Genomic DNA, 109,648 nt, shown 5'->3' with positions numbered 1-109,648 from the left:
TATAAATATATATCTAAAATATCGACCCGCATATATATATATATATATATATATATATACACACACACACACGAGGGTCATCCGGAAAGTAGTACCCGTTCGTGCCGCATGAAGTGCTGACGACGCGAGTAGCCGCTGGACGAGGTCAGATAGCTTCAGTGGCTTGTCTGCCTTCTCTGAGCCAAGTTGCGTGACGCTAGCATTGCCTGTGTTGTTTCTGTGATTGTTTACAATGTTTAAAAAAATTGAGAACGCCGCCAGTTGTGAAGTGAGGGCAGTGATTAAATTCCTCAATGCAAGAAACGTTCGCCCATGTGATATTCATCGCCAATTAAAGGAGGTGTATGGAGACAATGTAATGGACGAGTCGTCTGTTCGGCGGTGGTGTCGCAACTTCAACATGGGGAGGGGGAACACACACGACGATGAGCGTTCGGGGAGACCGTCTGTCATTACAGACCAACTGGTGAGCTCAGTTGACGAATTCGTGAGGAACGATCGGCGCGTCACAATTGATGACATCTGTGAGCATTTTCCCAATGTTTCTCGAACAATTGTTCATGAAATTGTTAAACACCATCTGCATTATGCAAAAATTTGTGCAAGATGGGTCCCTCGCGTATCTCAATGAGCTGGCGGCGAAGGACTATGCAGCAGGAATACAGAAACTTGTCACACGTTATGACAAATGCCTTAATTTGCTTGGAGATTATGTTGAGAAGTAGTTTAAAGTATCCTCTTTCAAATAAAATTTTTTATGTTTGTTAATATTTACTTTTGTGTCTTTATTTCACGAACGGGTACTACTTTCCGGATGACCCTCGTGTGTGTGTATATATATATGTATATATATATACAACATATATATACAACATATATATATATATATATATATGTGGGTCGCGGTAGTCCAGTGGGTAGAGCGTTGGACTGCTGACCGGAGGGTCCCAGGTTCGATTCCCGGGCAAGGCACTCTGGGCACCTGCAGCTCCACCCAAGCTAAAGTGATTTTTCGGGTACCAGGTACCCTTACCCTGATGTGTGAATTTTCACACCCCGTATAGGGCTTAGTACTGGGTGATCTCTTCCATCACCTACTAAACCGACCTTTGGGTTGATTACTGTGTTTATGGTTTATATATATACATAAACATATATTATGTATATATAACAAGGATATATATAACAAGAATATACTTATACATACACATATAATATATGTGTATGTATAAGTATATCCTTGCATGTATGCAACGAACTAAACGTTCTCCTTTCTATAGGCAAAGAGCATTACTGTAAACGACCGGTGAACCACCATCAGGCATGACCGACCATCGGTGGCGTGGGAATCATCGTAAGAAGTCGTAACTCTAACAAATCATGAAAGATGTTTAAATTCGGCAAAAAGATGAAGATTAGTCTCAAATTACAGATTTTTGAGAAAGATTTTTTTCCGAGGATAAGGCTGGCGGAAAATAATTTATGATAATTGGCATTGCAATTTAAGTTTTAAGAATAATCATAAGCTTCGATATATGATTATTTTTATCATTCAGTAGTCAATGGCAATATAATTGCGTGGATTTTGGTTTTCTCCGACTCTCTTTCTTTTCTTTGGTTCTTAACTGGTGTAAGACCTCTTGGCTAGTAAGGTTGTACACTAATACTTTCAAGAGAAAGTGCCCTGAAAATCAAGCTTTGACTGTTAAATGGAGGCTAACCTATAAATTTACCATTGATAAATTATTATTAAATCTGTTTGGTGCAAATAGCATAGTAATGCATCAGAATAGTTTAACAATCTTATATTATTATCAGACTTATAATCAAATATTAATCAAATCAGAAACACATTAAGGGTGAACACCAAAAAAAGAAAAATTATTAGTTTGATTTTGTTTTCATCAAAGCAAGAGAGAACATTTGAAACAAAATTTCACTTCGGTCATAAAAATTCTTAGGGATAAAAAATATGAACAGAATCACTCCTTTTATGACTATTCAAGTCAAACTTTCACCATGTAACTCAGTCCAGGATGTAGCTCAGCAATAGTATTTCTCTATTTATTTTTTTAAAAAAGCAAATATAACGATTATCTATGTGATTTTCTAACATTCACATACGACATGTTTTTAAAAGTCAATATCGTCAAATCGCTTTACCAGAAAATTGTATATTCACCCCAAGCCATTGAAATCTTCAGGGACCAAAAATTATGAGTCGAATCACACCTCTTCAATCAATATTGTTTCTAGCAGTCACAGTAGTTCTCAGGGCAGTAGGCCACCGATAAAATTATTTTCTAATAAATTAAACAAATGGAGAACTTGGGACACTTTTATGGAATACCAATAGCTCTTCAATGAGTTTTCTCAATGAAGGTACTTGAGTAAATCACTTTCTTGCTCCCAAATATGGTAGATTCAACCCAATCATCATTATTCATAGGCCTATTTCAAGATCAAATTTATTAAAATGAACTTATTTATATCATGGAATAATTAGTTTTTAATGAACTGCTTTTAAGTTTTCTTTTTTAACGCAAAACATTTTTATATAGTTCAAAAATAAATTTTAAAATTTTCGAGTGAATTTCATCACAACTTGGAGCTTTATTCAATTTAAATGACAATGAAACTTGAAAAGAAATTTCTATCAAGAAGAAAACCTGGAACACAAAGGACAGGAAGCATGTTACTATTATTATCAGTTATTTACCAGTTAAGGTAAGTTTTTGATGGACCAAAGCTACCAAACCATACAGTGGCAATTCCTTTGTTCTCTCAAAAAAGCACAACCCGATATCCAACCTTACTCTAAGTCCCTTTCCAAATCTGCACACTTACCTCCTCCCTTTATTCAGTCCAATATCCTTATTCCTGCCCTTTCCTCATTTGCCAAACATTCTCCCCTCTATCACAGTCTTCAACATCCCTCTGCCAATCAACATGTTTTTTCCATCCATTTTTCCTGCATCTTTTTGATTGTTTCCAACAATCTCCTCCCCTCCCCTTTCACCATACTCAGCTCATTCTCATTCATTTTCCTTTCTGTCCACTTCACCTTCCCCATCCTTCTCCACACTCACATTTCAATTCAACTATCATCCTGCTTCAGTGACCGCGTTTCCATGATGTACATAACCATGCTCCATATCAAAGTTTTTACGAGCCTTTTCTTAACATCCTTACTCAACATCCCTGTCATCAATTCCTTCCTCCTTGCAAAAGCCTCTTTGCCTAATGTGATTATCCACCTTATGTTCCAACTACTTCGACCATTTTGGCTAAAAATACCTCATGCAGGCATAAACTGTTCAAACCTGCTCTAGTTTTCACCATCCTATTTTAACATTTAGCTTAACCTTCTCTTCCTGAAAAACCACATGATCTTTGTTTTATTTACATTTATTCTCATCCCACACCTGTTACACAGATTTTTCAGTGCACTCAGTAATGCTTGCAATCCCTTGACTGACTGACAAACTAAAGTTATCATCCATTACCCTAACTTATTTTATGAATTCCCCTTGGACTTTCACTCCCATCTCCATTTCTTATCATGCCTCTTTTATCATTTCCTCCAAATAAACGTTGAACAGCACAGATGATAATGGAGATATTGTCTTACTGATCTTCCTAAAACTGCCCATCTGGACTCTCTTTCCACCATTCGTACCTGAGCTGTATGAGACATGTACAGGTTCTGGATAAGTCTCTTATCTCTCTACTCTACTCCTATTTTCTGTAATACATTCATAAATTTGACCTGTTTCAATCTATATAAGATTTGGCTGGCCCCGGTGATGGTGGGGTAACGTCCTCGTCTTCTTCCAATCCAGAGGTCGTGGATTCGATTCCCGTCTAGGTGGTTTTTCCTCCACCTAGGACTTGGGTGCAGGCAATTGTAAAATTGTTATTTCAATGTTCAAAGTCCAATGTAAAGGTCGAATTGCCGTTCTCAGGCTAAAGCAAAATTTTAAAAAATAAAAAAAATAAATATTATGCCTTTTCAAAATCTATGAAACAGACACACACATCCTGATGCAATTCCATATTCCTCTTTAACTGTGACCTCATTACTGCAATACAATCACGCGTGCCCCTCCCTCCCATTCCTGAACCCAAACTGGTCATCCCGTAAGTAATCGTTTGCCATGATCTCCATCCACTTGTTGATCATCCTGAGAACTACTTTAGCAGCACAAATCAGATTTATCATTCAATAATATATAATTCATGACCCGATATATTATTATTATCCCTTTACCTGTTATATTACCCATTATATTATATATTGTTTTATATTATTGGTGACCGTTCTATGATATATTATTTATGTTAGTTAGATGGTCCTACTTGGCCCTATCATGGTTTCCACCAGCACAGGCCTTGGGGTCATCAGAATGTACGTGTACACAAGCCCTTCCACCCCATGAACGCTGCAGTCCATTTGTAGGGTAAAGTATATTGCATGAAGTGAAAAAAAGGTGACTAATGTTCTGATTTTGTCCATGGACTAGATTTGTCTATGAACATCTACAACTACACAATACCCCACAAGCTGCTGCTTCAAGGGCGTGTGGTGGAGGGTGTTAGGTCACCAGCCAAACATGCACAATCCCAATCATGTTATCTCTACACATAAGTTTGATCATGCACTTGAAAAATTTTTATGACATGAAAGAGAGTACTTAAATGCAACACTATGCAATAAAAGGATATGTATATTCAAATCATGCTGTAGAACTGTTAAAAATATGGGCCCATTAAATTAAAAAAATAGAATGCAGGATATCAACAAATATATTCACTACCAATTCTAATTATCTCCTCCACTATTGCTGTCATATCTATTTTTATCTCTCATGGTTTGAGGAAAAAATAACATTTTAAATTCATCCATTCTATAATAAATCTCCCTGATTTTATGCTGGTGATCAACTGTAGAAAAGTGGAGGCCTGCAATATATCTTTAACATCCTTGGATAAATGACTTGCCTCGAATTTAACCTGTATTTGAACCTAATATCAAATAATGGCTCCCATCCTAATTCTTCCGACAGTGTCCTGATACCGCTAGCCTGTTCATAACAACTTTTCACAAACATAGCTGCTCTACGTTGCACTCAATCTAGTGCCAATATGTGCTGTATTTAATTGATATTAGAGCTGTTTGATGTTTTCAAATAGGATATTGACTACTGGGCACTTAGACGATCATTCTCCTCACTGCCCTAAGTCCTCTACTCACTCACCTGAAACAATTTTAAATGAGACTTTCCCCAGCCACAGGCAGGCCTGTCTGTTGGAGTTCAGCAGCATTATTCATTGAGACACAAATTGTCTTTCTGATCTCCTTGCCAGTTAGGTCATAATGGACAGTATAGTATCTATGATGCATTTACTGGCCGTTTTTAGTTTCTCAAAGTTAGTAAATTCTCAAAACCTACGGGGAAAAGAAGTTCTATAATAATCTTAAAAGTATATTTCCAGAGCAAACTTACATGCAATTTTGCTCATACTCATTAGGGCATGATATTATGGAATTCGCCAATGTGTGATACAGTGGCCTTGTGGCCAAAAATGAATGGGAACCTACAGTCCTCGCTGTCCTAACCTCAGTCACTCGCTGGAGAAACAAGATTGGTATTGATTAGAATTTTGCAACCATGCCTTGCTCGTGAAGATGGTACTGTGATCAAAATGGTGTTGTGGCTTCCTCTTTTCCCCTTCATTGAATCATTTTCCATTAATATGTTTTCCCATACACTACTCTCATCTCCCTCATTATATTTGGTGTTTTCCTGGTGCGTGATTGGAGTGAAGTCTTTGCAGGTTTTCCACCAGGTCGGGGTTTCAACCACCAACGTTTCTATTAATAACTTCATCATTATCCTTTTCTTGCCTCCACCTGTCCTCTTTTACCACTCCAAAACAAGAGGAAGTGCTAAAGCAATAAATATCCTGGTGGCACCCGTTGTCAGTGGATTCTCCAGTGTCTGAGCCCTGTTGGCTACCATTCCTTTTTGAATCCTTTCGTCTCTCCCAACATCAACATTTAAGGCCATTGACAACAACAATAATAAATATTATTCCCATTTTGACCATTCACCTGAAGTCCAATTCAAATAGCGCTTAAATTCCCTTAAATAACCCTAACCAGTTGATTTTCATATGAAGTAATGAAGGTTTTGAGTTTTCTTAATTGATACAAGAGAAAATATGTGCCTCCAAATAAATTCCACTAGGATTTCTCATCTATGGTTTTCTTGGGAGCAGATAAAAAGATGAGCTCCTGATCTAAGCATTTTGTACTCACTACAATAATTGCCGACATCGTATTAATAAGGAAGTGCATAATTAGAGGCAGATGAAAAAAATAGTATGTGATCATAGCATGGAGAAACACATTGTAGGCACTTACTTGGTCTCATAGGAGTAGAGAGTGGAGGAAGCAAATGTGAATATATCCACCGTTGTTAATGGCAAGGGAACACCCTTGATGGGAGAAAAATATCCCATCCCAATGCACTAAGCCCTTCTTAAGAAAAATTGCAAATTCTATTGCTGTATTTATTTTATTTATTTATTTGCCTGAGGATCTGGGTACATTCATGTTCCACGATATACGGCACGTCAAAGATCTTAACATAAAATACAATACATTGTTACATATTCAGAAACTCATCAATAGTGTAGAATAAGTGTAGCATGAAAAAGTCCCTCACTTTGAATTTAAAGGTTGACATTTTTTCTATGCTCTTGATAACCAGAGTAAGGTTATTATACAATAAGAGTCCCATGTTATGAGGGGAAAAAGTGGACTTGCAAGTTCTGATGAAGTTCACATATAGATGACTGCAGGTCCTGGTAGAATGATTGTGAATGCTATTGTTAGTGGTATATAATGAGATATGGCGTTTAGCATAAACAATAGCACTTAGCATATTTACGCAGGGAAGAGGGAGAATACAAAGTTTTTTGAAAAGGGGGCAACATGGAGCTCTGAGGGGTGCATTGAATATTAGTCTTAGTATCCTCTTTTGGATTTTAAATACAACAGGAGCACAGGGTAATGGGCCCCAAAAAAGAATACTAAAAATTACATGGGCATAAAACTCACCATAATAGATAGACATAAGAACTTCATTATTTACAGTTTGCCTGATAGAACGTACCAAATAGCATGCTGAACAGAGTTTTCTGCGTAAACTAGAAATATGGCTATCCCAGTTTCGTCTACTATCCAGGGCAACACCCAGGAAGGAGACATTATCACTCCTTGGAATAATCACATTGTCAAAAGACACTGAAATATCTGATAGAGGCTTATTTTTATTTACAAAATATATTAAATTTGTACTTTCCTTATTAATATGAGGAAAATTACGATCACACCACTCTTGCAAAAGGTGGACAGTATTGTTAGCACTTGATACCAGGCCGCTGATTGAAGAGGCAGACACTAACACATTTGTGTCATCGGCATACCGTATGGGAAGTGTACGAGGGTCATCCGGAAAGTAGTACCCGTTCGTGCCGCATGAAGTGCTGACGACGCGAGTAGCCGCTGGACGAGGTCAGATAGCTTCAGTGGCTTGTCTGCCTTCTCTGAGCCAAGTTGCGTGACGCTAGCATTGCCTGTGTTGTTTCTGTGATTGTTTACAATGTTTAAAAAAATTGAGAACGCCGCCAGTTGTGAAGTGAGGGCAGTGATTAAATTCCTCAATGCAAGAAACGTTCGCCCATGTGATATTCATCGCCAATTAAAGGAGGTGTATGGAGACAATGTAATGGACGAGTCGTCTGTTCGGCGGTGGTGTCGCAACTTCAACATGGGGAGGGGGAACACACACGACGATGAGCGTTCGGGGAGACCGTCTGTCATTACAGACCAACTGGTGAGCTCAGTTGACGAATTCGTGAGGAACGATCGGCGCGTCACAATTGATGACATCTGTGAGCATTTTCCCAATGTTTCTCGAACAATTGTTCATGAAATTGTTAAACACCATCTGCATTATGCAAAAATTTGTGCAAGATGGGTCCCTCGCGTATCTCAATGAGCTGGCGGCGAAGGACTATGCAGCAGGAATACAGAAACTTGTCACACGTTATGACAAATGCCTTAATTTGCTTGGAGATTATGTTGAGAAGTAGTTTAAAGTATCCTCTTTCAAATAAAATTTTTTATGTTTGTTAATATTTACTTTTGTGTCTTTATTTCACGAACGGGTACTACTTTCCGGATGACCCTCGTATTAGGTTCAGAATTAAGCATCCTTGGGAGGTCATTTATGTATATGAGAAAAAACATTGGGCCAAGAACAGATCCCTGGGGAACCCCGCAGGATATTGTTTTTGCAGGTGATACATGAGATATTCCATCTTTCGTAACACTTACACTCTGTTGTCTGTTGTTTAGAAAAGATTTAATCCAATTATATGGAGTACCTCTTATGCCAGATTCTTGAAGTTTCAGCAATAACACATGGTAATTGACACAAAGGCCTTGGAGAAATCAAATAATAAAACAAGAGATTCTAGTTTATTGTCTAGGTCAGACAATATTTTGTTTATAAAATGGTAGGTGGCAGTGGACTTGGCTGTAATTATCTTTATAAGTGAGATCTTCCTCATGGACATAACGTCCCAAATTGAAGGCGCTTCCAAGTCAAAGAAATTATAATTCTCCACTATAGGAATATGGCCTTAGAAGAAGACACTATTATCAAAATGGACACAAGAATCATTACTATATATTTTTCTTGGGTGAAATACACCTCTCCTAAGAGAGCTGCAACAACTGTGCATGCAGTTTCTTAAGTAAATGTCTCCATTGTTTGCCCTTCATTCATTTAAGGCACCCATATAAGAATGCTGTAGATACTTCAGTTTTTCTTTACAATGTTTACCAGTTAAAAAATTGGTGAATTAAATAATAAAAATATCCCAGAAAAATCTGTCATATTTTCATAGATAGCAAAAATTTTGGGTGTATCCATTGTCTCCTAAAAAGTAGATACCTCCCGGTAGCGAACCATTTTTACACTCGCAAGTGTCTTCTATTGGAAGTTTCACAGCGTCGTTTGCTCAATATAGTGGCACAGGTCAACAGAGAGAGGTAATCATTCAGGAACAAGGCATTTCACAGGTTGGTAAGAGATATACATCCAAAATTCAATTGGAAGAAATTCCAGGAAGGAGTAAACTGCAATAAAAATGGCAATAATTTTTTTACACTCCTTTTATTAAACAGGTATACATTATTCTGGTCCTATAACAACCACTATAGATAATATACGAATGGTTTAATATTTGCATATTGAAGTTTAACTTCTCATTTCTTTTAAGACAATGCAGCTTCACAATTACAATCTTTGTACCATGGCATAAAAGAACTTGTTTTTGGTGGGATGATCATTAGGGTAAACGCCCTAATTATTAACATGTACCAATATTTCCACTCCAAAATTACATGTAGTCCAGTTCATCATTTTTACAACATTAAAGGTATATAAATATGCATTTGAATATTGATATAGCATTTTTATAGCTACAGTAGCATAATACTTGCTGGGTTTAAATAATATGCACTTTAGAACTATAAAATTGGCAGCACAATTATCAGATTACTTGAGGCCCTTCAAAAAACGGTCGAATAAGCATCTTGGGCACCTTCTAAAAATACTTATCTCTTTAGTGAAAGCGCAGTCACAAAATTACTGACTGATACCCCTGGATATACCATATTACCTATGACGTAGTTTGGGAATTGGCCCTCGATAAAAGAATGCTATTTCAGTACATGGTTGACACAATGCTTTCTCATCCAAATTCCACTCCTCTCATTTAATACCCGATTAAGACGGGACAAGAAGCTCGCAAAATAACACTTCAGCAAAACCACGGTTATAACACTAGTTTTTGTGGGTACTTTTATCTGAATTCACACTTGTCCGAGATGCTCGCGAGCTTTTAGAACTCGAGTCTTTCTGTGATCGGTTCTTCACGCATACTTCCCGCAGCAAGGCGTAAACAGCTGCTGGTTGCACATTCATCGCCAGAAGCTCGATGAGTATCCTGAAGTTGAATTAGCATTAAACTTCGAGTTTTCAAACTATAAATTTTAGCCAAAACAGGTACTAGGCTTATACGAACCGGATTACTTGAGGATGAGCATTGACTCCGGCCAATTCAGCCAAGGAAATCAGTTCCAGCTGATGAGGTTGCAAAGGCATGTACTGCATTGCTACTTTGGAGTTATGCTTGCTCATTTACACTCTAAGGCAACTCTGAAATAATCACAGATAAAATTGTATAGTAACTCTATGATATTAGGAACAACGAGATTATGCGACAAAATCAACGTCTTGTGATCAGTCACCTCCATTCGTATATGCTCCCAAGCGCCGATTCCGTCGAAGTAGCAATTGAAAACGTATTCGCTCTCTTACCAAAGCAGTTTGGTTAACATTGCGGTGTTTCATGTAAAATTACTAATTATAGTATTTTGTCTGCTAAACCGAGAATATATGCATTTTTTGACATGCTAGAACAACATTTATGCTTTAATTCCAAAGTGTTCAGATTATATAGAATAACTCGCATTAAATTTAATATACATTCGAGTGTATTTATTTGACTTTTTTTGTTGGCAAAACCAAAATAATTGGAAAGAATAGCGAAACTCAAATTGGTAGTGTTGTTTTGAATTCACGGTGGAAGGAATGCCCGTACAAGTTAAGCAGCTTTCCGATGAGGAATATTTAGTTCTAAGAGCGAAAAATGCTTTAAAAAGTAATCCCTACGAAGCTAAAGCATGGATGTTGACTGCGAAAACGTTGTTTTCCGACAATTTCGGCGTCCAGGTTGGTATCATCAATACTTCATGACCAATGTCTTGCTTGAGTGCTATCATATTTCCATTTTGATGAAGAATACTACCATTAATAAGGTATTTCATGAAATTGATAGTTTGAAGCTTACAACATCGAAAAGTCTGCCAAGAGTGTGAAAGAATCAGCGAAATGTTTCAGTGCGATGTAAGTTTTAAGAAATTGCTAGTGCAGCATTTATTGATTAGGCTCTTATTCAAGAAAGCCTTCTTAGCTTTCAGAAATTCCAAGATGAACCGGAACTCTGGAAAGAAGTCCAGGCCGTGACAACTTCTCTGAGAACTGAAAGCGGAGATGCCGAGGCTGTCTTTCTCAGGCAAATGTTTTCACACATACCTTCAAGTAAGTATTGCAAACATACCCACATTTAGCCAATACCCTCTAAAGTTAAGCAACTTCTGTTTTTTCATTCGCAGAGATGAGTTCGATCAAAAGTCAAATTAATGAGAGCTGACAATATGTATTATAACTATGAATCAATACAGATAGATAAACGTCTTTATTTGGGGGAAATTGAGACCACAAGGTCCCCTCTTCCACCCCTTTGTCAAGTACATAACAAAAATAATGATGAGAAAAAATGTAAAGCGTAAAATAAAAAGAAATAAGCGAAAGAAGTAATTTTGTGAGAAAAACCTCCAGAGTTCTGACATGAAGACCCTTGTGAAACCCCACGCAGGAGAACACCCTCAAATAAAAGGGTGGTGAAAAATCTGCAAAATTCTTGCGAGATATTAAAAAAATATTAATTATGAAATAAATGAAGTACAATAAAGATATATTGCAACATGATGGGTCGCGGTAGTCCAGGGGTTGAGCGTTGGACCACTGACCGGAGGGCCCTGGTTCGATTCCCAGGCAAGCCTCTGGACACCTGCAGCTCCACTCAAGCTATGTGATTTTTCGGGTACCTGATCTTCCTGGGGAACCATACCCGGCACAGGGGAAGGAACTGGCCCCCCTACCCTGATGTGTGAATTTCACGTGCCGTCAGGTTTAGTGCTGAGTGAACTCTACCATCACCCATCAAATCGACCTTATGGTTGATTACTGTGTTTATGTTGTTTTTATTACAGCGTGAGGTACAGTACAAAACAAATGGTAATACATATAAAATACGATGGAGTACAGTACAATAAATACATATGAATATACAGACATACATAATAAAGTAAAATAAGATATCATGTTTTAAAGCAAGGTGTAGTCAATGGTCTGTAATGGTTTATGTAAAGAGGAATTGATATAATATGTGTCTGTATAGGAGAAAATTTATGGAGAAGTGTTTTCGTCATGTAGAATCATTTCAGTGTATCTTTTTTTGAATGAAGTGAGGGACTGGAAATTCTTAGGCAAAGTGTTCCATAGTCTACAGGCTTTTGTATGAAAAGATTTGCTGTAAATTCCTGTGACGTTTCAAGGTATTAAGTAGATATTATTTTCCCTGGTGTTGGAACTGTGCATACTGTTAATAGGACAAGTTTATCAGAAAAGTACTAAGGTAGATAATTCTTTTGTTATAAGAGAGAAGTGAGAGTACATGCAAATTCAGCCTATCCTCAAGTTTTAGCCATTTAAGTTTAGAATAACTTTCAGAGACATGATCTCGCTTCTTGAGACCACAGATGAATTGTGCACAGGCATTTTAGTTTGGCTGTAGTTTCGAAGTTAGTTCATGTAACAAGTCTTGGTAAACTGTATTGCAGTAGTTGAAGTGCGGAAGTGTAAGAGTGTTGATAAGCTGCTTGCACAGAAAGAGAGAATGCTTTTAAGTTTCTTTAGGGAGCGAAGAGAACAGAATATGGTTTTGCAGATTTTATTTACATAATGGGTCCACATCAGAGTTTTGTTAGAAATAAAGCCAAGGTTAGATTCTGTTTCATGAAGGGGTATAGAAGAGTCCAGGATTTTAAGTGATAGTAGTTAAGTCAAGTTGATTTATGAGAGGAGCCTAGAATTTCCAATGATCTGACTCTTGCTAGGATTAATTTTGAGGACATTCTGGATGTTCCAGGTGAAGAGTGAGTCTAGATCAGAGTTCATATTTTCAATGGCGTCAGCGAGGTGTATGACTTTAGAATGGAGATAAATAAGTTCATTGTCAGCACATAGGTGATATTTGCAGTGATTGTTGGGAATTGGTGCGGGAAGGATGGCTTTCGATTCTTGGTGAAGAGGAATGCCTTCGTTTCCACCATTATGGGAATACCACAACCCACCACCAATATGTTTAGGTACCAGTTATCTCCTGTATGTGTAGTAGTTCACTTTCTTGGCATGGCCTTCAATTGTTTTTCAAATTGGCATGATTTGAGGTGTCATCGGACACTAAATATTTTATGGTTTTGAGCGCATATGATGTATGGGTTGCACCTTACTGTACTGGTTCCTGGTACGTTCTAAATTGGATTAGGTGTATACAGTTTACTCTCCCTGTTGTGATTCTACTTAAGGTCATTTAAAAGGGATCACAATGCTGGGCTACATCTGGCCATTGATGCATTCTTGACCTAACAAATCTTAAGCGTTTATGCAGATTCAGATGATAAATACTAAAAAGGAGCATGCAAGGGTAAGGTGAAAAGTTCTCGGCCTGGCACAGATGGCATTCCAATCAGTGAAAATTTATGATTTCTGCCTGGGTGCGTATGTCATTAGTTTGCAAGATGAGTTTCAACTTGTTCCCTCAAGTAGGTTGTTTACACATATTGTTGCAGTAGACGTAATGCTTGTTTTTTGTTAAAATGGAAAAACTTGAATTTTGTGTGGTCATGAAATTCTTTCTTTTGGATGGATTAACCCCTGAGGAAATTCAGCCAAAGTTTAAAAATATTTATGGGGACTCTGCTCCTTCAATTTCCACCGTCAAAAAGTGGGCAGCTCAATTTAACCGTGGTTGCACATCCCTCGAAGATGACCCACGTGAAGAATGGCCGAAAACTGCAACCACACCTGAAACCATCGTAAAGTTGCACGACATCGTGTTGGATGATAGGCGAGTGAAGATGAGTGAGATACAGGCTGAGGCCGTGGGGATGTATCGGAAGAAAGGGCGCAAAACATCTTGCACAAAGAATGAGGGATGTGAACGCTCGGCGCAAGGTGGGTGCCGCATTTTCTGAATGCCGATCAGAAGAAAATGCGCCTACAATGTTTGGGCCTATTCAAGAGGGGACTGGCCAATTTTTGTGCAGTGATTTGTCAACATGGATGAGACATGGGTCCACCAATACACGCCATAAACAAAACAGCAGTGGAAGCAATGGGTGAAGCCGGTGGTTCAGCGCCAAAGAAAGCAAAGTCAATCGCATGTGCCAGAAAGGTCATGGCCAGTGTGTTTTGGGATGCAAAAGGGATCCCGTTAATTGATTACCTTGAAAAAGGCAGAACAATGACAGGCGAATATTACTCCACCTTCTTGACCAGCTGGATACCCATATTCGCAAGAAGAGGCCTGGCTTGAAGAAGAAAAAAATCATCTTTCACAAGGACAACGCGCCTGCTCGCCAAGGTGGATTGGCGACGGGAAAACTACGGGATTTGGGGTGCGATTTGCTTGACCATCCCCCTATGAACCTGATTTACCACCCTCCGCCTTCCATTTGTTCCCAAGCTTGAAGCAATTTGCCTGTGGGAAGCTCTTCGCCTCTAATGAAGAAGTTGAGATGGGTATTTTCACAGCCTTCCGGACTCCCACTTGTGGGAAGGAAAACTGATGTTTGAGAAACACTGGACCAAGTATGCTGAAGTCGAGGGAGAGTATGTTGAAAAATAAAATCATTTTTAAACTGAAAACCACGGTCTTTCATTGTCAGGCCAAGAACTTTTCACTTTACCCTCTTATTTATGGACAATTGTGTCCAAAACTTTTATCCATGAAGAATCATCCCTGTTTGAACATAATTTTTAAACCTTGGCTCTTGGAAATATTTTACAGGAAAACAAGGTTTCCTATTAGCAATATGAAACATTTCTATAATGGTTTTATTATTATATATGAGATTTATTATTTTACATTGTAGACATTCTCATCATCCTCCCAGGACTTCTATGTAAAACTGCTCAAAATTATAGTCAATCATCATCATGGCCCATCCTTCCACAATTCTTGGCACCAAAGGACAACTTGACCCAATTTTTTGTCTGGTTCTTGGTTTCCCTTGTCTCTTTGTATCATTTTTTTGATTGATTTGATATTATTTTCCAATTAATTCTCTTGAGGAGTAATTTAAGAGAAATATTTTAATTACAAAAATTACTTTAACTGAAAGATATTTTGAATATCCATGGCTTTTTGAAATAGATTCCAGTTTTGTAATGACTCTCTGCTTGCTACAGGCAATTATTCACCTTTCATAACCATTGCCTTTGGGCTCAAATCTATTCTAATGTTTGACAGATATCATGTTTTGGCTCCAAGCCTTGCTGAAAGCAGGCATATAAATGTATTTATCCATACCGTACTCGTTACAATGGACAACTTTAGCTCTTTCTGTTTGTTTTTACTCCTCTGCAAATTATTCATTTTTCCCTTATCAAACTTGAGAGTTGTCTTTATAAGTTGCCGTGTTACGATCAATTATTTTTTAAACTATGTATGTTGCAGAGTATCATGAAAACCTTCCAGTTTGTAATAGTTATTTTAAGTTGACTCTAAACATTTATCATTTCAGATATTCAGCACCAGTTGCTTTTGGTGTCTGCTGATCGAAGTGAGGATAACATGGAGCACTGTCGTCTGCTTTTGCTTCTCCTACGCAGGTTTCCGCAGACGGTGGCTCAACATGGGGTAAGATACATCTAAATGTCACTTGTTAGTTGAGTTTGTGCTTTTTTTTGTCTGATCTCTACCGTGTAGGTGTGGGGTGAATTCCAAATTTGTTGTGTGGAAGTTGGTTTCATCTTTTGTGTGGGGAAGAGATTCTTCAAGTTTGTTGGAGAGTGAAATTGACCTGTTTTGTTGCTTTAAAATGTTGGGAAGGCCTTTGTTTGGGGAGAGCTTAGAAGGAATTCATGTGTGTTTCTGTGTGGTGGATTTGGGAAGAGGCTTTTTCTAAAATTTGTCTTTCTTGAGGATGCTGTCTGTGTATCATCTCATTTTTGTGGGATTATGCCTATTCCTCAATACTGTGATGTATTGAGTTTTGCATTTTGGTTATTTAAAATAGGATATTATGTTATTTAATACCCCAATCATCATATGAATATCTTTTTTCTTAGCCCAAACTTGTGGATACTTTAATGACAGCAGAGAAACATAGCCACTATCAGAATTCTGTCAACTGTTACAGGAAACTTCTTGGTTAGTATTTATCCTCTTTAGTAATCATCTTATGTGGATGCATTTTAGCTGAAAATATTACTTATATATTATCTTCAAAATTACAGTATGTGATTTGCTCCCATTGCTTGGGTCCAGCTCTGTTGAACTTCCAGTGAAGCAGTTATTTCGCCTTCTTCAGAAATCCATTGAATTCTATCTGTGTTACTTGATGTCTCCAAAAAAGTCTATTCAGGTACAAATATGCCATAGACTATTAATGGTTTTTTAATTTTGTAATAATGTTTTGTACAGTTAGAAATTGTGAGATATTTCTAACTCTACAAAAAAAAGGATTTTTATGGTATTGTTGTATGTATTGATGTGTCACAACTATTTAATCAGTTTTTTTTGTGACTTAGGATTTGCCTGAATTTGAAAGCCAAATCGATGATCCCTGGAGACATTTGTTTCTTATCCAAGAAGTTACTGGAATAAAGTTGGGATGGGATCTTAGTGGATTATTCTCCTCAACCATGTGAGTTATGTATTAAAGATAATTAGACAGTGGAATTTTAGGCTCTTTCATTATAAGTTCACAGCTGTCTAAGTACTCTCTTGAAAATTAAAGAATTGTTTATTTCAGCAATGTTGTTGAACTTGCATTAGAAGAACTAAATATAAAATAAAATGAATATGTTTTCATTCTTAAAATTTTGTATTAAGATAAAAAATTGAAACCTTTTGAGGTTATTTGCACAACGATGAAATATGATAAATAAAAATAATATTTGGTTTACGTTTACTTAGTGCCTAGATATAAAAAGTATGGAGTTAAATTTGTAATGACTTATTGCAAAAGTTCATCTCTCATAAAGATCATATCCATCAGTCACTTAAGGAAAATCATCTCGGAGAGGAGAAGTAGTGTTTTGGAAAAATAAAATCCGCTGTTTCTCCACTTGTGTTTGTTAAAATTTGCATTGTGACTTGTACTAACTTGTTACCACATAATAATATTCGGGTACCCATTAGGCTAGGAAATGACCCTTCTCAAGACTGGACTTTCATGGGATTAAGTTTCTGCTCTATAAATCTTTTGTCCAAATAATTTTTGAAAATAACATTTTTATTTAGGAGAATAAGCAAATTTTAAGAACTTCTGTGTTGATAAATTTGTTGCCTGAAATGAAATTAAATGAAATTTGCTCAACACATTGGGTTGAAAGGGATCACTTTGTATTTTTCAATAAATGAAACTTAAAGTTCCTAATTTCACATGCTTTGGACAGAATTTTTGGCACTAAAAAAAGTCAGAGTGTGCAATTAAAGTGCTCTCTGGTACTTGGCAAAATGTATTGGGCAAATGGGATGGAAATTCATAGAAAGGGTCAAGGAGTACGGAAGAAGGACATGGCATCCCTCTGCCAAACATTGTCTTGTGGTCCCAAAAGAGACTTGAAACCGGAGATACTCCTTGTTGAAAGTTAAGAACATAGATTGTATGCCTTTAAAAAGTGTCTGTTGCAATGGCAAAATTGTAAATGAATTTGTTTACTCCAGGGCACTCCTCCCTACGACCCCTCTTTCATGTCGAGTGCTCCCTAGGGGGCATCCCCAGCCCATAGAAATGGTTGTTTGAAGCAGTTGGCACTGCAGGCTGCTGGTCTCCAGCCAACCACCTCCCCCTTGTCCCCCCTCCCCTCCCTTACCCCCCACCAGTGCACCTTGCCCGCCATCCTGGAGGTGTACATATTAATGGAATGGTGTCTTCTCGAGAAACTGCTTGATGATGGCACCCAATATCAAAACCTAGGTCATGTCCTTAATAAAAAGTTATTTGTCTGGATTTACAAAGCAATTGCTTCCAATCCATGATGAGGTGCGTTAAGCATTGAATTAAATAAATTAGTATTCCATCCAAGGGTTGGTTTGATGTGTGCGCTTGGAGCTCACCTAATATTGTTTTTTCTCATTTTTTTATTTTGTAAGTCTACTATACGACTATTTAATGACACTGTGATATGTTTTAAGAATGACTACTGTTTGTTATATCATGTCATTGCCACCCGGCTTATCGCCTAACAGCAATGTATCCCAAATAATAATAATAATTACTAAGGCCAAAGGCCTTTGAAATTCACTCATCAGGCTCTGGGTTAAATGGAAGAAGGGACCATTTGGTCTCTATTTCGCCCAAATAAAGACCACTATCTATCTATCTATCAGGCTAAGGGGGAGCATCAAATTTCTTAGTCCCTCTGCCACCCATGTTTTTACAGTGAAATCTGGGAGTCGCAAAGATTCTCACGGCCAGAGTGTAGCTGAGGATGCACACCAATGCCTCCTCAGCTACTAGCCACACTCTTGAGTCGAACGTTCAGTCAGTAGCCCAGTTCCCCCTATCCAATGGACTACCGTGTCATTTGAATTTTTGAAAGCATTAAGAATAATTTTAATGATTACTCATGTTGTTGTCTGCATGAGTTAGTTACAATGTATTGATGATTATTAAGTTTTTTTGGAAGGTAATTATTTAATGTACATGCATGTGTGTATACTTATGTTTTTTTTTTCATTTACTCATGAAAACAGGAACAAAGAAAACTATTGGCAGAACCTATACAATTTTTTCCGTTGGCGGCCCCTTGGTAATGAGGATAGTGCCAATCATAAGCAGCTTCTATACTGTACCACCACCTTTTTTCTCCATTGTCTGTATGAATATGTCTTCATGGTGGATCGAGCCAATGTGCAGCCATATCATCACAACCATGGTAAATTAGGCTTCTTAAATTGTTTAAGGTACAATCTCTATTAAGTATGCTGTATCAAAATCAGTGCAGCATCATCATAGTAATTTGAATTGGAGCCTTAGATATGAGAAACATCCGCATGTAAATTCTGCATCTACCTCCTGGTTGTTGTTAAATTCAAGTTTACGCTTCTGTCTTGTAACAGGGTGATCCTTAGGGAATGAAAATATGCCTGCTTAGCTTTAACATTGCCATACAAATATCTTATATTTTATACAGGTGACCAAATGAACCATTAAATGCACTGTTAGCAATAATTGCATCATTTAAAGTTATTGACAAAATTTAGCATTTGTGTTGTAAATGAAAAAAATAGTTACTTTGTGATTCTACTGAAATTTTATTGCGATATGACCCGGGTTTCGACATTCAATGTCATCTTCAGGTGACCGTGAGGGTGAGGTATCACAAAGTTACTATTTTTTCATTTGCAATATGAATCGATTCCATAAATTCACTCCAGAAACCATCAATGTGTGTTGTATTTGGATACTTATTAATGTTTCTAATATCACATTTTTTGCAAATTTAAGATCCCTTTTAATTGGCAAAATGTTGGCCATAAAGTTTGGGGAGTCTTTAACAGAAAGAGCATTTGTTCATTGTCAGGAGAGGAAAGTAGCTAGTAAATTGAGAAATGAGAGAAGAAGATATTGTTGCTTTTTTGTTCATTTTAATCTCTGATTAAGAGTGACGTATTAAACTGTGTCGTACATATTTTTTGTGTGGCATCTTAATTATGGAAGTGGCCTTAGCACAAAAGTAATTGAAGATGACGAGTGGAGGTAATATTTTGAGATTGAAATGGGATGCAGTGGTTGGGTATCCGTGCATATGCCAGGCTTCTGGGGTTGATGGTTTTCTTTTTGCTTTGTGAATAGAGTCTGGAGAGAAGGCTGTTATGAGGCTGTGCAAATGACCCATGCTCATAGGCATTGCTGCATTGAAGGAATAGTAATGGGCTCACTGAAGAACATGAATGTCCCTCTTTTGAAAAATAGGGCAAATAAATCTGCACTCTCTCTAATCATGAACCTGATGACATAGGCATCAAAGGGAAAGCAGTCATCTGAATTTGAAGCAGTTCTTCGGTAAAGAGCAGTTTGAATTTAGGACCCGGAAGGGTACAAGAGAAGTTATTGTGTCTTTTAGGCTACCAAAGGGGAAGAATATAGAAAAGGACCAGCAGGCATTTTTTGCAATTGTTGATGTGCAAAAAGCATTTGATAATGCTTACCTAAATAGAGTATTTCTCATTCTGAAAGACAGGGATTTTTCATAACGGTGAGAAAAAGTGTTGAGTAGTTCACGAGCTCTGCCCTCCATGTAGCTTAAATAAAAACTGGATTCAGCTGTGAAGATACCATTATAATATGCTTAGGGAGCTTCGTAAGTTTGTGAACCCTTGTCGATTTGCCTATGACTTTTAAAGAGAAAACAATATTTATAATAACAATATAAGGGAATGCCTTGAGCTTCTATGTGCAGAGGGGTAAAGTAATGTGAAGGCTCTTCACCTTCTGGAAGGTAATGCATGAAGAGATACGTACCACCTGAAATTAAATAGATAACAGAGGAGTCTTTCATTGTGGTTATAAAGCTAAAGGCAAAATGGATATGTATTAAGCCAATCAACCAAAAGTTAGATGAAGTGTAAGTTAATTTTGTTTGGGGAGCAGAATCATTGGAATGATTGAAGAAGTAAGAAGGAAATGGTTTGTAGAATACCTCAGTCAAAGAAACCAATCTATTTAAGATAACTAGTGACTGCATTACAAGTGAGCCCATCCTTTTTAATGGTTTTCTTTGTTTGTCTTTTTTAAGTGTAGTCAGTCGAGTATAGCAATTTAAATTGGTGTAATGGATGTAGCACAAATTATATGTTTAGTTATTCCCCTTCCATGCACTCTTACGATGGGGTGCAATGTGCTTGTGAAAGTACTTGGGAGGACATATACTATGGCTGGAGATCTAACACCCCCTGCCACATGTCCTAGTGATGGCTTCTGGAGTAGTGTGTAGGTATAACATATGTTGTACGAGGTGTGTTCGATAAATAATGGGAATTTGAGTATTTAAGAAATAATTTTATTTATTCATCTACATTAATGTTATTCCCTTCAAAGTAGTCCCCATTAGATATAATATTACCATTATTCCAATCCTCAGAACACTTCTGGAACTTGACATTTGGTAAAACTTTGGCTCTCTCTCTCTCTCAGCGATGCGTTTTTAATCTCATCTATGATTGGACAGAGACAACAGACATCTCTTTATTAAATCTTAATCACCCGGGGCCATGTCTGGTGAATATTGAGGCTGGGAAATCATTTCAGTGTTGTTTTTGGCCACAAATTCACAAGCAATTTAGTGAAGCGGAGAAGCATCATCGTGGTGCAACAGCGGTTAGTTGTTTTGCTGCAAATATGGGAGTTATTTTTTATTGCTTCACGTAAACAATGTTGAACTTGTAAGTAGTATGTACTCTTTTTTGATCGTTTGACCTTCTGGTAAGAACTTGTGTGCGAAATAACAAAATTTCTGTTCTTTTACGAACACACCTTGTATATGATGTATGACGTGCATTTAAACTCTAAAATATTAATTACATGATATATGCGCATAGATTTGTTAGCATACTCTGTGCATGCTTTTGAGTCATCAATTGTTGTAACGTTTGTGGATCAGGACTTGGTATATCATTTATCGAAATGGCAAATATTATTAAGTAGAAATATGCATTCTTTTATATTCTATAGCATTAGCATGCTGTGATTTAATGTTTGAATGTTAAGGCAGTAAGTTATGAAAAGTCTTTTATTTGAAATAGAAATTATTAATATATTGAACATTTCCCCCTCCCCGGACTACAACCTTGATGTGGTGGAAGGGCTTGTGTGTTCCGATGACCCCTAGAGCTGTGCTGGCGGGAGTAATAAAAATTGCTCCTCGTAGGGTCACCCATGCCAGATAGGTCGAAGGTTAGGAGCCAGACAAAAGGTAGTCCACGCAGCATCTGTTCCTCAGTGAGGCGGCTGCAATGGCGTCTGACCCCAGTGGGGCGGCCAGTAAGAGATGGTGTCACGTTAAAAACACTATTGAGAAAGGCAACGGGAAACCACCTCAATTATCATTCCCAAGAAAAATATGATGGACAATAGAGATATTTTGAGTCCTGGCAACCACGGGGCTCGGCCCAATCGGCCGTGTGTCGTGCCCGGCAGCGGGGGAGGCAAGGCTTCCGCGGTCGTCATCCCACGAAACCCTTGCAAGGGAAAACCAGCAGCAGCAGGACAGAAGATGCAGGAGAGGAAGACCAAATTAGTTAGAATAGGAACGTGGAATGTTAGGACAATGATGAGGACAGGGAAATTGGAGAATATTAAGCGAGAGATGGAAAGGGGAAATATAGATATTTTAGGTCTATGCGAGGTGAGATGGAAAGATAGCGGGGATTACTGGAGTGATAAGTATAGAATAATATACAGCGGTGGGGACGAGAGCCAACGAGGGGTTGCCATAGTATTAAATGAAGAGGTAGGAAGAAGCGTAGTAAACATAGAGCAGGTAACGGATAGAATACTACTAGTGAAGATAAAAGCAGAACCGACGAACTTAGTTATTATTCAGGTATACATGCCACCGAGCAACCATAAGGAAGAAGAGGTCGATAAGATATACGATCAGTTAGAGGACATGATCGCGTGTGTTCCTGCAGGAAAACATTTGATAGTGATGGGGGATTGGAATGCGACGGTAGGTGAAGGAAGAGATCGTGATGAGGTGGGGGACTACAGTTTAGGCACAAGGAATGACCGCGGGGAGAAAGCAGTTGAGTTCTGCAGGAGACAGGGGTTAGTCATCACCATCACTTGGTTTAGACACCACAAAAGACGCAGGTATACATGGAAAATGCCAGGTGACTCAGGAAGATATCAGCTAGATTATATCCTGGTTAGACACAGGTTTAGGAACAGTGTGATAAATTCGCACAGCTTCCCGGGAGCGGATGCGAACTCAGACCACAATTTAGTTGTTATGAAATGTAGCGTACGTTTCAAAAAGATAAGGCAGGGGCGGCGAGTTAGAAAATGGAATGTAGAAGCATTAAATGGGTTGAAAAGGAAGGAATACAAACAGGTGGTAGAGAAAATCATGGAGGATGGTAAAGGGCTTAGTACTATCGAACAAAAATGGGAAATGATCAAGGAAGGGTTGTCTAAAGCCGCAAAAGACACTATTGGAACCATTAACACTAAAAGAACTAGGAAACCATGAATCACGGATGACATGATTACAAAGATGGATGAGCGGCGAAAATGGAAGAATATAAATACAGAATTAGGCAAAATGAAGTACAAAGAATTGAACAATAAATTGAGGCGGGCAACAAATAAGGCAAAAGACGCATGGTGGAAGACGCAGTGCGAGGATATGGAAAGTCTGCAGAGGAAGGGTGAAATCGGTGCGCTGTACAGCAAAGTTAAATCGTTATCGGGAAGTAAGAAAGGAAGAGCTATGCTAACAGTTAGAGATAAGGCGGGTAAGGTAATAGTTGACGCAGGAAAGATCCAAGAGAGATGGAAGGGGTATATAGAAGAACTGTATGGTAAAGAACTCAGACCAACAAAGTTAGACATTGAAAAAGAAAATGACGTAGAGGAGGACAGCTTAGGTCCAGGCATACTAGACAATGAGATAGAAAGGGCATTAAGGGAGATGAAACTAAATAAGGCTGTGGGGGTAGATAACATTCCCGTGGAACTTTTAAAATGCTTAGGAAAATGTGGGAGGAAGAGGCTATATGAGCTGATCCGCAGTATTTATGAGGAGGGAATCTGGCCGGAAGACTTCGTGAGATCAGTTTTAGTTCCTATTCCAAAAAAGGTAAAGGCCACGTCATGTGAGGACTATAGGACAATTAGTTTGATATCCCACGCAGCTAAAGTTGTTCTCAGGATCATAAACAAAAGGATAGAGAGTAGGGCAAATGATTACTTAGGGGATGATCAGTTTGGGTTTAGGAAGGGGAGAGGTACGCGTGATGCCATTGCAGTAATGAGATTATTAATCGAGAGGAATATAGAACACAACCAGGAGGTATTTGCCTGTTTCGTAGATTTCGAAAAAGCGTTTGATAGAGTGAATTGGGAAAAACTAATGAGTATATTACAGAAAATAGGAATAGATTGGAGGGAAAGGAGGCTAATCCGCAACCTGTACATGTCTCAGACTGCTCAGGTGCGGGTGGGAAACGGGGAGTCAGGATGGGCAGTATTAGGAAGGGGTGTAAGGCAGGGTTGCCCATTATCACCGTTGCTGTTCAACCTGTATGCAGAGGAAATGATCAAAGAGGCATGGGAAGAACTCGAGGTAGGAATGAAAGTGGGCGGGGAATTCGTAAAATCAGTTAGGTTTGCTGATGACCAAGCTTTAGTTTGTCAGTCAGCCAAGGGGTTGCAAGCATAGCTGAGTGAATTGGAAATTCAGTGCGACAGGTATTGGATGAGAATGAATATTAATAAAATGTAGGTTATGCGATTTTCTAGAAAAAAAGGCTAAGCTAAACATTAAAATAGGAGGGCAAAAACTACAACAGGTAGAACAGTTTATGTATCTCGGTAGTGTTTTGGACCAACACGGTCAAAGTAGTTGGGACGTAAGGAGCAGAATTGCGCTAGGCAAAGAGGCTTTCACAAGGAGGAGGGAGTTGATGACGGGGACTTTGAGTAAGGATATTGAGAAAAGACTCGTAAAAACTTTGATATGGAGCGTAGCTATGTACGGTGCGGAAACGTGGTCATTGAAGCAGGAGGATAGACGTAGATTGGAGGCTTTTGAAATGTGGGTGTGGAGAAGAATGGAGAAGGTGAAATGGACAGAGAAGAAAACAAATGAGGAAGTACTTGGTATGGTGGGCGAAGAGAGGGGTTTGTTGGGAGCAATCCTATGGAGGCAGGAAAAGTGGATGAAGGGGGTGTTGACCGGCAGTGAGATGTTGAAGACTGTGATAGAGGGTAGAATGTTGGGCAAAAGAGGAAAGGGAAGGAACAGAATAGGGATGTTGGACGGGATGAAGGGAGGAAGAAAGTACTCAGAGATGAAGAGGGACCTGATATAGAGTAGGATGATGGATTTTGTGTTTTGTTAGGAGTAATAAAATAGTTTGGTAGTTGTGCCCATCCAAAAACCTACCTTAACCGGTAGATTACCTTAAAAAAAATATATATATATTGAACACTTATCTATGTGGGGTTCAGGATTGGTGTGGTGGCTATCGTACTGGCTTCCCACCCAGAAGCCCCAAATCCCAGCGGTGTAGAATATTTTTCAGAGTTATCTCGATCCTTACTAGAGGTGCTTTGTGGAGGGCACTTTGAGTGAGTACGCCGTCCGTCGGATGGGACGTTAAGCTACGGAGCCCTTGGTGCCTTTCGTAAAGAGTAGGCTAATGCCGACGCTGGGTTTCCCTCCACTCTTCATCCTTTCCTGTTCATCCCCTATGGTGCAAATGGCCTCAGCAGTCGGTCGCCTCCCCTAAAATACTACTACTACTACTACTGCTTATCTATGTAAGTGTTCAATATATTAATAAATGCTAATGTGAGTATGACAGCCATTTATATCACCTGAGGAAGCCCTCGCCAAACCATTTCCCAGAACTCATTTGCGTGCACAGACTCATAGAATGTAAATTTTTCTAGGGGCTGGAATGAGCGCTGCGGGTGGTGACACAACCCTGGTCTTGGTGGAGGCCTTCTGTGCCCCAGAGGAGGTAACATCTTCTTCCGCTGAGCCCAAATTAAAACGCCGTCGAACTGAGGATGAAAGTGGCGGCCCTCTAATAACGGTTGGACACCATATCCTCAAAAGTTCTACGCAAGATGGATCTGGTATGCCTTCGGCAGCACCCATTGGATCTGCTTCAGTCCCCCAGTTGCCATCTACTGCCTCCTCTTCTACAAGCAGTAACTCATCCTCTGTACTTTCTCAGAATTTCTTGATGGCTGTTCGTTGTTGGGATCTCCTTCATAGCTCTGATAGCTTGGAGAAAGGTAAGCGCTACTTTTTGCATGACTAACCCCAGAAATTGAAGGTCGTGCACCGATTTGACACATATAGACCGAATTGGCAAATGTAACTAAAATCTTTATGCTGCTTTTCCTGAATATACTGGCAGCATTACATTAAACCCTCGGCAGGAATTTCATATTTGCTGGCCTCAAAAAGTAGAGCTTCAAGAAACCATAGTAATGCATATAGTATTAATTACAAATTTCTTACAATATTTATTGTTGGCTCAGCCTCCCTCAGATCTATTTCTATTATTGAAAAACTTCAGTTACTTTCATGTAGTTGACATGAGCGTACTCCTATTCTCAACAGCATTTTTTTATACTGAATTTCCTGGCCCATTAGACACTATTCTTTTGCTCCAAAATGTGCTCTAAAATTAGCCTGCATCTTACGGAACTAAGGGGGTAATAAGGGTACGACTCAGACCTACAAGCGCAAGCCGAATAACCAGGAAAATACTTACTATTAAGTATTTTTCCTGCATCAGTCAGAGAAAAGGGTTGCTGTTTTGAGTCAGTATTAAGCAACAGAGTTTTGTTGGGAGTACTTTTATGCACTAAAAATTTTCCCAAATCATAAATTTATGCAATGTAGAGCATTTAGTTTCATCTTGCGCGTGTTGCTGCTGTGATACTACATTCACATTGAGCTAACGAGGATATGTTGCCCCAATGCTAATGTACATTGATTGATCTTGATTAGTTTTTTGAAAAGACATATTTGAGACATGTAGGGAACATCCATACATTGTGTCTCTCCCGATAAACTCAAAGTCAACCTTGAGTAATATGAGGGTGTCGTAAATGCATAGAAAATGGTTGCTTTTAATACAAATTTCAATAATATCAAAATAATTACAGAAACTAAGTGTTACATGAAAAGTTAAAATGATAACAACATCATGGGATCTTAAGAGAGAAGATAGTCGTGCAGTATCACATTTAAACTTGAATTCGCTAATTATGCTCAGAACATGGAAACAAGGCAGCTTAAAGGCATTTTGGTCCGCTGATATCAAATTTCTCGGATTTTACAATGAAAGAAGGTTTACTTATGTGAAGCTGCTTATTTTTTTGTAACAATTCAATTTTCTTCGTAAAAGTGTTAACATCAACATATTTGCATACTTTTTTCTGATCCTAGTATTTTTTGTGAATTCTAACCTGAGAAATCAGGGTGTCTTGTGGGTCGGGAAATACCCTACTCTGAAACACCTTAGCATTGGCAACTGACAAGTGTTATTGAAAGTAAATGTATTGTTTTAGATAATTGAGGGAACAAAATGTTTTGGTTATAATTTATTACTTATGGAGAAGTGGCATAAATTGGCCTATGAATAGCAAAATCACTGCCCGAGTCTTGTCTTCTTCCAAAATTGCCCTCCAATGAAAGAATTGTTAAATTGTCTAGAAAGTAAACAAAGTGAGATTTAAATAGAATAATGTTTCAGTTCCTTTAAAGAGGAGCTTTTCGGAATTTACCTTTAGTCTTAAGTGTAACTTCATGAAAAACTGGGTGACCAAATTTACAGATTACTGAAAATGAGAATGTCTATGAGTTGCACCTTGTATTTTCCTGTATGTTGCTGTGCAATAACAAAACCAATTAAAAGGTCATATGGAATAATTTCTTACAATTTCCTGGGATGATGTCGAAGTGATAACTGCCACTCTTACCAACTTCCAGGCAAAGATGTTGTCCCAAGTTCAAACTAAACAGCCAAAAGTTAAAAAGAGAAAAGTAACATATTGTTTTATTTTTACAAAATTGGGAAAAATGAAACTATAAAAATATGGCATGGCAGATCTAGTTGGGAAATTACAAATAAAATGTCAAAGATATGTCCAAGGCATTCGACGGTTTCATTTAATGCATATGTTAATAAAACAATTGACTCTTACATATTTACTCATTCACTCAGGCTATTTTTGAATGGTTCGATTGGTGGGCATGTTTGCGTGAGTTATCCATGAAAATAATTGTGAAAGCATTGAAATCTCAGAACTTTAGGGATTCTGATCACAATCAATGAAGAAACTATTTTATCTTAAAAGATCCAGTCCAAACTAAACTGCGTGTAGCATGATGAAATGCTGAGAAATGGGTTTGCTCCAGCATGAAGGACATTTATTGCAACCCCCCCCTCCCCCTTACCCCCCCATTCTTCAATAATTATTTGAGGAAAAAATGTGCTCATATTGCTTACTTAGGTTGTCAAGGTACATTTTGTCATCAAAATTCAGGGACTATTTGTCTGTTGAACAAAATAAAAGCATCAGAATAAATAAATTCTCATCTTGCATAATTAATTTTATTACAAACTGACATGTCTCCTCTCTGAGTTGTAAGCACTTAAGTTTTAGTGTCAGATGTTGGTGAAGTTCTCCTGTGGCCATCTCTTAATCTTATCTTTCATGTTCTCAGAGTTTGTCAAGCTGAGTCAGCATTTGAAAGTGGACAGTTGGCCATGGTTCCAAGGATTTCTCGTTGACATGATGCTGTACAAAGGACAGTTTGAGGAAGCATTGGCAAAGATTCATCAAAGCCAGGATGGATCTTTTCGTAAAAATCTTCGTCTAGCAAGCACTTACTTCTGCTTGGATAAGTTTAATGTGAGTATATTTTGGCTGAATTTAGTTAACCTCAACATTTCCTGAGGTCTGGTTTAATTATTAGCATGTGATTATTATCATTCAGTGATTTACAGTTTAAGGTAGGTTTTTGATGGACAAAGACTGTATTCATACATTTCTTAGCCAAGCATAGCATGACAAAACTTGATGCCCCAAACCTGTTAGGCTGTTCATCGGTCACATATGAGATGTGTCCGAAAAGTATCCTACCTGCGTTTTTTTATTATTATTTCTTTTATTGTGAGGGTGTTGTGCACTACAAATTTGCTCCAAGAGGTTAGAAGATCAACAAAGAATATTACGTTGAAGTTCTGAAAAGATTGCGTGATGTCATGAGGAAGTAAATGACCACATCTCTGGTCAAGTTCCCAAAATCGTAAATGGCTCTCAAAGGAAAGTGGTTCCACAACATAGAGTAATGAAACATGCGAGCTGAAGGCTATTCCAAAATCTACGTTTGAGGACTGCTTTAAGATGTGGAAGCACCACTGGGAGCGCGTGGTTCAATCCAACGGGGACTACTTGGAAGGATGCCGCAGCCCGGATAACAAAGAATAGCACCAATTTGGAGACATGAACGCAGGTCGGATACTTTTCGGACACTCCATTCTGACTTATTTTTGACTGCACTGACTGAGTATCTCTAGTATTGTGCATGGATTTTCCCCTCTTACTTCCTAAAAGGCATTTCACCTTCATATACATTGCACCAATATCAACTGTTCTCTTTTAAATCTCCATATCCTCACACTCATTCCTCACCACACTTCTTTCACTCCATTAGGTTCCTCAGTTTATTATTTACCTCCTTGTACTTCCGTTTGCCTAATTTTGTGTTAGACATGATTTGTATAAAAAGTATCGGGAAAAGTTAATGAAAAAATAGATTTACTTCAGATATTGTTACATTGCCTCAGAATTCTTCAAGGGACATCCCTTGAACATCAACATACTTTTTCCGGCAACTTTTCCATGACACCTAGGCTCCCTGGTCGGGGGATTCCAGAACGCCCTTAAGAGTACTTTTACAAGCTTCTTTGACAGCACTTACGGTCCCACGATAGTGTCCTTTAATGGAGGGAGGATTTCACTTTTGGGAATAGGAAATAGTAGTGTGCTGGTGCCAATTCGGGACTGTAATGGGGTTGGGGAATCATTGCTATGCTGTTGCAGAACGTATTCGCTAGCGGACCCTTTCGACTCTAGCCTTGGTCGTCACTCAAGACCTTTGGGACGAATTTGTCGCAGATCTTTTGCATTGCCAAATTTTCAGTCATAGTGGTGTGCACTGTCATGTATGCTAATACAATCTGCGATCCTGGGCACACTTAACCGATTATCTGAATGCAGCACACCATTCACATAGCAGGAAAAAATTGTGACCATTACATTTTACACTTACCTTGTATACTTCCATTTCCTTCCATTATATAGCTGAGGTAAATAATACTCATATGATAGAAATTTTTTATGTTATGCATGACCTGCTCTCTATATAGGGCGTGGGTTGTCAGTGATGGCATAGTCTCGAAACAATTTTACTGTGAAAACAATAATAATACCAATTCACATTATTACAATAGTTATAAAACGGTCAATAATAGCTGTGTCACAATTCTGATAACCACCGTATAAATGAAAATTGTCACATTTCAATGATGAAGTGTTAAAATAAGAAAGAAGGCTCTATGCATTTCAAAATATTTTTATTCTTTTTTGTGTTTATTTATGGTTTTACAAAAATAAAATGTAAAGTTACATTCTATGATCTATGAAAATCCCTATGCACCTTTTGTTGGAAAATTATCATATGCCTCCACCTTTCATTTACCTCTTTCCTCATCCACGCCATGGAAATCCACAGTTGTTCATTCCTGAAATTGCTATATATCAGAGGATTTCTTTTGTAAGTTTATGGAGAGTGTTTTTCTGGTATAAGTTTCTTTCTGGCATAACTTTATGGAGGGAGAGTTTTTTATGACTGCGCTCTTATTGAGTTTGATGAGTATAAGGGAGTTGCGAGAAGAGTTGCCATTAGTGTTCAATATTTTTTATATCCATTGCTGCTCGTCGGTTGGAGGAAGAGTGGAGATGGATCAGGTGCATTGGATTGGGGAAGAGAATTAGCCAATGGTTAATTGATTTAGACAAAAATGTTTAAAGGAAATAAAGGGAGTGTTGCAGCAGTAGTTTAGCAGTCACCTGCTCGTGCACACAAATGAGAGAATTTCACAGCATGACAATCGTTCACTTGAACTCCGATTTCTCAATTTGTTGAGTGTATGCTTTAACCAGCCGAGCTAGTGAGGAATCCTCCCATGCCGTGAATTTCTGAGGGCATCCCAACCGTTTGGCTGTGTTGCAAGCAACTGAGAAATACCTTCAGTGCTCTCATGATTGATCAATAATATGATGATATTGATGAAAAACAGATTTTCGTAACACAATCCAATGTAAATTATTGTAATGGCTGAACTAATTTATTGAATGGCTTGTAAATATGTCTTAATTGACATAATTTGACACCAGTGAGAATGACCTTGCCATCAAAAGAGGTAGTTGATCATCCCAGGTGCAGCTTTGTGGAATTGTCCTATGATGAATGCTATCAAAACAAAACTTTGCGAATCCAAGTGAAAGATAAACTTAAATGCGACCTGGGTTTACCTGTGGTGCAGCACGATCAAGCCTGATGATGCTTCAACGCATTGAAACCTGGGTCGCATTAAATTTTATATTTTCAAGTGGATTGACAAAGTTTTATTTCGAAACTATTCATCCAAAGAGATATAATAAAGTTGGTTATGGGAGTAGAAGGATTGGCATAATTTGCATGAATATTGTTTTCTTAGTTTCAACGATATCTCGGCTGTATAAAATTTTGTGCTGCCTCAAGGCACATACATACAGTTTGGCACACTTTGGAAGGTCAATGTCATTCCATGTGAGCAGTTAATCAGTATTTCAAAACTAATTGACATCTTGAGTTCATTTTACTTTTAAATGTGAATTTAATTCCTTCTCTCCTTGCATTAAGTTACTTTGCCCATGAATTCATGAAGAGTACATGCAAGAGGGTACCCAAAAATAATCGGAATTATTTTTTTAAAGCTGCATGTTTTATGTTTTACAAAACAACCTTGTCACCTTCAAAGTACTCTTCAGCAAAAGCAAAATTCCACAGTGGCATGCTGTTCACTTAAATCCACCATGACAAAGAAACAAGGAGCAAGTGAAACTGGTTTTACAAAACGAATCGTTGGGACATTCCCAGACGACAACAGTGTCTTCCTAGAACTGGTAACGATTTGCGCTATGCTCACCTAGTGGAAGAAATGCATACTACGTAAGCTCCGCCAACTGCTGCACTGTTTCGGTTATTTTTGTGTGCCCCCACGTAAGTTGGCCTGATGCCAAAATTTAACTTTTATTCCATTGTCTAAGTATAATGTACTATTTTTTCTCATTAACAAGCGAACATAGATGTTAGTTTTAAAGGCTGTAATGGCTCATGGGAACATTCTAATGATACTATACAATTGTCTAGGTTCAGTGAATAGTTTGTGAGAATTCATCACTTAAGTTTTCTGCCTTTAGAGTGTTCAATTTATGCGCTTGTTGGGAGGGATTTGGCAATGCTTTCACTCAGTACTCCATGAGATTGGACTTCCCCTTCCACAGAAACTTTAGCTTTTGAGGTTGATGTGATTGGTTTGAGTCTCACATTCCCATCAGAGTCCCACATTTTGGTGCATCTTGTGCTGCCTTGTTCTTGTGCTTGCATAATGTCTATGGGCTATAATTGGATAGAACATTTTGACAAAAGGCAACGTTTTCAAAATAGTTAACCTCTTCCATACAAGATCTCTGTTAATTTTAATGGTTGAGTTTCATTTTAAAATTGTAATAGCCCTAAGCAAATCATGAAAATCAGTCCTGATTTCATATATTTTTTGAGTATACAACAAATACTATGCTTGAAACTATGTGAATTCATGCGTAGAGAGAGGGAGTGCCAATTTTAAAAAAAGTGTTGGCATTACCTCTGCACAGTTTCCAAGGATAAGGGTTTGCTCTTCTGCTGAGTTCATTCATCCTGGCATATGTGTGAGCATCCCTTTTGCACTTAATTATCCTTCAAACGCTGTCATTCATGAACAGAATCCATCCCTTAGCATTAGACAATCTCTACCAGATATGCATGTCATTCGACATTTGGTGAAGGAAAGGTTTCAACTTTTATGTCTGACGTCATGCATAAAATGGTTAAAGGCATCTGTTGTTTTGATTCATTGCCATGCGTGCAGTATTATGAAGAAGTAAATCAGACTTTGGGAGAGTATGTGTGATTGCTTTTAATTTTTGGGGTTGAAAGTACACTGCATCAGATAGTCCTTGCTAGGAAATTATTTTAAGTTTGAAATCATTTCCTCATAATAGATATCTCTCAACTTCTTTGGATCAGGTTGCCTGTGAGCACGTCCTTCAGGTGGTCGCATCACTCCCTGTGGCAACGGCCTCCCCTCTAGTTGGCCTGCCGACCAGTCCTCCCCCCTCCAACAGCCTTCTCAAGCAGCCACTGGCCCTTGGTCGCCGACACCTACATTTCCTGCCCCTCAGTAGACCTGAGGTTCTTAATTACTGCGTCAAGCTTTTGCTGACCTCATTCCAGGTAAGCTTCTATCCTAAATTTGGTGCCCTGGTGGATATGCTTTGTAATAATTGTCTCACACATTCTCAATGTGTCCAAATGTCTTGATAGCCAGGAAAATACCATAGAATTGCATAGATAAAGGTCATCATACGTATCATATAAATATTGACTTGTAGCAGCTTTCCAAGTTATGTAGTTATTGGCCAGTTTGTCTAGAGATATTGGAAAGTAATGTAAATGTAAAGAATTATTAACACATACTGGAATTTGAACAACGTGAGTCGTTCAGTAACTCCTTAGATAATCAAGGAAATGGTCATTGTAGTATCAGAAAAATTTTGCACGTTGTAAGCATCATCTCTCACTGGACTGCTGTTTAAGTTTCAACTATATTCATGACATGAGATCATTTTCATGGTCAATTAAAGCAACAAGCTTTTGTTTATTTAGAAATATGGAAAAATATGTCTCGGGCGGTGATTAAACACTTCTATTTAAAATGCTTAACACCAAAAGAGGTCTAAGAAGAGTTTGATGAAGTTCATGGCACATCTGCTGCTGTGTTTACGACTGTTTTTGATTGGAAGAATGAGTTCAAAGAAACTGCGGGAGATGAGGCGGCAGTTGTTTTAATGGAGTCATCCACTAATGTGCATTTCAATCATTTTCAAATTTTAAAAATCATTCACCTTGGCCGAGATCAATATCAGTCAATGCAAATGATTTTTACTCTTTGAAATTGCTGCATGGGTAAATGAGTTTAAACTTGGCCATGCATCCACAATTGACATCATTTGGGATGTCCAGCAGGATTGACTTCTTCCAAATTGATTGATAAAATCCATGAAATGGTTTAAGAGTGATAGACAAATCAAAGTTCGCAAAACAGTTGAGACTATATGCATATCACAAGAAATACTTATCGATTTTGCACAAAAACTTGGCTGTGAAAAAATCTGTGCAAGATTAAGCCACATTTGCTTTCAGTGGAGAATGAACACAACCGTGTGGTCAATTAGGAGGCTGGTTTGGTACTTTTCCATCGCAATCCTGATGAGTTCCTGCATCAATACATAACTGTGGTCAAACCATGGACACTACGACACTCTATAGAGAAAGGAACAGTGAAAAGAGCGGGTTTTTCACATGTGATCCTGCTCCAAAGGAGTTGAAGATGGAAAAATTGGCCAATAAGGTGATGGGAACAGTTTTTTGAGATGCATGCGGTAGAAATAAATTCACATCAAATTAGCTGGTGATCGCCAGCACAGAAGCCTATTTTGAGGACCTTCTGAACTCCTACTGTTTGGACGGCTTAAAAAACATTGGCAAAACACTGGGAAAAGGGTAATAAGCTAAAAAGGAATTATGTTAAAAATAAAAGAAAATCCACCTAAAATTATTATTTTTTATTTTTTCTTTAGGACTCGTTAAATAACCCACATATCACATTTCAGACAGATACAGGCATACTCGGGTTTCAAAGAATAAATTACTTTATTTATTATTAGTAACGCATATCAGGAATTCCAAAACCTTGTATTCTGCCCACCAAACAAATAAACTACTATGTGATGGTCTGAAAAGCTTATAACTTGACCCATAAATGAGGCATTTTTTCTTGGAATTTATTTTCATTTTTCAACATAGTCTCCTTTTAAGTCAATATACTTTTTCTAGTGATGCTGTACTTTTTTAAACCTTTGCAAATAGTAGTTGTTGTGTTTCTCTGCAAAATAGGTGTTTATGTATGCGATAACCTCTTCGTCTGATGAAAATCTCTGTCCTCCTAGCAAAAATTTAATGTTAGGAAATGGGAAAAAGTTGCTGGGGGCCAGATTGGGTGAATACGGTGAGTGGTCAAACAATTCAAAGTGCAATTTATGAATTATAGTGATGTCAACCTCCTAAGTGCGAGCAGGTGCATTTTCCAAATGAAAAAGTCTTTCTCTTTCGTCTTCAAACGTGGTTGCTCTCCTGCAATTTCTGCTTGCTGCTTGTCATTTAATGGTGGGCAATACTCTCCCATTAAAGTTCACCTCTCTGAAGATAATTGATGAACCCAATTCCGTGAATATCCCTAAAAACAGCCGCCATCATCACCTTCCCAGCCGATGGAACCACCTCTGCCTTTTTGGGAGCAGGTTCACCCTTTTGCAGTCCTCGGCTGCGACTGTTCTCTCATCTCAGGAGTGTATTGGTGGATCATAACTTCATCCACTGTAATGAATCAATGCAAAATATCTACTGCACTTCCTTTGAACTATTCCAACAGGGTCTTGAAGATGTTCATTCGAATGAGTTTTTGGTCCAAAGTGAGCAAATGCCGCACTTAATGAGCAGATAGGCTCAGCATGTCCAATTCTTTAGTCTATATATACAAATGCATTATTTTAATAATCCCATAACCTCTGCTATCTCTCTAACCTTGATTCGACGGTCGTCCGGTACCATTTGATGAACTTTTTCAATGCTATCGGTCTTCGTGGCAGTTATTGACCGCCCCAAACACATATCATCTGCCAAGCTGGCATGGTCATGTTTAAATTCAACTGCCCAAAATTTCCTGATGGTAAATAATGCTGCAGAGTCTCCATACAGAGTGCCCAACTCATCTTTGACTTGCGTTGGTGTATTGCCTTTCAAAAATAAATATTTAATTACAGATTGGTACTCAATTTTTTCCATTTTTGCAAATACCCTCAAGATGACTCACTCAAATAATTGTCAAGCAGTAACTTGAGTGTCCAAAATGGCTGAAATTTTGGTGAGTGCTTTTCAAGTCATGTGCCAACTTTAGTTGAAGATTGCTTCCATCTTCATGTTGAAGTTGGAAATTTTTCAGACAACCCTTGTATTACCTTGTCCAATCAACTGTGCGTGTGGATTTATTTGAATTGTCATTCAAGACGCAAATGAATTTTAGAGCGCAAAAATCATTCGCTTAGGCAAGACTTAAATTTGGATCTCGAAGAAAAATCTTTTGTATCTCAGGGATGTCCAGTATATGATATATAATTGCAATCAATAGTATTTTCCATTGTCATTGAAATGAGGTCCTTGTAATTTTAATTGGAGTCATTTTGAGTAGCATCAGGCTTGATGTGGTGGAAGTCAAACATAATGAATAACTGATTGTAGCACTTTTGCCAAGTGGAAAAGTGCTACAATCAGTTATTCATGGAGTCATTTTGTTTAAACTACTCAATAATCTAATTCACAGGATCTGTTAAAATTGCATGTATTAAATTAATTTTTACCAAAGCTCAGTGATGTTTTGATGTTCAATTGTTTGTATTTTGATATTGCCTGTTAAATAAATATGAAGACACCTGTAATGGTGTGAACTGCAACTAATCTGAGGTATTGGAAAACACTTATGACTAATTAGATGAAAATTGATTGAAAAGTAGCTGCAAAACTCCCTTTGAGAGAACCCATTCTTAGCATGGGGTGCCATTAATTTTTACTTAAACCTACCACAAGTTCATTTAAAGTTTATGCTCGGCCAGGAATGCATGTCTGAAATGTTTCAGCCTAAAAGCTACAAATATTTCATTTTCCGAACAATTGCTGGTGATATGTGGGGAGTTGGCTTCTATTTAGTATGCAGTAGCTTGGCTGGGCTAGTTAGGGTATGCCCAAGTCTCAGGCCTTGTGAAAACTTCAAAATAGCCAAGCGTAGAAAGTGGGGAAAATAGCTGGGGACATATTTGCCACAAGAGATGCCCAGAGAAACAGAAAAGGTGTGGGTGGGTCTCACCTTAAACTTGAAGCCCTACGTCATGTGAATCTTGCACATCAAGGGGTCACTCGGGGAAGGGGCCTTTTTCCCTTCCTCAGCCTCCCTCTGTTTCTCACAGAGCCCCATCCCACAAGAGCATTCGGATAGGGCATGAATTGGAATTGTCATCCAAACCCAAGATTACCCAAGCGTTGCACCCTTGCACCCTTTCTCCTATTCGGCATACTTCCCACACTTCATAACTCTACATTTCCTTCTCTCTCTTTTCTCTCCATTCCTTCTCTCTCCCTTATCTCCCACTCTCTCCTCACTCCATGGGGACATCTCTTTAAGGGACGTCTCTTTATTTGATTTTGACCCTGAAGGGAGAATGGAACTCATCAGAATTATCCACCTCATGAAGAATTACCCCAGGTAATTACCACACGTTGTAGGCAAAAATCAGCAGATTTGTGCCCCATTTCATGTTTAATCAACTGCATAATCATAAGCAATATGATTACTGTATTTGTTTGTAGTCACTTTTCTACACAGGAAAGTTATATAACTTAGCTTTTAAATGTGCCCATGAGAATCGTCAAGGCAACGTCTAGCATTCCCTGTGCCTATGAAGAACTATGTTAACTACTAAGTGAAGCTCCCACCATGAAGAAAATGGTAACGAAGTATTAGCCATCCCTGTTGTTAAATGAGCATTGCACTAGAGTTAGCGATTGTAGTCAACTCTGCTGGTTAACTATGAGGTCACTTTCTTGTGAGAATTCCAATGAATTTTGCAAAGAATGTAGCTTAGAGGTAGTCTCTGCCTTTGCATGCCTCTGAAATATAGTGCATGTTGCAACGTCCAGTTTGAGCTGTTTCTCTTGGAAATAGGTCCCAGCTTCCCAGCAGTGGAGCTGCCTAATCAGTTCCAAGCATACATGAAGGTCCAGTCTAGTAGATCATTGAGAATGATAAATAGTACCAGGCAATTTTCGTACTAGGCAATTATTAAGCAGATGAATTCCGTAATATAGATTATGATACTGCACCAGGCTTACCAGGTTTATAAGTGCAAAATGCAGATTTTTTTTTATCGAAAGAATGATATAAGAGCTTTATTGAAAGTATGCACATTGCAAATACCACGCCAGTAAAAATCTTTCCCTTTATCGCTCACCATTCATCAACCATAACCATTTTTTCGCATCTTTGTATAAACCAAAGTGCGTCACCCACGATCCAGACAAGTGGTAATCAGAAGTAGCCAAGTCCAAGTGAGTAAGCCGCATGGGGTAGAACTGCCCTTCCAAGTGCTTCCAACATGCCACGAACTGGTTTAACCGTATGTGATGGAGCATTGCCATTAAGAGCAATCACCTTGTGTCGCCTCTTTTGGTATTCTGATCTTTTTTCAAGTAGCAAATGGTTCAAATCAAACAATTTTTGTTGGTAAAGTTCAGTATTAACCATTTCACCAGGTTTTAACAATTCATAATAGACTACACCCTTCCGGTCACACCAAACACAGAGCATTGTCTTCCAGCCATCGGTCTTGTGGTCGATATGAATGGTGCACCTGGATCTACCCATGATTTTTTGCCATTGGGATTCTCAAAATAAATCCACTTTTGATCCCCAGTAATGATACAATGCAAAAACGGCTTCTTTTTGTATAGTGAGAGCAAAATTTTGCATGTATTTTTGTACCTCTCCATCTGCCTGTCGTTCAACTCATGTGGTACCTATCTGCCAATCTTCTGAATCTTTTCCATTTCTCGTTGGCGATTGAAACAGCTTCTTTACTGATGCTCAATTGCTCTGCGAGTTGTTTTTTTGTGTTTGCAAATTATCTCTATACCTTTTTGGCGATTTTCCGTGTTCCTTGTCAGCAACATCAAAGTCATCAATTTTGAAAACTGAAACCATCGTTCACACATATTTTGCAATGGAGTATGTTCACCATAAGCTTCTCAAAGTAATCGCTAAGGTTCAGCAGCATTTTCTTCCAGTGAAAACAAAATTTAAATGCTCTCTATGAATGCTCTTTGTTTGGTATAAATTTCAACACATTAAACACAGCAACACACAACAAACACTATGTGCAAACACTTTTACAATTTATCACTCGTGTTCGTCCGACACTTCTTGATGGCACAACAAAATGGCATTAGTGTCAAATCTTTGTAATACAAACCGCATTGGTGCACCATCTGGGGTCTGAAATCCGCGTTTCGTACTTGTGCACCTGGTATGCCTTCAGCTCAGGAGCAAGTTGTAGTGGTGTGGGAACAAGAGTACTGGGATGATCAATCGCAAGTTGGTTGGATGTGGTTACTGTTCGATTTCAGAAGCAGTGCAAGTCACCAGGGGGTGAGACTGACATGGTGTTGGGGCACATGCTGGTGTTGTCTCAGCTTGGTTGGCCTCAGGATGGGGAGGAGGATGCCCTGGTGTGGGCGCTGGAGAGAGTTCGACTCCGAGGGAGTCTCTCCTATCCACTCTTCACCCAGTACATTATAAACGTGGACATCTTGGAGGAAATGGTTTACCTATCAACCGAGCACGGAGGCTCCATTCACCTGGACATATTACAACCCTCAACTACCACACCACCCTCTACGTAAGTAAATAATACATTTGGTAAAAGTCTTTCAGTATTGATTTGGATATATCTATTTTTGAGTCATTTGTCATGACTCATGATGTTCACTTTTACGTAAAGCAGTGGTTATCAAGGAAACAATTTTTCCCTCACCAAAAAATAAATATCAGATTTCTATTTTTTTAAATGAAAAAATTGTGATGCCATAATTTTGTCCTTTTTTTAGTTCCACAGATTTAGAAAGTTTTCTTAAAAGTGTGGACAACTATTTAGAAACGAAGGCAAATGGAGACAATGTTAATGAGATTTTTGATCAATTGGAAAAATTCATGGATCATAAAATAATTATCAGTGCCACTCATAAAAAAATGACTTTTTTATTTGCAATTAGTTATTGCAAATGCTTCAAGTAGGCTTAATGTCAATCGTGTATACATATGTGTGCCTAACAAGATTTTATTATCATTTTTAAATTGTTGATCTCACGTAGTGAATTGAATGAATTCGCTGTTTTGATTAATGAATGGGTGTATTTTTTGCAATTACATGCTTGTGTGGGTGAAAAATGGTGTACATTTTGTCCTACATTTAACAAAAGTGGCTGGAAAATTTTGACATGAAATTCATTCATAGAGATTTTCAGGAATGCAAAACATTTGAGTTAATCTCCTAAAAATTGTGTTATCAATTTCTACTGTACATTTTATCCCACCATTGTTTAGCTTAAGAATACTGGAAACTATACCGGGTCTGTTCAAAAGGTTCCCAGACGTTTTGAATAGTGCGCCTCCAGTTGGTTATTTTTTAATCCGCTTGGAGGCATCGCATTCATGGAAACTTCCCAAATAACTGCCTTCAACCACTTGGTTGATATCTTGTATTGTTGATTAGTTACGGCCGTTTATGTAAAAGGGGGGTTCGTGAAGTGTGGCGAAAAATCAGATCCGTGGAAATGAGATCTTTGAAGGAGCAACGCTGTTCTGGGGAATTCCGTGTGAAACTCAGCAAATCCTTTACAGACACTTTTGAGTTAATCACCAAGGCTTATGGTGAGAATGCAATGACAGGTAGCACGTATTATGAGTGGTTTACCCGGTTCAAAAAGGGGCGGCAATTAGTGTAAGATGACGAGCGTTTTGGAAGACCATCAACGTCGACTGATGACCCCCACGTGGAGAAAGTGAACGAGCTCGTCATTTGTGAAAATGGACATTTGACTGCCAGGGAACTGGCAGAAGAGTGTGGCATCTCGATTAGTTCATGCTACGAAATCCTTACTGAAAAATTCAAGATTGATTTGCCGCCAAATTCGTACCTCACCTGATCGTAACCGACTAGAAACAGCATCCAGTTCAAGTCTGTCAGGAACTATTTGATGGAGCTGAAGAGGATGAAACCTTCATGTCTAGGATCATAACAGGCAATGAGTCATGGCTTTATGGATATATGACAGCGAAACAAAAGTGCAATCTTCACAATGGATTGGCAAAACATCCCCCTGTCTCCAATAAGCTCGGCAAGTTCCCTCGAATGTCTAGGTGATTTTGGCTGTTTTTTTCTATGCATCACAAATGCCTAACTTAAGGGTAGAAAGTCAACATTGAGTACTACTTTGGGGTTATGAAATGCCCGAGAGAGAGAATCAGGTAAAAATGGCCCGAACTTTGGAGGAGCAGTGAGTGGTTTTTTTCACCGCGGCAATTCACTGACTCAATCATCTCTCAGAACTCGTGGGATTTTACCCGAGAACAAGACTGCTGTGCTTCCCCACCCACCCTACTCACCAGACCTGGCCCCATGTCACTTTCCCCAAACTAAAGCTCCCACTGAAAGAAAAATATTTGCCACCATTCCAGAGATAGAGAAAATTTTGACAGAGGAACATATGAACATTTCAGAAGAAGTATTCCAGGGCTGTTTCAAAAAGTGGAAACACTGTTTGGGATGAGTTTGCATATGCATTTGGAAGGAGACCGCCTTGAAGGGGACCATGTCCAATTATTTGTTAGTGAAGTATTTTTTTTGTCACAAAAAATGTCAGGAAGTTTTTGAACAGATCTCATAACTTCTATTATACATAATATTATGCGACTGGACATAATTAGCATTATTATTGCTGGTGATTACACGCATGCTCACCATTGTAGTGCCAATTTTCCACTCCAGTGAGTTATTCAATGCAGCTGGAAAAGTCTGGAATGTATAAAATTATATACTATATATGTAAATATATGAACATTATCAATGCTGGCACTTTTGACAAACCGAACGGTTTCAGGGTCCGTTGCGTCCCTTTCCAGGGGACACATAGCTTCTTTCCCCCCCCCTCCTCACGTTCAACCCCCTGATCCCAACCCCCTCCCTCCCTCCTCCAAACACCCCTCCTTTCTTTTGCTTACCTTCTTATACCCACCTCCCCCCCCCACTTTCCACCCCCCTGTCGCCCTTACTCCCTTCCCCACCTTTACTTTGGTTTATATTGAAGAGCAACTTTGTAGAGTCACCTGAAGATGACATAAACTGTTGAAACCCGGGTCATAAATAATTTTTTTTTTTAAATAGTGAAATTTTGCATAGTTTGTTCCTTTCCATGATGGATCAATTTCACATTATCAATGCTAATTAATTTTGTATTGGTAGGCAAAGAAGAATGTCAACGAGAGGTGTCGATAAAGGTGCAAAAGAGGACTTCAAAATGGCAATGCGTCGACAAGTGGCTAGAAGCAATGAACCCCTTGATGCATTAATGATTCATTTCTTGACAAACGAAAAAGATCTACTGCTTCAAACTCTAATGTAAAAGTTAATATGTACATATTTTTTTATTCGGATAGATTTGTATGCATGTGTAATATCCCTTGTTTTTAATATTTGCCTGAAATGCATGTGAGAATGTGTTTTGCAATGCATCTTTCTGTTAATCCTTACATGAGCAAGTGTAAATGCTGCAGATCAGCTCATTACCTGTGTACAAAGTTTATCAATTTTATAAATAAATAACTAAAAATGTTTGCCGAAACTGTGTCTTGGGGCATAAAGAGTATGGTATGTAAACATTATATCTTCCTGGAAATCGCTGGCAGTTGAGGAAGTGGCCTCATTCTAATTTGCACATTCCACGTGCCATGGCTTAGTATTGGGTGAGCCTCGTCCACCAAACCAACCTCCAGGTTGATAATTATGATTTTAAATGAAAGTATATCACTTAATTAAAACGACTTCAATTCACAAGCTTTTTGAGGATAAAGCAGTTTTTAGTGTTATGGAAGAGGATTGGAATGGTACAGTGGCTAACATACTAACTTCCCATCAAGAGGGCCAGGGTTCGAATCCTGGTGACGGTAGATGTTTTTCAGTGGTATCCCAGTCGGAACTTATGGTGCTTTGTGGAGAGCACTTTGAGTGAGCACACCATACATCAGATGGGACGTTAAACTGCAGATCCCCTGCTGCCTTTCGTTAAGAGTAGGCTAATGGCAACGTGGGGTTTCTCTCCACCCTTCCTCATTTCCCTGAACATCTATCTCTAATGGTTCAAATGACCTTAGCTCTGTCGGTCACCTCCGTCTAAAAACTACTGCTGCTGCTAGTGTTATGAATGTTTTTTTCTGAGGGTTAATATTTCTGAGATTAATATTTAATCAAAATTAAGCTTACTTGACCCCTGTGGAAAATTTCTATGTTCTGTTTCATGTGGTCTGTTGGGTTGCCTCTGTTTTCAGACTGGATCACTGTTTTTATATTGTAATATGCTTTTATAGTTTCAAGGTCCCCTTTCCCATATCACTCATCCTTTCATGGAGAAACATAAGTATTGCATTTGTTTGCATTGTTAAGTTTGTTCAAAAAAGGCCTTGAGTAATTGCCATTGCCTTGTGTTGAGCCATCAAGTTTTACCCCTATACTAAAAATTTACTTCTTCCAATAAAATTTTTTGGAGATTCAATAATTTATATGTCTTTCTTTAAAAAAATACTGTAATGCAGCTTATATGAATTTGAAATATTTTCGAGACAAGACCACCACATGGTGTTTCAGATTCAGTTTCAGAACTCAGATAAAAAGAAGCTTCGTAAATAACACTAAATCAAGGATGCATTGCCAGGAGCAGCTTTTGGACTCATCATTTCAAGAGTCATTAGTAGATAAGGAGATGTTTGGAGAGGAGGTTAGAGGGGTGACCACTAGTGAATTCTTTGGTCGTTAGTTTATTCTGATGAGTTAACATCATATGTCATCACTTCTTTTTAGAAAAAGATGATGACATTCAAATGTTCATTGAAGAAGACCCCAGCTGCAGAGTTTTTAAGTTAGTTATTCTCTGCGATGGAAAGGGCATGCATCGAATACTAAGTTGTTAAGTTAAATGCTAAAAGTACAGTGTTGGCAAAAGATGAAACCTAAGGCCACGGTACCAGTGCAATTGCCCCATATTCGAAGGTAGTTCCCTATGAATGGGCATAGGGGCAGTTTGTGTGTGTGGATCCCTTTATGACCTAATTTTTAATGTCACATGCTCAGCGTGTAATCGCCTCTGCCGCACTCCTTAGTTACCATGAGGTGGGCAAGTTACCGTGTAGATAGATAGATAGAAGCTTAGGGTGCCGAGCAATGCCACCCGCAACCCAGGCCTTCTGGTGGGTAGCCCAGTGGTCTATCGACAGGAATACTGCACCCTGAAGTTTAGAAATTATTTCAGAAATAATCACTGTACATGAGTCCTAAAAACACTGAAAATTTAACTCTGCAAATTTCTCTCCAGGACTAGGAATCGTAGCCACCAACATGAAAAATTTGAACTCGATGGTTTGGTGATGAAAATAAATTATTAGAAATTAAGAATAAACACGAACAGTAGGCAGAATCTCAATAGTCTTCAGACCTCACAAAATAGAAAATAAACTTTGTACAAGAAGCATTCAAGACCAAAGATATGCTTGTATATTAAAGCTTTGGAAATGATTGGAGCCATTCAGGCAATCCTATCTTTAACCTTTTTTTATCTCTTTTTAATTTGCATTAATCTGGTATAAAATTAAACTTAAAAGGTTCCTCGTCATTTGAAGATATCTTGAGGTCTTTGATAATTAAACAAATGTGTTTTGAAGAATATTTATAGGGTGACAGAAGTATAAATTACCAAATGAAGTGGCACACCGCTTAGAATTGACTACAAACTTGAAGTGGTGGAAGGACTGGTGCATTCCCATGACATCTACACGGTAATGTATGTACCGTAGTGCATGTACCTGTAGATAACATGATCTACATTAATTAAATTAATTTACAAAACTATATTGTAACCAAAAGTTAAGAAAAGCTTAACTTTTTTTGTTGCTTGCCTGTTGTGCAATTATCTCCTGCCGCACACCATTGCAATGGCGTGTGGATACCATATTTGTGGATAGATTTATACAGGGATAATGAATTCTGAATACGAAAAAAACGAGCTAGTGGACTTGAAAAGATATCTATTTAAGAAATAATTCGAAACCTTCAAATTTCACAGTAGCAGTTTACCAAAAAATTATACATTTTTAAAATTAACTTTTACGGAAATAATGAGAGACTATTGAATTTTGCGGCAGCTGTTTTCAATGTAAATTTCTAGCTCTCAGTATAACTCATAATATATATATGTTTGTAAATTATATATTAGTTAGAGAAAGAATGTGACAGTTTAATTGTCTCTCCCCATTGAAGTGAATACACTGAAATCTTAATGCACAGTTAATATGCACTGCTACAGGTAATATGACATGCACTGCTATCTGTGTGTCAAAAAAATTTTGTTATTTTCAATCTCAAAAATGTCCAGAAAAGTATGTATCTCTAATTCAGACCTATTCAAAGTTACTTCGCAATATTTTCCCTATTTATGCTAAAAAAATTAGAAGCCCTTGCTCTGTACCATTTTGGTCCTCAAACAAATGAGCAAATTAATTTCCAGATTGGTATATTATCAGGGGGGTTGCGGTAATCCAGTGGTAGGGTGTTGAACTACTAATTGGAGGGCCTGGGTTCAATTCCCTGGCACACCTCTATTTCCCCCTCCTCTCAGCACCAATGCCCTCAGCTCCACCCAAGCTGTGTGATTATTCAGGGGCCAGAACATTCAGGGAAACCTCAACAGCACAAGGAAAGGCACTGGCCCCCCTACCTTGATGTTTAGTGAATTTCACATGCCGTTGGGCTTAGTGATGAGTGAACTCTACCATCAGCTACCAAACCGGCCGGCCGGCACATCGTTGCTTTTTTGTTCACACCTCATTCGTAATGCTTCCAGATTGAAGTATTAATGAGTGAAAGTCACTCTCATTTAGTCTATTATTTTGCATAATGTAGGTCATAATCCAACCATCATTGTATGTCTTCACCAATCCTAATTTTAGTGGCCCTGATTCTCAAAAAGAATTTTAACAAAACTTGCATTTCTTGTTTTTTTTTAATATCCAGTTTTGTATTTGTGCTGTGAACTGTTCTCTGCTTCAGATCCTTTTGTACCTATATGCTTTTATTCATTGCAAGTTGTATACTGTCATTTCCTCTTTCAAGTGGACAAGAATTCCCTTCTAATCCCGTTCCCCTTTTGTCACCCAGTTAACATAATGCTCCTCTAAATAATTTCATATTTGTTTCATCGATTTCATTCAACTTAGTGTCTTGAAAATTGAGAAAAAAGTGTTAACTTCCTGGATCATCGCCTGCTTCTTTATTTGATCCAGAAATGCTTCATTTTTGGAGTGCCGAAATCGTTATTTATATCTTTCGGAAAACATATTTTGAAGTCAGTAACCGTACTCTAATCAAGATTACAATATTCGGGTAAAATGTTGGTTTTATTTTCATGATTCACCGTTTATTGAATGAATTAATGGTTATATCTTAACCTTCCACCAAGAATATACTTATTTTAAAGCTTTTGGTCTTAGATTACGTAACGATCTGATCAGGGAAATTCTGTAATCAGCCTGGATAATTCCTAGAATTGTGTAACCACGCATGACGAGGAAAATCCGAATTTTATTCGTTGCCTTCTCGACGTTAACATGAAGATAGTGTTGTAAGTCCAAATCGTTCACTATGCACCTATTTCGCCTATTCGCCCCTCTGTTGAGGTGTATTACTCACGTCTGGTCCTTACATAAACTTTGAGTCACTCTTTTCTCATTCACATTTCATACGTGTAGCCATCACGGAAATATCTGCATGGAATTGGCGACAGCGCCCTTCGATGTGCCCGTTAACTTTTCACGTTAACTCACCCTTATCCCTCTCAAAGGAATTTGGAGCCAATTTCAGGGCCGTCCGCGAGTACACATGTTTACCCGCGGAAGGGCAAGTTATGTGGGTCAGGCATAGGATGATCAACCTCTACGACTGTTGAACAAGTTCTCTCTTGTTTTTTTTTTACTTTGGCATTCCTTGCGCGCTTTCATTCGCGTGTGCCGCATTGTTACGGAACAATTTCGCGGTCTGAGGAAGTCTAGCCAAGACTCGCATTCGCCGTCGTTTCGCTTGGGGTCGCGTGTGCTTCCTTGGCTCGAGGAGACGTCAGATACTTACTTCCGCCTCCTTAGCTCAGATGAATCTATTCAATGCGAAGGCGAGCGTGATTAGAATGCTTGATTATAGACATGTTTTCCCTCTTCCAATCCCGACTCCCGCCCGGAACACGGGAACATGTGTTTAACTTACGACTTGCGGGCTACGAGGCGTGGATTCAAGATATTAACCGCGTGTAGAGTGTACGTATGCCGATCCGAAATCATGGCAGCTCTATTCCCCTTGGACCGAGGCCCGAAACTCCTTAATTTAAAGGAACAAGACTGCAGTTCTTCAATCTATAAGTTTTCGAAATGCCGTGCATAATTTAAATAAATCATAGTTGCTCGATAACATTGCAATACATGGACCGTATTCCCGGAAAAATGTTATTTGGGTGAATGTGTGATTGTTTTAATTGTTTTGAGTTCTGTTCCACCGCTGGTTCTTGCCAAGCGATAAGTGGTTGTCATCGGCGTTGTTTCTTTCGGTGTCGGTACACAGTCGGATATATTTATGACAACCGTTTGGGCAAAGTTTAATTACTCCGACTTGTGTAGGTGTTGGATAAGTTTCGAAACAGCTCCTGTTGATTTACGAATGAGAAATTTACGTAGGTAGCGACAATTTGTTTTCATAACCCGGAAATAGAGCGGGCAAGTGTAACGATGAGACTGTCGAAATTCGCCACTCAACACTAATTGTAAGTTTCACTTACCCTTAAAATCACATGTCCTACCACACCCTTAGGTTATGCACAATCTTCGTGAATCACCCTGTATATACAGTTACCAAATGACCTAGGTTTTCGTGAAAATCACGATATGATAGCCGTGTGAAATAAAGCGAACAAATGAATTTGCGGGGTTTATTTAAAACATCAACTTTATGAATTACTATTTTAGGCTACACTAACAAAAACAATTGGGAGCGCTTTCGTGTAGTTGTGGTTTTCATTTTGCTGAATGAAGTATGACATCATAGAAATGATTCACATTGAATGATGCTTTTCAATTTATAATCATGAATTGAATATGTTAGGATCATAATCTGGATATGACATATTATACTATGGATTAAATGTGACCATTTGAAATTTCTCATAGATAATTTAGATAGATATAATAGTACCCTACAAACCAACGCTAGGGTGTATGGCAGGGGGTGAATACACACCAGACTTCTTTTAACCCGAATATTTTTAACGCTACCGCGGTCGGGCAATGTTATTCTGATCCCTTATCGTTCGTGAAAAAAATTATATTTTAAATGTATCTGTTCTACACTTGATCTCTTTAGTTTTATTGACATGATCTTTCCTACCGTTGAACGATGGGGGTAATAATGCATTTTCAACATCACTGCTTAAGAGACCTCCTTCCAATTAATGCAAGAGTAATTTAATCTGTAATTTAACCTTCTCTCCATGAGAGTGATTCCCAGGCTAGCTGCTCTAATATTTTGGTTACGCTATTAAGTTTATCTTAAGAACATTTTACAAATCCAGTTCCTCTGCGCTGCACCCAATCCAATTCGGCAATTAATCCAACTTCATGAGGATCCCATTTATACTAGCAGCATACTACCTTGATCAAAAATTTCCCGGAATTTATTCAGAAAATTAAAAATACAAGTTTATTCATCTAAATCTATATTGTCCCCTTCAAAGTAATCCCCATCGACTGCAACACACTTATGCCAGCGCTTGATCCAATCCTCGAAACATTTTTTATATTCGGTTTTCGGTATGTCCATCAGTGCTTCCTGCGATTTTTCCATTACTTCCTCTCGGCTGCTAAAACGCGTTCCCCGTAATGGTTTTTTAACTCGATTGAACAGAAAGAAGTCACAGGGAGCCAAATCAGGTGAATTCGGTGGCTGTTGGATGGTATTTGTTGCATTTTTCGTCAAAAAATTACGAATAATGATAGCACTGTGCGACGGTGCGTTATCATGGTGCAAAATCCACGAGTTTTCTGCCCACATTTCTGGTCTCTTTCGGCGAATTGCTTCACGCAAACGTCTCATAACGCCCAAATAATACTCTTTGTTTACTGTCTGGCCTTCTGGCAAAAATTCATGATGCACTACACCGTTGTAATCCATGAAAACCGTCAGCATTGCCTTCTTTTTTGACTGAAAACGACGTGGTTTTTTTGGTCTCGGCTCATTTGGTGAACGCCATTCACTTGCCTGATGTCTGGATTGCGTGTCGTACTCATAAACCCACGTCTCGTCTCCAGTAATGATCCTTTTGATGAATGTGGGATCGGATTCAGCCTCGCAAATCATGTCTTTTGCGACGTCAACACGGTCTCTTTTTTGCATGAAATTGAGGTCTTTTGGCACCAACTTTGCTGCTACACGACGGAAACCCAAATCATTAACCACAATGTCTTGGGCGGATCCATAGGCAATGTTCAAGTCCTCCGCTATTTCTCTGATGGTTAATTTGCGGTTATTGACCAACATTTCTTTTACTTTATCAATTTTTTCACCGACTTTCGATGTCGATGGTCTGCCACTGCGTTCATCATCTTCGATTGACTCACGACCACTTCTGAACCGCTCGTGCCACTGGTAAACGACCGTTTTTTTTAGAGAATCGTTGCCGAAACACTTTTCCAACATTTCCAACGTCCGTGCGCCACTAAATCCGTTTTTTACGCAAAATTTAATACAAGTTCGTTGTTGCAAATTTAAATCCATTTCTGCAATTGTAAAAAATCGCCAACACACACAGAGATAGATGTACTCTTGGCTACGTAACTTTTGCAAATGTCAAGTTATGACACTAAGATTTAAAGGGAATATCAACAACAGATGTACCAATTTAACAAAAAAAACAGAACTCAAATCGGAACGATGGGAGCGCCACACGGTGGTTATTCCGGGAACTGTTTGATCAAGGTAGTATTCTAAATGAGGCCTAACCTTAATTTGGTATCCTAGCGGTTACCAAATTTTCTAAATTGAACTATGTCAGTCAAAACCCTTCCTTAGATTTCCTTCGTTCATTTCTTTTATCCTTTGACTTCGTTCGGTTATTTTATTTCTTTTAAATACCTGTGAAGAACATCTTTGTGAAGTGAAGAACATCTTTGTACGGTGAAGAACATCTTTCTACGAGGCTTAAACGGAATTCCTTTTTGAAATCAGAATCTGTCGTTAATTTTCTTTGAAACAAAAAACTACGAATCCTGGCCGACGCACACCGCGTGATGAATATGTTTTTGTTGACTTAAGAAAGGCGAACTCGAGCTTCTTTTTTTTCCACCCCTCCATTGGAATTGGCCTCCTCGAAATATCAATAGCTGCTTCCTCAGCATCTCGGGAGAGTTTCACAATACATAATGCGCTCCATTGCACAATTTAAGTCTTTATGCAAATATCTCTGATGAATAGGTAAACTAACATTGGCTCATGTCCCAACTATAGCGTGCTATTTCAGAAGGAATGACCTTCCCCGAGACATAACTGTCTAATTGAAAACTTTCACCCGTTCCTATTGGTTAATTATTACAATAATGAAGGTGTCTTCGCGCTTCTGTCGACCACGAGTGAATATGTTACTTGACCTGTTACTTCATGCCGTCAAAAGGAACATTCGCTTTTGTCCAGGGCCAAAAAGATTCGTGGTCCAATCGCACTATTTTCAGCATTATTTGGTGGCGGTTGACAACGCTCCAATGTCTCTGGTGTTGAGAAAATTGGAAGGGAACCTACTTCATTCTTGCACCATGCGAAACTTGACGAATGGCAAGTTGTAAAAAATGTATTAAGTATTTTGAATGTCCGCCTTACACTTATCCAACATTAATTGTTGGTTGTCCATTATCACCGGTGCTGTTCAATGTATATGTGGAGGAAATAGTTAAAGAGGCATGGGCAGAACTGGAGATAGGAATGAAAGTCGGAGGGGAATTCGTAAAATCAGTTTGGTTTGCTAATGACCAAGCTTTAGTTTGTCATTCAGCCAAGGGGTTGCAAATATCGGTGAGGGAATTGGAAATTCAGTGCGTTTGATGAGAATCAATGTTAATAAAACAGAGGTAATGCAATTTTCCAGAAAGAGAGATGCCAAGCTAAACATTTAACTAGAAGAGGTAAATCAGTTTACGAATCTCGGAAGTGTTTTGGATCAACACGGTCAACGTAGTAGGGGCGTAAGGAGAAGAATTGCATTAGGCAAAGAGGCTTTCACAAGGAGGAGGGAGCAGGATGACAGGGACGTTGAGTAAGGATATTAAGAAAGGACTCGTAAAAACTTTGATATGGAGCGTAGCTATGTACGGCGCGGTAACGTGATCAGTGAAGTCGGAGGATAGACGTAGACTGGAGGCTTTTGAAATGTGGGTGTGGGGAAGAATGGAGAAGGTGAAATGGACAGAGAAGAAAACAAATGAGGCAGTGCTAGCTATGGTGGGCGAGGAGAGGGGTTTGTTGGGTGAAATCCTATGGAGGCAGGAAAAATGGATGAGGGGCGTATTGACCGGCAGTGGGATGTTGAAGACTGTAATATAGGGGAGAATGTTAGGCAAACGAGGAAAAGGAAGGAGCAGGATAGGGAAGTTGGACGGGATGAAGGGAGGAAGGAAGTACTCAGAGATGAGGAGGGACCTGATGTAGAGTACGCTGCTGGATTTTGTGTTTTTTAGAGGTAATAAAATATTTATTTGATAGTTGTATCCATCCAAATACCTACCGGTAGATTACCTAAAAAAATATTTGTCTTGTCTATCGTAAAATAATATCACGATAATTGTTGGCCTTCGCTGAAGAATCTCAGTGAATACAGAATGTTAGTAATTCCATTCTTGAGATGCCTCTGTGGTCCAGGCGAAAACTGCTAAACAAACCTCTTCTTCTTCCATGCAATTATTATGAGCCCAGAAGTTTCTCGGCGATTTTTGGTTCCTTAATGGATTTTGGACGGCCGACATTTCTGCGACCGCTGCCAGCCGCAATTACCCATGGAAACAATACTCTCGCTCGAGATGACGCGCTCGAATATATGCGGTGGTTTGACCTAGAATAGTGATGAGGGGGCATCATAAATGGAGAATTTTCGCTTGAAATAGTTCTCCAATGATCTAATCAGGCACTTATCCGGACCACGTATCTTGGGGAGGACCCACCGTGTGAATGAGAGGGAGAAAGTTAGGGTCAGAAAGCTTTCCGGAAGTCTCTCTCTCTCAAAAGCGAAGTCGAACTGTTCCTCGAACTCAAGAGCTGCGTGCGAGACGGATTCTATGCTTTACCACCTTACCATCTTGGAAGGAGACCTTGTCCTAGTCACGTCCCCTGTGAAAGCCTCCGATGAAAGTGCGAGTCCCGCTTCGTTGATCCTCCGTGCTGAAGTTGATGCTTCGCCGTCGAAAATATTGAATGTTGAAGTTTCCGCGGTTTCTTCTGCCTCTCTCTCAAATCCAGAAGAACGGTTTCATTGGTAACATCACAATGGCGATATCTTGGGAACATTGGCTTTTCAAAGTTGTTTCTATAATCATTGTTTATGAGTATATTTTATTTAAAATGTACATTTAATTGTTGATATGTGTAATGGTGCGGAAATCGGGCGGTTATAATGAATTCTACGATTAAGAGAACTCTACAATCATTTTTAAAAGTTATTTTCGCCCGAGTTGCGTCTCATTGTGGAAGATCAATGTATAAAGCTCATTGAGTTGACGTCCATTCCGAAGTCCTAGCACTGCAAGGTCGTTTTCGTCGATTTAGCCCGCGTGATTCGTGTTTTAATGTCGTTACAGTGGGTGAAGACTCGATCGGGATTAGGTAACGGCGCGGTTTAAAATTTATGCGCGACTGGTTGACGCATCAGGTTCGTGGCTTTGTTGGATTTGCGCCAGGCAAAATGCACTTCCCCCGCTGATTCAAAAATTACCTTGATTGTTGCTAAAGCCGTTCTTAAAAGCTTGAAAATTTAAGGTTGACTTTCATGCATCAACATTGAGTCGAAGATTTCTTTTTTTAGTTGGATTGAAAACATAAGTTGTGATCTTCTTCCAAGTCCAATTCGTACTTTAAATTGGACGCAAAAACTCTGCGTCGGTGATAATTACTTTATTTATTTATTATTTATTTGAGAATTACGTTGCAATTAGGCGATTTTCCTGGTGGCAACGGTCAAGTTTGGTCATTTCTCACTCTTACAACGACAAATACATCCATACACGCACTATAAAAACAGATAGGAGACAAACTATTTTTACACACAAGGACACTTCCACATCACTTACAAACAATATTTTAATAGCTACAATGAAGTTTATCACACAGTAGCTGCTTTACATTTATACTTAAAACTTCTAAAATTGGATGGAAAGGGCTCAAACAAACCTCCAGGCAGCTGGTTCCAATCAATAATAGTTCTATTTAAAAATGAGTATTTTTTTTATTTGTTTTTTGCGTCCTTATATGAAACTATGGTCGTTTTTTCCCTTAAAGTTAGGCTTTTCTATCCCTTGCCATAAATCTTCCCACGCTTCGTCCTTTTTAACAATTCTATACATCGCGCCTAACCTACTCCTTTTTCTTCTATTTTTCATTCTCTCCCATTTCATTATAACTAACATTTCTGTGACGCTGTTCTCTTGTACCTTCCGCGAGCATATCTTGTTGCCTTTCTTTGAACTTTTATTATATTTTTAATACGTCCCACCTCATATGGATCCCATTCTATGGACGACTATTTCTAGGATAGGGATAACGAGTACATTATATGCTTTTTCTTTTGTGGCTACGCTTCTTCCTTTTAAATTTCTCATTACCGAAATACAATACTTTAAATGCCTTCCGTGTCACATTATCTACTTTGACTTCCCACCCAAGTTAAGTAAATGCCTAAATATTTGCATTGACTGCTGCATGGGATTCTTTCTCCAAAGAGGGTGTAAATTTCCTTTTCTGCATTCTTTTTATTTGAAAAATGTATATGCTTGCTCATACTTACTATATACTAATGCCCATGTTATTATTTGTAACCTAGTCACCAAGGCGATCGATGTCATTTTGTAATATTACGCGGTCATTTGCATGCTCTATCCGTTTATATATAATGCAGTCATCAGCAAAGAGTTTTATTTGGGAATGTAAATTGTTTGGTAGATCGTTTACGTAGATTAGGAAGAGTAATGGCCCTAGAACACTGCCCAGTGGAACGCCTGCTTAAACGCTCGCCTTGTTTGAAAATGTATCCCCTAATTTTACTTTTTGAGTTCTGCCTCTAAGAAAATTTTTTATCCATTCTTTGGCCCTCAAATCCAATGGTAACGAATCCAACTTTAACAATTATTTATCGTGAGGCACTCGGTCGAAAGCTGCCGAAAAATCAACGATTACTGCATCTATACTATTAATGATATGGGTGACTTAAACATTAATAGATTACAAATAGTTGCAGATTTATGTTGGATTGCGAAACGTTAATGGGCATTTGGAAGTACGAGAGTGAGTTGTTCCGACGACTGTTGAGACTGAACGTCCTTCAGCTTCGTGATGAGATATGTTCGTCCCTTGCTACGCGGATGGAACGTAGGATAAGCTTCCAATTTTGAATGCTCTCCATCTGACCATTGTCACCCTAATGATATTTAACAAGTGATGATGCTTTTTCCCCTAGACATTGATTTATTACACGACCGGCTTAGATGTACTACATAATCTTCAGGTACGAACTTCAAGTCAAGTTCCGTGTTACACCGAGCAGAAAGTGTAAAGCAGGGAGTGTAATCGAAGTGTGGTGGTAGGAAGGGGGAACGTGGCTGAAGCGGAATTAGGGCAAATGAGGGAAGTTTTAGCGGATGTGAGCGAAATACAATGTAAAAAAACAATTGAACGACATTTTTTTGTTGTTGTTTGAAAAAGTTGTTGCGTGAACCCGTTTCCGTCCGTGAAAGGGCCTTCCTCAGTTAATTCTTCAACCCTTGCTTCTTCAGTCATGATCTTCATTGAGCATCATCAGGTGCCCCTCACCATGACGTGAGCTCTACTTGTTCGTTGCAATCCTTTCGTCTTGAAGGCTTCCCTCTTCTCCCTTAAGTAACGTCCTCTTCTTCACTTGCTCCTCTTTCCATCCATTTCATATTCATCATTCGTCTCCTTTGCCGTCTCCTTCTATTTATTCTTCTTCTTCCCTCGGCTGCTTCTCTCGCCCCATGTCTCACGGCATTGGTAAAGTGCATTCCACGTTTAAATATGTCCCGCGATTCACGATGCTTAAATGCAACGCCGGAGTATTTTGGCGTCCTACATCAAGCGCATGTCGATGCTCACAAACCCTCCACGCCAAGAGATCCACCGACTTTAGGGCAATTATGCCATAGGCTGATAACATTTGTGCGACATGTAAAATATACTTTGGATGGTTTTTCGTCTATATGTGCGCGCCAATAAAAAAGTAAGTCCGACTGAAGGGGTTGGCTGTGGTGTCGCGATGCCTCCCCGAGAGGGAGTTCAAAGTGGAGCGAGGCTCTCGTTTCCACTTCTGCTGGAAGCGGCAAGGACGCAATGCACTTAAAGACTCCTTTCCGTTTATCTCGTTCATGGTTAGCGGAGAACGGCGGAAAACCTTGGCCGCACTAGGAATGGGTGACAGGTAATCAAAAATGATGAAAATTCACAAAACTATTTGCGAAGTCTTGCAATGTTTTCATAAAAATCCTCGCAAGTTTTTACATTTTCGACGTCATCGTGCATTTCATTTTTTACGACATTTTGTGGAAAATGGGCCTTTTTGGTTTGGATCAAATTTTTCCGACAATTGCAATAACATATGACGTAATTCCACCCAAAAAAGCTTCATAATCAAAATTGTCTGAAATACTAAAGTTGAAAACTCTGCCACCGACGGGCGTCGAACCCGGATTATTTGTGTGGGAGGTCAGTAATGGTAATTTTCATATATTTTCTTTATTGTAAACAGTCATGTACTTGGTTTGTATAAAAAGTACCGGGACACAAGATTTATTTCAGATATATCTACAATTCCTCTCAATATTCTTCAAAAGACTTCTTCCTTTGAGCTTCGACACAATTCAGTCGCCAGCGCCTTTTCCACGATTCGAAGGCTCCCTGGCAGGCGGATTCTGGATAAGGGTACTCTTCAGGGTACGTGTGCAAGCTTCTTTGACGGCTTAACTTAGGATCCCATGGTGGTGGTGTCCTTTGATGGAAGGTGGATTTCACTTTCGGGAATAGGAAATAGTCTGCCGGTGCCAAGTCGGAGGGACTGTAAGGGGGTTGGGGAATCGTCACGATGACGTTGCAGGAGGTCTTCCCAAGCATACACTCTCGAATCTGCTCTTGGTCGTCCGTCTGAAGACCTTCGGGAGGACGAGTTTAGCGCAGATACTTCGCATTTGCAAAATTGTCAGTGATATAATGATGGTGTGCACTGTCACTGTCTAATCAATGTCAATAATACGATATCTGCGAACATGTGGACACTTAAACCGACGGTAAGCTGAATTCAGCTATTCACGCACATGGCAGGAAAAATTTGCTTCCGATACTTTTTTTTTTAAACCTTTTATACCTAATTTCGTTTCCTTTAACAAAGGTTTGAAAAATATCTTCGCGGAAGAATTCTCTCTCAGAAAGACTCCCACCGCGAAGACGAAGGAAACCCCTCCTTAGGGGTAGGCTTCAAAGCCGCGACCTCCCGATGCGAAGGCAGGGACCCTCCACCCCTATGGCCGGTACCGATTCCAAATTTGCGTGATTAGGAAAACCCTTATGTCTCTCGGAGCGTTCCGAACCCACGTCACAAGTCCCAGTCGTCCTCACGGAGGCGAACGAGTTCTGCCACTTATCGTATTATGGTGCGAGCGCTACAAGGTCAATTGCACTTACCCGCTTAGGTCACGGTTGACGCTCACGATCTTAGATAAGTCCGGAGATCCACTTAAAACTAAAAGGCATTGTATACGATTGAGATGGATGATAAGAGAGCCTTTGTCATTTCTCCGATGAGGCAATCGAAGGAAGGATAAGGGAGTTGATCGCAAGCATCTTGAGAGCAGTACGAATGATTGCCTCCTCGCAAAAGAATCGTTTGACATTCAAGACTGCGCGTCGACATTCGCGGCGTTCAATCGCGGAGTCTTCCTCGGGATTCCCTACAGCGAGAAGCCAATCCGTAAATCCAAAGCTAACTATGCGAGAACCATGTGTAGCAGTTCGTGAATCGAACTGCGACGAATGTGATTTCTTCCCGGTTTGACGTGTGGAGCGTCAAGTCTCCGGTATATGTATATTTTAGTACACTGCAAGCCATCACTAGGGTGTGTGGCAGAGGGTGAATACACACTAGACTAATTTTGACCCGAATATTGTCACACACACCGCGGTCAGACAAAGTTATTCTGATCTCTTATTGTTCGTGGACAAAATTATCAGTCTTACCCTTAATTTCTCTAATTTTATTTAAATTATCTCCCCTACCGAGGTACGATGGGGGTAATTATAACATATTTTTAATGTCACTGCATAAAAAGACGCCCTTCCCATTAATATGCAAGAGATTGAATCTGTAAATTAGCCTCCGCTCCGTCAGTGTATCTCAGCCTAGCTGCGCTAATATTTTGGATACGCTACTAAGTTTATGTATCATTACAACGTTTTACAAATCTAGCTGCTCTTCTACGCTGTACGCGATCCAATTCGGCAATTAATCCAACTTCGCGAGGATCCCATTTATACTAGCAGGATATAATTCTAAATTAGGTCTAACCCGCACAGATAACATTTCTCTTTGACCTTTTCATCGTATTTACCCAGTACTCCTCTGATAACTCCTAATTTTTTGTTAGCTAGTCCGCATATTCCCCGTATGTGTTCCACCCATAGGGGAGATCGTTAGCGAGGGTAACGCTTCTCGGTATTTATTTAAGTCTAAACATTCCATTTCGGTGTTCCCGATGCAGTTGGCGTTCGAGAGGGCTCTCTTTCCAAAAATTCATCACTACGCACTTTTTTAAGTTTAATTCTAATTGCCAAGTGTCGCACCAGCGTTGTGCGAGCATTAAGGTGATGTTGCTCTGTTCTCAGTACATATATAGTATTCCGTCCACTGTGAATCGAGGTCCATCGTGATGGTGGCAAGCAGAGAAGATATGGAACTATGGAGGAGTGGCTCGTTGTGAATAAAAAGCTGTACAAGATAACATATGGTTATTGTTGATGTAATGTCAACTATATGCTCATAAATGCCAAATTTATTGAAAACAATGAAATTCCTGGTTTTATTGTGACTTTGTCGCCAATAAGCGTTTCCATTTATATGTACGAACCGCGAAATCATTGATAGCGAACTCTTCATTTACCCGACAGTCATTGGGATTTCATATTTCCCCGGAATGAATTTAGAATATAGACGAGAAGACAAAAGTAGAGCTATTTAATTTCCTTTGGCGTTGACATTCGTGCAGATTTTCTCCACGCAACGTATATCTACGCTGTTAGTAACACTGTTTGAAAAATGAATATTGGATATGGCGAACGTTCAGTAACCTGTAAACAATCTGAGCTGTTATGATTACGTTAAGAGCGAGTCTAAACAGTATCAATAGTAGCCAAATAATTTGAAATTCGAGGGTTTCTTTTCGTGGGTCGCTGTGGCCAGTTTTATTTTTGAGAAAAATAGTCACATTTTGAGTTTGGAGTGATATCGAATAGTCATTTCTTAGTTAGCGCGTTATTTTAAGGAAACGTTTTCGCTGCGCACATGCTATCTCGCACTATAATTTTTCATCGTGAAAACGGCATCCGAATAAATTTTTCGATGATCCTCCAGCAAAGAGAAAGAAGAAAGGGAGTCCAGCCGTCATTAGTGGTCAGCAGTTCCAATCTAGAAAGTTTCCAGGAAGGCGGTGGAGGATAGGACGAAGTTTTGGGGGGGGGGGGGGGGGGATTGCGGGGTTGTCCACCTTATGGCGGGTATATTTTAGTATTGAATGTATTCCTATGTTGAGAAAACACCTTACTTTTTTGGTGAATAATCGTGAACATTGTTATTATGGTTAGATAACGTGTTCCGTGAATTTAGGGGTGGAGATTATGAGTTGTATGTTTGTCTATGTGATAGTGGAATTTCCCCTTCTTACTTTTCAATTCTTTATTACCTGTCTTATGATGGTGGAGGCCTGTCGTATAAATGGTTGTGGTTAATTTTTATCCCCTTTCTTCGTATTACAAATGACTAATTTATTAAGTGCATTACCCCTTCTATTAAATTAAGTCTTCCTCCAGCATTTATAGAAATTTGCACGTCATTTGATAATTTTAAATGATAACTTTTCCCTTTTCCCTTCCTCTCCCATGCCCTCCCTTATAACTTCCCTCCTGGTGCTCGCACCCCCTGCCACGCACCTCTTTAATGGATCACGGGGTATTTATTTCGATGTCATGTGCCGATACTACCTGCAGAGACGGATGGTGATTTTATTTTTAATTGAAAGACATTTGAAATATCATTTGACAACCACATTCTTGGCTTGGAATAATTAAAAAAACTTAATTTTGTCGCTAAGTTCCATCAGAAAGTCTGTTTCTTAGTTGCCTTATGTAGTGGAACTAATAATGTATTTAAAGTATCAATATGCGCAATGTAATGTCCCTACATATTCACTACAATCTTTCTGCTGCGGCCTTGAAGCTCTTTAAAGTGCACATCTGCTGTGCGGTCCGTTGATTGGCAGGGCCTCTCTCTGTGCATCGCCGTCGTCGGTGAACAGCGTGGACTCATGTCGCTCCATTTTGCTTCGCCAGGATGAATTCCGAAAGATGGAACTGCCTTAGAGTTTGTGCAATTGGAGCGAACCTCTCTGATCAGTAGCATGGATATCGGCTCGGAAGAAGTTGGTTGGACAAGGTGGAGCATTGAAAAATATTAATTTTTAATTGGAAATAACTCGTTGGGTTCGAAATTTTTAAATAGACGCTTATGATACAGGTACTTGCATAATTGTAGTTGATCGAGTGCGCATTGCCTTTGTTAATATTGCGTGCTCAGAGCGTGATGATGGATGAACAGAGCGCGACCGTTCGAGGCGCTCGAATGCCTTCATTCCCGTTCGTACCACCTTGCTTTTGAACCCCGGTTCAAGGTCTGCCCCCTCTCTCTCTCTCTCTCTCTCTCTCTCATGCTTCTTGGAATGCGACGTATTATCTTACGTGCATGACTCTGCTTCCTCTTTCGCGGTTACCTGGGGCATTTTATTCTCGAAGTCTTTGAGTTTAAATTACGCAGCGGAAACTGCGTTACTACAATTACATCCTCAACTTTTTAAGCTGTTACACCGTCTTAACTTTTACTTTCCTTGATCAACTGGAGTTAATATGTACGGCAATGGTAACAATTTCCCTGTGAAGAAAGTAAATCAAGACGTTTGTAATTGATGCATCGAGTTGGCTTGGTGTGTATCTCTCCGTAAAATTGATCACAAATCATCGTTATATCAATAATTATCAATTCTAAGATGTGTCTAGATATCCAGGATACGACGATAAATTATCTTGAATTAATGAAAAAAACTCCAATAGCCGCTAACATATTGTTTACGGCTATTGGAGTTTTTTTCATTTATTCAATACGAATAGCCGTAAGAACTCAATTCACTCAATAAGAAATTATCTGTTTGCTTACAAATGATCAACCAACCAACTCGGCCATCGACAGCCCTTTAGACAGTCTTCAGAAGGTCATCTGGTTTGAGGATACATCGGATAATGTTAACTGTTAGACTCGACAGGGGACGATGATGACTTATTCTTAAGCTGAGAATTTTACCCTCGACTCATAAGGAAACGGTTTATATGTTTTGATCATTTTACCTGACGAGAAAAATATGTTCATATGCAAAGCAAAAAACTATTCATTCATATGGAAATAATTATTATAAATTGCTTTATGCAATACGAACTAAATTCCTAACCATATCCTCATTTATTGTTATGTATTCATTAATTTCTTGCATAGAAGTAGACATGCCCCTTCTAAAAAGCTTCAAATCCACAGCTGAGGTCAGTTTCGCGTCACTTTCGCCACAGATCAGAAGATGATTAATTTTAATGTCTGGAGATCGTCGTCCTTGGGAGTCCTGAACGATGTTGGAACGACTCAAATAATGGGAGTGAATTTATAGATATTTATATGATAACGAAAATTTTAACTAACCACATTTACACAGTAACAATTACAAAGTGAATTCACCATAATAGTCTTATCGCAATTTCAATAAATATTTGCAGCACATAATCCCGATTGACATTATGAAGAATCTATAGAGAAAAGCAAAGCATTACAACTTAATGTATATATACATGCATGTAAAACTAATGAAACAAAAAAGGGAAGTATTTCACGTTAGTGGCAAGTGGAACTTGGAAGAACCTTGATGAATTATTCATATTTTGAAAAAGTGGTAATGCTTTGCTTTTCGCTATAGATTCTTCATAATGTCAATCGGGATTATTTGCTGCAAATATTTATTGAAATTACGATAAGACTATTAAGGTGAATTCACTTTGTAATTGTTACTTTATAAATGTGGTTAGTTAAAATTTTCGTTACCATATAAATATCTATAAATTCACTCCCATCAATTGAGTATTCAAAAAAAAAAAAAAAATATATATATATATATATATAAATATATATATATATATACTATATATATGTATATACATATACGAGGTCCGTACAATAAGTATCGTGACTGGTTCGCTGTAGCCTCAACGGAGCGGTGGATGGGGGTCCGACCGGTTGGCTCCCCGAGAGGGGTCCCCCACCACTCAGGCGCACTTTAGTTCTGTCGCCTCCGGGCATGCGTTGAGACAGGTGGATTTTTGTCACGTGTGATTGTTTGTGGTGTCGTCGCGCCAGCATTGAGCGCACCGTCGAGCAACGCTACGCTGTGAAGTTTTGCGTTAAACTCAGGAAATCCGCGTCGGAGACCCTTGAACTCATTTAACAGGCTTATGGGAATGATGCCTCAAGCCGCACAAGAGTTGAGTGGCACAAAGAAGACGAAGTCGAAGGCGAACTCCACGTCGGACGCCCGACGACCGCTCGAACCGATGCTCAGGTGGCCAAGTGTAAAACGTTTTGGATTTTGACAGGCGTTTAAACATCGCCCTTATCGGCGAGGGCACCGGCCTTTTAGTCGAAACTGTCCACACCATTGTACCAGAGGATCTTGTGATGAGGAAAGTGCGCGAAGCTGGTACCGAAAGTCTTGAGCGAGCAACGAAAACTGCCGTGGGTGGAAATTTCGCAAGAAATTTTGGGATTGCTTCCAGGAAGATGAAGATTTTCTCGACAACGTTATTACCTCAAAGGATAGATCAAAAGGAGCTCAAAGGATATCGGTTCGACTCCATCGAGGCGGTTCAAGCGGCGACGACAAAGGCTCTCAACAGTATTCCGGAAACCGCCTTCCAGCGGGCTTTTGACGAGTGGCAGACGTGCCGAACTACAGGTGTTTCGATGGAGGTGGAATGTATTTTGAATATAATTAAGTAATTGTAATGATAACTGCGATATTTTTTTAAATACTTTTTGACTCCTAACAAAACACAAAATCCATCATCCTACTCTATATCAGGTCTCTCTTCATCTCTGAGTACTTTCTTCCTCCCTTCATCACGTCCAACATCCCTATCCTGTTCCTTCCCTTTCCTCTTTTGCCCAACATTCTCCCCTCTATTACAGTCTTCAACATCTCGCTGCCGGTCAATACCCCCTTCATCCACTTTTCCTGCCTCCATAGGATTTCTCCCAACAAACTCCTCTCTTCGCCCACCATACCAAGTACTTCCTCGTTTGTATTTATTTATTTAACATACCTCTTCACTATGACGTTTCAATTGCTCAAATTGTGCTCTGCACATAATGAAGAAATTATCAAATATATTAGAACTTATCCAATCGTTGTAACTGTTTAGTCTGCATTCGTGTCTCGAATTTGAGATGATCGTTTATGTCTTCTAAAAATATAAACAAGTTGATCTTGTCAATTGGTTATTTTTTTTTAATCTCCGTTGCGTTTAGTATTGAATCAAATAGCAGTGCTATTCTTGGCACACCTCTTAACTCCCACTATAAGATTGCGGGGGGGGGGGGGGTGCACTTTCTTTCAAAAGTTTCCTTTTCTTGGCCGAAAAGGACACTAGGATATTCGAGAGTTTTTCGGTAAGGAGTGATGGAAACCGAAGTTATGAGTGAGGAGAGGAGGGGGTGTCCATCCCCCCCGTGCCGTCCGCCCTTCCCCTCCCCTCGATTTCTCTTACTTGCTGTGCTCTGGTTCCCCCCGGATCCACTCCGATTTCACTTTTTTCCGGTCGCGAATCCGCCGTTTGTTCAGTAGTAGTAGTTTTGAGGGGAGGCGACCGACAGCTAAGGTCATTTGCGCCATAGGGGATGGATAGGAAAGGATGAAGGGTGGAGAGAAACCCGGCGTCGGCATTAGCCTACTCTTAACGAAAGGCGCCAAGGGGTCCGCAGTTTAACGTCCCATCCGACGGACGGCGTACTCACTCAAAGTGCCCTCCACAAAGCACCTCAAGTAGGGATCGAGATACCTCTGAAAAATATTCAACACCGCCGGGATTTGAACCCGCGCCCTCATGGTGGGAAGCCAGTACGTTAGCCCCCGCACCATCTCGATCCCGCCGTTTGTTCAGATTACGAGGTTAGATTCGCGTATTATTTCGCGTTTAATTATGAATAAATTGAATATTTGGATTCGTTCCGGCAAAGTTCGAACTCTGCTCAGTTTTTTTCTTCGGTTCTTCGTCTGCGTTACCACGGGAGTACGGACATGCTTTCCACGTGACTGGGGGGGGGGGGGGGGAATAATTGTCGCGGCCAATTCGATCGATCGTTGGGACGGCCGACTAATCGCCGCATCCGCCGGCACGGAAATGCCCAACTTAAAAGGCCATTGCCCCTTACGAAATACTTTCCATTACAGCAAGATATTAATCAAAATCCCGACTCTCCATTCTAGATTCTTAACGCGAATTATATGTGTCGTAAATTTTTTTCACGGGTTAGCCTGGACGTGAGGTTTGCTAAGGACTGATGCATTCCTTAAGTGGCGTATGGAAGGAAGGAGTCTTAGAAAAGAGATTGGATGGAACGATGACTAAAATATGCCATCATTGTCCAAAACGCAACGCCTTGTTGAAAGCGGTAATCGAAGCAACTGAATAAATAGAATGACTAAGGAGTCGCATGGAAGTTGAATACTCACACGACGGACGTCACAAGTGGACTTGGAAAAAATATGAATAATTGAACAGATTTGATGGAGTGTTAAACGATGCTAGCAACGGTTTTACTAATTTTACTGGAATCCATTTTTTGATCATAAATATTCTTTTGAGTTTTGCTCACGTGTCTGTGACCCTTCTAAGATAGGATTCAGGATTCGTTAATTCCGAGAAAGACATTCTCTTTTATATCCCAAGTGTAATATGAAATTGTTTAACTAGATGTTGGAACCAACATTCCAGCAACGTTGGAGAATCGGGAAGTGCGGCGTGCATTGGAAGGAGTGATTGTACCACCATTATGTAGTAAAACGCCATTCCTCGTTCGTGGTCACGTACGTGCTTAGAGGCCGAGACTATTCGTGGCGGTAATTAACTTCCTTTTATTGTGTAATCGCATAATATATCTTTTGTTTTTAATGGCTCTCCGCAAACTTCGTAACGTTTCACAATAAACAGCTTAATTAATCGTTGTCCCCGGCTGCATGAACTCAACAATCAACGCACATTTATGGCCCCAAAACACGATAGCCATAACATTTCGACTGTTGAAGGTTTGTTTGATTTTGTTTTTTATTGCACAGCATTAACGCTGGACAAGCGAAGGGCGAGTGGTGCGCCTAGCAGGCAACAGTGCATCTCCCGCACCACACGCTCTGCCACTGCCGAACAAAAGAAGAGGCATGCTGACTTCTGGAATTGTTCCGATCCATGACAACGCCCGTCCTCTTATCGCTGGTGCAACCCAACGACTGGCTACTAGAGGAGGAATTCCCAAGGGACATTTTCGATCAGCCACCATTCAGTCCCGACCTAGCGCCGAGTGACTTGCACCTTTTCCCTGAACTGAAGGAGTGGCTTGGAGGGCAGGCAGCGCTTCCAAACCAACGAGGAGCTTCAAGACAACGTCAAGACTCATTTAAATTCATCGGCGGCAACATTTTATGAAGAGTGTATTGTAAAGCTTGGCCGCAAGTACGGGACATTCCCCAACCTTCAAGGTGGTTATGTCGAAAAGTAACCGTAAGTGTACATACCTTTTAGCAATAAAATATTTTTTTAATGTTCACTTGTCTTTTTTTATGGCCCATCGGAGGTTGAAAAAAACCGCCCTCGTAATAATTGAATAGTGAGCTCACATTCTGGATGATGCCTCTGCACAGTACAAGGAAATACATGGGTAGTTTGAAAGGTTCTCGGAATCGCCGCCAGATGTCAACTTTAGCGAAACGAGTTTCCAGCGTAGTAATAGGTAATCTTTGATGAGTATCTAGGTATCGCGTGAGTGCTCTGGGAAGAGATCTGTGGTGCGGACACCTCTCTGTTGTTGTTCCCTTGCAGTAATTTTTGAAAATGGAAAAAATTGAGATTCGAGCAGTGATTAAATACTTAGCAAAGAAATGTATAAAAGAAAAGGAAATTTAATGCTGATTTTCAGAACATTCTGCGGGAGTCTGCTCCTTCATATTCAACTGTTGCCAAGAGGACAAACGAGTTTAAGTTTGGTCGGGACAGCTTACCAGATGAAGATGATCCGCGTCGTGGTCGGCTAAAATGTACCACCACCCCAGAAGTAATTGCAAAAGTGCATAAAATGGCAATTTAGGGTCACCGACTGAAAGTTCGAGAAACGGCTGAATATGTATGGATGTCATCTGAACGGACATACCACATAACAGTAGAATAGTTTCCAATAACAGCGGAATCGGATATAAGAAAATTAGTTGCTCGATGGGTGCCGGGACTCTTGACTCATAAAAAAAACCATAAACACAGTAATCAACCCGAAGGTCGGTTTAGTAGGTGATGGCAGAGTTCACCCAGTACTAAGGGTACTAAGTACAATACGGCGTGTGAATTTCACACATCAGGGTAGGGGGGCCAGTTCCTTTCCCTGTGCCGGTTATGGTTTCCCGGGAAGATTTGGTACCCGAAAAATCACATAGCTTGGGTGGAGCTGCAGGTGCCCAGAGTGACTCGCCCGGGGATCGAATCCGGGACCCTCCGGTTAGTAGTCCAACGTTCTACCCCCTTGGACTACTCAGGATTGCCATAGAAATTTATCAGAATGGAAATTTTCCAATAATGTTTGACCCGTTTTAAGAGCAACCAACAAGATTTTCTGCGTCGGTTCGTGACCACAGATGCAACTTGGGTCCACCACTATACTCCGGAGATAAAGCAACAGTCAAAGCAGTGGAAACATGTTGATTGACCACCACCAAGAAAAAGAAAGCAAAGGAAATACGATCGATCGGAAAGGTGATGGCTTCAGCTTTCGGGGATTCGAAAGGTGAATGCCACTAGATCATCTTCCGACTGGTCAAACAATTACTAAACAGTTCTACGCTAACCTCCTGGACCAACTGTAGAAAAAGAGACTAGATTTGGCAAAGAGGAAAGTCATATTTCATCAAGACAATGCGCGCCCACGCACAAGTGTCGCTGCAATGGCAAAAATACTTGGTCTAAGATACGAATTGTTGCCACGCCCGCTTAATTCGCATGATTTGGCTCCATCAGATTTCCATCTCTTCCCCAAGGTCAAAATGTTCCTTGGTGGACGAATATTCTCTTCAAACAAAGAACTAACAGCCGAGGTAGACGGGTATATTGCAGGCCTGAAGGAATTTAATTTTGGAGATGGGATCAATACCTTGGAATATCGCTGGACCAAGTGCATGAGTGCACTGGGAGACTGCATTGAAAAATAAAAAAAGTTTCGCTGAGGTGAGTCGTTTCATTTCTATTCCATTGCGAGAACTTTTCAAACCACCCTCGTGGTTCGGCTTCTTTTTCTGAATTCGCGATTTTATGAGACGCTTACGGGATGCAGGATTCAAACGAGATCGTGATTGATTGGCGATTGAATCAAATCTGCGTTCCGACTCTCTCCGTGAGTATTCGTTCCGTGGTCTCTGCCTCTCGTTGAATTTCTTAAATGCCATTCAAGAACCTCGAATGAGCTCATTATTGATTGATTTTCAGACTGTGCTACACTTTGTTAATTTATAAGTACCTACCTGTTAGGACTCCGAATTGATCATAATTCGCTTCCGACAACTTCACTTGTCTTTATTTCCTTTCTAAGTAAGAACAGTAAGAAATTGGATCATAGTATTATGAGTTCGGGACGTTTCACAATCTCAAGCCCATTGCGCAGTCATTCCAATACACCTAAAGTAATTATATATTCTGACACCCATTTTTTTTTACTTTAGAACATTCACCAAAAATGTCTAATTTCAGAAGTAATAGAATAGGAAGTCTCTCATACCCATAGCACTAAACTTGGTATAAACACAATTGATTAATATCTAGCGCATTAATCACATTTTTAGCCATGAAAAGCATCTTTTTATCACTCAAACGGGCATAATATCTCACTAGTCGCAGTGAGTGTGGGTGATAGGGGGATTTCAGAACACTGGCAGTAAAATCATAGTGGAAGATTCCCGTAAGCAATAGATAGGATGTCCATGCATTCGTCTAACACCTTTTCGTGTTGGCACCTCTGATTGAAACGGCTGCGACAGACGCCGCCGACATCAAGCGCGGGCAGCTCCCGCGACGCCAATAGAACTCCTCTCCTTTCAGCGTCATTGGCGAGTCCGCGTGCGAACGAGGCCGATGCACGCCCCCTCCCCCCCTTTCACTTTCGCCCCGCGTTCGAGTGGCTGCCTGGCTGGCGCCTTGACCTTGGCCTCCCCCACCGATGGAGAGCGGAACGAAGGGACACCGAGCCACAACAAACACGCGCTTGCCATAGGCGGGCGGACCCAAGGGTGCCCCACCCCCTTCATATTATTTCAGGTCAAGCACATGAGCTCGGGCAGCGGGAAGTCGCGCTGTGCTTTCTCTGCGTAATGATACTGCATCACCGGATCTTTAGCAAAAGAAATGGAGATAATCTTGGCCAGAAATGAGTTACAATATTCAAATGTCAATCACGCGCACGACCTACATTTACCATTCGAAGATGATCTGAAAATCTCTCGCCTTGATGATGAAAGTGATAATTTACTGTTTTAAAAACGTTTTGTATTCTCAAAACAATAGACTTCAATATTAATTGTAACAATTTGTCAACCTCTCAGAATGACCTCGTTTACGTTTTGTCAAATCTCCAACCCCATAATTGTTTTTTTTATAGTTTTTTAAATGAAAAGAAGTGGTTTGGTGGTGATATCGAGAGAATAGAGCGGATGTGGCAACATTTCAAAGTCACACTACTTCTTTCAGTATTTTGGCATATTTTAGTGCCATGCAAGCCACCGTTAGGATTTGCGTTAGTGGGTGAATACACACCAGACTAATTTTGACTCGAAATACATGTATTGTTCCCCTCATCGCTGTGGAAAAATATAATTCTGATCCCTTATCGTTCGCGGGAAAAATGACATCTTAAATCAATCTGTTCTACACTTCATCTCTCTCTCTTTCTAACTTTATTGACATGAAATCTCCTACCGTTGTACGATGGGGGTAATGATACATTTTCATCAGCACTACTAAAGAGACATCATTCCAATTTATGCTAGAGTAATTTAATGTGTAATTTAATTAACTTCGATTTATTCAAAGCCACGCAGCGCCATTTTTGCTTCTAAAAAGGATGCTTACCGATAGTTATTCATCTATTCCACGGAACATGATTCCCCTCACAATATTACATTCGTTTATTTTTAAATTAAGTTTAAGGAATCAATTGAAAATGATTTCTGTTTTACAAGAAAGAATTGAAAAGCTTCCGAGCAGGACAGTATGAGAGTTGGGTACGGTCATTTTCCCATTTTCAATAATCTATAAATTTCGAATTGACTAGTAAGATCTTCAGTTCCTATTCCTGCGCTTATTTTACCTTACCTGCATGTCACCTTTGGTATTTTTGCCATTTCTCGGGTTTGCGGTGATTCTCCGTGCCTCCCACCGCACCCAACAGTTCATGCGGTTCGCCATCATCCTTGGCCGCCATTCCCTCATTCTTCCGCGGCTCTAGCGTGATTCGACCGCACGAATCCAAGTCTTGCCGCTCCCCATCAGGAGCAATTTGAAATCAACATCTCCTCGCATTCCTTATGTATTTTTCTTTGTTTTTTGTTGCCCGTCTTACGTGGTCTGCTCCGAATGGTATGCAGATAGCTGCTACCCGGCCCTGCCTCTCTACCTTGCCCCTTCCTCCTCTCTAAAGTGGGGACAAGAGCACTCACTTCCGCCCAAAGACATTGTTGCTTCTCCCCCCCCCCCCCGCCAGACCATCCTTTTGTTGCAAAAGTTCCAACAGAGTAACTTTGCTGTGCATTATTACGTGTTACTTGTTGGCTTCGATGCCTCCATATTTCTGATTTCGCCGCGACCCCAATGAAAACTCCGCTCCAACTGCTTCCTCCCCTGGGAGCGTGCGTGATCGGGCTCGTGTCATTGGCGGTTTTTCTCATGCAAATCCGTTCGTTTCAAACTCGCTTGCTTCTTGTCCGGATGAACACTATGGAATCGAGCGAAGGTCGCTCGACTCTCTCTTTGAACACTTGCGAAGCAAGGCCGCGTGGAACAACGCATTCTTCCCGAAGACATGTCACCGATAATTTTCGCTCGACTAAGCCCTCGGTTAACAGCGATAATTGCCGTTGGGCACGGTGCGGATGGGTTGCAACGGGACGACCGGAGACGCTGGAAGAGAAAACCAAATAACGAGAGGTCATGTACATTGAATATTTGTAAGATTCCCCCAAAAAACTGAGGGAAATTAAGAAATACCGACCGAGAAACTTATGCGCGATTAAGCGCCAACTTTCTCACAAATGCGTGGAAGGTATTGAAAAAAGTTATCGGTCAGAAGTTGGAATCGAACCTGGATCTCCACTCGCTTCGGTCGAAGCTGTCTAATTATGACTCCAGAGACTTCACTAACTTATCCTGGGCTGGATTAAAGACTTTTTGAACGGTCGGTAACAAAAAGTAGTCGAAGATGGAGTTGGCTCAAATGCAGTAGAAGTTACTTCAGGTGTTCCCCAGGGAAGTGCTATCGGGCCTCTTTTATTCCTACTTTACGTTAACGACATTGACTCCGAAGCCACTAGTGAGATTCGTTTATTTGCCGACTATGCAGTGATTTACCGTTATATCCGTGATCCTAAGGACACAGCAGCTTTGTCAAATGACCTTAATGCGAAAAAATACTAGTGCGGCACTCGGCAATTAGAATTAAATTTAAAAAAGTACGTAGTGATAACTTTTTGGAAAAAGAGAAATTCCCACCCTAACGCCTACTGCATCGGGAATATCGAAATAGAAAGTGTACACTCCATTAAATACCTAGGCTTTACCCTCGCTCACGATCTCTCCTGGGTGAAACACACGGGGAATATGTGGACAAGCAAACAAAAAATTAGGATTTATTAGAAGAGCACAGGGTAAATGTGATGAAAAGGTGAAAGAGAAATGTTATCCCTCGCTGGTTAGGCATCATTTACAATGTGCTTCAAGTATATGGGATCCTTGATGGGATAGGCTGGGAATCACTCACGGAGCGAAGGTTAAATTACAGATTGAAGCTCTTGCATAAGTTGGAAGGAGGTCTCTTTAGCAGTGATACTGAAAATGCATTATTACCCCCCATCGTACTACTGCATGAGAGACCATGTCAGTAAAATAAGAGAGATTTAGTGCAGAACAGATAGATTTAAGATGTCATTTTTCCCACGAACATTATAATCCCTTATGATCAGAATAATGTTATCCGAACGCGGCAGGAGTAAAAATATTCGGGTCAAAATTAGTGTGGTGTGTATTCACTCCCTGCCACACACCCTTGCGGTGGCTTGCAGGGTACTGTATGATGTAATTCAAAAATGGTTCATGCTTTATAGGTTAATACATACCGGAAGAGAAAATACTTTGTTCTTCACATATATTTCATCATTCACGATCCAGGTAAGGACTTACAAAGTCATCGTAAGGCCAAACTTCGTAAGTCGAAACCAAGGTAGTGCATGATACAATATATGTGGAAGAACAAATTATTTTCTTTCCTGATATGAATCGCTTCCACAAAGTGATGCCTCAAACCATTCTATTCAAGATAATACTTAATAGGTTCATGGTCGCAGTAGACATTGGGTTTAATCACATGCACGGATTTTTTCGTGAGCATGGATGTGTTATCGTAATGGTTAGACTGGTCGGCCACTAGTAGAGAACACAGGTTGAAATCCGAGTCATACTGAGCACACTCAGCTTCACCAAAACCACGGTCTTCCTACCGAAGTGCCTCAGCGGAAGGGATCGGTCCTCTACCCTGATGTGAGATACATATATCAGGTGAGCTCGGTAGCATCACCTCTTATTCGTATTTTGGGGCCGATCTCTTTCTGCTTTAGAGAATACCCTCTCATTATGTGTCAGTCACCTTATCGCCTTTGTGTTAGCATCTATAATGTGGTTTATCTCATAGGCTCTCGCTGTCACCTTCATGCAATTAAGCAAAATTTTCCCTGGATTTTATAAAAAAAACATAAAGCTTCATATTTCACGTGATATACGAGGGTGGGCCCATAAGTACGCGATATGACCTAGAGATAGCGGTAGTTGTTTCAAAAATATCACTGTATTAGAAAGTACGCAAGCTATAAAGCATATGTTTCAAGTTTGAAGACGAACGTGGTTTAGTATTTGTTTGGCTACCATCAATAGTAGTGAATTTGTGAAAAAGGATAAAATTGGTCATCGTTATGTGATACAATACTTTTAGAGACCATAAGAGCTGTCAAGACGAGCATTGCATTGGCCGAATAAATGAGGTGACGAATCTAGAAACGGTGAAGAAAATCTACGAAGTAATACTGGATGATCGTTGACTGAAAGTGCACGAGCTATCAGACATAGTAGGATTTTCAAAAAGTGCGGTACATCGCATATTTACTAAATATTTGGACAAGAGAAAGCGGTGTGCAAGATGGATGCCACGTTTGGTCACACTCGAACAAAACCAGTATCGTGAAGATGTTTCAATTGAGTGTCTAGCAAAGTTTCACGGCAACAAAACATAATGTTTGCACCGTTTCATAACCATGGATTAAACATGGGTCCATTAGTTCACACCCGAGACAAAAGAATAATCAAAACAATTATTCAATTGGGAGAACTGGCTCCAAAGATTTGCGAAGACCGTTTCATCTGCAGGCAAGGTGATGGCTTCGGCATTTTGGGATGCGCGTGGGATAGTTTTCGTTGGCTTTCTTTAAAAAGGAAAAACTATCAGCGGCGAGTATTATGCGAACTTATTGCAACGTTTGAGCTGAGAAATTAAGCAAAATAGGCCGCATTAGGCTAAGAAAAACGTGCTGTTTCATCAAGACAATCCACCAGCTCGCAAATCCGTTGTTGCAATGGCCAAAATTCATGAATTTAAGTTTGAATTTCTACCTCATGCACCCTATTCGCCAGATTTAGCCCCCTTTGATAATTTTCCTTTTGCAAACTTGAAAAAACGGCTCGGCGGTCAAAGATTCTCCAACTGTGAAGAAGTGATGTTGGCGGTTGATGGCTATTTTGAGGAGCAAGACAGTTCTTATTATAAAAAGGGTATCAAACTTATTGAACATCGCTGGGAAAAATGAGCTTATGTTGAAAAATAAATACATTTTTTCTCATTTTTTTATTCTTTGTTGGGTCGGGTACTTCTGGGACTACTTTCGTAAACGTATACTATTTTTTCGAGCGTGGACTATTTATACGGTGATTTAATATAATAAAAAACGGCATTGCAGATTTAACGTCACCGCCCCGTAGGATCTCTTGGCTCTTAATGCCATGGAATGAGGTCACTAATCGAGATTAAAACAGAATGCCATCAGGGCGTATTTGCCTGTTGCGTAGATTTCGAAAAAGCTTAGGATAGATTGAATTGGGAAAAACTAATGAGCACAAATATTGCAGAAAATAGGAATAGATTGGATGGACAGGAGGCTAATCCGTAACCTGTACATGTCTCAGACTGCTCAGGTTCGAGTGGGGAACGGAGAGTCCGGATGGGCACTGTTAAGAAGAAGCGTTAGGCAGGGTTGCCCATTATCACCGTATATGTGGAGGAAATAATTAAGGAAACATCGGAAGAACTGGAGGAAGGAATGAAAGTGGGCGGGGAATTCGAAAAATCAGTTAGTTTGGCTGATGACGAAGCTCTAATTTGTCAGTCAGCCATTGGATTGCAAACATTGCTGAGTGAATTGGAAATTCAGTGCGACAGATATGGGATGGGAATCAATATTAATAAAACAAAGGTTATGCGATTTTCCAGAAAGAAAAAGGCTAAGCTAAAAATTAAAATAGGAGGGCAAAAATTAGAGCTGGTAGAACAGTTTACGTATCTCGGTAGTGTTTTGGACTAACACGGTCAAAGTAGTAAGGACGTAAGGAGGAGAATTGCGCTAGGCAAAGAGGCTTTCACAAGGAGGAGGGAGTTAATGACGAGGACGTTGAGCAAGGATGTTAAGAAAAGAGTCATAAAAACTTTTATATGGAGCGTAGCTATGTACGGCGCGGAAACGTGGTCACTGAAGCAGGATGATAGAAGTAGATTGGAGGATTTTGAAATGTGGGTTTGGCGGAGAATGGAGAAGGTGAAATGGACAGAGAAGAAAACAAATGAGGAAGTACTTGGTGTGGTGGGCAAAGAGAGGGGTTTGTTATGAGATATCACTAGGAGGCAAGTAAAATGGATGAAGGGCGTATTACGGGTAATGGAATTTTGAAGACTGTGACATGGGTTAGAATGTCAGGCAAACGAGGAAAGGGCAGTTATAGGAGATAGGGATGTTGGGCAGAATCAAGGTAGGAAGGAAGTGTGCGGAATTAAAGAGGGCCTCACTGTAGTGCCGCGACTTCAGATACGTATTAAGTTGTGCTTTTTGTTTGGGAGGCAAGTGAGTGTATTTTTGTGTAATTGTTTAGGGTTGTGTCCATCCGAAACCTGTCTTGACCGGTTGAAATTCAATGTTGACCATGAAAACACTATGGAACCAAAAAGGACTCTTTCACAATATTTCATTTTATTTTGATTATATGCCTAAATTTCGCATTACTTCTCAGCGCTGTAAGACACACAGTGTAAGCCCTTTATTTTTGGTTTTTTAAACAAAAGGATATCGTGAAAATTCGATCGCTAACAACGTCCTTCATTAGTTGTCAAAGAGTCGAGGCCTAGCTTATTTGCTTCCTCACTCTCGAATGATATAGATTCATCTCACAACATAAAAATCCTTAAGACTCCTGTTTAACATCAAATTTACCGGAATTATTTTTACTAGACTATCTTTTCATTTTTCTAATTTTATTGAGAAACTACTTTTTTATTCAAACGTTATGCACAGGGTGCGGGTCTTAAATCCGGACAAGCACGCGTTTCCTCGAATGAGATTTCTTCACCGGGATAGCGAAACCTTTCCCAGACTTCTCCGAAGCATTTTACATAGCCACAATACCGTAAACAGTTGATCTGTAAACAGTTGACGCCCACCGCGAACACTTTCGATAATTGCGGCTCTTCGATTGTACCTCGCACCTGTGCGTAACATTTCGTCCATTTGAGGTTATGACTGTTTACTAGATGCCTATAGCTTACAAATATGCCAGTCGCGACCTCCAGTGGAACTACGATATGGCGGGAAATTCAAATTGAAATTTGGCCCGATTAAAGCGCTGCAACCTGTATATATTCCAAACCTAAGCAAAGTTTATTTTTGCACAATGTCATGATTTCAGTTTTTCTCACTATTTTATAACAACCATTTTTCAAAATGAAAAGGCAGCAAAAAACTGTTTAAAAAAATTCCGAAAAGTAATCATATAAACTGACACGCACAGGACAGAATGTACATGTTTGACTCGGAGCGAGCCGAAGGCAACCGAGATTCCTATTTCCTATACGTTGTGTATTTTGTTGCAGTTTTGACCCTCTGTGAAATTTTCCCAATGAAAGAATGTCTCATACCCTTTAACCCCAGTGATTCGAACTTTCTTAAATCCTCAAGAGCTGCTTTCGAGGAAAATAAATTGCATTCAAATATTATCTACATGAAGTTATTGCTCAATATAAAGCGTAAGATTACATTTAACCTGAGTTAACTTTCTCAGCTAGCTTCCCCAGGTCTCTCGGCGGTCTCTCACGGCTGCCCCACGGGATTGGTAGCGAATGAGCGGGTTGCCCCCCCCCCTTCCACCCACCCCCACCTCTCCTCCCCGCCCGCCGAGAGAGAGAGAGGAGCACTCTCGCGAGGGCTTACACCTTCAGTCCGCTAAGCGAAACGCCCGAGTCCAGGTGGAAAGGGAAGAGCCACCCATTGCAACGCACCAAGTGCAACCATTCGGAGACTACAAGTGAGCCTCTTACGCGGCGAACAACGCGAAACGATCGGACCTTGAACCTGCAGCGCTGGAGAAACTAGACATTCCAGGTTGAACGGGTATTTCAAACATTTACAATTGTTTTTTCTTTTGTTGATCATATTGTTTCTAACTCGGGCGGTCATAATTCCGCATTCCGTCGGATTAGCAGTAGTGGTGGTCATTAGGGGAGGCGAGCTGAGGTCAATTGCGCCATTAGGGGTGGATAGGAATGGAGGAGAGAGAAACCCGGCGTTGACATAGGTCTACTCTTATTGGTGAAAGACGCCAAGGGGTCAACCACAGCTTTATTAACGTCCCATCCGACGGACGGCGTACTCACTCAAAAATTCCCCCCACAAATCAATACTCGAGTTTGGATCGGGGTACCACTGAATAATATCTGTCGTCTACAGGATTCGAACCCGGGTCCTCTCGGGGGGGAAGCCAGTAATTCAGCCATCCCGATTCCCACATTCCGCTAGACTTCAGGACATTTCGCACGGAGTATCAGATAGCGTTCACTGGCACTGATGGTGGCCACGATTGCTTAGTGCATAGGGGCGCTCTTCGATTAGGGACTTTTCGAAAGACCCCTTTTCGCCCCCTGCATCTGGGGACATGTGCTCTGCCAGGCGCCTACCCTCTTTCCCCCTCCCCTCACCGTCCGGCCGCCGTCCGTTGGACCGGGTCGTGTCTTTTGGACCTCAAATTTGGGAATATTCCCTGATTCCTCGTTTTTATTCCTAAAGACGAGTGGGTAAGAGTTATATCAACGTAATGGCATGATGATGCATATGGCTGCTGCACAATTCAATCTTTTTCTAGCCAGCAGTGGAAGGATCTGTTTTGCGTCTTGCAGGTGCTCCGTCGGGAGTGCTGCTGCAAGTCGAACCCTCCTCGAAAGGACCCCGCGGTCGCAGCGACAACCTCCCGGGAGAATCCCGTGTTCGCCCAAATGCATCGCAAGTGATCCTCGCCATTGCTAATCTCACCGAGCCGTTTTGAGAGGCCAGTGGCTGATATCAGAGTAGGGTTCCCAGTGTCGGTGATGGATTGGATGCTTCTGATGAGTTTCCGCGGAGTTATATCGGGATGCTCTAGCGATAAAAATATGCGTCGATGAGAGCACTGATACCATATCAAGGATCTCGCGACGATGCTTATTTTTTATCGCTATGAAATCGTATGTCTCGTGCTAAACTTGCACTTCGGTGGAGAGTTTCCACAGCTCTGAAATGGGCTTTTTTTCGGAACAGCACCGCAGAAAAATATGGATTTGCCATCGCTATTTCATTCTTAAATCTCCGAACATATTTCCCAGGTGTAAGATTGGCTTGGATTCGCAAGCGTTCACTTTTTATCATTTTTTTTTCAAGTAGGATATTTTTTCAATGGCCGCTCCAAGACCCCTTGCCCTTCTTCCTGCTCCGGAAATGACTGCACTGCCTTTCACGCATTTCTTTTGCGTGCACGATATTTCCAACGATTCGCTCAAATCCTGCTTCTCTGGCCACACTGCGTCACGTCCAACTTGTGGACGCCTTTGGGAACGTATTATTTTTTCGAGAAATTTTCTAAGAAGTACCCAGTTCTAAATGAGTTTGTACTTCAATATGAATACAGAGAATTAGTGTGGACCCTTGAGTTATTAATTTCTGTTAAAGAAATAAAATCATATCACTTGTGACTTGCGATACGACCAAAGCCCCTTTTAATAGTGACCCTTTCAAATCTTTGATTTCACCGTGGTGGTCACTTTTATTTTATCATAATATGAAAAACTTTGAAAAACGTTGTTCTAAAATTTCATTCGTGGCACATCTTTCTTAAATGCATATATGTACAATCCTATATTTATTGCGTACGCTCAAGTATTCAATCTCAAACATATTTGTATCTGATTCAAAATTATGAATTCTCTATGTTCAACTATTTATATTTCATCGGTTATTGCCTGATAGATACATAGAAATAGATATAAGGAAAAGGGATAGGAACGCATATAAAGGACGAACACAGTAGAGGGGAAGGCGGAATCAGGTAAATCACAAGTGTAAAAATATTTCCTACACCGGGACTTGAACTCCGGATCTTTCCACTTGCCGGGCGGATGCTCTTACCACTTGAGCTATCCAGGAAACGTAATTCTAACTGAGATCTTATGTGTGTGTATATATATATATATATATATATATATATATATATATATATATATATATATGTATAAGTACAAGATTTAATTTGTGGGGAAAACCTTAAAATGGAGTTCAGACATGAAGACCCTAGTTAAAAACCCACGCAGGAAAACACCCATAAAGAAGGGGGGAGTAAAAAGCCTGCGAAAACCGTGCAAGATAGTAAAAAAATAAATAAAAAATGTGTGTGCAGTACAATACAATATGGTAATGCATATACAATACAATATGATCTGCTTTCTTAAGGTATCTATCATTTAGTTCGCACAAAGTTATGAAGTTTTCACAAGAATTTGCCGGTTGAAAAGTGGTCATCAATGTCTATCAATCGTGGTTAAGTTCTAATGCACTTCTCCAATTGCCTCTATCGCCAGCCGTTATAGTCATGTGATCATAATATTATTTTGATTTCGCATCTCCACTTACTGCGTGTCGTGTTGCGGCAGGGATCTTTGTCCGCATTCCTTCCCAATCACTTCTCCTTCCACAATTCCCTGCTCTCATGTCTCGAAGTACACGCACGTGTCCCTTCGTTTTTTCAATGCAAATTTTCCTCGCGCAATTCTATTGGCCGCATAGTCCGTTGTTTCGATCTCATCCTTCCTCGCCGCCTAGCATTTCATCTCCATTTCTCTTTATTTTATTTCTTGTGGATCTACCAATATCCAATACATATATATATATATATATATATATATATATATATATATATATATATATATATAACGATTGTACGGAAAATATATAATATTAAGGTTACATATTACCGGTTAAGGTAGGTTTTTGGATGGACACAGCTACTAAATAAATATTTTGTGACTCCTAACAAAACACAAAATCCAGTATCCTACTCTACATCAGACCCCTCTTCATCTCTGAGTACTTTCTTCCTCCCTTCATCCCGTCCAACATCCCTATCCTGTTCCTTCCCTTCCCTCGTTTGCCTAACATTCTCCCTTATATCACAGTGTTCAACATCTTACTGCCGGTCAATACCCCCTTCATCCCCTTATATATATATATATATATATATATATATATATATATATATATATATATATATATATATATATATATATATATATATATATATACAGGCGTATAATACCTGTAAGTTAAAGGTTTGCAACTTAATCTTCGTGAGTGTTCCATTATATTCTAAACCAGGTTATCCCAATAGCAACGTGACGCTTTCTCTTCGCTCATTCCACAATTCTGTAAGGAACCGAAGGTGTTTTGTTTCTCCGCACCCTCTTCAAATCCGATTGTTTTGGCCCTTCTGCAAAGGGTCCCAAACAACACTGGACGGGCAATCGAGGTGACGCTCTAACCAACTCAAATTCAGCAACTCTCCTTATCTTTTACCATGGACTCTTTCCTCGCTTTCCATCTTATGGACCCTAGTTTCCCGAATGCAACTCTCCAGGTGTCCATAATACGAGTTCTCAATATTAGGTGATAGTGTGCATCCCAGGTATTTCATTTAGCCCGCTACTCTCATGGTTACCCTACGAGTCCAAATGTATCACGAGTGTATGGATTTTCTTTCCCATCAATTCATTGCTGCACATTTGTTTCAGTTTAATTTGAACAACTCATTCCTGAGAGCAAGCGCTGGTATTACTTTGAGTGCGTCATTGTCCGGTTTATGTGCAAGACGTGATGTTGTATTTGATGTGATGTGTATGTACTAGCATATTATGATGATGTTGCTCCCGTGATTCTTGTCTAGACATTCAATTCATGTGATTCAGGGACGCCCGTCGATTGTTCATCCGTCGAGTGGTCGGCAAATAGCTTTAAATTTATTTTTTTTAATTTCGCCGTCTTCATGACGTGCCGCGTCGTATTTTCCATCACGAGAAGCCCTCCGTCCATGCACTGGTGCTTGCGTTTTCTTCTTTTTCTGAGAGGCACTAAACCTAAGGCTTTTCGAAGGGTTTCGAAGGCATGCTCTTACTCCCGTCAGGATGGCTGCGTGCACGACAGAGGGGAACGGCACCAACACAAATCATTATGGCACTTCGGTGAAGCCCCTCTCGGAAATTTAAGTCGGCAGCGTGGAGAAGGTGGCCGCTCCCCGTATACCGAGAAAGAAATCTGACAAGGATTGATGACATGGCTTGTATAAAAAGAACCGGGAAAAGGTTCGGAAAAATAGATGTCTTCAAGATATTGCTACTCTGCTTCGAAATTCTCCCTTGTATTTCCCTTGAGCTTCGACACACTTTTGTTAGAGTGGATTTTCCACGACTCGAAGGCTCCTCCCTGGTAGGCGGATCCCGGTAGGGTACGCTTGCAAGCTTCTTTGACGGCACTTAAAGGTGGTGGTGTCCTTTGAGGGAGGGAGGATTTCACTTTTGGGAATAGAAAATAGTCTGCTGGTACCAAGTCGGGGGGACTGTAAGGAGGTTGGGGAATCGTCGCGATGACGTTGCAGAAGGTCTTCACAAGCAGATACTCTCGACTCTGTTCTTTGTCTTCCGTCAAAACCTTCGGGAGGATAAGTTTAGTGCAGATCTTTCGCATCGTCAAATTTCCAGTGTTAATTCATTGTGCACTGTCATATTGCACCAATACCATTGCACGATCTGTAATCATGCGCACACTTAACCGACGGCCTGAATTGCGCACTTCACGCACGCGTCGGGAGAAAATTGTAACCGACACTTTTCAAACAAACATTGCTGGATCTGTAGGGCCTCGGACCTTTGACTTGCCAGGGGCAGATACTCCACCAAACAACCCATCAAGGAAACACCATTGCCACTCAAATCCTCGGGGGTTCGTGTTAGAATGTATATTTGGCCCAGATGGCTCCTTTCCTTCTCCTGGCTCCGTTTTCCGTTAAAAACGCAGTGTACCTCCTCATTATGACACCCTGTGATTTCTTTCCTTTCGTGTTGTGTGTTCACTTATTTCTCTAGTGGTGGGTGAAACAGCTCCAGAGTGCCATCGTCTGGGAGTGGCATGTGGCTGCCAGTTTGGAAGCTCTTGTTCCACCCTACGATCCATGGTCGGGCATGACGGGCTATCGTTTCCATAAACAGCCATCGCGGATTTTCTGGGCATTGATAACCTTTCAAATTAATGAACTTAATCACACCGCGAGCCTCTTATATTCTCCATTCCGCTAGTTACTTCAACCTACGGCTTCTTGGAACAAAATAAATCAAGGTTAACAGCTGTAATTTACAACATTATGTACATAAGGATCAATTAATATTGCAGAGTAAATTATATCCTAAAACTCAGTTATTTCTTCGAATGAATTCCTTAAAAACTATAGTCCCATACGTATATCAGTTTATTTAATATATATAAATAGTTTCAGTTAGTCTGCCTAAAATAAAAACGTTAGATGCATGTACATTTTGCATCACACGTGAGACCTGAATTCCTTCTGTAGTTGATATCGTCACATCGGCGGGAGGGGGTGGGGGTAAGGGATTGTGCTTCTTGCCCTTAAGGCAGCCAATGAAATAAATACATCCGCCCCTGCCAGCCTTCCTCCCCCACTCCCTCCACCCCTTTCTCCCTCTCTTATGCCTTTGCAGCCCTCTTCTAATGATAATGGCCAAAAGTGTGATGCCTTTGCAGCCCTCTTCTAATGATAATGGCCAAAAGTGTGATAACCCCCTCATGAAAATATTTTATTTTGATATCATTAGCCATTTATAGATAAATTATTCTAATCTATGCATGGTACCCAAAATGCTTTTCCCTCCTAACATGGTGGGACAACATTATCCTGATCCCTTATTGTTCGAGGGATAAATGGCATGTTGAAACGATCTTTTCTACACTTAATCTCTCTAATTTTATTAACGTGATCTCTCCTACCATAGTACGATGGGTGTAATAATATAGTTTCAACATCACTGCTAAAGAGATGCCCTTCCAATTGATGCGAGAGCTTCAATCTCTAATTTAATCTTCACTCTGTGAGTGCCCTAGCCTAGCTGCACTAATAGTTTGGATACGCTGTTAAGGCTGTCATAACAACGTTTTACAAATCTAGCTCCTCTACTCTGTATGCGATCCAATTTGGCAATTAATCCAACTTTGTGAGGATCCCATACACTTGCAGCATATTCTAAACGAGGCCTAACCAGCGAAAGATAACATTTCTCTTTTACCTCTTCATCACTATTTCCCAACACTCATCTAAGATTATAACTCAGAGTAATAATTGATGAGAACTTTTTGCGCCATTTCACTCTCAGGGCTGGCAAATACCTAGGATAGCAAGTTGTACTTTGCCTCTGTGTACGGTCGATTGAAAAGTGGCTACAGGCCTCTCTCCCACGTGCTGAGGAAGAGAGCAGGGCAACCTGGTGATAGTATTAGAAGCCCACTCCTGCCTTTTCCTCCCATTCTCCTTCTATATTTTCATGCCAATCCACCTCCAATTGCACTTCCAATAGAGAGCCTCTACTCTCTTGTTCCCCAGCAAATTATGTATCAAATCGAGCAGAATACATGTACTCTTCAGGGAGGAAACCACTCACAGTGGTGTGCCAGATAACCTGTCAATACCCAAGTTAACGTGGCTCCAAAGCTATGACCCAATATTTTTTTAGATTTTGTAATTACAAGTTTATTGCATGCACATTTCATCTGATGAATACCAACATTCAGTTGCAGTCAAGCATTGTTTTGGAGTTGAAAGCTATTTGTATTCAAAAGTGAGTTCCATGCAGAAAATTCATTTCTTACTCTTTGGAAATATGAAAACTAATAGAGAAGATGCCTAGATATGTTTTTCAAGAATCAAAGGCCTTTTTAATATCATTATTCAAGTCCCTTCTGATCTCATACTGGTCTCACATGCTTGTGCGTGTCACAAAAGTCATTTTTGAGATTGTGAAAATATGCTTAGGAGCAGAAATAGATGAATAGTTGTGTTTATCCTTGCACAGTTCACGCCATGCTCCTAAGCTCTACCTAGTCCATTTTGAAGAAGGCAATGATTTGATTAGGAAACAAAAAGGAGCCAGTGAATCCATTGGCGTTGAAGACTAATTAGACCCAGATCACCCCCAAAGAGATTGTATCCTGTGCATTGGGTAGCGTCATTAACTGAGAAGATGTACGGCAAAGAAGGCATAGACCTAAAACTGGGCATTCACTTTCAATGCCACCTAATTCCATCGTGGTAGCTTCGGGTTTGCTTGAGCATTGATAAGCCCCAAATATTGGGCTCTTCTGACATGTACTTGTAACTTCATTCACAAACATGTCCAGTTAATATGCTATGTCCCATTTCTTTCATAATTGCCAATCAAGCTGTTTAAGGTAATGACTACCAAAGCCTTTGTCCTGTACTGAAACCAGAATAAACCTCAGTTCACCAATAGGTTATGACTACACAATGTTGGTAAAAATATTCAAATCAAGTAAATCTTTTGATATTAATTCATACTAAACAATTATACAACATCTTCCTTTTATATTAATTAAATCAAATGGCAGTAAATTTATATAATATATTATGTCTTTTCTTTTGCTTTTTCTAAGAGGAGTCGGGCTGAAATTTGTGAAACCCCTTCATGGAATTTGAATTAAAATCTTTCTGGATTTCATGAAAAATTTAATATGTTAATGATTTCAATAAAAAATTGATTTAATACGGTATAACTGGGCTTATCAAATGAAAATTTTACATATTTGATGAAACCCATTTAAACCATATTGTATTTTTTGTGTTATCTGCAAAGTTCATTCAGTCTTGTCTCTATATATTCATCCACCTTTAGTCATATCACTTTTGTTAATATTTTAGTGTAACTATGTTTTATGATGTCGCATTTCATTCAATTTGTCATGTCAACTGAACTGTCACCAAAAACAGATCATACATCATAATCACAACTCTTCCCATATTATTATGGAATCTCAAATTTGCCAGTTGAGCTTCGGCGGAAAATATGATAATTCAACTGTCATCAATTATTTTGATAAATAGTTATGTTCACATGAACTAAACTTTTGAGTACTGTGTGTGCAGTCCAATTATTACTGGTGTTTATGCTGTGACAACATTTCTCTCTTTAGCTGACGCCGAGGTGATCCTGTAGATGTGTGTGGGAACAAGTGGTCCAAACCATAATGACACCTCCTCCAGTAATAACCCCTCCAGCTTCGAAGCATGCTGTACCAAATCCTCGATTCCCATTTATTGATGGGCCTGACGGTGCAGCCCGTGCTACTTGCCGTCCTGAGGATGTCCAGTTAATCCGTTTGTGGATGAAAAGACAGCCACATCTCCCCGTCATCTCTGGTGAGGCTTAGGATATGTGGAATTTTTAAACATTATTGAAACTGCTCGATAGATTTTATTTAGTTCAGTCATTAACATCTGTAACACTTTTGCAATGAATTAATTTGAAGATTAGCCATGTGATGTCAAATTGAAGTCAGTTGAGGAAGGCGTGCAATTTGGGAGTCCTGTGACCATGGATGATGAGATGAAGACCAGGGGTTTTACCGAGAGAAGATCTCTGTGAAGGATTAGCTTGAGGTCATGGGTCAACATTTTGGGGAGGTTTATCTTGGAGTTATTACAACTTGGTGTTGGATTCAGCTAAAAAGTAGAAAGTGATCTGACTCCTGTATTTTTGTTCAAAAATCTTGGAATTCCTCCAGATGTTCCAAATTGATGCAGATGGTTTAAAAATAATGAGGAAAAAACTGGTAAGGTCCTAAATAAGAGCTCTATAGTGTAACCGCACTTGATTAGCAACTTGCATAGTGAGTTATTCGCATTATGAACAAAATCATTTTGACATGTTGTTGAAGTTTCATCTGTGGTCACAAACCAGAGCAGAAAATCTTGTTGATTGCTCTTGAAACGGGTCAAACATTGTTCAGAAATTTCCATTCTGATGCATTTGTGATCCTGCGTCAAGATTTGCGGCTCCCATCTAGCAGATAATTTTCTCATGTCCAATTCCGCTGTTAAAATGTGATATGCTCATTCAGATAACATCCCTACAGCTACAGCAATTTCTCACACTTTCCATCAGAGATCCTCTATTACCATTTTATACACTTTTGAAATAATTTCTAGGGTAGTGGCCAGACATTTTGGCTGACCACTTCGTGGATCATCATCTAAGCTGTCCCGACCAAACTTAAACTTGTTTATCCACTTAGCAACAGTTGAATATGAAGGAGCAGAGTCCCGCAGAATGTTCTGAAAATCAGCATTAAATTTCCTTTTCTTTTATACCTGTCATTACGAAGTATTTAATCACTGCTTCAATCTCAATTTTTTTCCATCTTTGCAAATCACTACACGGGAACAACGACAGAGAGGCGTCCGCATCAGAGATCTCTTCCCAGAACACTCACGCATTGTGTTTACTCTTAAAGGATTACCTATTACTATGTGGGAAACTTGTTCAACTCACACTTTCATCTGGAGGTGATTATGAGAACATTTCAAACTACCCTCGAATATATTCAAACTTGAATGTACTCTCAGAATCTATGAGCTTCTTGAAATCATCGATATAGTTCTCTGCTACCTTTGGGTTGCAGCTTGCTGCTTTGCCATGCCTCACAATGCTGTCAGTGCTGTTCTTCTCGTAAACTTCTTAAACCACCCACTGATTGCCTTAAATACCTTTTCTTTGGTAATTGATGATCATAGTGGCTTCTTAAAGAAGTCTGCAAAAAATCACTTGCCTACTCATGAATTGGTTTCTCGTTAATAGTCGCATTGCAATTGCCTTCCATTTATTCATGTGAGAAGCAACCTTTCAACATGTTTGAGAATATGTAATGGTTGTATAGATATTCTTGTCATGTCCCTTTTCACATTTATATCTCCTTAATTTTATCCTTGTTCTTGAGGATAGTGCAAATTGTTGATGTCCACCAATTGTATGAGCGGGTTAGGTCAGCCATGCACAACCTTGTCCTCACTTTTCAACGAGTTTTACTTTTCATTTCTACAGTTATTTTTATTCTCTTATGGCTATCCTCTTGCAGCTATTTCTACAGGGACATTTTTAAAACTAGCACATTATATTATTGAACTTTTCACAAAAAAATCCCAAATGGTATGTTTGAACACAACTTTGGAAAAATGTGTGATCACTATTGACAGTGAGATGTTGGCGGAGTGAGTGCTAAACACGGACTGAAGCAGCAGACACACAACTATTCAAGGAATGTCCCTCTCCTTGTCACTCATGTATGCGAAAATTCAATCATTAAATAAGTCATCTTTAAAAAATATTTTTGTTTATTATGTGAATTACTTGCTATGGGAGGTGGTCATTAAGTGAAGCTCCACTGTATAATGGAGTCAAAATAGGTAGTCGTAACCATCTCAACAAAATAACATTCTCTATTGACCATTAACGTAAGGAGTTATGACCTTCACATATAAGATGTGGGTGATTTTTTTTATAGTAAACACTATTTAACTTGACTTGACTTTAGCTATAATATTGAAATAAAAGGTGCATCTTATATACCTACAAATACATATGAATGCAAGTTATTTGATACACTTCAGGATGGTTAATATATTTGTATGATAAAAACATGTTCTATCTACGGCGTGGCTAAGAAGGCGATATCATGCTTCATCTTTTGCTCCTGCATAGAGTACAGAGAGACAAAATAATGAGCAAGAAAACATAAACACAGTTATCAACCAGAAGGTTGGTTTCATAGGCCACAGTAAGGCTCGCCCAATTATAAGCCCAACAGCAAGTGGCACATCACACATCAGGGTTGGGGGGGAGGCAGATTCTCCTCTCTGTCCAAAATAATATGGCATAGAAATTGGAGGATATAGTTTTCCGTTTCACATCATTAGCAATGTATTCAAAAGGGGATTTTTTCATTTGAAAATGAAGGGATGTATGCATGAAAAGATTAATTACTAAAGTGGTTTGTCTCATCTGTACTAACATTTTATTTATGCATACTTTGTTCCTTTCAAGGTCTTTTTGCTCTGTTTGAGCTTCTTCCATTTTAGTTTAAGTCATTTAGTTTATTCACATAAGTAAAAAAATAACAATTTTTGTCGGTTCCAGGATGTGTGGTTTACATGCACAGAACAGGTCATATGAATTCAGGACACAAATGCACACCAAAATAGGAGTCAGATTAATGCAAATACCTACCGTAAAAACCGTAAACACAGTAATCAACCCGAAAGTTGGTTACATGTATCACAAATACGTAAATACATTGGTGGAATAAAATGTATTGCTTACAAGATATCGAAATAGTTTATGTTTAAACTGTGGAAAGCTAGCGATTTCCCTAACTTCCCTTGGTAGGCAATGAAAAGTTCTGTACCTGAATGGATTGGGTTCTTGCCGAAAAGGTTTAAATTATGAGTGACAGTCCTAAAATTTCAGGAGGCTCTAATGTTTTATTTAATGGGCGTCACCATTTATTTCATTTCCAAACAATCTTCCATGCTGACACTTATAAAACAATGGTATGAAATATGTATAGGTATGCTAACATTAGAATTCCAAAAGATTTTAAATGGGACTGACAGCTTTTATTTCCTAGAATATTCCCCAAAATCGTAATGTAATTTGTGGACCCTAAAGGAATGGAGTGAACAACCCCAAACCATAATTCCATATTTCAGCTGACTATGTGTATAGTTGGCTGAAATATGTATGTGTACATAGTAGGCTGAAAGTGGAGAAGTGGTATCAGTGAATGATTTAATTCCTCTCAGGAGGCGGTCTCTGGAAGCCACTTTGGAACATAGTTTGCCACTCTGGGTTTCCCAAGACAGAAACCCCTGCCAAACAATCCCAGAATTGTGGTTTCCTTGGAGGAACTTAATATTGAACAATGCAACCAAGAAGAGGAGGGGCTATTTTTTTCCTTTGGTGGGTGTGAAACTGTGCAAAAGTTATTTTATCACTATTAATGCAAAACACTGGGCAATCATTGCACCGTTTCCTAATGGGGTCAACATTTCCTTGAATATCATCATGATTGTAAAGATTTGTAGAATAACGGTATGTTTTGTCATCTACATACATGAGTAGAGTACCACAACTGAAGTAAGAGGCAGGGTTGTTACGTTATGTATACCAGAAAAAGAAGGGGAACCATAATTGTTACTTGAGGGACACCTTTAGTAACTGCTGAAGGGGAAGATGTAACATGCGAACTTGTGACAGAAGAGTATATGTTCACAACTTGAGAACTGCCTCTTAGAATATATTTTATCTATTTCATGGATAACATCATGCATTAACTGGTTGTAGCAATATGACTTTATCTTTCTCATGAAACCCAACTGAGTTTTGGAAAGAACATCAAAGTTTGTTCAGAACAACAATAATTTTTTTTCCACATAGCTTGCTCAAAATTCTTGGAAATTAGAGAAAGAATAGAAAGTGAACTTTAATTATTTAATCATGGGAAAACTATTCTTGATCATTGGGACAACTATAGCTAACCATCAGAGTGTTTCTAACTTAGTTGTACCAGAATGCTGTCAATTCCTTTCTCATTAGTGATGTAGAGAAAAATAGATCAAGCACAATGTATTCTGCATTGTATGGTATTAGAAGACCTTATGGAGGGTTATATGAGGATTACAGATTGCTGATGGAACTAATGAAGTTATTATTAAATAGGTTTGCTATGGAAGTTTGCTCTAAGATTAGAGAGTCGTCGTGAGAAACTGAGTCACTCCAGGGCCTTCTATATTTTGAAGAAACTGAGGTATTTTTCATTTTACTCCAGACAGTTTTGCTTCAGTTAATGGTGGAATTAATGATGGACATAAAGAAATGTTTTTGTCCCATCTGCAAAAATGTTGTGCTCTTCCTTCAAAGTTTTATAATGTTTTTAGTAATTTGGAACCACTAGATTTTAATTCACAGAATACTTGTCTTAGTTTGGCAGATCTTTTTGTCATTTCTTGAATAATCCACAAGTTCTCATTGTTGGAGGATGAGTTTAGTACTTTAATATGATAAGCAACGTCATTACAGTATAAAAACAGGTTTAGAAAGTTTTCAAATTTAACATGAAATGCAACTTTTAAAAAGGCAGAATCCCAGTATTGGTGTTTAAGTAAGATATGGAACTATGTATATGAGTGTGTCAAATGTGAGAAGGACCATCTGTACTGAATCATTGTTGGCAAAGGATTAGGATTACAATGAATGTGAAACTTTGTATGTCGAGCTTTGTGATCTGATAAGTGTGTATCCAACATATAACTAACCAATTGGGAGATGTCAGAAAAAATGCTATCAATAATTTTGGACAATATACTGATGTAATAATAATCATATTCAATATTGTAAAGTGCCGTGCACTGTATTTTGTAAAAGTAATCAAAATGTTTCCATACTTGCAGATGCATTCATCACACTTTTCTTGCACAGTGTGTATAACAGCATTGAACAAGCAAAGGCTACAATTGAGACATACTTCTCAGCCAGAACAGCAGCACCAGAATTCTTCAAAAATAGAGATTGTTTCTCCCAAGATGTTCAGTTTTCTTATAAAACTGTGTAAGTATTCCCACCTTATATTCCTCTTAAATTCCCACTAAATGGTGTTGTTTTATTAAGGCATGCATTTAAATTAATTTTACTTCACCACTTGTGGTGCCGAGCAGTGGTTCATGATTGGATGTCCTGTAAAAGTATATTCAATAAGACAGTCATACCATTTTTATGACATATTTATTCTTGTTTTGAGATTATTTTCATTATTTAAATAAGGAATCATATTCACTGCATCATTTCTTTGAAATATATGCATGTGGCTAATACAAATTAGTAAGGAAATATTTGAATATTCATATGCTTATCAATTTCAGCCATATTATCAAATATGTATACAGTAAATCCTCATAAATATTGACAGGATACCTTAGTAGCTCTTTGCACTTGCTCAAGCACTCAGCCAAAAGTCAAGGGATCTTGTTTTGGATCCCAGTCAAGTTAGATGATTTTTAGAGTGCAAAATTCTTCCATCTGTATGCATGACGGAAGGTGGTGCTCTGCTAAAGTTACTTTTGTGAGACTTCCTGCAGTTTCTTTACATGAAATGAAAGGAATTCAATGGGATAAAACAAATCAATATTGATTGAATTTTGTTTAAGTTTGGATGATTATTAATTAATTTGCCCCAAAGAATCAAGTAGATTGTTTTCCTTAGATTCTTAAGAGTTTGGATAATAAATGCTATGGGAGGAAGATCTAAGTGAAAGGTTAAGCATGACATATTACATTACAATGAATTACAACATTACAATGTCATGCATTTTTGCCATACCCTCTCCATTGTATTTTTGTCAGTAATGTAAAACGGAGACCAGATATGGCAGCAATATTCTAAGTATGTACTGATCAGAGATAAGTGAAGGATTTTCTGCAGATTTTTGAATGAGGCGATAGATCTAATAACAAAAGTAAAAACCAGCTGGAGCAACCATGAAGGCATCTGAAAGGCAAATCAAACAATTCTTTCATGGAATGTGATGCCGTGAATGCTCGCCTTGTGGATGTGGTTCCAGAGTAACTCCAAGTGATCAGCTGACTTACAACAGAGGAGGGGTCTAGTATTCTCCCTCTTGCCTCACTGACACCTGAGAACCACAGTCAATCTCCGCTCGCTATGGCCACCTCCATGCCATTTCTCACCCTTAATGGTTAAGGAGCGGTTTAGTCAAAGGTTATAATAATACCTCAGCCATCTATTTGCAACTACTCTTGATATTCTTCCCTCTTAGCTGCTGAGTAACAGATTTAATGTTTTCATAATCACCACAAAGTGGAGCAAAGTCCTTGATGCCAAAATTGGATGTGATGGATATTGTCTTTTATTGATTGCCCACTAGAAGTGTTCATCCCTCAATTGGATGTGATTAAGCCACACATATGTAATAGCTTTTCAATGTAATGAGAAGCTCCATGTATACACTTTGATGTGTGGCCAACGCATCTCAAAGCAATCGCTTCATCTATTTTGCCGTAACTCTTCAATATCATGAATAGCTTTGATTTTGGAATCCCAAAATAATTAGCCTTGTCAATTTTAGTCCTGACTCTGTGATCCACCACCTCATCCAATATCAAGAGCTCTGTCTGGAGACTTTTGCTCCTTTCCTTTACTTTACCCATATTAAAAACTGGAGAATACAAATGTCTATGTAGCCACTACATCTACGGATTTATATGCAATTGAATGGATGCCTACAGCAGTGTACAGATTCTTATCTAAAATAGCAGTGTGGCATTAAAGCTCACACTCACTCTCAGCAGCAGTTGCGTAATAACCAGCATGATGTGCATTTCTATTAGTGTGCTCCTGAACTCTCTTCTCTGACCATTTTGGCCTTATTCAGCCTTCTAATATGTGATAACTTTTAAGAAAGATCTAAGGGTAGGAAGTGAGTCCTGATTGGGTTCCTGTGCACTTGCAAATGAGTTCTCGCCTCTCCTTACTGAAAGTATTATAGTCCTGTCAGTAGATTTACTGAGAAATACATGATAAATTGTGTTGGCAACATTAAGCACAAGGAAGGTCAAAAGAAAGTTGTAAACAAATTTAATCAAAGAATTAAGTTTAAATATGGAAACAGAGAAATTGCAAGATTTTACGATTCTTTGGGACCTCCACTGTTATTTTCCCAAGTTAGAAAGGTTGCTTTTGACTGATCAGACCCTTACAATGCGCACTCACTGAAAGGGCTTGTTTAAGGACAAAAGGATTTGTTCAAAGTTTATGCTAATGAAAATGTATGTTAAATGGACATAACTCCATAAGGTAAGGCCATTCATGCTAGAACCATAATTTGGATGTGTTTATCAATAAATTCACCTTTAGTGAGAAGGAAGGTTATCAATACTGGTGGCCCATATCTCAACTATTTTATGGATAGTATTCCCAAACAGTTTCAAACATTTGTCATTTTTCTAACTAGTTTTCAAATTCCTTCAGCATAAATTTCTGCTGCCTGATCTCACAGCCATCCGATAATGACATCTTCTAAGTTCCTCGTTGAGATGAGCACAAAGCATGTAGTAGCCTAACTTTTTGGCCATGTTTCAAAGCAACAGAGTCATTGAAATCTGTGGAAAAGGGTTTTAGATATCAGAAAATGGTGTTTTTCATGAACTTTTCATCAAAATTCAGGTGCTTTCTTTGTTCATCACAGATGGAGAACCACTTCTGTCATCATTGTGGAATTTTATGTTCACTCTTAAATGAATGATAACACTGACATACAACTCTCATTGCTACTCATCACATTTTGTCAGTAAGGAGCACAAATTTCCCAATGAATGTCAGCAGCTATGAAGTATTTTTTCAGTAAAAATCTCATCACTGAATGAACTTTACTTTTGGCGAGAAGTTCAATTGTATTGTTCATTTTTCCTCATTATTTTTAACAAATGATAAGCCTTCCAACCACTGCAGCTTGAGGTGTACTGATCAACTCTGTACATCAATACAGCAGTCATTTGGCCTCCTCCACTAATTCTCTCTCTACAGGAAAATCAACGTTACTTTCTTAACAGCCCTTGTAAAGTTATTGGAATTTTAATAAATCTTTGCAGGCACTTGACCTCACTCAACCAAACAACACCTGAAGGATATAGAGTACTACTGTGCCGCCTGTCAGATCATGAACCATCACATCTCCATTTCAGTGATGTGTTAAAAGCATTCTTCATGTTTGCAGACATATGCATATCAGAAGATGGAGTGATTCCTGGATATATAACAATATTTGATTTAAAAGGCGTTATGCTGGGTCACCTTCCTAGGATAAGCCTGCCATCTTTGAAGAAGTTCATGGTGTACATACAGGTCTGTTGAAAAAAATTCCAGGGTAAATGTGGAAAATTTGATTGAGAAGATGATTAATTTAGCCAGGAAAAATCTTTTACTTCTATCATAATATAATATTTCACTTAGGTCTCGACTTTTGCTGACCTATGACCTGCAGTCTCTATCACTCTGACTTGATCATTCCCCAGAAATGTTTTATCTATCTTATTGGAGTCAGGTGATGACTAATTTCATTTCTATTTCAATCTTTTTCATTTCATATCAACATTTTTTCCCAACCATATTTCAACCACAATAGGACCAATTTCTTAAGTTTTCCTGCCTCTTTTGTATCGTTTTCATCCATCACAGTTGGATATGAAAAAATCCATTTTTTTCTCCCTCTGAATGAATACTATGATTTTGATGAAGAAAAAGCTGAAAATTGTATTATGAAATATATACGTTCTCATTTGGCTCTTGCATCATGTGCATAAGGAAATGGTGTGACAAGCAAAATGTTCATGTGTATGTCTATTAATTAAATGCAGAGGTCTGAAGTGCACAAAATGCACAAGGGACCAGATGGGAGGAGGGCAAAGACAGAGCGGAGGGAGAAGGAGAGAGGTGAGGAATGGGAAGGGCAGAAATTGCAAACTGATGGAAGGAAGGCAAAAGGTGCAGTGTCTGATCAATACGGGTGGCATAATGTCAATGACCCACATGAATCCCTCCTCTGTTTCATGGATATGCCAGAATGAGCGGAAGGGTCCGCTAAATGCAAAGGTCATCCATAAATGATGAACATACCTTGAGCAATCTGTAATATTTCTGAAGCATTGATTCTGGCTACACTCTTCTCATCATTTAAAATGTCAAGATTAAAGTACATTAGGAAGAAATAAAAATACTAAGTTACAATTTCAAGATTTATCAATGAACATGATATGTGTTTCATTGCATCAACTTCATCATCTAGTGTGAATAAATCATTATTTTTACGTAGTATTCTTGTTTCTTTCTGCATAAACATGGACTTTCACAAATTTAAGCTTCTGGAGTCAATAGTACTCCTCATTATCATGCATTTTTCTAAGTATTTTAGCACAGGAAGAATTGAAACCTCCTTACATGTTTTTATTGTGTTTCCTTTGTCTCCCTCCTCTGTTTGACTAATGTTTTTCAAGATGACTTTTTGAAAGTTTGGTATTTTAGTGGTAGTGTCCAAGTGCTTTCTTGGATAAAGTGAACATTCTCTTCCACTGTAGTAGTTATTTTGTAATGTATAAACATCCAATCATTCTGGTAGTCAGCAGAAACTTTGCTAATCATGTATGCATGTTTATGTATTGCTTCCAGGAAAACTAAAATAGAAAAGTTTAACTGTATTAGTTGGAAATATAGGGATATTTTCACATTTTCACCTTCATCATGCCATCACTCATGAGATTGGCATGAATTGGCTCACCACTCAGTCCTCACTACAACTGCTGACATGTCCATGTCTACTTGTTTCTTCTCTTTGGTGCTGTCATGGTTTTTTCCATGTGTAAAATGAATTATCTCTTTCTCCTCTTCTCTCCATTCACTTTCCTTCAAAATCTGTTTTTAACTTAAGCATATCTCAAACTGTGTCCATGAAGGTTATCCCTTCTGCTTGTCCAAGTTTTCCTTAAGCTTTGGTATTGTTTTCATATTAAATGAGTGGTAAAATACATCTGAGCAATATTACAGTCTTCATATACACTAAAATATTATTTTTCTTTAAAATATAGGATGCCCATCCAGTGAGGCTGAAAGCAGTGCATCTCATCAACTGTGTGCCATTCATGGACAAGATTCTTGCAATGGTGAAGCCTTTGATGAAAAATGAAATGATTAATTTGGTAAGTGTTGTGAACTTAACCAATCTGCATTAATTCAGAATTCTTCATTTTACCCACTGTTTTTTCATTTTCGGTAATTGAGGGCGAGTGGAAGGAATTATGGGTAGTCATTAAAGCATTTGGGCTAGTTGTTGAAATTCTCGTTAGAAAAAAATCTCAGAAAATGAATTAGACAATTTCTGCACATGTGGTCGTAATGTTAAGGAATAAATTAAACTATGCAAAATTCTCTCCAATTGGCCACATCAGATGTGGTGTCAAATAACATCATATAGCTGAACACAAAATGATTGATGTTTTCTCAAAATTAACTCTTATAAAATTTGCCTATTTTCCAACACTTACAGTTCAACATATTAAAAATGCTGTTTCAGAAATGGCAAGGAAATTCAGTAATTGATGACAACATTTTTTGATTGTAAAAATGGAAAAGAAAACCAATTTAAAATTTTATCTAATTAACTGGTTTATTTCGAAAATCCAATCAAAGTAGAGCCATGCCTAAGGGGTTTGTAAGAAAGGTATCAAGTCATTGATTCTCTCTCCAATCAACAATGCCTGTGATATCTTTATATATAATTCTGAACTGATAAAATCCTTATGTATAAAATTGTTTCATCCTGTGACTCATTGACAGAGAGAATCTCAGCCTTTCCATACCACTACCTTCAACTGCTGGTCCACCTTCCTACGTTGACATTTACCAATTCCTCAATCTCTCACCCTCAGAACACCCAAATTTTTATGATCACAGTAGATGTTGCATCCCTTTACATCCCAATCTCTTACTCCAAGAGTCTCTCATCTCTCTGCCACTTCGAAATGCCCTTCTTCACATAGTCCCAGCACTGAGTTTCTTCTGAAACTCTCTCACCTCACCCACAATCCCCTCTCCTTCTCTAATAAGCATTACATTCAGATCAAAGGCTGTATGATAGGAAGGTAAAAAAGAAAGTTAACACTTCCACAATAAAGATTTAATATTTCATGACCATGGTTACGATGCTGCACATCATCATCAGGTGATGATGATGCTGCCCATTCAAGGAGAGATAATCAATTTCAAGGGAAGGTGAATCTGGAGCTTCAGTCTTAAGGATTAATCTAATGGAAGTAAACATTTATACTGCTGCTGCCATTGTGAGAGTAGATTGGCAAAAAGCATTAAGAGCACTATCAGAAATATGAAATAATTAGGTGCAACCCAGACATTTGTGACATAAAATCTGCATATGAGACATGTTTGTGAGTGGTTAGCTCCAAGGCTGCTTTACCCAAACAACAGGATGTTTGCAAGCAGGCTTGTTTACAGTTGAATTTGATGTTACAGAAAGATGAGGACTAAGCAGATCATTGTGATCCTCAAAGCAAGCAGCAAAGCTTTCTGTGGCAATCACAGATACCAACAAAAGCCAAAGTGGTGGTTTTGCTGGTAAATTTATGGTCAAATCAATTTTCCATAGTCAGGGAATGGTGTACCAGTATATCATATCAGCCCACACAGCTGTAAATGGAGCATGAAATAGGGGTGTATGAAAAATTCTCCAAGGCTGTATCAATCAAAAAAGGTCACATTTCTCAGCAACATGCTGAATGCTGCACCACAATAATAATGCACAGACACACCTTGCAAATGCTGTCACTGAATATCTTTCGACTATCTATGTGAAGTGTGTTCCTCATCCTTTCTATAGTCCATAACTCCAATTGACCAATTAACAAAATCCTGTTCCCCAATGAGAATAAACACCTTTGTGGAAGGTGATCCTCATCAGCAGCAGACATAGGTAACTGAATATGTTTCCACTTGCAATGACTGCCACTGATACAATAGTTGAGTCAAATCAATGAAACTGGTGGCACACTTACATTACACATTCAGCTAACAATATAGTTTAAAATTAAATTTTTGAGCAATATTTTATGTTTTCTGCCGGTTAAGATAGATTTGGATGGACACAGCCTAAGCAATTGTACCACACTACATTTATGCCTCTCTCATAACCAGAAACACAACCTGAAATCGGACTCTACAGTAAATCCCTCTTGAAATCTACATACTTCCTTCCTCCCATCATTCTGTCCTATCCTATTCCTGCCCTGACATTCTCCTCTCTGTTAGTCTTCAAAATCCCACTGCTAATAAATATGCTTGGTATTCATTATCCCTGTCTTCTTATAATTCTCCCAACAATCCCCTCTCCTCACCAACCATACCCAGCACTTCCTCATTTGTTTTCCTTTTTTGTCCACTTCACCTTCTCCATCCTTCTCCACACTCACATTTCAAAGCCTCCAATCTATTATCCTGCTTCAAAGAACATGTTTCCACACCATATGTACATAACTATTCTTCATATCAAAGTTTTATTGAGTCTTTTCCTTACTCAACATCCCTGTCTTCAGTCCCTTCCTCCTTAGGGAAGCTTCTTTGCCTTGGGCAGTTCTTCTCCTTAAGTCCCTACAACTTTGACCATTTTGGTCCGAAACATTTCCAAGATTCAGAGACTGGTCCACCTGCTCTAGTTTATGAAATAAAGTGTGCAAATAAAAATTTTAAGATTACTTCATTTACTCTTAATGAACACCACTCATTATTCCCTAAAACTACTGGAAGTCTTATACCAAATGGAAATCCTTATAATGCAAGATTTGTCTTAGTTTAGTCATTAATGTGGAATCTATTTACTCTTTCACTTTGATTTTTCTATCTCAAATGCACTGAAATATGTCGCAGGTGATTGACATTTTTCCTTTGTAAAGATTAATTTTTAGAATTACTGTATATTATTAATTTTTAAATACATTTTTGTCTTATATTCGCTTGAAAAGTTGTCGCTAAGCATAGTTTAATTATCAAATGTATATGCTAGATACATAATTATCTAAAAAATAATAGGTGGCACAGGGAAAGAATCTGGCCCCCCTACCCTTTGTGTGAATTTTACATGCTGTTTGGCTTAGTTTTGGGTAAACCCTACCATCACCTGTCAAACTGACTCCTTTTGAGTTGATAACTGGGTTATGGTTATTTTTAAATAGATAGTCATTAATGTGATTCTCTCTGAATATAGGTACATATTGGGTTGAAAAAAATGTCGTTGTGTAGGGCTCTCACATTGGTTCTGAGTTAAATTAGGAATTGGTTTTACTGTTAAGTGAATAAAGGTACAAGGGAATGACATTTAGAATTACATATTAAGCCATCTCATGTTAAAAAGCCAGTGAGCATGCCCCTGATGGTAACATGAATTTCATTAGATATTGGTAATTTATAGCCATATCTGAATTCTGCCACCTCTATGCCATTCATGATTTACTTACTTTTCAGTTGCAACTTCACAGTAATGGACTGGATACCCTCTTTAAAACTATTCCTGAAGAAATAATGCCTGAGGATTACGGTGGAAAGGATAAGCATACAGCTGAACTGCATGGTAAAATCTTTGCTAAAGGATTATGTGGGTACCACCTACTGCAAATAAATGGAAGTGGTTACACTCTTACATTCTTCTCAGGATTTCCTCTGGGTCATGTTCTGCATGGCTGCCAAATCTTTCATCATACTTACTTGCATGTATTATGCATTGCATACAGCCCTAACCTACCTGCTTCATAGGTTACTTCAAATTTAGTTTTCCTCTGGCTAAGGGGAAACATTCATGCATTTTGTGGGTATCTTGGCATTTATTCTTGATTATATGTGTTATAAGGGGATCGGGATGGTGCCATTGCTAATGTACTGGCTTCCCACCATGAGGGCCTGGGTTTGAATCCTGGAAATGACATATTTTTCAGTGGTGTCCTGATCCCTACATGAGGTGCTTTGTAGAGGGTACTTTGAGTTTGTACGCCGTCCATTGGATGGGACATTAAGCTGCAGACCCCTTGGCACCTTTCATTAAGAGTAGGCCAATGCTGGGTTTCCCTTCGTCCTTTCCTGCCCATCCCTATTGGGGCCAATGACCTGAGCTGTCAGTCCCATGAAAACTACTACTATATGTGTCATAATTCTGAATTATAATCATCATAGATGCCACTCTATGCATTAATAGCCTCATCACAGTAGTCTCTCTCTCATGCTATTGTATTCCACTGTTCTAAACATATATAGTTTTGTCTGATTTATATAATTGAAAGAATGTCAAAAACCATGGCCAGTAATGTGAAGTTTAACTTGCTCGATGGAAGAATGTATGTGAGGTAATGCTAAAGTGTGCTTTTAGTGCAGTGGTCATCTCCTTTCCCTGATTTCACTAGCCAAATCCACTTTCACAGTATCATAGCCATGGTCAAACCAAAAATATGTACACACAGGCGCACTTATCTGATGGCAAGAACACAGGATCTAGTTATTCAGAGCCAAAATATATTCTCTGTTACCAAGGAATTGTGAAGCTTTTCTATTATCATATTGGGAAGGGAATCAGTCAAAATTATGGAATATCAAATCTTTTCCAAAAAGATTCAGTGCAAGGTATATTATAGAGTTGTGAACCAAATATTCAGAATATATTATGAAGATGAAATTTTATCTTAATTCAAAGTTAAAAGTCATTCTTATTGGTATTCTTATGGGATGATACCAGTGGAAGTTCCAGGCTATCTTGTATTCTAATTGAAAACTGGTGGGCTGTAAGCCCTCTTTTTAAATAAATATGTACCTAATTCTTGTATTGGGAATAGCTATCAATCAATGGCAATTGATGAGAGGCACCACCTCTGAAGGCCATTTGGCATTTTCTTAATATCAAAAAAAGATGCACCTGGTCGCAATTCTTATGTTATGGGAATGGTTATCCAATTCAAGGCTTGGATAGGGATATGCAATTAGACATCCCTGGGTAGCCTGCAGATAAGTATTGTGCAGAGTGAATGAATTTGCATGGATGAATTTGTTGATTATGGGAAATAGTTAGGAGTACTAAAAGCTTTCTTTTCTTTCCAGCTGATTATAAAAAACTCATGGAAACAAAGTATGTGGACTGGCTGAAAGAGGAAGATGAACAATTGAGGACAAATGAAGACCTGCGAATTGGATCAAAGTCCACACAAAGTGAACTATTTGGAATGGAAGGATCATTTAGAAAACTAGCAATTGATTGATTTGTTGTGCACCTCCTCTTTTCACTCTTCATGGACCTAAATATACGTATTTAATCGTCAAAAGATCTCCAATGGACCAGTGATATGTGCTACTTAAGTTTCTTCTTGAATACAAATTGGCCATTGATATGGTATATTTTTGTGAGCCCGATGAATCTAATCTCTTTGCAATTTGTTGCCTTGTAAATAACTCAGTTATATTTTATAACTATACAAGAAATAGTTTAAATTTTGCACCAAATGGCTTCATTTGAACCTTGATTTTTCAAGCGCACCGCACATATCATTTTCCAACAGTCCCACTTTTGTAATTTCAAATGCTGAAGTGTTGGAACTCATTTTGAACAAATTGATGCTGATGTGATGGATACAAATTTGGTGAATGAGTATTCATTACATTGTTGAATTAATTTGGATCACAGAAATAATCACCTTGTTGTTGTAGTCTTAAAAGTGCTGGGGACACAACATGATATATATCATGTATATATTCTTGCAGCCATGGTTCAAAGTAAATTTTTTTTTGTTTCTTCTCATACCCTCCTCCTTCATATCAAACAATATGTGCATGCCCTCCTACTCATATTGTCTTTCTAATCAGTGTACTCCATTCCCTGTTTTTCTTTTTTTTTGTTTATTTAAAGCTGTAGCACTAATCTGATTATGTGATAGGCGTAAGATGCAGTTAATGACTACATAATATGTGCTTAAAACATCTGTATTAAGGATATTTACTAAGCTGCGAGAGGAAAAAGAAAATGAAACCATTATTTTTTCCTAAATTTCTTCCTTCCAGGCATTTTTCTAACTTCCTATCTCCATAATTTGGATACACCGTCAATTTGATGACATGAACTGCGTATTTATTTCTGGAAGTGTATTTCCCACTAAATGTATTTCCTCCCTCAAAAGATGTATTTGATGCACTGTTATTTGTCGGGTGAGAATTCACAAAAAAATTGATATGATAAAAAGACCAAGTATTTTGATTTTTAGGTCTTAAAACAAATAATATTGGGTGGTTAAATTAAAAACTTAGCAGATACATAAATATCGAAGTATATTCATCTGAGAATCCTGGAAATTCTTCATCACCGGGCCCGAATACCTTTCAGCTGCCTTGTTTACATGCTCTATAGTGTAATTCACAAATTCAAATGCAATGCTGTATGATGATCCTCTCTCTGAAGATCCCATGATGTTATTATCATTTTAACTTTTAATGCAACACTTATTTTCTGTTACTATTTTGATATAATTTAAATTTCAATTAAAAGTTTCAATCAATCAATTATTTCATTTGTTTTACCTTTACGTCTCTGTCATACTACTTAAAGTTGAATTTCTGTAGACTCCGAGCCTCTTAGGAGAGATACAATGTATGTTGTTTCCATACATGTCTTAAACATGTCTTTTAAGATCCAATAAACATCAATCAATCAGCGCATGCATTTGCAGTGGGGTGACATCCCTGTCAGTCCAATGTGCATATAGTATCACAGCAGCACCATGCATGAAATGATATGTGCATTCTATCTATTTATGATCTATTGGGAAAATTTTTATAGTAAGTTATTTTGACGAAATACCAAAACTATATTTACTTATTACTAAAATTTGTAAAAAAGGCAACCATTTTCTATGCCTGATGTGGGAAAAAATACATAATAGTAAGTATTTGTCGGGTGAATCAGGTTGTGCTTGTAGGTCCAGGTAATACCCTTAATACTCTCGTAGGCCCATAAGACATAGGCTGATTATAGAGCACATTGTAGAGTAAAAAAAGTATTGTATTATGGGCCGGGAAATACAGTACTTATAGTTGTGTGTGAAATTAGTAATTTAAAGTAGATTCATAAAATAGAATCACTACCTCCATTAATGGAAGAACTGTCTTCATGAAAAAAACTTGCATAGAAATTCATAGTTCAGGAAGTTTCACTTTACTTAATTAAAAAGAAATGGGTAACATTTTTGTCAATTTTGCCTCAACTTTGAATTTTTGGAGATGCTTTTAATAACGAAACATCATTTGGCAAAAAGAGTAATTAAAATAGCGTATTTTAAAAGTTTGCAATTCCCTTATTTGCGACACATACCTTATCTGATCAGATGAAAACCTAATAATAGCAGAGAAGTTGCTCTTTTGATGTTCCTGTTTTTTTGGTAAGCTCTACAATTACGCATTTCTCTCAATACAGTTTTTAAAAAATAATGAGATGTTGACATTTTAGTATGAATTAAGTAGATTGTTAACATCAGGCAATAACTAAGGTAATGGCCGAAGATAAGTTTTATAGGCTTCATTAACTTAGATTCATCAAGTTCGTTTTTATATTAACCCCAGCATCTTTTCAGGTGACCCGCCTCTACTGGCAAAAATGTTATCAACACAGAAACATTGAAACTTGAGATAATGGAGTCTTAATAATCAAATTTACCATGGAAGGCAGTGCATTGTCTTTGTATAGTAAATATTCCAGAGGAATCCAGTTAAGGAAGAAAAATCTTTTAAATGCATCCCTGGAACAGTTACCCGTTAGGTTAGAAGAAATTTTAAAATTAATGTAATACATTTAAGAGTTTCTCATTTTTTACAAAGTAAATTTTTAATATGAGATGTAAGTTTCATAAAAAATAATTTTAAAATACTATTTGTTACCATTACGTTATTATAAAAATGTCAAAATGATCTGTTCAAAAATTTCCGAACTTCATTTATTACCATAAAATATATCAGCAAAAAATTAGTGGTCAGGGTCGCCTTTATAATATTCTACTCCCCAAGGTATACCCAACAGTATGAGAGTACTCCCAGAAGCAACAAAAAAAAAACAAAAATTTTGGAAAAAAATGTATTTGTTTTTCAACATAATCTACTTTCAGCTCTATACACTTTTCCCAGCGATGTTCAATAATTTCGATACCCTTTTTATAATAAGAACTGTCTTGTTCCTAAAATAGCCATTGACTGCCGACATCACTTCTTCACAATTGGAAAATCTTTTACCACCGAGTCATTTTTTCAAGTTTGCAAACAGAAAATAATGCAAGGGGGCTAAATCTGGCAAATGGGGTGCATGAGGTAGCAATTCAAACTTTAATTCATAAACTTTGGCCTTTGCAATGAAGGATTTGTGAGCTGGTGCATTGTCTTGATGAAACAATGCTTTCTTCTTAGCCAAATGCGGCTGATTTTGCTTGATTTCTCTTTTCAAACGTTGCAATAAGTTCGCGTAATACTCGCCGCTGATAGTTTTTCCTTTTTCAAGATAGTCAACGAAAACTATCCCACGCGCATCTCAAAAAACCAACGTAATGACCCTACCTGCGGATGAAACGGTCTTCACCTTCTTTGGAGCCAGTTCTCCCTTTTGAATCCATTGTTTTGATTGTTCTTTTGTCTCGGGTGTTTCATCCATGGTTATGGAAAATTCTGCTTTGCTGCAGTTAAACTTTGCTAAACACTCAATTGAAACATCTTCATGACACTGGTTTCACTCAGGTTTGAGCAAACCTGGCACCCATCTTGCACACAGCTTTCTCGAAATTTTTAGTTAATATGTGATGTACTGCACTTTTTGAAATGCCTACTATGCCTGCTAGCTTGTGCACTTTCAGTCAACGATCATCCAGTATTACTTTGTGGATTTTCTTCACTATTTCTGGAGTCGTCCCCTCATTTGGTCGGCCAATGCGATGCTCGTCTCGACAGCTCGCATGGTCTCATTTAAACTCTGCTACCCAATATTTTACTGTTATAAACAAAGGAGCAGACTCACCCAGAGTAGAATCCAGTTCAGCTGTTATATTGGTTGGGCTGAGGCCTTTCAAATAAAAGTATTGTATCACATAATGATGACCAATTTCTCCATTTTCACAAGTTCACTGAAAACTTTCATTATTGATGGCTGACAAACAAATACTAAACTACGTAGTGTCTTCAAACTTTAAACATATACTTCATAGATTGCATGCTTTCTAATGCAGTGATATTTTTAAACAACTACCGCCATCTCTAGGTCAGGCCGGGTACTTCTGGGCCTTCCCATGTAATATTTAGTGTGCCCAGTAATATATATTTCATATCCTTGCTAACTCTAACTTGTTGGAGTAAAAATTCCAGCAAACAGCCCTAATAAAGCAATGGAGATTACAGGGTGAAATGAGTGATCTTTAATGATTTGCCTAAAACTAGTGCTCAAAGTCAATGAAGATTGCAAGTCACAACTGTAAAATTTTATGTTTGGTATTTTTTCATCAAGACTTCCTCTGCACTTCATGTAGAGATAACCTTAGCATACTGCAAAAATGTATTTGTACAATGGAATGGAAGTATTATTTCACAATAATAATGCTTAAAACATTTTATTTCTGATTAATTCTGATGAAAATGAATTTTACATTACCCATATATTTATTTGGTTGTGTAGCAATTCATTTGGTTAAACGGTAGCATTCTCATGTTCCCAGCAAATGAGCAAACATAAGATTCATATGGCTACAGAGAGAAGGGCAATTTTGGGGTAGGAAACTAAAGGAGGTAGAGGTTTTAGGAAAAGGAGAGGTGTGCATTTGTGTAGAAACATTTAATAATAATAATACTTTATTGATTTTGAAAAATGTTACAACCATATTAAATGTCGTCAGTGTAAATATTATTTAACATATAAACATAATTTCTTAAATGTGATGAAGATTGTCACAAAAGAATTCATCCAATAAGTAAAGTGGGTGAGCAAGTAACCAGGCATATACCCTATTCTTGAAACTCTGGATACAGTCCGATTTCAACTGAATAGATAGATAGTTCGTATGTTCATATTATGAAATGTGTTCTACGTTGATGACAATCTACAATAAATAGGATTTACATTCGATTTACCTTATATTGATGTGAGATCTTAATTGGTAAGTTTCTAGATTAACTTTCACATGAATCAGAGCCTTAAAGATGTATAAACTGTAAACTATGAAAAATAAGATGTACACATTCATGATTCCATTCTAAATAAAAAATGTTTTGCAGGAATCATGCGGTGGTATTTAAGCAAAAGAGCGAATAGCCCTCTTTTGTAGTAGCAAAATTTGTTTAACATGTGCGGAATGACCCCATAACTCAGCACCATAATCCAAATGACATTGAAAGAAGGCATGGTAAAGTGTTACACGGTACTCATTTGAAATGAGAAAGTTGAGCTTTCTTAACAAATAAACAGCTTTCCTCAGTTTATTACAAACATGGCTGATGTGGGTTTACCAGTTAAGTTATGTATCAATATAAATTTCTAGCAGTTAAAATATCCGTTATTTTTTATTTAAGACTGCATAAAATAGGCTGAGTTTTGTTATTATTTACATGTAAATGATTAATATCAAACCATTCCTTAGCCTGTCTTTGGGTAGCGCTTGGTCGTACCTTTTCATCTGCTAGATGTTGACATTTTTGCACAAAAGTAGTGTCATCAGCATATAGAACAGATGTAGGTTTCTTATTACAGGGAAAATCATTGATCATGATGATGAAAAGTAATGGGCCATGCACATAGCCCAGCTTAATTGGCCACCATCATTCTGAATATTGTTAATCTTAGTGGAGAGGGAGGGGATTCAGATATTAACATGCAAGCTTCTCCTCTTTTCCTGGCTGTGCCCATCTCATACTTCCTTGTGCACTGCATACTTCCTTGGGTATGTGAGAATACTACAGGGTGGAAAACATGCTATGCCACGGCCAAATTAACTTTTGGAAAACTAAAAAGTTCTTTTTCACTATGACATCAAGAACCTCCATGCAGTCAGGATCGAGCCATAATTTTTATGCACATTAAATTTCTCTGATGTTCTGTTAATTCTGATGATGTCATGTTGAATGGCAGCTACAGTTTTCTTAGGAGATAGGAGAAGATGGGTTGCGCAAACTATTTACCAAATTGCAGGAATTAATTTCTGCACAAGGATGCAACCTCCCTATGAATTTTTATCTCTGCAGAGGTTTTCCCTAGTTAGACAGATTTGTACATCAAATCAGCGCGGCATTTTACAAATTTACATCAACAAGAAGACACATACAAGATCAATTTAAATTTTTGAAAACCTTCTCTAAATTTTTCGGGCATACCTATGATCTATTGTTTCTTATATCCGTCTCCTCCTGAATTGGCGCACTTATGCTATTGCCACATCTGGAAACAGCTGTGGTGGACCTCTTTCAATACTGTGCTCTGCCTTCATTCAACTGAGATCATCATTCTTTGAACGTGAATTTCAGCTTGAGAAAGAAGCTAATATCTTCTAGTCTGGTCAGGTGAATAGGCTTGCTAAATTATAAAAACCAACCAATCATTTCAGTTCAACATTATAATAATTCTATGATCTTTATAAAGATTTACATCCTCTTAACTTTCCTTTCGTGCACAACTAGAGGATAAAAAGTATGAACATATAACAAGTTTTAGGAGTCCATAATTTATTAGACGGCATTTTAAGATTGCTTACAAGTTGATTATCAGTGTATAATGCCCAATCATTTAGGATAGTATCAGATATTATTTTTGGTCTGCATATGAGTTGTATGCCAAAACCCCTCGTTGAAGGCAGAGTGGTATGTAAGTTAAATTGTCAGTTTGCATGACATAAAATCACACGTATGTATTAGAATAATTTTTGATAGCGATAGGAAGATCAAAGGATGTATAAAGTGACTTGTACTGCAGGAAGGAACTGTGGTTAGACTGTATGTGGATGGAGGACAGGGCATACAGCTTATGTCTACGACTTAGGGAAAGGAATATGGGAGAAAAGAGTTTGGTAAAGTTTAGTACTGGAAGCAAAGATTTTGCCTTCAGTACTAAATGCCTTGTAGGTTAAGAGAGATATTTTATACGATTTTCTAGTTTTTTCATAAATTTTCTCACATAAAACTTTTGCATTCTCTGAAAAATGGATGGGCTAATGAAACCTTACAAGGCTGCAGTACTACACCTTCTACTACACTACAACTTCGCCATTACAACCTCCTTGCGGAAGAATAAAGCGTAATTGGTTACCTTGATGCAATGCTAATACTTAGAAAACTACAATTTTTGCTTCAAAGTTTATATAATTGAGTATTATACCTGCAATGTTGCAAGCATAAGACTGTAATAATGCTGTTGCGTAAACACTCGGCAAAAACCTTACCTTACTCTCTGCATAACTCTAAATAAAAGCCACGCAATATATATCGAACAAGCTAGTGTAACAGCAAGTAAAGAAATAATATGTAAGCAACAGTAGTTCTTTCACCACTTTACCATGTTCTCTTTCAGAGCAACCCTCGATCAATATTACGCGATTGTTTGTGTGTAACGCAAATAACTTCATATATTAGGGTAAATAGGTTTAAATGGAGCATGTTGTGGTAATTTCAATCCTTCATTAGATTTGGCTCTTCAGGTCGTGAAAATTTACTTATTTTCCAGCTTTAAATTTTACGCCTAAAGAACCTTAACACGAAAACCATTATCGTTACTCCATTTTCGTTCACAGTAGAGTGCATATCCGCCAGGTGGCGCAAATACAGATGAAGCGTCCGTTTTGGCGGTATTCAGTGAGAAAGTTTTCGGCGCGTGGTCTTGTATGGAAACCCATCTTTGATTGAGTTTTTACTTATAAGGTAATCCTTAATTATTCGAAGTATATTAAACTTTGAATAACTGTTCGTGATGTCGAAGTACGAAGTCTGTAAATATTGTAAATTTCAGTAATTATATGTCATCTGCCATTATTGCTATTTGTTTTCGTCACATTGCAGGTTCTCGGTTTTAGCAGAAATTGGGGTAATTATTCATTTAATAACCCGAGTTTCTGCTAAGAGTACATAAGCCAACCCACAGAGAAGTAACTCTAAGTTTTAAGCCTGTTGAAATCGCGGAAACCGCCGTCTTCAGACATGGGAGATAAGGACGGCGAAACCTTCGATGATGCTGTGGAGGAGCGAGTTATTAACGAAGAGTACAAAATATGGAAGAAAAATACTCCATTTTTGTATGATCTTGTTATGACCCACGCATTAGAGTGGCCTTCCCTAACTGCTCAGTGGCTTCCCGACGTTACGCGTCCTGAAGGAAAGGATTACTCCATCCATAGGCTCATTCTTGGAACCCATACGTCAGATGAACAGAATCATCTTCTGATTGCCAGCGTGCAGCTCCCAAATGAAGACGCTCAGTTTGATGCATCGCATTACGACAATGAGAAGGGAGAGTTCGGGGGGTTCGGGTCGGTCAGTGGGAAAATTGATATCGAGATAAAAATAAATCACGAAGGGGAAGTAAATAGGGCCCGCTACATGCCGCAAAACCCATGTGTGATTGCAACTAAAACTCCCTCGAGCGATGTTTTGGTGTTTGACTATACTAAACACCCTTCCAAACCAGATTTGAGTGGGGAATGCCGGCCAGACCTTCGGCTAAGAGGTCATCAAAAGGAAGGCTACGGGCTGTCTTGGAATCCCAACCTAAATGGGTACCTTTTAAGTGCTTCCGATGATCACACAATCTGTCTGTGGGACATAAATGCTACCCCTAAGGAACCAGGAATTATTGATGCCAAGACCATATTCACAGGGCACACAGCAGTGGTTGAAGATGTAGCTTGGCATCTTCTCCACGAATCTCTCTTTGGATCGGTGGCTGACGATCAGAAGTTGATGATTTGGGACACTCGCTGTAACACCATCAGCAAACCTTCTCATACGGTGGATGCTCACACTGCTGAAGTTAATTGCCTGTCATTTAATCCGTTCTCCGAGTTCATTTTAGCTACCGGCAGTGCTGACAAAACTGTAGCTTTATGGGATTTGAGGAATCTTAAACTGAAGTTGCATTCGTTTGAGTCACACAAAGATGAAATCTTCCAGGTTCAGTGGTCACCTCATAACGAAACGATCATTGCGTCTAGTGGAACTGATCGACGCCTTCATGTTTGGGATCTCAGCAAGATTGGTGAAGAGCAGAGTGGTGAAGATGCTGAGGATGGACCTCCAGAATTGTTGTTTATTCATGGTGGCCACACTGCTAAGATATCTGACTTTTCTTGGAATCCTAACGAGCCGTGGGTGATTTGTTCAGTTTCTGAGGACAATATTATGCAGGTTTGGCAAATGGCTGAGAATATTTATAACGACGAAGAAGTTGATACCCCGGCATCAGAATTAGAACCACCTCCTTAAGTTATATTGTACTAACTTACTCAAGCATGTTTATCTCCAAAATTTTATATATTACCCTGGTGAATCAAACTTTACTGTAAGGATGTAATGAATAATATTAAACATTGAAGTGTGTGTAATAGGAGTAACATACCCAATGACTGTCGTGAAAAATGAACGGTATGTGTGTAGATCTTTGATAACGGTAGTTCGAAAAGTGAGAAATCCTCTCTTGTCACATACTTGATTCGTTTAATGTATAGGTATCTCAAATATGGAGGTTTCATTTATTACATTTTGCTTTATTGTAATTTTTTGGTAAGCTTTGAATAAATTTATGCAATAATTTCAGTGTTTTGGTGATTATTTAGTCTTTGCCTTCGCCTAATTAGAAGGGGGTCATTTTTATTGCTAATGTGTAGAAGGTAAGATTATTTATTCCTCGTCAAGGTGCTGAGATTCTTTTCATTCCCTTGTCGAATGACTAAACGTTCGACACTGGAAGAACCTGGGTAAGTTAAGCTTCCAAAGGGCCTGTATTTCTAGTTGAAGCCTTCGATTATAATTTTTGCCTTCT

General features: G+C 38.9%; 3 protein-coding genes and 1 long non-coding RNA gene across 6 annotated transcripts; 3 read left to right on the top strand and 1 right to left on the bottom strand.

The window, feature by feature from the left end:
* Positions 1-9,980: 9,980 nt before the first annotated feature.
* On the bottom strand, positions 9,981-10,458 carry LOC139693857 (uncharacterized). Its single transcript, XR_011702074.1, has 3 exons — positions 10,391-10,458; positions 10,165-10,298; positions 9,981-10,086 (listed from the first exon to the last, which is right to left on the bottom strand). It is a non-coding gene; the product is annotated as an uncharacterized lncRNA (long non-coding RNA).
* Positions 10,459-10,713: 255 nt separating this feature from the next.
* On the top strand, positions 10,714-65,280 carry IntS10 (integrator complex subunit 10). 2 transcript variants are annotated; one of them, XM_071592033.1, is made up of 14 exons: positions 10,714-10,874; positions 10,981-11,048; positions 11,116-11,243; positions 15,575-15,690; positions 16,122-16,203; positions 16,290-16,417; positions 16,584-16,699; positions 18,757-18,938; positions 25,682-26,032; positions 28,479-28,666; positions 33,153-33,359; positions 39,417-39,688; positions 42,311-42,466; positions 65,095-65,280. In XM_071592033.1, exons 1-14 carry the CDS (start codon positions 10,734-10,736, stop codon positions 65,132-65,134), a joined length of 2,175 nt encoding a protein of 724 aa, XP_071448134.1. In that variant the 5' UTR covers positions 10,714-10,733; the 3' UTR covers positions 65,135-65,280. The 2 variants fall into 2 exon arrangements, with proteins under 2 accessions (XP_071448134.1, XP_071448135.1); XM_071592034.1 differs by lacking the exon at positions 65,095-65,280 and having other exon boundaries at positions 42,311-42,681.
* A 10,534-nt stretch (positions 65,281-75,814) lies between these two features.
* LOC139694243 (alpha-tocopherol transfer protein-like) lies at positions 75,815-101,240 on the top strand. 2 transcript variants are annotated; one of them, XM_071592697.1, is made up of 7 exons: positions 75,815-75,963; positions 84,148-84,373; positions 89,459-89,615; positions 92,673-92,925; positions 94,662-94,772; positions 98,104-98,209; positions 99,721-101,240. In XM_071592697.1, the coding sequence occupies exons 2-7, from the start codon at positions 84,202-84,204 to the stop codon at positions 99,876-99,878; spliced, it is 957 nt and encodes a 318-aa protein (XP_071448798.1). In that variant the 5' UTR covers positions 75,815-75,963; positions 84,148-84,201; the 3' UTR covers positions 99,879-101,240. The 2 variants fall into 2 exon arrangements, with proteins under 2 accessions (XP_071448798.1, XP_071448799.1); XM_071592698.1 differs by having other exon boundaries at positions 75,815-75,972.
* A 6,191-nt stretch (positions 101,241-107,431) lies between these two features.
* On the top strand, positions 107,432-109,422 carry Caf1-55 (chromatin assembly factor 1 p55 subunit). Its single transcript, XM_071591835.1, has 2 exons — positions 107,432-107,535; positions 107,674-109,422. The coding sequence occupies exon 2, from the start codon at positions 107,812-107,814 to the stop codon at positions 109,090-109,092; it is 1,281 nt and encodes a 426-aa protein (XP_071447936.1). The 5' UTR covers positions 107,432-107,535; positions 107,674-107,811; the 3' UTR covers positions 109,093-109,422.
* The last annotated feature ends 226 nt before the right edge of the window (positions 109,423-109,648 follow it).

The sequence above is a fragment of the Hetaerina americana genome, unplaced genomic scaffold (assembly GCF_022747635.1).
Source record: "Hetaerina americana unplaced genomic scaffold, ioHetAmer1.1.p SCAF_5, whole genome shotgun sequence".
Classification (NCBI taxonomy): domain Eukaryota; kingdom Metazoa; phylum Arthropoda; class Insecta; order Odonata; family Calopterygidae; genus Hetaerina; species Hetaerina americana.
The sequence above is the reverse complement of the archived record's forward strand: the minus strand, read 5'-3'. Positions and strand labels throughout refer to the sequence as shown.

Bases quoted from the DNA above. Each gene is read 5' to 3' on its own strand.
- IntS10 (XM_071592033.1), top strand. From the start codon at position 10,734: ATGCCCGTACAAGTTAAGCAGCTTTCCGATGAGGAATATTTAGTTCTA. The intron at 18,939-25,681 runs GTAAATTAGGCT...AAATTTTTCTAG, and splicing joins GCCATATCATCACAACCATG to GGGCTGGAATGAGCGCTGCG. The intron at 28,667-33,152 runs GTGAGTATATTT...TCTTTGGATCAG, and splicing joins TCTGCTTGGATAAGTTTAAT to GTTGCCTGTGAGCACGTCCT.
- LOC139694243 (XM_071592697.1), top strand. From the start codon at position 84,202: ATGACACCTCCTCCAGTAATAACCCCTCCAGCTTCGAAGCATGCTGTA. The intron at 94,773-98,103 runs GTAAGTGTTGTG...CTTACTTTTCAG, and splicing joins AAAATGAAATGATTAATTTG to TTGCAACTTCACAGTAATGG. The intron at 98,210-99,720 runs GTAAAATCTTTG...TTTTCTTTCCAG, and splicing joins GCATACAGCTGAACTGCATG to CTGATTATAAAAAACTCATG.
- Caf1-55 (XM_071591835.1), top strand. From the start codon at position 107,812: ATGGGAGATAAGGACGGCGAAACCTTCGATGATGCTGTGGAGGAGCGA.